Source organism: Dermochelys coriacea, chromosome 2 (assembly GCF_009764565.3).
Source record: "Dermochelys coriacea isolate rDerCor1 chromosome 2, rDerCor1.pri.v4, whole genome shotgun sequence".
In the NCBI taxonomy this organism is placed as follows: Eukaryota; Metazoa; Chordata; order Testudines; family Dermochelyidae; genus Dermochelys; species Dermochelys coriacea.
This window is the reverse complement of record NC_050069.1, coordinates 158185239-158329417: the sequence shown is the minus strand read 5'-3', so window position 1 is coordinate 158329417 and position 144179 is coordinate 158185239. Positions and strand designations below refer to the sequence as shown.

The following is a 144179-nucleotide window of genomic DNA, read 5'->3' as shown; positions in this document are numbered from 1 at the left end:
CTTCCCCATAGCCCCTCTGCAGGAGATGCTAGAGGATAGGAGCTAGAGCTAGACCCTTAATTTTGTCTGCCCACAAGGGAGCCTGGAGCACAGGGATGTGGCCAGGGCCCTCCATGAGGATTTGCTGCTCCAGGATGACAGGAAGGCATGAACCTGAAGCATGGTCCCCTTCAAACCCCTGAGTCCCCACTTAACCAGGACAAGAAGAATTTGACTCAAGCCAAGCTCATTCTCTGCTCTGACTCTGCCTCCCCAAGAGGAACACTCCTAACCCACAGCCCCTGCAGCAGCAGATCCTACAGCCCCTCGGAGCCAGCCCACCCATGCCTGGAGTCAGGAAGCTGGGGTCAGAGGCCACTTATGTCAAACTCAGGGAGGGTGCTGGTGGATCTGAGCAGGGCCGTGCTGCTCCTAATGGCCCTGGCTCTCTCTTGCCGCACCCTGGACACAATCCAGTAGTTAATGTGCTGTGGGGAAAGGAGGCAGCTCAGGATGAATGGGCAGGGGCATGTGTTGTGCTAATGAGCCCCTCCCCATCCCCAGTGGGCTGAGACATTGTGTGGGGGTGGAATATCTGAGTCATTGATCGCAGAGCTTTAGAAGGGGATTGTGGCCCCCAGGATGATGCTTGTATCCTGCAGGTCACAACTTGTCATTGTCTCTCTAGATTGGGACAATGCTCGGTGTCGGGGCTGGTCCCATCCTCTCTGAACTCCTGATTCCTGAACAGCTCACCAGGAAGGAGACAGACCCCTCACCCCTCCCACGCTCTCAAGTCCTTGGCTGGATGAAGGGACTGAGTGTGAGCACAATCCCCCCAGGAATCTCAGGGCCCGTTGGAGAGAAGGGCTGATTCTCCGGGGTCCTCCTGTTTCTCTAGGAACGAGCCTGTGACTCTTCTCTGAGGGCCATCTCATGGAGCTCACAGGGTTAGGGGGTTCAGACTCTCACTCCCCAGGCCAGCCGGGACCCTGTGGTTCATGCTCAACAGAACCAGGCAGAGCTCTGGCTTAAAAAGTCCCAGCTCCTTCCTCTGTCCTTCAAGGAGGAAGGACCTGACACTGCATTGCACTGACTGCCCTGACCAAGGACAGCCCACTGGGGGCCCAGCTAGGAGGACAGACTGGAAAATGGATCTAAGAGTTAAGGTAAAATTGCCCCACCCATCTCATGGGGCTCACCTCCAAGATGTAGTGGAGCCTGGCTGTGTCTGGGGACTCTGCCAGCAGGTTCCCCAGCATGGTATCCAGGAGGTCTGGCAAGACAGTATGCAGATCCTGCAAAGCAAGGGAGAGCCACGGGTCAGAGTTAGGGAAACTGGGGCTACACCTTCCACAAGATGGGAAGAGGGGTCTCTGGGAAGCACTGGTGAGACCCCCAAACGCATATCCTGGCCTCTCTCATTCACATCCCACTACAGGCAATTAGCAAAGATATGTGGCAGGATGACAGCTGGCTCTTCAATCCATGATTTTAGCATGATCTACCTGGACTTGGGTGGTGTCCTTCTCCGTGCGCAGGGTGAAGACGGTGTGTAGGGCAGCTCGAAGGAGGTGGGTCTCCAGTTCTGGCTCCAGGGCAGGTGTCATGGTGCTGGCAAGAGAAAGGAGCCGGTATTAGACTGTGCAGTGCGGGGGTGGGACTGGCACCAACATGGGGGTGAAACTGCAGGGAAATAGGCAGAGGCCAGCGAGAATAGAAACTGAGGCACCGAGCCAGGGAATGATAAGGCCAAGGTTTCCCAGACAGACAGTGGCAGGGCAGGAATAGCGCCTGTTCCCTGGACCCTGCTGCCCCTCCTGCGTCTGATCCTGGAAGTGAGCCTCTCCCCAAAGCCATTGCAATGTTACTGGAGTGAAAAGAACAGCACAGCAGGAGAGAGGGAACCTTCCCATCACCTCAGCCAGAGGAGCCACCCTTGGGAGGTGACCTGGGAGTGGGAGGGACAGTGACTCCCAGCCCTGGGCCTGAGCAGCACCTGGGTTAGGGGAACCGGGCAAGAGGGTCTCGGTACCTGGGGTTCCCCACAGCAATCAGGGAGTTAGCGAGCACGGCGCCGGGTGGAGAGTTATCAGGCAGCTCCTCAATGAGCTCCTGTGAGACCTAAAGGAGTGTGTTAGATTTGGGCCTCGCTGACACTTCCTAGTGAGAAGATTACACAGCCAGCCCCCCACACAGCTAGCAGGATCCCCCTACCTGCCTCCCACTCCTCCCATTCCCGCCCACTAGTGACCAATCTCAGAATTTCTCCCGTCTCTTCTCCCCAATCTTCAGCCCCAGCAATCCCTGCCCTCAGCTGCCCCTCCAGCACCAGTCATCCCCCATTCATTGGCCCGGGAAGACCCCTGCCCCTCCCATGTCTCTGTCCTCCCTCCAGCTGCCAGGCACGGTGTCTCGCTCACCACAATCCTCTCCACCACAGCCGCCTTGCAGCACTGCGGCTCCAATGTGTCCTGCCCCCTCCGTTGTGCAGCGAGACACGCGGGGTGGGTGGCGTGCAGGAACATGAGCTGCTGGGCCTCATTCTGCACCCACCAGGAGTGGGTTTAGGGGAGAGAGAGCCAGGTAGCCAGGGACCTCCCTGCCCCACCCACGCCAGCTGCAGGACTCAGGCCTGAACGGATAGTGGGGACCCGCCCATTGTCCAAATCACCCACGACTCCCACACAAGCAGGGTCAGAGCTTGTGTGGGGAGGAGACCCTGGCTGGTGTGTGACAAACACCCCCATCTTGGGGGTCCCAGATCATGGAGGAGAAAGGTCCCCATTGGGGTGGTGGATCATGAGAGACAAGACCCTCTGCAGGGGGTGGGGATGCTAGGAAGGGGCAGGACAATCTCAGTTCCAGCCCAGATGGGGAACGTTTGTACCTTTTCTTGGCCCTGGAGCCGCTCTCAGATGTTTTTGAGAGCAGCCTCCTCTGTGGCCACGTCCACCCATTCCTCCTCCTCCTCCTTGGAGTCCCTAGGGGTCCCTGCACAAGGGAGAGAAGGGGACAGGGTGACTCCTGATGCCACTCGGGGGAAGGACAAGGCATGATGGGGCAATGTGCCCCCTTCCCACCTCTGGGATCTAGGGTAGATCGGGCCCCACACTCTCCTCTCTCAGTGATGCCTTCAGCCCACTACTTCTTCAGGAGCCCATAACAAAGAGACCCCCTCACTCACTCACTGTCCTGGTCTCCCTGTGAGCACCAAGGACCAAAGTGACCAAAGCATCTAGTGTCAGTGGGGTTCACATGGCTCAGGCCAGACACCTGGGCTGGGGACCCGCCCCCATAGCACTGGTCAAGGGCCTGGGCCCAGGGTGTTCACAACCCCCTCCTCGAGCCCAGCCTGGCTCCTCACCTGGAACAAAGCAGCGGTGCCCATTGGCCTTGCTGCTGCCCGAGTCCCAGGCGCTGCTGCTGTCCCATGGGGAGCGGGCCGAGCTGCTGGTGCTGGGACAGAGATCCTCCACCTTCTGCCCTGGGGAGGCTGGAAGGTCCCCAGTGACCGGGCAGGGCAATGCCTCCTGCTGGAAATCAGGGCTGGGCTCCTGGGGCAGGTGTTACCCACACAACAAGCCCCAGAGCCACCCTGCCCGCCCAGCCGCACCCTGGGCCAGCTCCATTTCGGCCTGGCTGGGGCCTCTCCCACCTCAGCACCTGCGCTGGGAGTGGGTTTCCTCCACCAGAAGGCTGGGCCCCCCACCTCCTGGCCCGACTGGGAGCTCCTTCCCCGCCAGCGGGGACAGAGGGGTCGCTCTGCTCCTTGGGAAGATGGCAGCTGCTTCCCTCAGGCTCTGGGGCCACCAGCAGAGCATTCTTCCTAAACATCCTCAGGAGTCTGGCCATCCTGGAACCAAGTGGGGAGCAGGCGTGAGTTTGGGGTCAAGGGAGCCTCTCACTAACCAGCCTTTTTGGTCCCTCCCCATCCCTGCCCCAGCCAGAGCAGCTCCTCCTCCCCTGACAGGGGTTCAGGGAGTGCAAGCTACACACACTGGCAGGAGTTCATTGCATGATCTGCTCCCAACATTCCCCCTTGTCATCCCTGGTGCTGCAATACCCGAGGAGTCTCTTCCTTTTCGAGCACTGGGGTCAGTCAGAAAGACCATTGGTCACTTTGGTCAAGCAGCTGCCTCCTGCCATCCCAGGCCACACTCCCACCCCCAGGCTAGAGAAGGAACAGAACCCAGGAGTCTGGACTTCTCCTGGGAAACCATTCCCCATGTCAAAGTCCCTAGGCATAGCAAGCCCAGGGCCCCCTCGTTTCCCATTGATTTCCATGCTCAGCAGCTCACAATGTCTGGCCCAACTCAGAGACTCTCAACCTGGGGAACAGTGTCCCACAAGTGAAGGGCTGGGAGTCCTATTGCCAGGACCTTTCTAAACACACTAGAGACAGCTCTGGAGAAGCCCCTCCCCGGTCTGAGAGTGAGGGGCTCCTGGGGGTGGTTTACAAACCCAATCTCCTATGGGAGAGATTCTCTCCCCCTCTTTCTGCCTCTCCCCAGACAGACAGGGGACGCCACAGAGGAACCCGAATGCCACTCACTTGCTCTAGGTGATGGCACGATGGATGGTGGATGTTCAGGGTCGTCAACTGTCCCTCACCCTCCTCCTCACTCTCCAAGGCCAAGGCAGGCTGGAGAGGGTGGTGACCTGAGGAGTTGCCCTGTCCAGCCAGCAGGTAGGGTGATGACACTGGGCGATCGACTGGCTGTGAAAACAAGAGTCTGTCTTATTGCCAAGGGACGGAGAAACTCAGCCAGCAGCAGGGGGTACAGGACATTTTCCTAGTTCAGAGGTGACAGCGCCTCCTGGCTCCTGACATCCTGGCACTTTACATATCCCAACCCTACTGTTGAGAAACAGGCCTGGAGAGGGGAAGCTACTGGCTCAGGGTCACATCAGGTGTCAGAGCCATGGATGGGACCCAGCTGTCCTTATTTCCAGGCCCCTTCACAAACCACTGCTGCACACTCCCTCCCACAGCTGGCCATTACAACCAGGCCCTCATGTCCGGTCCCCCTGCCTTTGAGAGGGAGTGTGCTCTGCTGTAGTGACAGGACCAGGGGATTGGGAGTCAGGATTCCTGGGTTCCATTGCTGATTTTCCTATTGGTTCCATTGCTGGTTTTCCTATTGACCTGGGGGATTTGGGGCAAATTGCTCCACCTCTCTATGGCTCAGTGGGAGTCAAATTCCTGAATGGGTGCTAAAACAGACAATGATTATAATTTGGCCCCAACTATTTCTTGTTTCTGTAGACCAGACATTTTAGCAGAGTTTAGAATTCCTTGGCACTCAATACCTGGAAATACCCCTTTCTCCTTTACAGAGGGCTTTAACGCCCCTTATCTCACCCAGGCTCACTGCTGCCCAGAGTTAGAAAACTGTCCCTATTCCCATGGGACAGATGGGGATCCTGAGGTACAGAGAAGGGAAGCGACCTATCCAAGGTCCCACACAGACAGGTGGTGGCAAAATCAGACACCAGTCCTGACTCCTTTTCCAACTAACAGACAAGAAACCCCACAGAGGCAGGGATACAGCCCAGGAATCCAGATGGTGGGAACATTCTCATGGAAACCATTTTCTCTCAGGAAATCCCATTCAAACTAAACCAGTTTGTTTCTTGAAATCATTACAAGTTGGATGAAAATTCTTTGCAAAAATATTTTGTTGCAAAACAAAAGAATCTCCTGTTCGTCACAGTGTGTTAAATTGTCTCGTTGCACACAAAGAGGAGACACTGTGATCTAGAAAATTAGGTGAGATGCTTCAGTCTGAGCTAAGTAGTTGCTGTTCTTAAGAATTTCAAATAATAAAATAGAACCTTCCAGCTATTATATTATGTCATAATCTGGTGTAACTAAACATGATAGAACACCTCATATTCTGCACTGCTCCTAATGACACTCTCCAATGGAACCCCATCCTCCACCCACCCTAAGGTAGGTAGGAGGGGATTGTTATCCTTGCTTGACAGAGGGAGAAACTAAGGCTGAGAAAGGAGAAGTGTTACACATCCAGTGAGTGGCAGAGTTGGGAATAGGACCCAGGAGTCCCGCCTTTCAAATTAACCATCACATCTTGAATTTCATACATTGAATGATCAGAATAAAGTGCTCTGACATGAGCTGTAAACCAACAATTATTCATAGTAATTCTTTGGCAAGTAATTTAGAAGAACTAGAATGTTAGGAGAATCATGTACTGCTCAGAGATAATTAATGGAGAGAAGCATCAAAATTTTTCAAACATATAATTGGTTATGACTTATTTGCTTGGTCTTAAAAGAGAACAACAAGGACCTGAGTCTCCTCCCTGCCAATATCCCCCCGCTCAGCTAACCAGTGTTGAGACTTTGGTGGGAGGCTGAGGGGTCTCATTAAATAGCCCAAAGAATGGCACAGGTCACCACAGAAGGGGAATAAAATTCTGCCACCTCAATCTAGTGTTCTCCATGCCTAGAATTCAGCTGGCACTAGGTTGATCACACCCAACAGGTTCCAAACCTCTCAGAGGCCCTTACCTTCTAAACAGAGGTGTCTGTTTTCTAGCTAAATCAGTAAAAGGAAAGGAGAAAACTCCAAAGAGGGTCCTCCTCACGCTCATGTATGTGTAACTGAATTCTCTCTTGATCCTCAAGGAGAGGCCTTGAGAAGGAGACTTGCTACGGAAAAGCCACAGGGTGTCAGAGGTTGCCCCTGCCCTGCATTCCTGTCCTGCCTGGCTGATGTCAGGGTCACATGTGAGGTCATCACCTCCCCACCACCTTTGCCAATACCCTGAGGCTCTGCCAAAGGCTCTTGTGATGTCACTGCCAAATCCATCCTTTCCTTGCAGCGCTGATGTCCTTCCCTGGCCAGCCCCTTTGGATGTTTGAGCTGCTTCCCCTGGATCAACCCACTCAATGACTCTTCATTCTGGGGATCAAACAGACTACACAGTAAAACATCAGAGGCTGCTCTCCATGAGACACTCAGGTTTTCATAAATTAGTAGACTGTATGGCCAGAAGGGATGATTAGAGCATCTAATCTACCCTCCTGCTTATCCTAGGCCTCTTGTATGTCAGAAGAGCTGGGTTTGGGGGGTTTTTTTTGATGAAAGCATCTTCCAGAAGGGCATCTTGTCTTCATTAGAAGACACCAAGAAATGGAGAATGCATCCGTTCTCTTGGTTGTTTGTGTCAATGATAAATCACACTCTTACAAATCTGGGTCTTATTCTAATGAGAATTTTTCTGATTTCTGCTTCCAGCCACGGGGTCTTGTTATGCCTTTCTCTGCGAGACAAAAGAGCCCTTTCACACACAGCATTTTATCTCCAGGGAGTCAAGCAACTCACCTCTCAATCTTCATTTATATAAACTAAACAGATTGAGCTTTTTCAATGTCTCACTATAAGCCATTGTCTCCATCCCTCAAATATGAATCTTTTCTGCAGCCTCTCCAGTTTTTTAACATAATTTTCAAAATGTGGACACAAGAACTGGCTTCGATATTTCAACATAAGTCTCACCAGTGCTGGATCACCTCCCTTTCCATACTCACTACTCTATCCATCCAAGGATGGCTTTAACCTTTTTTACCACAGCTTCACATTGACAGATCATGTTGAGCAGCTTGTCCACTATGGCCCCTAAATCCTTTTCAGAGTCACTGCTTTCCAGGGGACAGTCCCTGACAGTGCGGCCTGACTCCTTTGTTCCTAGAAGTATGGGTTTGCATATGACTTTATTAAAACCTTATTATTCAGTAAGTATTTTGGAAGAATTAGACCATGAGAGATAGAATCATGAACCCATTCACAGACAATGAATGGAGAGAAGCAACAAGAGTAATCAAATACATGATCTGTTAGGACTTGTTTGTTTGGTCTTAATAGAGAACAAAAGGACCCGAGTCTCCTCCCTCTCAATAATCCTGTGCTTACTCAATCAGTGCTTCAGAGTAGCAGCCGTGTTAGTCTGTATTCGCAAAAAGAAAAGGAGTACTTGTGGCACCTTAGAGACTAACAAATTTATTAGAGCATAAGCTTTCGTGAGCTACAGCAGTGCTGAGACTCTGAGAGGCAGGAGATTCAGAGTTCTCAGCAGATGGCCCAGGTCACCACCAGAGGGAACACTCTCAGAGCTCTACTCCAGCCCCACCTCTTTGTGAGGGCCTCTCACAATGAGAGGTTGGAGAGCAACTCCCCCCCCCATTCCAAACACACACACACACACACACACCCCCGCTCCTGGTGGTGGGAAGGGAACAGGGTAAAAGGACAAAGGATGCAAGAGATGAAGAGAAAGGAGGGAGGAATGGAGGAAGAGGGAAACCAAAAAGGAGAAACCCCAATATCCCCAGTGATTCTAAGGGACAAAGTCTTACGTGGGGAATAAAATTCTGCCACCTTAAGCTAGAGTTTTCCATGCCTAAAATTCAGCTGGCATCAGGTGGATGACACCCAACAGGTTCCAAACCTCTCAAAAGCTCTTACCTTCTAAACAGAGATGTCTGTTTTCTAGCAAAATCAGAAAAAGGAAAGGAGAAAACTCCAAAGAGGGTCCTCCTAGTGTTCATGTACGTGAACCAGAATTCTCTGTCAGTCCTCAAGAGGAGACCTCGAAAAGGAGACTTGCTGATGCAAAGCCACAGGGGTCTCCGAGGTTGCTACCCTCCTGTGCCCCTGTCCTGCCTGGCTGATGTCATCATCTCTCTGTGAGGTCACCACCTCCCCACCACCTTTGCCCAATAGGCTGGGGTCCTGCCAAAGTCTCTTGTGATGTCACCGCCACACCCACCCCTCCCCTTCAGGACTAATGTCCTGCTCCTGGCCAGCCATATTGGATGTTTGAGCTACCCCCTGTGGATCACCCCACTCAATGAGTGTTCATTCTGGGAAGCAAGTTGGCTGCACAGTAAAATATCTGAGGCTGCTCCCATGCTACACTCAGTTTTTCATAAATTAGCAGACTCTATGGCCAGAAGAGACCATTAGAGCATCTAATCTGACCCCCTGCATATCACAGGGCCCCTGTATAGCACAGGAGCTAGTTTTTGACCAGATTCAGTCCAGAAAGGGATCTAGTCTTCATTAGAAGATATCAAGAGATCGAGAATCCCCATCACTTCCCTTGGTGGTTTGTTCCTTTGGTGAATCATCCTCACTGTTGAATATTTGTGCTTTATTTCTAATATGAATTGGTCTCTTTTCAATTTCCAGCCACTGGGTCTTGTTATGTTTTTCTCTGCTAGATTAAAGAGCCCTTTAATACCCAATATTTTCCCTTCATGTAGGCACTTCAGCACTTCAATGAAGTCATCTCCCAATCTTCTTTTTTCTAAGCTGAACAGGTGGAGCTCTTTCAATAGCTCACTAGAAGGCATTTTTCTCCAGCCCTCAAAATGTTTTGTGGCTCTTTGCTGTCCCATCTCCAATTTCTCAACATCTTTTTCAAATGAGGACACCAAAACTGGATGCAGGATTCCAGTATCACTCTTTCTGCTGCTGTGTCACCTCCCTATCCTGTTCAAAGCCCTGCTCATACGTCTAATGATGGCTTCAGCCCTGTTCACCAAAGCATCATACTGGGAGCTCATGTTGAATGGCTTGCCCACTATGGTTTCTAAATCCCCTTCAGAGTCTGTAAGTGTGGCCAGCATGCTTTGTTGCTAGATATAGGACCTTACATTTGGCTCTCTTCAAACTTGTTTTGTTTGAATGGGTCCATCTTACCAAGAGATCTGGATCACTCTGGATCACTGCCCTGTCCTCATCATTAATTACCACTCTGCCGGTATTTTGTGACCTACCAATGTTATCAGCAGTGATTTTGTATTGGCTTCCAGTTCATGGATAACAATTATTTTTGAAGAATTAGTCCTTGAGAGCCTCTTCAGATCTCAAGTGCCCAGTACCTGCTCCCCACTGCACAGTGAGAGAAGGCCATCCAGCCCCATTGTTCCATAGTGGCTAAGCACAGAACAAACACACACTTAGGAGTAGTGTTATTCATATGCTCTGAACAACACGTAGGGATCAGCAGCTTACAAATACACTATAGACCGATAGCATAGACACGCCCCAACTGTCTCTCAGCCTCCCATCCTGTAAAATGGGGAGAATAAATGAAACCTTGATTAACTCTGTTTTATAGTTGGGGAAACTGAGGCACACAGCGGCAAAGAGATTTGCTCATGGTCACAAAGCCAGGAATAGAAAACGGCAGGTCTGCTGATAGCCAGTCCTGGGTACTAGCCCTGGTTATCCTGGCCTCTGCTCCAACTTCAGTCACTGCCCAAGTAGACGTTTTCTTCTTCTCCATGTTCCTTTAACTTCACGTCACTGCAGAAGAAAGATTTTCTGTCAGCCAGCTGGCTCTAATGCATGTGGATGTCGTTCCAAAAGACGTGCTCTGGCTCAGTCACATGTCATGGGTTTGCTGGAGGAACCACTCGGTGACATCTAGGGCCCGAGTTATACAGGAGGGGTGATGAGATGGACATAATGGTCCTTTCTGACCTTAACATTTTTCTGCTGCTAGGCAGATAACTCTGGTCTTATTTTCCCTCATTCACTTTCAGCTGGAATAATTTAAATCCAGTCCAAAAGATGTCCTCTGCCATTGTCTCCTCAGCATCTTTCATAGCAAACAGTTACTGTTAGCTCACAGGCTTCCAGTTTCAATCTGTCCCAGGGTGAGATGGCCATTAAAAGGGTTGGAGCTCATCTGCACCTACCTCAGATTATGCAGCTCTCCAGGTGAAGGGAATAAGTGTGGGGGTCACGTGACAAGGAGCAGCATGTGACTAGGAACCAGGCCTGCTGGGAGATATAAGGGCAGCCTGTGCTCAGCCAGGAGAGAGACCCCAAGGGGAGCAGGCCTGGGATGGGCTTGGATAATCCTTTAAAGGTCAGGGACAAGGCAGGAAGGGGCCAGGCTGAGCACATTGGACAAGATCCTAGGAGAGAAAGACAGGGAAGTTTAGGTGCACAGCAGGATATGGAAGAGCCAAGTTGGGAAGGATGGGTGCTGGCCTTCTGGGCAGAGTCCAGGAACCAAAGCACAGGATGAAGAAAGAAAGGACCTCTCATGGAGGGACAAAGTAATCTCCCCTGGAGGGAAAAGGATCTCCCTGCCATTTCTTAACCTCATGGGCTGTTCCCATGCTCTGCCAACCCCACTCCTATCTCAGCAGCTCCAGCTGCCTGAGGGAACAGGGACCAGAGGCCATCCTGCACCTGGGACAGAGACGGGGGTTGATGATCTACCTGCACATGGTGAACATGGTGCAGGTCAGAGCTCAGGATGTGATTGCAGCTCCAGACCCAGGGGCAGCTTCTGTTTGCTGGCAGGAAATTGTGTATGAGCCCTTGCAGGTTGGGGGGTGAGACAGGCACTAACATGGGCATGGAAGTTTGGGGATTAAGGCAGAGGCTGGGTTTGGGCAAGGAGGGCAGGGACTTGGAAAACAAGAGCAGAAGATCAAACACTTTCTGCATGTGGGTCAGGATTCTGCCCACTTGAAAGAGGGAGAAAGTGAGGCTCCACGTGGAAGTGGGACCTGGCCTATTTGGCTGAGCATCTGAATAATCGCTACAGTGAAAATATAAAAGCTATTAAGTGCTAGAAGATGATTCATCAGGGAATTGGAGAGTTCAAGGCTGGCCAGAAAAGGAGCCATGTGTGGCATAAACCAATATGTGCTCTGCCACCTCACTGGTCTTGGAGACAGGGGTATGTCTTTTAGACGGGGGTTAGAGGATCTTTCTCTTAGATACACAACCGTCAATAGTTGGGAACACAAACCTTATTTGTAATTTTGCTCACTTGCCCTGCTAGAAACTCCACCCATTGTGAACCAGGACCAGGAACACTATTCCACTGTCATGTCTACATGTACCTGCGCACCTGCAGATTGCAGCTGGCACATGCACTGGTGCTGGCGCTGGTGCTGTGACATGAGCTGGATGAACCACCCTTCTGGTCCATATACCCAGCATTCACTCCCTGAGCAATCAGTCCTGCTCCCTGCTCCTCCTCTCTTCATCCAGGCACCCCTGGAGCAGTCTCTCTTCATGGACCGTGTCCCTCTCCTCCTTGGCTCTTTTGAAAGCAAGTGCTCTGTGCTCCTCCTTGCTCCTGTCTCCAAAAGATCCTACATGGTCCTTCTACTTCTGGACCACTGCTGGAATGAAACAGATTCATTGTATTTCCATGGGGGAGGAGGGAGAGGAGAGAAAGAATCCCGCACTTTGCTTTCTGTCTGCCCACAAGGCCATGATTTGCAACATTGTGGAATGCTTCTCTATCACTCTTCCATAAACTCTCATGTATACTCCATCTCACTTCTGCCTTTGGAAGATTCACACATGCACAAGCCCAACCGATGCAGGTGTATGAGTAACACTGATTTTATATAAGAACAGAAGAATGGCCATACTGGGTCAGACCAAAAGTCCATCTAGCCCAGTATCCTGTCTTCTGATGGTGGCCAATGCTAGGTGCCCCAGACGGAATGAACAGAACAGGTAATCATCAAGTGATCCATCCCCTGTCGCTCATTCCCAGCTTCCGGCATACAGGGGCTAAGAACACCATCCCTGCCCATCCTGGCTAATAGCCATTGATGAACCTATCTTCCATGAATTTATCTAGTTATTTTTAAACCCTGTTATAGTCTTGACTTTCACAATATCTTCTGGCAAAGAATTCCACAAGTTGACTGTGCATCAATCTGTTGATTTTACTTTAAATCAATACAAAAAGATTAAGATGCTGGATCTGGCTGATACAGGATTGGCTGAAGTCACGTTTTGGGGACATTTACCAATATTGGCTCTGACTTTGTTTGTGGCGGGGAAGCCCTTAATATTTTAGATATATTGGAAAACCTAGTAATTTTCCAAGCAAATGGTGGGATCCCATCAAAGTATGCAGAGGAGCTATTCAGGGAAATTGTGTCTGAACAGCACATCAATGAGTGCTAAGGTTTATTAAGCTACCGGGGACAAGAGGAGGGTGGTCTATAAAAATTCTCTCTACCCAGAAATCTGAAAAAGTCATCTAGAATTCATGCTCCATAAAAAACGTCTGAACATCCCCTCCTGGAAGGCGAAGGGAATCAGGAGGAAAATTAACAAACTTTTGGATTAGAATGCAGCATTCTGCAGGCAGCAGAGTGGATTCTCCCCAACTCTCCTCCCAAACCTGGCAACTGAAAAGCCAGGACCACACAGGGCAAAAGAATGCCTGCTGCATTAAGCATCATCTAAAGTCACCTTCCAAGGAGTTAAGGAGAAACCAGGATAAAAAAGGATTCAAAATTCACATTGTCTCTGCTCAGTGGGTAATAATTTGTGACCCAAAACATCTGTAACATTAGATCAATGTAACCAATATAACAAAAAGCCATGACCTCAGCCAGCCCCACCCCAACACACCTGCAGGGGATACACAGACTGGGGGAGGATTTAAAAGGGAGCAGAACAGCTCACTTGTGGGCAGACTAGGCAAGAGGAAGGATCTCTACCTTGCAGGTCCTGAGGGAAGGTAGGAGCTCTTCCTCAGCAACTGCCTGAAGGTCCCTCCCTGAGGGAAGGAGGGACCTGCTTCTATTATACCCAGAGAGGAAGGCATTTCCCCCTCATGGCTAAACCAGTTGTTGGGTATTGATTCCCTGGCTTTTGTTTATGGACTACCCTGGAAGGGGAGAAGTTTGGAACTGGCCTGGCTGGAGTGCCAAGTCCTGAGATGAGGCAACTGTCACCCCAGGAGGGAGAGAGCTGCTTTGGAAATTTAGCCCTTTCAATGCACCAAATGTAAATATGGCTGGTTAGGGCTGTCCTCTATTGGTCCAGTCCTGATTACTGGCCCTAGGGCAACTGCTAACATCCAGTCTAGTGAACTCTTCATTTTTCTTCACCATAATGAGGCCCACAATAGAGTCACCCCTAGCTGGGTTCAAAACTTTGTGTTAGAAAAAGTATCTATAATTTTTTTAAATCTCCAAGGATGATTTACTACTGGTTATGTGAGACTTCTCCCCCGGTCTGTCTCCCATTAGGAAGTGCCCCATGCTAACCCAATTGTCTTCCCACAAATCACAGACAGGTGCTAAAGGAGAACCTGAACCTGCTCCCTGGTTTGGCTTCAGTGAACTGTACCAACCCCGTACTGGTTCCCCTGCTAGGCTGGGTGAGTTAGCAGATTGATCCCCATCCATTCAAGGCCCTGGGGTTCTCAGTAACCACGAACTTTAAACAGGTAATGATGTGTCTGATGTCCAGAGCCACCAAGCCCAGCACTTTAATCCTCTCTCCCCTCCCTATACGGGTTGTCACCAGCGTCACTAACATTCCAGTCAGACACATCGTCCCCCCAGGTTTCCCAGTTCTATCCACTTTCTCCTCCTCATTGAGAATTTCTAACTCCTCTTCCTTGTTGTCCAGATTGCAGTGCTAACAGCAGTGTTGCTTCCCGTCACGCGTGAGAGTCTGGCAAGGCACGTACACAGCAGCACAGCGTTCCCCTGACTCCACACTTGGAGGAGAGTTATCTGCAGAGGTGACATGTGGAGGGGGCATGTGGGGTCACCTGCCTGCACACCCTCCCCCACAGAGTTGCTACTTGGCTTGTACTCAGCATGCTCACGTGGACTGAGCATGCTCCATAACACCGCTGAAGCCAGCTGCCCTCATTCTGCCTCCCCACCCCCACTATAGGGATGCACAGATCATGTAAGCCAGGGAGAGACTCCAACTCACAAGCTCCATTTGCAAAAATAGGTTCTCAGGCCTGCTAGATTTGATAGCCATTAGCAGTGTGGAAAGCTGTAACTTCTAGGTTTTTTCCCCTGCTCTTTTTGGACTTGTGATGGGGAATACAAACCTCACACTGGGTGGTGAGACAGGCACTAATATGGGCGTGGCAGTTGGGGAATAGGGCAGAGGCTGGGGTTGGGCAAGGAGGGCAGGGACTTGGGAAGCAAGAGCAGAGGATCAAACACTTTCTGAATGTGGGTCAGGATTCTCCCCACTTCAGATAGGGGGAAAGTGAGGTGCCACGTGGGAGCGGGACCTGGCTGATTTGGCTGAGCGTCTGAATAATCACTATGGCAAAAATATAAAAGGTCTTAAGTGTCAAAAGAACATTCACCAGGGAATTGGAGAGTTCAAGGCTGGCCAGAAAAGGTGTAGTATATGGCACAAACCAGTATGCACTCTGCCACCTCACTGGTTTTGGAGACGGGTATGTCTCTTGCACTGGGGTTAGAGGATCTTTCTCTCAGACACACAACTGTCAATAGGTGGGAACAAAATCCTATTTGTAATTTTGCTCACTGGCCCTGTCACAAACACCACCCTCCAACCACTGTGAGCTGGAACCAGGAACACCATTCCACTGCTGCACAAGCATCATCTAAAGTCGCTTTCCAAGGAATTAAGGAGAAGCCAGGATAAAAAAGGATTGAAAATTCACATTATCACTACTAGGTGGGGTAATAATTCGCTAACCAAAATATGCATCTGCAGCATAGTTCAACGTACTGAATCGTTTCAGAGACAGCGCTTAGTGACTGATGTTTAATATACCTCTGTTCCAGAGTTCTTTTATTAATTATGTGTTATTTTTGGTTTATGGTTTTAAATGCATTTGGTCAAAGGAAAAAAAACCTCAACAACCTAAATTCCACAGACAAACAAAGATGCAACAATAGCCCACAGAGTCATTGGATACTGATTCCTGCCAAGTGACACGTATAACCTTTTGTAACCCTGATTTATGTCTATAACTGGGCCAACAAGTAAATATCAGTCTTGTACCAACTTTCCTATGAGTCAGACCTCTATTAAAGTCAAGAGTATGCTATGTAAGCCAAAATTCTCCTATCTGCAGCTCCTCCAACAGACCCAGCCTCTCTATGTACACATTAATTAGTATAGAAACAACTGAGTCAATTGACTGCTATCCCTTGTATTCTGTGTGGCTACTTATGTTACTCAACTGTGCTCCCATTACAGTGTCCAATTAAAATCACTGAAAACCTAATCTCTTCCCCTCCTTTCAGCTAGGTACAACATTCTCAATGGAACTCAAACCTCAGGCCAGGCTGGGATTTCAGCATAAAGGTGCAATATGTGAGACTCATTGGTATTGCATGATTTTGACTCCAATCAGGCAAAAGTCAGTAGTTTTTACTGAGTTTCACTTTGAATTTTGTTTTGAATTTGAAATTCAAGGTGTTTGAAGCTGTGTGAAACAAAAGCCTGCACACTCTTGCAAAGTGAAACCATCACATGGGTAAATCCAGGGTTTTTATGGTCTAGTATAACAGGACAACAGTTTTAAAATGGATCTATGAAGAGCTGATATAATAAGAGTTCCACCCATTTAAAAAAAATCAATCTTGTATCAGAATTCCTATTTCTTGGTAGCTTTTACATGATATTGGTCATGTTCACAAAAGCCTTTACCTGTTACGTAGCAGAAGTTAGTATTAACTAACTAGTGGCTAGTGTTACATCTTCCTTTTTTTTATTTGAAAATCAAATGCAAATAAAATAAGATCAGCCAAAAATAACCACCACAAACTCATGCAGAACATTGGATACCTGTAAGCAACTATCATCTTAAAATATCAGTAGCGTTCTGATCATAGAAGCACTTAACATTCCCAAAGCAGTCCCTTCTGTTGTGTCGTGTTCAACTGCTGAGGTGGATCCACTGCCTGGAGCCTGTGTTTATTGCTCCTCTTAATTGTTAGTGACTAGGTGGGCTTGGGTTACTTCTGTCAAGACCTGAACACAATAGGAGCATCCTAGATGTTCTCAAGAAACAGATAATTAGTGTCCTGCTTGGTTTTGTTTAGATGTCTTCAACAAGTCATTAACAGTTACCTTCACCACATCCAAATCTTCAGGGATTAAGAATCTGGGGCTTTGGTATGGTTCAGGTGTTGAGGCAATCCTGAAGGGAAGTTACTTAAACCTGTATCTACCAAAAGAAGAAGACAAAGTTTCATTCACAAAGTGTGATGCTGACTGCAGGTTAAGTTGAACAAGTGGAACTTTATTAAACACTGTGGACTGCTCTGTCCACATGCCTAGTTCCCCACGTTCACCTGGTGTCCCTTCAATAACAGTCCCTCCCGGGAACATGGGGCCCTCTGACTCTAGTTTCACTGATCATGATACAGTGAAGATAAAGAATTTTGTACTTTCTGTAGAGTTGGGCCTACTAAAACTGAACTCGCTCTTGCATTTGGAAGTCTAGTTAAGATCTCAATTGTTCTCATTGGTGTGACCCTAAGTGCCAACAGGCAAAGGGTTCACCATTCTGTAAAAGCAACTCTTATCAGGACTGATACATTTACCACACCCAATACATTTCTGTCATAGTATATCAGTAAAGAAGGGTAGGAGACATTAAATGAAAGCTTATATCATACGGGTCATCATAAGAACTGTGAGACGTATACATGGCTATCATTCAAAAATGTATGTATTAGAAATATTTGAACCATGTATTCAGGTAGGGTTGACAGATAAATCAATATTCCTTTGTCTGGGAAAGATTTGTTTGTCTGCCTAGATGGCTGATGTAAATATAGCAGGACAAAACAAATACAATTGGAAGTCATTTGCATCTGAGGTAAACAGGAAGAACAAGTTAGCAAGCTGATGAGAAAACCGCATGGCATCAGTACACGGGGGCACAAGCAGTGGGGTAGAAGGATCTTGTCTGGCACTGTACACTTCAAAAGGATACATTTCAAGGGTTTTCAGGATTGTAAGAGGTGGGGGGAGAACCCCTTTGTTATCCATCACTGAGGGACCAAAAAGGACAGCGCTCTGTGCATCCATGAAAGCTAGACCCTGGCCATAGGGCTAATGATGTTGAGAAGCTTGCAGTTATGGACTAGGATGTAGGCAGTCTGGTCTAGTAGTCAGAGCAGGAGTCAGGACTAGTGGGCGGAGCAGCCATCCAGGTTGGGGAATGAAGCCAAGTATCAGCACCAGAATCAACTGCCAATTACCGGAGCCAGAACCAGGCATCGAAGCTGAGGGTCAGAGCCGAGGTCAGATACCACACGCCAGAGTCAGGGTCAGAAGCGGGACTGGTAACTGAAGATAAGATGTGAAGCATAAGGGCAGGAGGAGGGGTAATGATTAAGCACAAGGCTGGAGCATGGTGGGTGCAGGAGCAGAGTAGGGCTCATACACAGGGTTGGATACAGACACAAACAGGGCCCAACACAGCCACAAGAGAAAATCACCATGTTGCTCAGACAAGCTTCCTCTTCCTCCTTCTGGCTTAAATAGCATCATTGGACCAATCAGTGGAGGCCCCCCAGTGATCCTCTAATCAGGGGTCTCATGGGTGGTGCCTTGACTAAGGCTGTAGTGCTACTAGCTTTGTGGAGGCCAGGCTGCAGCAGCTGACTGGGGACTCCTATGCCTGGGTTTAAAACCTTACAGTATTTATTATGTTTAGTCTCTTAGAAGTGTGTTATACTGCAGGGTTTTTTATAACCATATCCATTACCCTTGCTTTATATCATTTACATTTCTCTTTGTTAATAAACGTCTTGTTTTATAAGTCCATCTCAGTTCTGGAATATTAAGCAAAATGTGAATTCTTAATTGAATCAAACCAGGTGGTATCTCTCAGCAGAAAGCTAAATTGGTCATCTCTGAGAGCATCTAGTGGAAGGGGCTGGATATTCCAGGAGAAATGCTCTTCCAGGGCTCTCAGGAAAGAGCGGTGCACCAAGTGTTATCTGCAAGGCAAAGTAAAGGCGGGTGGAGCTTTGGAGGAGATTGTCTGGGTTGCTAACAGACATGAGTGTCAGGGAACTGGCATGCAGTTTAACATCAATAAGTGTCTCTTTTGCTAAAGCAGAAAGGTAACAAAGTAACTCCTACTTCTGGGCACATCAAGAAAGTGTCACAAGTGGGTAGGGCTCAGATTTGATGGTGTGTTTCAACTTTCTTTTGATCTATGCAAATCCTTAATTCAGTTGGTTTAATTACACTGATCGTACTGCGAACCCAGTCAGCGTCTGTAGGCACTCAACATTTCATTTTCTCATCTGGTTAAGTTCAGCTCAAATGTTATTTCTTGGTGCTAACGGGACTTTACATCATGTATACAATTTGGCAGCACTCTGGGAGCTGTATCACTGATGTATTCAATACAACTCTGCAACTTTAAAAATACCTTTTGCATCTTGTTCTGCGTAAAGGTTGCTCACTCGATCCTCTGCATTTGCAGGCTGTTCTGCAACTCCACGTGAAACTTCCTGTCTCACTATTCCAAACTCTACTGAGCAGTGTTTGTCTTTATACAGATATACCAGTGTAGCTTTTCCGTACAGACTCATTTTTGTGCCCAGTATATGAAACAAGCTTAATTTTTCAATGTTAACATTGACTAGTGCCACAGACTGGCTGTCCCTATAAGGCAAGCCCTTGTCAGCCTTGCCTGTGATGAGACAGCAATTTCCCAGCTGAGTGTGTCTTAATTATAATAACTGACCCCAGTTATGGGGGAGCAGAGAGAGGGCTACTTAAATAGAGCTGTGACTTCAGTCTGGGGAGGGGACTGGAACAAGGGCCTGGGAAAGTCAGTACTGAAAGAGACCCCCACCCAGTAGGTTAGGCTTAGGGGGAGGGGGCTGAAACTGGGCCTCTAGGGAGCAAGGAGATACCTGAAGGAAGTTGCCAGAGTCCCTGGGAAGGGTAGGTAGTAGGAAGATCTGCTAGGAGGAAGCAGGCGAAGAGATGTTCTGCAGGACCAAGGAGTAAGGACTAAGAAGCAGAGAACTTCAGTGCATCCCAAGAGAAAGAGAAGAATTATTAGTTTAGATATTTATTTGGCCTTACAGTTGGACCTTGTTACCCTGGAAGGGGGAAATCAAACCTCTGAGTGACCTGGCCCTGGAAGACTGACATTGCAGGGCCAAGAAAATGGCCATTGGGAGTATGGGGGGTTTCTAGAGACGAAGTCCCCTGGAATGTCACCACCTGACAATAAGAGCAACAGCCTACAGGTGTCAGTTTTTTGCTGTATTTAATCCCACCAGGCCTTCTATGTGGTGGGCTGTTGTGAAATCAGTGCACTTCCTTGGAGGCTTCTGGCCACAGGTTCTATCAGCCTCATTGTGCAGACCCTCAAAACAGGCTTTTCTGTTTTTTTCCCCCTTCCAGAATTGTATTTCTTGGCATATAGGTTTACCTTAGTTTGTTCTGTGCAATACCCCTTTCTGTGAAATCAGATCCATATTAGAAACCAGTGTTCAAGTGAGGGAAAGGTGATCTCTTTTTCAATCCATTAGACTAACAGTGTTTTCAGTACCAGTCACCCTGTTGATGCACTGCTCCCCTCAGCTCTGGTTGTGCATCTACATAGTAGTCTCAAGCATGTTGACTTCTTAACAGCAAGAATAGCAGAATGGTAACTTTGGGTTTGGAATGCCGAGCCCAAGTTTCTTCTTTTCATGCACATTCTGTAGTAATGTATGCAGCAGCCAAGGAAACTTTGTACTACATCCTGCTAGGTAACACAATGAGATTAAAGGAAAAGAGTGGGGGGGGGGGAAGGAAGGAGAACTGCTAGTAGGAGAAAAAAGGCCGAAGACCAAGTAGGGCAGGAAAACATCAGATAGTGTTAAAAGCTGCATGCACTAAAACTTAGACGATATGCAAAAGAATTCACAGCACAAATCCACTACTGAGATGAAAGCAAGCTGGGATACCAGCAACTGCTTTAAATCATTGTGGACTTGAAGGAGAAACTGTAGATTATGCCAGTAAAACATAAAAATGTCAAATATTATTTGGGAGCTCTAGAAGCTGACACATGATTAATCCTTAAATAAATTATCACACACACACCATGGGCCAAACCCTGCTTTTATTTACACTGATGTAATTACTCCAAATCAATTGTGCTATTCCAGATTTACACCAGGGTATGAGAACAGAATTTAAAGTTAAAAAGACTCCTTGCCAGCTTGAACCAGGCATTGGCACTTTCCTGGTGGGGAGTAAAAATAAAAGCAACCTGATACTATTCCCAAGTATACCATCCACAGTAGATAGCTATTATTTATTTATTTTCACAGCACCATAAGTTTGCATGGTGCTTTACATATAACTAAAGAACAGAGCCCAAGTCTCCTCCAGCACTTGAGTAACTCAAGAATTACTCCACTGAAGTTGGTGTTTCACTATTATAGGAGAATCAGGCCTTATATGTCACAGCTCTTAATGGTTTACAATCTAAACCAAGATATAATCAGCGAAGTTGACAGATTCTGGGGTTGTGTTGGTGAAGGCCAACAGCAACATGATTGTGCAGTTACCAAGATAAGTGATGACTGATGATGAAGAGCTCTTGTGAGAAGAATACAGCTAGAACTGGTGAAATTAATCACATTACTCATTGATGCTGCCACCATGTGGCTGATGAATAAAGGCTCAGTATTGTCACCTTCATTTAAGTAAAAAGAAAAGGAGTACTTATGGCACCTTAGAGACTAACAAATTTATTTGAGCATAAGCTTTCGTGAGCTACAGCTCACTTCATCGGATGCATAAGTGAGCTGTACCTCATGAAAGCTTATGCTCAAATAAATCTGTTAGTCTCTAAGGTGCCACAAGTACTCCTTTTCTTTTTGCGAATACAGACTAACATGGCTGCTTCTCTGAAACCTTCATTTAAGTAGAAGCCCACACATTTAATGAACAATTACCTAACTGAAAAACTACTATTCAAGCTTATCCAGTGCAATCACACATTATATTTAAGGGTCCTATCCAGCCCAAATCAATGGGCATTTAATTGACTGCCTTCTGAACGTATTCTTTTTCATATTCTAGCCACAAAAATCACCCAGTGATTATGTGCCCAGTGTACTGGTGTAAGGCTACATTTTCAATCTGGCTTCACCTTGGCTTCTAACTCTGTGCCAGCAATCAACCACAGATGCCAAACTGAGGGCACAATTAACTGTGCGCACATAACAATGCATGCATAACACTGAGCACAACATTGTAGTACCTGCATATGTAACCCACACAACTCCAGGGATGTGGTGCTCTGACCCATCTAGTGGCACCCAGACCTCAGAGAGAGATGAATGAGTCTGCTCTACAGCCTTAGCTAAGGGCCATATGGCTTTTAGCTCATGCCGTAGAGCAGTGATCACCAGCCTGTTTATCGTGATCAGCTGGTCAGTTCTGGAGCCTCTGCCAGTCGATCGCGATTTCCGGGCCGCTAGAAGTCCAGTGGCGCAGTGGGGCTCAGGCAGGCTGCCTGCCTGCTGCAGCCCCATGCTGCTCCTGGAAGCGGCTGGCTGCTGGCAAGTCTCTGCGGCCCCTGGGAGGGGTGGAGTGGGGTGGGGAGAGGCGGCTCCATGCACTGCCCCAGCCCTGTCTCTGCAGCTCCCATTGGTCAGCAGCACTTGCAGGTGCAGGCAGCACACGGAGACCCGCTGCCCCCTCTCCCCTCCAGGACGTGCCAGCAGCGTGGAGCAGCTGGGGAGCAGCGTGGGGCCACAGCAGGTAGGCAGGCAGCCTGCTTGAACCCTGCTGCGCTGCCGACCAGGAGCCACCTGTGTTAAGTGCCTCCCGGCCGGAGCCTACACCTCACACCCCGTCTTGAACCCCAGCCCCCTGCCCCAGCCCAGAGCCCCCTCCTGTACCAAACTCCCTCCCAGAGCCTGCACCACTCATGCACCCCAACACTCTGCCCCAGACCGAAGCCCCTCCTGCATCCAAATGCCCTTCCAGAGCTTGCACCCCTCACTCCTGCACCCCAAACTCCTGCCCCAGATTCCGCCAATGCACACCCCACAGTTAATGTTACACTGCTTTGTGACAATCCCTGAAGGGTTTTGGATCTATAAACTACAAATGACACTAATAAAAAGTAAACCTCATAAAATGTCCAGTGGATTCTATGAAATTAGGTGCAGTTTGCCACATGACCCCTGCACCCAAACTCCTTCCCAGAGCTTGCACCCCTCACTCCTGCACCCCAACCCCTTACCCCAGGCTCAGCTCAGAGCCCACCCACTCCAAACCCCTTGGGTCCAGCCCAGAGCCTGTACCCGCCCCCCGCACCCAAACTCCCTCTCCCAGCCCAGTGAAAGTGAGTAAGGGTGGGGGAGAGCAAGCAATCGAGGGAGGGGGGAATGGAGTGAGCAGGGCGGGGCCTTGGGGAAGGGGCAGGGTAGATCCCGGATTGATCTTAAATTCAAAAAGTGATCTTGTGTGTAAAAAGGTTGAAGACCACTGCCATAGAGGCTCATGCATTTAGCTCCAGAAGTCCCAGGTTCAATCCCGCCCGCTGCCAGCTGGGGTCTGTCAGTGTTTCATGTGCAAATTCTGCACATACGGATTTGGCTTCACTGTCTACCTCCTCATTCCAAAGGCCTAAACAAGTATTTGAATGTCAAAATTACATCGCTAGAGCACAGAATTGTACCTGTAGTTGACTGCAGACTCAAAGTTGGAGTCCATTTTTGAAAATCTGAGTCACAGGGGATATAAGTACATCCATGCACTAGGTGTTTTTCATAAGTAGCACTAGCCAGAAGCAAGAATGCAGAAATCAAATTTTCTACAGCTTTTATTATCTTAAGCTATTTTTTTTGCATTATTCTTATTCTCTTCCCCTCTCCACTACCTGATATGAAGAGATAGTATCCAAGAGGTTTTAACATGCCTGTGTATGCCTGGCATTCTGCAGCTACATCAGCGTTTGTTTCCACTAGTCCATATCTTCAAGTACCTCCCTAAGTCAAAAGGCCTAAAAGAAGTTCTTCCCTCAAAGAAATGCTAACAAATAAATAAGAGACACTAGATGTGTGTGAAACTGTGCTATTCAACTACTTTGCTTCTTTGTTGTGTCCCATTTTCCATCCCATCTCTGAAAGTTATCAGTACAGATTGACAAATCTTTGGAACAGAAACATTCTATTCACATCTCCCCTAAAGGTCTTAGCAAACACTTAGCACTAAAATAGATACATAAAAAAAGCACGTGGGGCAGAATCACATTGTGATTTTTGAAAGGGACCTCTAAAATGATGCAGAGCCTGATTCTAAGCCCAAATCCCATTGAAGTCAATATATAGACAGACTCCACTTGACTTTGATAGTATTTGGATCAAAATGAGCTAATGTAATATTTGACTTGGCTACTGAGAAACTTTGAACTTGCTAACAGAGCTGAGCCTAAGGTGGTTACTAGGAACCACCATGGTAACTGTTTATTGACATTATCCTAGAAAAATATTTTAAGATGTTAGAGTCTTCAATTCGGAGAAGCAAAAGATTCCAAGCTCTAGCGACAGGTTTCAGAGTAGCAGCCGTGTTAGTCTGTATTCGCAAAAAGAAAAGGAGTACTTGTGGCACCTTAGAGACTAACAAATTTATTAGAGCATAAGCTTTCGTGAGCTACAGCTCACTTCATCGGATGCATTTGGTGGAAAAAACAGAGGGGAGATTGATATACACATAGAGAGAATATGAAACAATGGGTTTATCATACACACTGTAAGGAGAGTGATCACTTAAGATAAGCCATCACCAGCAGCAGGGGGGAGGAAAGGAGGAAAACCTTTCATGGTGACAAGTAAGGTAGGCTACTTCCAGTAGTTAACAAGAATATCTGAGGAAGAGTGGGGGGTGGGGTGGAGTGGGGCGGGAGAAATAACATGGGGAAATAGTTTTACTTTGTGTAATGACTCATCCATTCCCAGTCTCTATTCAAGCCTAAATTAATTGTATCCAGTTTGCAAATTAATTCCAATTCAGCAGTCTCTCGTTGGAGTCTGTTTTTGAAGCTTTTTTGTTGAAGTATAGCCACTCTTAGGTCTGTGATCGAGTGACCAGAGAGATTGAAGTGTTCTCCAACTGGTTTTTGAATGTTATAATTCTTGACGTCTGATTTGTGTCCATTCATTCTTTTACGTAGAGACTGTCCAGTTTGGCCAATGTACATGGCAGAGGGGCATTGCTGGCACATGATGGCATATATCACATTGGTAGATGCACAGGTGAATGAGCCTCTGATAGTGTGGCTGATGTGATTAGGCCCTATGATGGTGTCCCCTGAATAGATATGTGGACAGAGTTGGCAACGGGCTTTGTTGCAAGGATAGGTTCCTGGGTTAGTGGTTCTGTTGTGTGGTGTGTGGTTGCTGGTGAGTATTTGCTTCAGATTGGGGGGCTGTCTGTAAGCAAGGACTGGTCTGTCTCCCAAGATCTGTGAGAGTGATGGGTCGTCCTTCAGGATAGGTTGTAGATCCATGATGATGCGTTGGAGTATATCAATCTCCCCTCTGTTTTTTCCACCAAATGCATCCGATGAGGTGAGCTGTAGCTCACGAAAGCTTATGCTCTAATAAATTTGTTAGTCTCTAAGGTGCCACAAGTACTTCTTTTCTTTTTGAGTTTGCAAGTAGATTTGAATGCTAGGTATTGCAAAAATGTATATGCTGGCTAGATTAGTCTTGCAGCACCATCTTCTGGCATAGCCACTTTACATAATTGGCGGGTGAATCACACACTGTCCTGGTTTCTCTTAGGACATGTTGCTAGGGTGAAATAATAACCATAAGCATCAATAACTAAGCAAAGTTATTTTTTAGGGGTGGTAGTTTCAGACTCAGTATCAACCTGAGATTTTGCCATTGACTTGACAGAAACAGAATACGACACAATGGGCCTCGACACGCAGATCACTCTGGTCCTGATCCAATGAGTACATAGTATTACTGAAGTACTTTACGTGCTGTGCTCTGGGTCAGAGCCTGAGTACTCAGTGCCTTGCAGGATCGTGCCCAATATATCGGAGTGAGCAGGCTTTTCTCTAGCAGTGCACTGCATCTCAGGAAAGACATAGTGCCTTTTAGAAGTGACTGTTAATAGAGACGGGCCTTTGTCTGGTAGATACCTCTAGTTTTTGGAGCTAGCGGGCCAGGATTCTTGTTGCACACTCCCAGCTTGGGGGGAGGATGGTAGTAGACTCTTCACAGATATAACGGAAACTTGCTTGGAACTTTAAGGCCAATTTTAATTGCCTGCTGTAACTCCAGACAAGGAAAAATAAGGTTTATTAAGTCTAATCAACAACTAGACTGGGGTTTTGAGACTTTAAAGTGGGTTTTTACAATTTTTTTTTAAGTGGCTCATTTTTCTTTGTTTCCCTCTTTCAGCTCTGCAAAGTCATGTTATATCACAATATTCAAACCAGGAAGGGTTTGGCCTTCATTGTCAAGACCAGGAATACTGAAGCATTCCAGAGATTTACACCACTTGAATACTGGATATGAATTTCTGTCACTGAAGCCAATGGAAAAAAAAATCCAAGAATATAGGCACAGGTTCCGTTTCCAGAGGGGGTAACAGTCAAGTGCTTTTGCCAGTGGCCTGACAGGAAGCTTGTAGCATTGACATCACCGAGGCCAGGATTGCACCCATTGCACTTTGCCAACTGTAAAGTCAGGCAAATAATGCTAACCCAGCTTTATAAAGTGCTTCAAGGGCTACAGAGGAAAATGTTACAGTCTGGCAAAGAACTGCTATTAGCCACAGTTTCATGGGGGGGCAGATTAAACAGAGAGAAATTAAGTGACTTGACCAGGAATCAGTACTGTAAGGAATCAAATCCAGATAAGGAGAAGCCAAAACAGACTAACAAAACCAATATGCTGTCTTTAAGAAACCCTCCGGGAAGGAGAAGTCTTAAAAGTTCATAAGGCCTTACCTTAGGGCCCTGGTTCAGAGCTCCCAACCTTAAAATCAACAGCTAAAGTGTCTGGGTCCAGTCAGACTATTCAAACCCAGGAGAGACAAGAGCCACCCACCAACTGCCTGGTTTCTAGCCCCCTCTCTCATACTCAGTTGCCTTTTTTTGTTTTAATAGCCCAGCCCCAGAGTTGGGCAAGGGGCTTCCTTGATTACATCCATGCTGCTTTGTTGTAGACTCCAGCCTGTCCCTTAAAGGGGTAGTATACTCCTTCCTTCACAAGCACAAAAGTTGCTTTGAACATGAAGTCAAGATTCCTCTGACACATCAGGTGAGGTTGTGTAAAGCTGGCATGCCCACTCCTCTCTCCCCCTCCACATAAAGGGCAGGGAGGCAGTGTCAGATTAGCCAATGGGCCCATGGGGCCCATGCCCAGGGGACCTGGTCAATGGGGGGCCCCCAGAAAAATGGGTGCCACCGCAGAAATCCGCTGCAGGGTGGCGGAAGCCCAAACCCCAAACAGAAGCCGCAGAACAGGCAGGGGAAGCCCCTGCATTCCGACCCTGGTCCCCAGCAGAAGTGGTGGGCAGGTGGGGCAGGGGTAGCCCCAGTGCCCCGACCCTGGTCCCTGGCAGAAGCACGAGGTTGTGGAGGAAGCCCCAGCACCTGGACCCTGGTTGTGGTCCCCGGACTGGATGTGGGGGCAGGACTGCAGTGGGGGGGTAGAATGGAGCAGGACCATGGGCAAAACAGGGGCAGGGCCATGGGGGAAGGGGTGGAATGGGGCAGGGCCATGGGTGGAACAGGGGTGGGCCATAGGCAGAAGGAATAGAACGGGAAGACAGTAGACTTAAGGGATGGGGTGGGATCACAGTTCTGGAGCTGAGGCCCCCCAACTTGCTCTGACCCTAGGGTTGCCAGGTGTCCAGTTTTCGACCAGAACACCCAGTCGAAAAGGGACCCTGGTGGCTCCAGTCAGCACTGCTGACCAGGCTGTTAAAAGTCTGGTTGGTGGCAAAGTGGGCTAAGGCAGGCTTCCTGCCTGCCCTGGCTCTGTGCAGCTCCCGTGTAGTGGCTGACTTGTCCCTGCAGCCCCTAAGCACAGGGTCGATCAGGGAAGCTCCAAATGCTGCCCGTGCCCCGGCTCCACAGTGCCCATTGGCCGGGAACTGCAGCCAATGGGAGCTGCGAGGCAGTGCCTGTAGGCATAGGAAGCGTGTAGAGCCTTCCTGGCCACCCCTGTGCCTAGAAGCCAGATATGCCAGCCACTTCCAGGAGCAGTGTGGAGCCACAGCAGGAAGGGAGCCTGCTTTAGCCCTGCCGTGCTGCCAACCAGGAGCCGCTTGAGGTAAGTGCCACTCAGCTGGAGCCCGGACCCCAAACCCCCTCCCACATTGCAACCCATGCCCCAGCTCTGAGCGCCCTCCCACACCAAAACTCCTGGTGCCCACACCCCGCACCCGCTCCTGCAACCCAACCATCTGCCCCAGCCCTGAGCCCCCTCCTGTACCTCAAACTCCTCATCCCCAGCACCACCCCAGAGTCCACACTCCCAGCTGGAGCCAGCACCTCCGCCTACACCCCAACCTCCTGCCCCAGCCCGAAGCCCACTCCTGCATTCCGAACCCCTTGGCTATAGTCCAGAGCCATCTCCTGCATCCAAACCCCTCATCCCTGGCCCCACCCCAGAGCCCACACTTCCAGCCAGACCCGGAACCCCCTCCCGCACCCCAACCCCTTGTCCCAGCCCTGAGCCCGCTCCCACACTCCAAACCCCTTGGCTCCAGCCCAGAGCCCACTCCTGTACCCCAAGCCCCTCATCCTTGGCCCCACCCCAGAGCCTGCACCCCAACCTCCTGCCCAACTCGGTGAAAGTGAGTGAGGGTGGGAGAGAGCGAGCAATGGAGGAAGGGGGGATGGAGTGGGGGCACAGCCTCAGATAAGGTACAGGGCAGGGCAGGGCCTCAGGGAAGGGGCAGGGCAAGTGTGTTCAGTTTTGTGCAATTAGAAAGTTGGCAACCCTATCTGGCCCAGAGCCCCAAGACCCCTTAAGGTGCCAGGAGGAGGGAGTGGAGTGCATGAAACTCCACGTGATCTCTACTGGACCACTGTGGCTAGCACAACATAGATCAGCCCTCAGGGCTCCAGCCTGGTGCGGGGCTTCAGGCTGCCCTCTCCTCCGTGGAGCTGTGGGCTGGGGCTTCCATCCCCAGCCACCGATGCCTTCCTCCCCGCCCAGAGGTATGCAATTAACACATTAAAAAAATGTGTTAATTTTGTTTTCAATTAATCGCAGGCATTCACTGTAATTAACTGACAAGCCCTGGTTTTTATAAATGATATCTTTGAAAAGTAGCACAATGTTGTCACTTAGAATCATAGACATGTAGGGCTGCAAGGGACATTGGCAGGTCACCTAGTCCAGCCCCCAGTGCTGAGGGAGGACCAAGTAAATCTAGACCATCCCCGAGAGGTATTTATCAAACCTGTTCTTAAAAACCACCAATGATGGAGATTCCACAACCTCCCTTGGAAGCCTGTTCCAGAGCTTAACTACCCTGATAATAGACAGTTTTTCCTAATAGCTAACAGCAGTCTCCCTTGCTGCAGATTAAACCGATTGCTTCTTGCTCTACCTTCAGTAGACATGAACAACAATTGATCATCACCCTCTTTATAATAGCCTTTAAAACATTGGAAGACTGTTGTCAGTCCTCTTTTCTCAAGACAATATACCCAGTTTTTTTTAACCTTTCCAGATAAGTCAGGATTTCTAAATCTTTTATCATTTTAGTTGTTCTCCTCTGGACTCTCTCCAATTTGTTCACATTTTTCAGCAAGTGTGGTGCCCAGAACTGGACACTATACTCCAGCTGAGGCCTTACCAGTGCTAACTTAGAGCAGAACAATTTCCTCCTGTGTTTTACATGTGACATTCCTCCTAATACAGGCCAGAGTGTTAGCTTTTTTTTGCAACTACATCACACTGTTGACTCATATTCTATTTCTGATCCACTATAACGCCAAGTCCTTTTCTACAGTACTACTGCCTGATCAGTTTTCCCCATTTCACAGTTGTACAATATTTTGGATTGGGGATAGAAATTAATGATCACTTTATCATACTTTAATTTTAAAGAAACCGTAGAGGAGGCTAGTAAGTGTAGAAAGAGTCTTAGCACAGCCTTTAGGAAAGTGCAGAAAGTGTCCTCAAGTTTAAGTGGCTTTCACATGCCCAGCCTTTCTCAAACTGAATAGACAAGTTTTAGATATGTGACTCAGTTAATTCTCATGCATTTGATCAATCAGATACATTATACCTGCCTACATAACAGTAGCCGCATTCTTCTCACCAGTAGTGCATGCAAAGTATAAGCTTTAAAATAGCCAGAACAATGAAGCTGTGTTTCAGTAAATTATTTTTAATGCTGGAGTGTTCTTGTAAAGACTTATCAGAGATGGACTTGCTACATAAACCAGTTTTTTTCACTGTAGCATGATTACACCAAAGTCATACAGTTTATTGCCAAAGTTATCATAATGTGCTTTTAAAACATTTTTATAAAGGCATTTTAATTGAGCAAATTTACTGTTTAAAAATATAAGAAGGAAGCTAACACGGTTTGGAAAGTGCACACAAAATCTCCAAACAGAAGCTGTCCAGAGAATGACATTTTAAGGCACATCATTTTCCAACTTGTATTACATAAAATGATTAGATCACATACATTTGGAAAATAGCATTTCATACAAGTATCTTCACCGCTCAGGGAGACAGGCTACCTCTTAATGCAGACTACACTCTTCCTATTTCTTTTTTAACATTAGTAAGTTTAATAGTGCAGCATAATAAACATAAAAAATCCTCTCGGGAGCAAAATTTGTAGAAAAGATCTCAAATATTTATGGATTCGATCTTTGTACAAAAGAGTAGGACATAGATACACACTCAATAAATAGCATCCGTGGAATTCCTCACAGACTACAAAGTATATTTCTTTCCACGAGAGAACACATTCAGAAAGGCCAGATTATCAGCTGGTGTAGACCAGCAGCAGCTCCACTAGCCTCAGAGCTATGAGGATTTACCAGCTGAAAAGCTGGTCCTTACAGCCTGATTCTTCACTGCTTTGCACTTTGGGAAGTCACTATTACTATACAAAATCCATCCTGACTTGGTAGCATTTCACACTAATTTTGCTCAGATCAAACTGATTAGACGAGGTGCAAGGAATCAGACCTATTATTTATACTTTATGGTTTAAATATTTGCTTAAATCGTGAAGGTTACATTATGAAATTAAAGTGAAAAGAGCTAGGAAAATACCACTCATAATACATAGAGCCACATCTGCAGATAGTATACCTTTGGGTACCTGCATTGAAGTTAATGACACTACACCAATTTATAGCTGCTGAGGATCTTGCTCAATATCTGCACCAAATGGATATATTTTGCAACTCAAAAGTCCACAAGAAAGGTATGGAGCTGAAATGAGGCAGACTATAGACTCTTTGGGCCTATTTCTCCTCTCATCAATATTGGTGTAAATCAGGAGTAAATCCATGAACGTCAATGAAGTTACAGTAGAGTAGGACCTTGTCTACACTTGAAGTTTTTTCTGCATAGCGATGTCCATTAGACATGTGAAAAAGATCTGTGTACACACAGTTACACCTGCAAAAAAGGCCTGTTTTTGTAGCTTATTTTGTTCAGGGAACTGATATAAGCTGTGTCTACACTAAGAGGGTTTGCCTGTAGAGCTACAGCTATGCTGGCAAACCTTCATTAGTACACACAAGGAGAATTAGATCCTTTTTGTATAAATGTCTTTCTGGGATTTCTGTTGGTAAAATTCTGTTAACATTTGTTTGTTTGTTTTTTAATATCTCAGCAAACTATATTGGGTAGTGGTTATCAAACTTTTTACTGGTGACTCCTTTCACAAGGCAAGCCTCTGAGTGCAACCCCCCCGGATAAATTAAAAACACCTTTTAATATATTTAACACCATTATAAATGCTGGAGGCAAAGCGGGGTTTGGGGTGGAGGCTGACAGCTCGCGACCCCCTATGTAATAACCTCATGACCCCCTGAGAGGTCCCGACCCCCGGGTTGAGAACCCCTGATATTGGGGCTACAGCTTGCAACACACACCAAAACTTACAAACTTCTATTTTTTCCAGTTCCTTTTGTATTTGTATAGATGGTTTTGTTTACCCATCCTGTATGCTATATCAATTTGCTAGAACAGGATGTGACACCATGAATTTATAAAAGACTACATATTCAAAAGTCCCCACCCTTGCATAAGAACAAACTGGCAAATCAGGGTTTGCAGGTATACACGGACGTTTGCATGTGTACCGATAGTTTGTGAGCACTTTTGAAAATGTAGCTGAGAGTCCAGGCCTCCTTACAGTGTCAACATGTGATGCTCCATTCCTTACTGCTACAACATAGCAAGGAAATTTGCACAAAAGTAATAGGAAAAGAATGTTTTTCATAGAACACCATCATCTGGAAATGGAATCTGACCTATTCTGTTGTTCATTCTTAGGCATTATGCTGGGATACGATAGAATTGCTGCCTTTCTGGAACTATGAAAAATACCCTAAAAATATTAAGCCACATTCACCAGAATGCTTTGGCTGCTTTGTGCCATTACAGCGATGCAAACAGCCACCATGCTGGCTGAGCTGGCCAGTTAGATTGCTCTTGCATCAGCAGAGCAGTGCTAAGCAGCCAGAGCCTATCGGTGAATGTGGCTCAAAAACATTCAGAATAAAGAACGGATTCTCCATTGCCTAACGTCTTGTGTAGTCACTTACACACAGTAGGATATAAAATGGGCACAATAGGTATAAAATGCTATGAAATCAAAATTCGCCAGTTGGTTAACGGAGGATAAGATTTCGTGGGTGTAATTGATTCTTCTAGGTGCAAGGCATTGGAGAATGTGGCCCAAAGTGTTTTTCTCCTGCTGTATAATGGGTCAGTCTAAGCGTGGCTTTCAAAAAGGATCCACATGCCTCACAGGGATGAGTAAAATTCCAGTAATCACACCTATTAATAATACCCAGAACTATGGTTACAAAATTTTTTCCCTGCACCGAAACAATAATTAAAATACATCATAATGTACTCAGTTCACAAAAAATTACACTGACATCAAATCATACATCTAGGTCCTAGACCTGCTATAGTTTCAAGGACTTTATTCCAACCAACATGATATTCTCCATTCAGAGTAAGAATGGCTGGCTAGGTGGTCAATGCTGGGCTACAGGAGGACTGAAAGAAAGCAGAGAACTACAAGATGGTTTGTGTATAATGAGTTGGTAATTTGAATCCAGCCCCTATGGAGAAGGTTATTTATCTACCTAGTTTTCTATATAATGTCCATTCTCTTGGTATCTGAGCATCACCATTAGCACAACTGTCATGCTTAGCTAACAGGCCACAGACAGAAAAAAGGTACAGGGCCAGCATTTCTGCAAGCTGCCACTCATTTTATTTTTTGGGTGTCCAGTGTCTCTAAAGTTGGACACCCAAGCATGGAGGCACTCAGAATTAGAAGCCACTTTTGAAAATTGGGGCCATAGAATCTGAAGTAACATCTGAGTTCTAGTTATAGGGTAAAAACTTTTAAAAGTGCCTAAGTGATTTAGGAGATTAAGTCCCCTTTTTATGAGCTAGTTAGGCATGTAGGGCCAGATTTTTAAAAGAATGTAGGTGCTTAAAGATGCAGATAGGTGCCTAATAGAATTTTTAAAAGCACCTCTGGGACTATGACTATTTATACCGGCTGAGGATCTGCCTCAGAGTCTCGGGATTGGGGCTATACTGAATATAATGTCACCACCGAGGAAGAAATTTTATATGAAGCTGCTGCCACCTGACATGCAGTGTTAGTTCAAGTCTTGCATGGAAATATAAAGTCCTTAGAGCCTTTCACTTGTACTTCATTTTCATACAGGGACTAATACAACTTTCACTGGGAGTTGGATCAGGCTTGTAAGGAGAGGAGATCTGGTAGAATCTCAATGATCATTTAGCATAAAAATGGAAAATAAAAACTAATTCCAAATATCTACAAATATATACATACAGTATAGCCAAAATGTCGGTATACAGTACTTACAAAATAGCAACATCCTGAGTCATCATGGCACCTATGCAATGTGTCAAAGGACACAGAAGATGACAGTATAGGGGAAAATCACTGTTCCAAAAAAATATCCAGAGAGGGTTATGTATAAATAGGAAGACTTAACAGATATTTTGGAAGACAACTAAGTAGCCAGATAAATCACCTATGTCTTCACTTTTGTGGGACTGAGACTATTTGAACAAGAGCAGCTTAATTAAGAATATAAATGAGATGTTTAGGACCATGTAAATTAGAATTCTATTCTATCTTTGTACATTCTTTAATTCCCAGCACCACTTAAAACAGATAACAAGGGTGAAATCCTGGCCCCATTGAAATCCACAGCAAAATTCCCATTCACTTCAGTGGGGCCAAGATTTCACCCCAAGAATTTACAATAGAGAATCAAAAAATCTACAATTAAATTAGCTTTTCACAATGATACAAAAATTCAACAGTAGGATAAATATTTCTTCTTCAGCTTTCACATTTAATAGAGAGGCACTAATCTATTTCAACCAGAATAGATTTAGCAAGCGAGAGATTTAACCATTGGCCTCATATATAGGAATTTCACACAGCATGAATATTGATCTGCTTTATTAATGTTACAGATGCAATGTATTGCCTTAATGATGTTTTATGGAAATATATGGCCTAATTAAAACTTTTTTTTAATTTGAAAAGCAACATCAGTTTCCCTTTGGAAAAGATTCTCATGATAGCCCTCAGAATTTATCTTTGTAACAGTTCAGATGAAAAAAGGAAGCATAGTTATCAACTTGATTCAAGCACATAAGTCCCTTTAGTGTGAATGAGGAATTACTAGTGTATGTCCAGCAGAAAAGTAGACCCCAGTGTGTTTCTTTCTTTCTTGAAATGGTACTAGAAAAAGTCTCAGTGCTTTGAGTTTCTCACTCTCTTTTTCCAGAGACTTTATCCGTTTTCGCTACCCTTGTCTTCTGTTAGGTAAGTCAAGGCTCAAAGCTGCGTTTCTTCTTGTTCCAGAGAATGTGGAGGGATGTGACAAGATGATGGAAGAGATGCCAACTTTTGAAGTTTGGGATGTTGCAAAGGTTTTGGTCTATGAAAAGAGCGTCGGCTTTGTACACGCCTGGCTGCAGCAGATCTGTAGTGGGCTTGTGTGTTAAGCAGCGTTTTCTTCTCTTGGTTTTCCTTAGGGTTAGATTCCTCTAGCCTCTCTTGCATAGCTACAGAATTGTCTTGTTGTGAATTCACTGGCTCATAACTAGTTTCAGAACAATATCCTGAATTGACAGGTGGTTTGTTATTCGCATCTGAGACTGCTTTCCAACAGACTTCTGTTAGGTTTGGGTCATAAGAAGTCATGTGCTCTGAGATAGTCGAAAGAGTTTTATTTCCTTGGTGTTCCAGTGAAGAACAGCTTTGTGCCCAGGGCCTTTGAAGGCAAGATGGAATGAAGTGGAGGTGTTTCTCTGAAACAGAGGTATTTTGTTTTGCTTGGTCAGGTTTCCAAGGCAGCAGTTTCTCATCTGAGAAAGAGTATCCTGTCACTGCAGCACTATGGCTCGTGTCACCTACATTGGTAAAATTAAACACAGAAGTATGTAAATATTGACTTCTTGTACAAGCTTGATTTTCATTTGAAATATTGATTTCAGATTCATCCCTTTGCTGTTGCTATTTTGCTGAAGGTAATGTCTCTTTAGGAACGTAAATCTGTTCTCAGAGCCAGTGGGTTAAACTCTGCCCCAACTCCCACCCTGTACAACCCTAGTTAAGCTAATGGAATTGCCCAGGGTGGAAGTCAAGAAAGAATTTAGCCCAGTGTTTGTCAAGTGCATCATCAGCCTGTTCCAGATTCTTAGGGGACAGTGCCATCATGTGGCCATTTAAATGAATTTATTTTTATAAGCAATTTTGCCTTGAGTATTGAATTGTAAGGATCAGCAACGGAATTCTAAATAATTTGGGTTCCAAAGCTATTTTTAGACTGGAATGTTTTACCATACAAGATGCATTTAAAGGGATCATTGTAAGGTCTTTACAATAAAGCTGAGGCTGCTTGGACCTTACTCTTTTTTAAACTTGTTTTAACCCATGTGACAAGTTACTTTTATCCAGCAAACTCACTCCCAGTTGCAACCTTCAGGGAAACCACAGTCAAAGTGCAGTGACTGTAAACATAGCCCACAAATTTATCTGCACAAGAAGCCATTACGTACCATTGTATTATTCTAAGTTATAAACTCAGTAACAATCAAGGCAATAGAATGGAATAAAGGACAAAGGTTAACAGAAGTTTAGCAGGTCATAAGAGACAGAAGTCAATATTGTGCAATATATCTAAATATTTCCAGTGAAAAAGATACTTTCAATGTGAACAAGTGATGTGAGTATCAGAGATATGTTTAAAGTCTGGGATAGCGTTTTTTATATGTTTAATCCACACAGTAGTTCCAGTACTATTTCATTTATCTAGCAGTAACTCCAAATGGCTATTTTTTTAAATAAATAAGAAGACTTATAATTGCAAATTGGCTAAACACAATGCAAGACCAAAAGACAGCTGAACTCCACTCCATTGGTGAAGATGGCACATCATACTTCACTATCTGGACCTAGCTAAAGACATCACTGCTGCTCATCAGATATGAGCCATGATAAAAGGGAAATGTAACTTTCCCTTTTTACTCCATTTCAGATTACTATGAAACTCCATTGCAGTCAGGTTTCTGCACTGCTCAGAGCCTAGGAAAGTTTGTGTTCTGTTTTTCCTTTGAACTCAGGTGGCTAACAATCTCTTCAAAAAGCATGAAGCTAGAGTAAATGCACATGCCAGTCAGGCTCTAAATATGTACATACATTTTTCAGGACAATATTAATTGGAGGGTGTTTCCTGCTTATTTATTCGAATATGGTTCTCCCCTTCTCAGCTGGAAGCACCCTCAAGTTATCTAAATAATTCAGTTGCTGGTTCAGAGATGACACTAGGCCTTGTCTTTGTGTTTAATTATTCCACCATAGACCATGCCTGTGTTTATTGTGTTTTGTTGTTAAATCTCTGCATTGCCTAGGTTTTGTGTTATAATGACTGAATTGTGACCTGAGCCATCCCATTTACAGCAATGATTGTGCCAGTTATAGAAATGTCTCAAACTGTGGGCCGATTTTGTGTTGGGGGATTAAAGTGAAACTAAAATATTCATTTCACATGTGGCTGAATTCAGATTTGAACTGATAACCTGTAGAGGTGACAACTTACTGTCTTGAGCAACTACATTAAAATATTACTTAAAGTTTAAAAATAAGGTAAAGCTTTCTATAAATACACAACTTAAAATTCAAACTCAAAACCAAAAGGATGTATTCTTCACACAATGCACAGTCAACCTGTGGAACTCATTGCCAAGGGATGTTGTGAAAGGCAAAACTATAACTGGGTTCAAAAAACAAGTTAGTTAGTTCATGGAGAATTGGTCCATCACTGGCTATTAGCCAAGATGGTCAGGGATGCAACCTCATGCTCTGAGTTTCCCTAGCCTTTGACTGCCAGAAGCTGGGAGTGGACAACAGGGGATGGATCAGACAATAACTGCCTGTTCTGTTCATTCCCTCTGAAACTCTTGGCATTGGCCACTGTCCTAAGAGAGGATATTGGGTGAGGTGGACCATTGATACGACCCAGTATGGCCATTTTTATGGTGAAATGAATGTCAGTGCTCTAATAAAAATTGGGGGTCTAACTTCCCCAAGGTGTTGCCCTTTATGTAGTCATCTCCACCTATACAAAGTAAATGCAATGTTTATAGCAAGCTGTACCTGATTTTTAAACTTTATCTTAAGTAATGTATTGCTGTGGCTATTAGTATTATTTATTAGTTGTGGCTAAATGCTCCATCTTCATTAGGCTAGGCATTGTACAAACACAAAGATGAGGCCCACTTGAAGTTGGGAAACAGTTTATCACTTTAGGAGATACTAGGATAAATCTGAATTCAGTCTCATGTGATGTGACTTCAGTGGGAGTTTCATCCCTGTAGCAATGGGCAGAATTGGTCCCACAATATAAATAGTTTGATTAAGCCAAACAACAGAGTAAAACCAGGAAAAACAAATAGTATATAACCTACAAGTGCGTGAAATGTTTTTGGTTTCAAAATAGCACAAGAAATGTTGAAACCCAGACAAAGGTCTGGTGTAGACCAGACAGCTGTGATGATTTACACCAGCAAGGGGTCTGGCCCTAAATATGTAAAGATAAGCAACTTTCTTTAAAAGTACCAGTTTCAAACTGGAGCTGAATAGCAGATGTTCAGATGCAGAAAAATCAAAGAGAAAGATACTTGAAAAAGACAAAAAAAGACAAGGAAAGCTGTCAGGAAGCCAGAACTGACAGAGAGACTGATTAAAAATAAAAATGAAGGTCAATTTTAAAATATTACATATGCGTTGTTTCTGGGAGGAAAGCTCTGGGTCGCTCCTCTGGGCCATCTGCTAGCAAAAAGGAATCTACAGATTTATTGCTGAGGCGAAACGGGGTGAGTCGTCTGAAGTTGTTTGGAGAATACGGTAACTGTACTCGGGCCCTTTGTGATGGTACTACAGAATCTTCATCAGATAACCATGGTGGGAACTTCATGTAGATACTTTGATCATCATCAGCTGAAAATACTGGATTATCAATTCCTACAAAAGTTTGAGTGATAAATTCAGTTGGAAAATAAAATAACTGGCACCAAATAGAGGATGTTTAACCCAGGAATATCGCCATAATGTAATAAAACAAACAAATATAGTTTTTCAACTTTCTGCTCACATGCCTGGTTACTGCTGGTCATTTTGCTATTTTAAAAGTCTCAGTTGATTAGAAAACAAATCAAACAAACCGACAAAAAACCTGACTATCATTGGCAGTTATGGCTGAAGACTCTGCCGACAGAAAAACCTAAATGCACAGTTTATCCAAACGAACTGATTAGATTTAAATCAATCATACCAAATATGCTCAGTTCTAGTTTGTTTTAGAAATGTATCAGTTTAAAAATGAAACATATTTGAAAGATTGATTCCTAGGGGTAGACTGACGAGCTGTTTTGCATCATCCCAGTAATGCAAAGGAGATTCAAGCCTGGATTAACTAGCCCATTAAGACAGGTTTATGGCTTTTTGGCATCACTACAGCAGCACACAGCAGTCAGAGAACACTGGTGAATTTGGCTCCCCAGTCTCCTAGAACTTATAGTGTAAACCCAGATAGTACGAGTATATAACAGAACGGGGGTCTGATTCTCCTCTGACAACATTGCAAATCAATAATTCCACTGAAGTTAGTGGATTTACAGTAGTGTAAAATGTGTGCAAGAGGAGAAAAAGGCCAAAACAGTCAAAAGTACCTTTTTTGTATGTGTGGAAACAGGTAACGAAGCCCTTTTAAAACAAACATCAAATCTGCACGTGGTGAACAGTAAAATAACATTTTAAAAATCACAGTCTAGGTCCTGTTTGAAACCTCATTCTTTTCTGGAGCATTAATAGCCACTTTATATACACCCTAACACAGTATCCCTTGGGTTGTCGTGTATTAGAACAGTTCTATCAGAATGAGTTTGGTTATATTCAAATGAATCCAATAGAAGTATTATACTACACTGTAGCTTCACATAGCCTGCACGTGCCACGTGTTACAGAAAAACTACTATGTTGTAAGTCCTATTGGACTGAGATTAAAGAGAGGGAAAATGAACACATTTTAAAACCTTAAACATTATCTAAAATAGCTTCTTCTACACATAAACATGTCACGGTTTTAAAATCTGATGTCTTTGAACTTTCCAAGGCTGGAAGCAAGAGCTGTGTGTCCCACTGGAAAGCTGGCAATCTCCAGTGATGGAAAGACCCTGCTTCTAGCTCTGCAGGGTCACTAGAATGATATTAGAATTTAAAAACTTATACTGAACTAACTATTGCCCGTTCTGGGCCCCATGACACAGTAATTTTGGGGAGAGACATTCCTCATCAAGAGGAAACGAAGAAAACATATTTGAGTCAAGTTGACATATATATTCATGACAAAGCAGAAATCAATTCAAAATGGCTGAATATTGGCTGACTTGGAAAATCAGGACAATCTAGAATAATTTTTTCTGTCTCTAGAAGTGATCAGTCATTTCACAGCCAGGTTATGCAGTCATAACCACAACCCTTGTCAATATCATCAGTAGAAAGCTATTAACAAAAAATCCAATAAACTGCTTTGTAATTGAAGAAAATTCTGCATTTATTATTATTTTCTTACCAGAGGTAGCATCTGTGCAATTCTGCTTAGTGACATTAGCTAAAAAGTCAACTCCTTTGTCTGTATGCAGAGATTCATAATTTTCTTCTGGATCAGAAAATTCCACATCTGGAAGAAAATATAAAAATCAGTGTGCGCTAGAGATTCCTAAAAGATTTGACCCAAAGTGTTAATTGGTAGCTTTTTGATGTAGTGTAGGTATTAAAGATTTGTATAGTAAATCTTTAATGTAAATCTGGGTAAATGTATGTTCTGAAAGCAATCATTGTACCTTTAGAACTAAATTTTATACACACCTAATTTCCAGTTTATCAGATCACTAATATTTGATTCCTGGTTCACTCCTGCATCAGTATCTTGTGCTGTAATTATGTTTGCTTTTCAAAACTAAAGGGGATTGGGCTAGATGAGTACTTGGATAGGAGAGCTGCAGGAAAATCTTACAAACTGCAGCAAGTGCTGATTCAGAAAGTGGTACTTTTCCTGCTTACCCGGTGCTGAAAGAAAGCTGGATCATAGTGTCAGGGGTCATTGTGCTGCTAGAGGTGCTCTCTTTCAAATGGGATACAAAATTGAGATCCTGACAACTTGTGGTAATTAAAGATCCCATTGCATTTTCATAAAGGGGTTAATATCAGTGTCCTGGATCATTTCAAACTTGGTTAATTAATTCCTGCCAATCTACACTCCCCCCTGCAGTGGCTATGATGTTTTTTCTTCCCACCTCTCAACCCAAACCACTATGTAGTGCTGCTGTATGTCGTTAAACACCTGCTATGTTTTCCCCCAGAGGCAGCTCCATATCAGTGGCAGGTGAAATGATTCCCCTACATTAAATCCCCTATTAACCCCTCTATGGAAAATCCCTTAATACAGGAGCGATGGAAGGCCTAATTAGTTAATGTTTGTGAAACACTTTAAGACCAAAGGAGCTATAGAAGTATAAATATTATTCAGCCAATATATTGCAGCTGGCAATAAAAATAAATGCTAATAAACTGATAAAGAGCAAATACCTGAACTCAGTTTCTGCAGACAGTAGTTTCTACCTCCCACACCCACGATTCCTTTCTGAAAGCTAGGGGGGAAATTCTGACACCTCTCCCCTACTACTTCACCCCCTCTTTAAAATCAGTAGGGTTGCATGGGTAACTGAGGGAAGAATTTAACTCAATGCCTTATAATAACTTGCCATGGCAGGTGGCATCAGATGCAACTTATTGTGATTGACTCCAGCAAGTGCAACAGCACCTGCAAAGAGACAGCTGAAACTCAGATCCAAGGATCTTTTTCTTTAAATGCAAAATTGAAAGTGCAGGTTTTTTCTTTTCCTTTTTTTTTTTGTTAGGGACACTCCCAAGGCTAGTAAGCCCCAAAGTTAGATTTGCTAGGCCAAATTCTGTGCTGTAGTCACTGGGGTTGCATTTAGGGTCAGCACAATATTTGGAAAAAAGAAAAGGAGTACTTGTGGCACCTTAGAGACTAACAAATTTGAGCATAAGCTTTCATGAGCTACAAGGATGAAGTGAGCTGTAGCTCACGAAAGCTTATGCTCAAATAAATTCGTTAGTCTCTAAGGTGCCACAAGTACTCCTTTTCTTTTTGCGAATATAGACTAACATGGCTGCTACTCTGAAACCTATCACAATATTTGGCTATACTATCTTTCTATTCATGTACATGTTATGCTGGCCTCCTGTTCCAGCCTACTTGCTCTGCTTTCAGAGAAAGGACTGATATTTACAAGATGCCTGGGCAAGTCATGATGGGCGCATGTACGTACCCGTGGGATCACAAAGAAAGCCATTACCATAGTTAGCTGTAGCATGTCATGAGTCAGAAGCTGAGATTTTTTTCTATGTTGTGGCCTTCTTTATGATGGCCTCCAATTATTTTTAGGATTTCAAAATTAAACATTGGTTTTGTTAATGTTAGTTAGTTATAAAGTAGGTTAAATTTCAGCTTGTCACCAAGTTGTCTATGAAAATATATTTATTTTTTAAATGTTGATTACTTGCTTCCAAACACATCTGTTTTAAGCATGGAGAGGGGGAAATGTGACATGGGTAGTAGTACATTTGTTAATGTCAACTTAGTTTTTTTTCCTGCCATGAAATTTCACAAGAACACTCTTTCTCCAACAAAATACAAGCTGATTAAAAAAAAATCTGGTTAACTACTGTTTGACAGCGCATTTACCTTTTTCCTTCAAAGTAAAATCTTGCACTGGATTTTCTGGAGGTATTTTTCCATTTGGTATGGCATTACTAGTTCTCTGAAAAAGTAAAACATTTCAAGTTACCTCAGACAGCGATCACTATGCAGGACACATTGTAGATATAGAGAGCCTGATTTCCCAGCTTTCTGCCAGTGAAATGGAGTTCACCAACATAATACTGGAATAACGCAGCAGTGATCATGCCTAGATATTGTAAGCCTTTATCTTGTCTTTGCATAGAACTCCCATTGATGTTAGTGCAGACACACAACTCTATTAGTGGTACATGGCAGTGTTTCCTACTCCTTTTGCAATTGGTCAGGTTGGATTTGTCCCTCCTTCCTCCATACAAGAGAAGCTGGAGTTTCATTGCCTCAAACCATCAGCTCCCCTGAATTCCAGCAACTTCCATGGAGACCCGAGCCATCCCTTCTGGCACCGTGTTTGATGGACCCAGAATCCCCTTACATCCAAAGGAAGGGTCCCACAGTGCAGAGCGAAATGGCGGGTACGTTCTGCAAGATTGGTGAGGGTATAATGCCACCTCCAGTGCTGCCCCTCAACTCATCCCACATTTTGATCTCTCCCCTGGCTTGGGTCTTGATCGCCAGTGCTCCCTCTGAGGAGCTTCCCCAGGGAAGAGATTGATGCTGAGAGCTGAAATTACCCTATGCTTCCTCTAGAGCACCAGGCCTTTCGTCTGGGTAAATGGCAGGTGAGACCTGGCCCTAAGTGCACTCCTCTTACCCTTTTTTGGCCCCGGTCTCTCTTGTGGCTTTTGTTGAGCTTTTTGGGCTGGTTTATTCCTAGTTTGGTACTCTTGAAAGACTCTAAGCGTTTCCTCATTGTCCTGTGGAAAATCTCCTTGTCTTGTTTTTCGTCTTCATTCTGAATGATCTTGTGCCGACTGTACAGATGTATGTGCTGTAGCGAGGAAATTAAGAGAACGTTTATTTATATAGAAATGCAGACTGGGGCCCAGCACCAAGGAAACTGTCAAAAACAATTGATTACAAAAAACAATTAATTACAAATCACACTAACAGGATCCCAGGTAGTTAATTATTTCCTTCTTACATACAAGTATGGTACTTTGAAAAATATTGATTGAAAGACATTCAGATTAATCACACTGGCTAGAATAGGTCTGGATCAAACCGCTCTGACTTCCTTCAGTTCACATGCTTCATTTCACCCTCTCCCACCCAGTTAGCTTTCAAGCCAGCAACAACCCACCAGCAGAACAGATCTGGGGCCCAATTCTGCAATCTTCTCTCATCTGAGTAGTGCCATTGAAATCAATTATAAGGACTGCTCACATGATTAAGGGTATGCAGGATCAGAGCCCATCTTCAGTCAATGACTGATTTTGCAGATTTGTCCTTTTATTTTGAGTTTCCCAACAATTTTCTGCATTGTGTTTCTTCTGGCTGTCAAATGACAACAATCACTGCAACGGTGCTCTTACCTCTTGTCTGGGTTTGTAGAGGTACTGCTGCAGTGTGTGGTGAGTGACGGTATCCTCTGTATCTCGTATGCTTTTTCTCCTCTGCTCTAAGGCTTGCATATCAAGACAAACCGAGCTGGCTTTTTCTCTCCTAAAGCAGAATATTAAAATACATACAACATTTTTCTAGATCACTAACTGGAGGGAAAAAAGTATGCACTACAATATATTTAAACATGAAGATAAGTGTGGATGGGATAAAAACAAGTAAACATCATCATGGGTCAAGTGTAGTCTAGAGTGAGTGGGCACAATTCTGGTGGTAGCCTCCGGGCAGATTCAGCAACAACATCAGTGGTCATGTAATTTGGTCAGGAAAAGCAGGTAAATGACAAATTAATGCAACTTGCAACAATTTAGCACTGATTGATCATCTGCTTTATCGGATAAACTTATGCCCGTTTGCTTCTTTTCCTGTTACATCCCATCCTTGTGCACCTGCAGGATGGAAGGTCTATTAATCTAGCTAAGTGGTTCCCACACTGGGGTCCCCAGACCTTTGGGTGGTCTGCTATGGGTTATGCGGGGGTCTGTTCCTTGAGACAGGGCCAGAACCTGCCAGAACAGCGTTCTGGTACTTTTGCTGCATGGAGGACACCGTTTTTCCTCACACACTGTGCATGAGAGGTCATGCAGGTGGGGGTGTCCTGGTCATGCCAGTACTTGCCCATTCAGGACTACACGCTCTCTGTGGGTTTAGTAGTACTTTTTCTGCCACAGATGTCAAGACTCACAACACTCACAAGTAATACCCACATTTAGGGGAAACAAATTCAGATAAAGGTACGTGTATAGGGTTTCAGGACTCTATGGTGAAGCTGAGAACTGAGCCCCTGGAATAACAGACCACTGAACTAAACTCTGTGTGTGTATTTTTGGAGGTGCCAAAATTAACCGAACTAATAATTATGACATAAAACTTATGTATAAACAATGAAAGGGGTCTGGGACATTTAGTCAAGTGCCAAAGAGATCCTTGGCAGAAAAAAGTTTGGGAACCACTGATCTAGGTCATCCATCCCCATGATATTAGTCACACTCGTTTTCTGTACCCGGGGAATACCAAATTCAGTAGTACTTGGCCGCTTACATCTGTGGTCAGACCAATTTGCATCTCATGAGTAGCCGATGCCACTGTTTACATCAGTTAAATTTATGCCAATAAATGTTGTGCCATTTGTTTCTCACAAATGTGTGAATTTTTCTTTCCTAAAGGGTGAAAAGATGACTTGAGACTAAACCTCTTGAATTTGCCCAGTAGTGAATACTGTAGACAAGACCCATGTACTCTGCAGAAAGATGGACCAATATTGTCCTGCATATCTCTATAGTTTTTGTGGCATGCCTGTGCACCAGATGGGAAATTTGGTATCAACTCCAGGAATATTCAAACAAGGAGATTTTTATTGAATTAAATATGCAAAAGATAATACAATTGGTATAGTCTCTTCTGTGTTGTTTATGTTAGTATTGCATGCTTTTTTCTTTTTTTTTTATACTCTGCCCCTATGTTTTTCATATGCCACAGATGTTTGTATTGAGAATGCATAACTGCAGGGCAGAAGCTATCAGAGGAGAAGCTGGAGGTTTCGGCAGCAGTTGAGGGGACAGAAGAGGCCAAGTTCTACCATCCTTATTCAGCCCCAGTACTTCTTGAGTAGATCCACTGAAATCAGTCGGTCTACTCAAGTAGTAAGGTCCTACTTGTGACAGATTTTGCAGCATCTTTGGGGACCAAATGTATTAAATTTATGAAATATTTACATCTGATTGTGTTCTGCTCCATGGGGGAAGAGTTAGCACAGCTCCTCCAGGAACTAAAAAACACAATGGGGTGATCACCCTGGGGATTGTAAACAACTCCAGAGAAACACCGTACACCGTCCTCTGAGGTGTTTGCACATACTGGTTCAAACTAGGTTTCCCAGAGACCCAAACAAAGAAACAGCTTTGGATATAAAAAGGCTGAATTTGAACTAACACAGAGCCTTATTTTCATTCAGCAAACGGACACTATCATTTGTCCAAGGGAGGGGTGGGGCAGGGCAACCCTTGGCTTACTAGGGCTTTGGCTTACTAGGGCCCATAAGACTGATGCGTGACCTCTGGTAAGCTGTTAGCATGCATATAGGAATGTTTATTGTTTTTATGTTTTCCCTATAATGCCTTTACCCTAACAATAAATGTATTTTGTTTTGTGAAGGCTGGTTGGTCACTGGCATACACTGTTGTAGCCCCTGGAGAAAGGTTAACAACAGGTGCTGGACCCCAGTCAGACCTGCAGGGGAAAGCATACTGAAGCGCAGAGACCATGAACCTAAACCCCTCATCCGGAGTGAGAGAGATGCAGGTCTTCACCCTTGAAATATGATGGCTGGGAGCCTGAAACCTTATGTGGGAACCTTTGAATAAGAGCATGGTGCGTGTGTGTCAAAGGTACAGTTGAACTCTGAAACTGTGACACTGTTCAGTGCGAGTAACTGTGGAAGTATCTGGCCCAAGGTATGGGAAGCAGTTTGGTATTAAGGGATAAGCACATTAACAGCTAGAGACGATTTGCATTTTTTCAATGAAAAGGGATTTCAATATCTGATTTTTTGTGTGGAAACTTCATTTTCATCATTTTTTTCCCAAAATGAAAATTTTCAACAATTATGAAATTTTGCAAAAATGTCTGATTTTAAATTTTAGGGAAAATACCACTCTCATTTAAAAAGAATCCTCCCCCTCCCCCATACTTTCTTCCACTAACATTTTTCAGAAAATGTGCGTACCTTTTTTCAACCTGCACTATAAGCAGCATGTTTCTGCGGGAATAGTGCTGTCCACACTGGTGCTTTTGTTGGTGAAACTTTTGTTTTTTTCACACACCTGACTGACAAAAGTTTTGCCGACAAAAAGTGCTAGTGTAGACAAAGCCTTAGTTTCACCAATAGCCGGCTGTTAAAAATATAGGGCCAGCTTTATTGATACATTGCAACTAATGCACCACTCTGCAATTCAAAGCAGCCATAAATCTGGTTCAACTGGCAGGTTGGACCCAGTTTACAGCTGCTTTACATAATGGAAGTGACACAAACTGCTGAAGCATACCAGGGAATATGTCTCATAATTTACAGAAAAAAAAAAAAAAAGAAGAAATTTTACAACATTTAAAAAATGAATTCTGAACAACAATTCCATGGTAAAGGGTGGATTCTGTGGCTCTGGCATCATGTAACACACAAAGCTCTGGCTACAGGGAGGGATGCAAAACTGTATGAATGATAATCCCCTGTTCTTACACACTGGAACTTTCTGAAAAATTCACCCGTAGGGATAAAATTTTCATGCTTGGTCTCTGACCAAAGGAGATTTTAGTTTGGAAGGTTTGTGTAAAATCATTTAGCTGCTTGATTTCCGCAAAGGTGAAAAAATGACTATATATGTACTCTCCAATAGGAGGAGGAATATAGGCGTCGACTCCATGGGTGCTCCATGGCTGGCTCCGGAGAAAAAATGATGAGCGCCAACCGGCAGCTCCCCTATCAGCTCCCCCCACCCCTCTACTGCCTCCCACCCACTGGTGGGCCCTGCAGATCAGTGCGTTCCCCCCTCCCCACACCTCCCGCCTGCTGCGATCAGTTGTTTTGCGGTGTGCAGGAGGCGCTGGGGGGAAGAGAGGGCAGTAAGGATGCAGCATGCTTGGGGAGGGAGCAGAACTGGGTGGGAAGAGGCGGGGTGAGGGTGGAGTGGGGGTGGGAAGCAGCGAGGTGGGGGTGGGGCCTTGGGGCAGGGCTGGGGGTCAAGCACCCCCCCCGGCACTTTGGAAAGTTGGCACCTGTGAGGAGGATGCTAATATACCTCCTTTGTTATCAGCCATTGAAGCCACTCCGTGGAGAGAGGCATATACTAGTTCAAACTGGATTCTTCATGAACCAAGAAGAGGGTGACCAGATGCCCCGATTTGGGACTTTGTCTTATATAGGTGCCTATTACCCCCCACCCGCTGTCCTGATTTTTCACAGTTGCTGTCTGGTCACTCTAACCAAGAAAGACAAAGAAAGGATTTTTGGATAAATAGCCTGGTTGTAAACTGGCTCAGGGCCTTCTTCCTAATCCAGCAAATGGACAGAAGCCCTGGTCCATGGAGAGCCCCAGCCTTTTAGGAAGGAGTTGGAAGAACTAGGCCTACTGAAGCCCCAAAAGACTGGGGGCCTGTTCTGAGCTGAAGCTGTGGTGAGTTGTAACCACAAGGAATCCCCTTGGATGGGGGTTTGAAGGACTGCTCCTGCCAGAGTCCATGTTAGGGCGGGGGTGAACCCTTATTCGCATGTGTGTAGGTTCTTTATTTGTTTTTAATATGTTTTCTCTGTAATGCTTTTTACCTAAAGAATAAAATAGGCTTGCACAGAAAGAACAGTGTGGGGTACCTGTCACTGTTGAAAAATCACTCTGTTATCAGTCTCTGAAGAGAAAGCAACCAAGTCAGCAGGGGAGTATGTGACACCCATTTTGTACTGGGGTAAACACCAATTTTTGTATTTAATCATATATAATTCAAAAATTAAACAAAAACAGTCCCTAAAAAAAGTTACTTACAGTAAACAGGAGACAGAAGATTCTACAGTACTTGGTCGAGGAGTGCTGAAGTCCACATTGACCATGTTGTCAGTACTTGGTGAACGAATAAAAGCCAGGGAACCTCTACGCTCTCCCTGTTCACAGAAAGAAATAAGGTGCATTACAGCTTAACGGTAGGGCTTTCAGTCAAAGGGTATATGATGTTAACACAGGTATACCCAGGACTAAATTGTATAATATAAAAAAAGATGGCATCATTTTTGAAGATTCTGTAGGCAAATGGCACATAAATACAACTTTCTCCTGGTTCTTTTGTAACAGAAATAAGGCCTTTTTTTCCCCCATGTGGTTTATTTCCCTGGGGCAAAAGTCAACCTTGTACAGAGGGCCAGCCCAAAGCCACTCCACTTAAATCACACTTAATAGCCCTAATTTGAAGACTTAAAGGGATGTTATACATTCTCTCCTTATCTTCTGCAAATTTTACCCTGCACCTCTAAAAGTCCTCAGTGAGAGTCACAAAAAGATGAATTCCTCTTTCCACTATATAAAGGGTTACTTTCAATAATGGACAACATTTTTCATCTGACACCTTGCCAGTCACCTGCAAACATCTACCTATCTAGATTCTTATATTGGCACCCATATCTGTGCTAACTGAACACCTTCCAAGATATGATAGCAGTAGTTCTTTCATCCTTCCCTGAAAGAGCCAAATGTTTGGTTAGTCATTAAAATGTATGCATGCATGCACAAGGAACTAAAGCTAAATTGAAAAGCTTTGCTTTCACTTTTGCATGGTAATACAAAAGTGAATTCCTGTGAAACTTTGGTCACCCATGTTCTCCAGTGTCCCCTGCTACTTGCTACAATCCACCAGAACAATGAAAATGTCTAGTGAGTGAAGTCATGCTCCCAGAAGGAGAAAAATTTCTCTGGTAGTGAGGGGCAATCCCACATATGGCTTTAAATTGCAGCACAGAGATCTTGGACTTGACTCTACGTTTTAAATAGCGGTGAACAGAACACCTCTGGAAAAATATTTCCCCCACTAACAGAAGTACCTTATTCTTAAGATCAAAGCTAATGTATTGTGATTTTGTCAGCTATAGCTCTATCATGACCATTTTACATGTCCATGCACAGAAAAGGAATCAAGAAAGCTGAAACACAGTTGTAACACGGCGTGCTGAGCCAGAAGCTCCCTTAACACTCTGTCACTCATCTCCTTGCCAGTTTATATTAATTGAGCTCTGATTGAAAAACAAGCAGTTGGCAGAGGAGGCCAATTAACTGAGTGGCAACACAGCTGAGAGGCTAATAGGGTGGAAGTATTCCCAGCAGCTAGGCAGACAGGAGGGAAACCCTGGAGATAGTAGGTTGCCTGAAGGAAGGAACAACTAGGCAGGACTGGGTGCTGTTCATACTACTAGTGTACCCTTCCCCTGAAAGCAAGTGGGGAACTGCCTATTGATTGTAAATGCAATATATAATAGAGCACAGTGGTGGTTAAGACCACCTGGAGTGGCTACGGTCAGTTACTGAGGCTGGAAAGGACACTCAGAAGACCTGTGACAATGGTGGAGAAAACCTATGTTCTGTGCCGTACAATCACCTATGCATAATTTATAGTAATCTGTGTTCTAAGCAATTTGGAACCGTTCCATGACATTAGAAAAATCACTGTGATATCTGAAAATAGAAACACCTACACAAATATTACAGAGAAATGGAAATCAGATATTTAAGGTACCTGACTATGAGGTTCATAATTATATTACTGCTAGAACTATTACTGATTGAAGCATGAAATGTTTTTTAAATGATACCCATGACACTTAAATGCATGAAATGGGGCAACAGATATCTCTGGTCACAGGTAGACATTCATCTGTGGACATTCATCTGCAGTTATACTTCTGAAGGCCTTTCTGTGTGTAAAAAGAAAAGGAGGACTTGTGGCACCTTAGAGACTAACAAATATATTTGAGCATAAGCTTTCGTGAGCTACAGCTCACTTCATCGGATGCATTCAGTGGAAAATACAGTGGGAAGATTTATAAACACAGAGAACATGAAACAATGGGTTTTACCATACACACTGTAACATGAGTGATCAGGTAAGGTGAGCTATTACCAGCAGGAGAGTCGGGGGGGGGGGGGAAACCTTTTGTAGTGATAATCAAGGTGGACCATTTCCAGCAGTTGACAAGAATTGGAATTAATTTGCAAACTGGATACAATTAACTTAGGCTTGAATAAAGACTGGGAGTGGATGGGTCATTACACAAAGTAAAACTATTTCCCCATGTTTATTCCTCCCCTTCTCCCCCGCCCCCCCCCTCTCTCCAGCACTGTTCCTCAGACATTCTTGTCAACTGCTGGAAATGGCCCACCTTGATTATCTCTACAAAAGGTTCCCCCCCCCCACTCTGCTGCTGGTAATAGCTCACCTTACCTGATCACTCATGTTACAGTGTGTATGGTAACACCCATTGTTTCATGTTCTCTGTGTTTATAAATCTCCCCACTGTATTTTCCACTGAATGCATCCGATGAAGTGAGCTGTAGCTCATGAAAGCTTATGCTCAAATAAATTTGTTAGTCTCTAAGGTGCCACAAGTCCTCCTTTTCTTTTTGCCAATACAGACTAACATGGCTGCTCTCTGAAACCTTTCTGTGTGTGATAACTAGAACAAGACACTTTGACCTAAGCTCTTAGTCTAGATGAGGTTCTAGCTATTAGTTGAAGACTGCCTATGTGCCATAGGAGTGTGGATCAACAAAGCCTTCTTGCTCAATATCCAGACTAACGGGGTAAGCTGGGGAGAACAACAAGGAGATTTTCTGGCCTGCTGGTATCCAGAGATTGGTAGGAATTTGAGAGGCCAGCTGTTCAGACTGTGGTGTTTGGAGTCCTTCCTGGTGTTCCGCAGAATTAAACAATTAGAGAACCAACAAATAGATGATAGAGCAGGAAGAACTGGTCCCAAAAAAGACTGTTATCTTGTGACATGGCTCACAAAATGAAAAAGCTTGGGAACCATTCCAAAAGATTTTGGATTTTGCCCACGAGTAACACTGAATTTGCTGGTGCAGCAAAAATGTTTTGTGTTTTGGTGTTAGTTTTTTGGAAGGCCAATGAACCAAAAAACCAACTAACCAACCAAACAAAAAAAAACAGCTCTTTATCAAGCTTGTAGTTCATCTGGCTACAAAAATAAGCTCCACCTTGAGGCTAGCCCCCAGATGCTCTCAGTCTGCAACTACCATCTGCACTGCTTACTCTAATGCTAATTTCTGAACAAGTCATCTTAGGAAAGCACACTATTGCTTCAGCCACAGCTTGTTTAATTATTCACAGGGAGCCAGATTCTGCCACCTTTACACATGCTGACTAGCACATGCTCACTTGCATAATTTCCATGAAACCAAGGTACAACTCAACGCATGCGGAGGCAGAAGCCAAACTCCTAAATGACACCTACCAGAACAGAACAGTGACGTATACAGGATCCAGTGGTACTGACGAATTTAGAGGTAATACAATGAACCACAATCACATAAATAGACAGCTACAGCGGCACAAGAGCTAGCAAACAGAGCTGTAAGCAGGGGAGTTTGAGTGGGAGTTTCTAAAGGGAGGTTGCATTGTGGTGCTTGTTTGGGGTTTGCTTTTGCTGGGGGGGGTTCTTTTTGGTGTGACTTGTGTTTCCCAGATTAACAGGATTTAGGGGGGAAGGCGATGAGAGATACGGAGGCAGCTGTGGGAGCGACTCCTGTAGTGGAAGACACATTGAGGATGACTGGATGTGGAAGCTGTGGTATGTACATGATCCTGGAGGGGGGACCTGGTAAGAGTTTTTTCTGCATGAAATGCCGTCTGATAGAGCTGATGGAGGAAAAGATCCGAGGTTTGGAGATGCAGGTGGAAAGTCTCGTTGAGTTTAGGAAGGGGTTTGAGCAGATGATGGAGCAAAGACATGAGGTATCTGAAGGGAAAAGCTCAGACTCACAGATGGAAGCAGGGCTGGGGAATTTTGAGGGGAGACTGGGTGAGGAAAGTGGTCAGTGGAAGCATGTGACTAAAAGAACCAGGCAGAGGAAAAAGACGGGCTAGTGAAGGAGAAATAGAGCTTAGGAACAGGTTTGCAGAGTTGGAAAATGAAGAAGGGGCTCAGCAGGTACTTGTTGAAGGTGGAAGGGTAAGGAAGAAGAGAAGAGAGGCTAGTCCTATAGGAAAAGCGGAAGAATCAAGGGAGACCACACCAAATATGAGCCCCAGGAGGATACAGGATGGGTTGAAGAGGATAAGGGAAAATAGGAATGGAAAGAACTTGCAGCCAGAGGGAACAGGGGAGAGACTGGAGAATAGCACTGTCACCAGGAAAAGGCAGGTCTATGTGATAGGGGACTCTTTATTGAGAAGAATAGACAGGCCTGTAACTAGAGCTGATCCAGAGAATAGAAGGGTGTGCTGTCTTCCGGGTGCTAAGATACGGGATGTAGACCTGAGGTTGAAAAGGATCCTAAAGGGAGCGGGAAAGAATCCCCTAATTATCCTTCATGTGGGAACAAATGATACGGCTAGATTCTCGCTGGAAAGTATTAAGGGAGACTATGCTAGGCTGGGGAAGACGCTTAAGGAAATTGAGGCTCAGGTGATCTTTAGTGGGATCCTTCCTGTTCCTAGAGAAGGGCAACGAAGGTGTGACAAGATTATGACTGTCAACAGATGGCTTAGGCAGTGGTGCTATAAGGAGGGCTTTGGGATGTATGGCCACTGGGAGGCATTCACGGACAGAGGACAGTTCTCTCGGGATGGACTTCATCTGAGTAGGGAAGGAAATAGACTTCTAGGATCAAGGCTGGCACAACTGATAAAGAGAGCTTTAAACTAGGAAATTGGGGGAGATGGTTGGGAGATGTCCAGGTAATCTCCATGCCAGATTTTAGCATTGAGAGGGAAGAAGACGAAGTAAGAAAGGATACAGCCATGGGTAGGAGAATGTATATAAGGAGCGAGGGCGGTGTGGGTACTAGTCTAATAGGTTATACTGGCTGTAGAATGACTGTGCCTAATAGGGTACAAAATGTGAGTGAGGCCAAACAGCAAAAATTAAGATGTTTGTACACCAATGCGAGGAGCCTAGGTAACAAAATGGAGGAACTAGAGCTACTAGTGCAGGAAGTGAAACCAGATATTATAGGGATAACAGAAACATGGTGGAATAGTAGTCATGACTGGACTACAGGTATTGAAGGGTATGTGCTGTTTAGGAAAGACAGAAACAAAGGTAAAGGTGGTGGAGTAGCATTGTATATCAATGATGAGATAGAATGTAAAGAAATAAGAAGCGATGCAATGGATAAGACAGAGTCCGTCTGGGCAAAAATTACACTGGGGAAGATAACTAGTAAAGCCTCTCCTAGGATAGTGCTTTGGGTGTGCTATAGACCTCCGGGATCTAATTTGGATATGGATAGAGCCCTTTTTAATGTTTTTAATAAAGTAAATACTAATGGAAACTGTGTGATCATGGGAGACTAACTTCCCAGATATAGACTGGAGGACCAGTGCTAGTAATAATAATAGGGCTCAGATTTTCCTAGATGCGATAGCTGATGGATTCCTTCATTAAGTAGTTGCTGAACCGACCAGAGGGGATGCCATTTTAGATTTAATTTTGGTGAGTAGCGAGGACCTCATAGAAGAAATGGTTGTAGGGGACAATCTTGGCTCAAGTGATCATGAGTCATGATCAATTATCAAGTGATAATTCAGTTCAAACTAAATGGAAGGATTAACAAAAATAAATCTGTGACTAGAGCTTTTGATTTCAAAAGGGCTGACTTTCAAAAATTAAGGAAATTAGTTAGGGAAGTGGATTGGACTGAAAAATTTATGGATCTAAAGGTAGAGGAGGCCTGGGATTACTTTAAATCAAAGCTGCAGAAGCTATCGAAAGCCTGTATCCCAAGAAAGGGGAAAAAATTCATAGGAAGGAGTTGTAGACCAAGCTGGATGAGCAAGCATCTTAGAGAGGTGATTAAGAAGAAGCAGAAAGCATACAGGGAGTGGAAGATGGGAGGGATCAACAAGGAAAGCTGCCTAATTGAGGTCAGAACATATAGGGATAAAGTGAGACAGGCTAAAAGTCGAGTCGAGTTGGACCTTGCAAAGGGAATTAAAACCAATAGTAAAAGGTTCTATAGCTATATAAATAAGAAGAAAACGAAGAAAGAAGAAGTGGGGCCGCTTAACACTGAGGATGGAGTGGAGGTTAAAGATAATCTAGGCATGGCCCAATATTTAAACAAATACTTTGCCTCAGTCTTTGATAAGGCTAAAGAGGATCTTGGAGATAATAGTAGCATGACAAATGGGAATGAGGATATGGAGGTAGATATTACCATATCTGAGGTAGAAGCGAAACTGAAACAGCTTAATGGGACTAAATCGGGAGGCCCAGATAATCTTCACCCAAGAATATTAAAGGAATTGGCACCTGAAATTGCAAGCCCATTAGCAAGAATTTTTAATGAATCTGTAAACTCAGGAGTAGTACTGAACGATTGGAGAATTGCTAATATAGTTCCTATTTTTAAGAAAGGAACAAAAAGTGATCCGGGTAACTACAGGCCAGTTAGTTTGACATCTGTAGTATGCAAGGTCCTGGAAAAAATTTTGAAGGAGAAATTAGTTAAGGACATTGAAGTCAATGGTAAATGGGACAAAATACAACATGGTTTTACAAAAGGTAGATCGTGCTAAACCAACCTAATCTCCTTTTTTGAAAAAGTAACAGATTTTTTAGATAAATGAAATGCAGTGGATCTAATTTACCTAGATTTCAGTAAGGCATTTGATACCATGCCACATGGGGAATTATTACTTAAGATGGGGATCAATATGAACATCAAAAGGTGGATAAGGAATTGGTTAAAGGGGAGACTGCAATGGGTCCTACTGAAAGGCGAACTGTCAGGTTGGAGGGAGGTTACCAGTGGAGTTCCTCAGGGATCGGTTTTGGGACCAATCTTTTTATTACTGACCTTGGCAAAAAGTGGGAGTGTGCTAATAAAGTTTGCAGATGATACAAAGCTGGGAGCTATTGCCAATTCAGAGAAGGATCGGGATATTATACAGGAGGATCTAGATGACCTTGTAAACTGGAGTAATAGTAATAGGATGAAATTTAATAGAGAGAAGTATAAGGTTATGCATTTAGGGATTAATAACAAGAATTTTAGTTATAAGTTGGGGACGCATCAATTAGAAGTAACGGAAGAGGAGAAGGACCTTGGAATATTGACAGGTTTCAGAGTAGCAGCCGTGTTAGTCTGTATTCGCAAAAAGAAAAGGAGTACTTGTGGTACCTTAGAGACTAACAAATTTATTAGAGCATAAGTAGCTCACGAAAGCTTATGCTCTAATAAATTTGTTAGTCTCTAAGGTGCCACAAGTACTCCTTTTCTTCTTGGAATATTGGTTGATCATAGGATGACTATGAGCTGCCAATGTGATATGGCTGTGAAAAAAGCTAATGCGGTTTTGGGATGCATCAGGAGAGGCATTTCCAGTAGGGATAAGGAGGTTTTAGTACCATTATACAAGGCACTGGTGAGACCTCACCTAGAATACTGTGTGCAGTTCTGGTCTCCCGTGTTTAAAAAGGATGAATTCAAACTGGAGCAGGTACAGAGAAGGGCTACTAGGATGATCTGAGGAATGGAAAACTTGTCTTATGAAAGGAGACTCAAGGAGCTTGGCTTGTTTAGCCTAACTAAAAGAAGGTTGAGGGGAGATATGATTGCTCTCTATAAATATATCAGAGGGCTAAATACAGGAGAGGGAGAGGAATTATTTCAGCTCAGCACCAATGTGGACAGAAGAACAAATGGGTATAAACTGGCCACCAGGAAGTTTAGACTTGAAATTAGACGAAGGTTTCTAACCATCAGAGGAGTGAAGTTTTGGAATAGCCTTCCAAGGGAAGCAGTGGGGGCAAAAGATCTATCTGGTTTTAAGATTCTACTCGATAAGTTTATGGAGGAGATGGTATGATGGGATAATGGGATTTTGGTAAGTAATTGATCTTTAAATATTCAGGGTAAATAGGACTAATCCCCTGAGATGGGATATTAGATGGATGGGATCTGAGTTACCCAGGAAAGAATTTTCTGTAGTATCTGGCTAGTGAATCTTGCCCATATGCTCAGGGTTTAGCTGATCGCCATATTTGGGGTCGGGAAGGAATTTTCCTCCAGGGCAGATTGGAGAGGCCCTGGAGGTTTTTCGCCTTCCTCTGTAGCGTGGGGCATGGGTGATTTGAGGGAGGCTTCTCTGCTCCTTGAAGTCTTTAAACCATGATTTGAGGACTTCAATAGCTCAGACATAGGTGAGGTTTTTCGTAGGAATGGGTGGGTGAGATTCTGTGGCCTGCACTGTGCAGGAGGTCGGACTAGATGATCAGAATGGTCCCTTCTGACCTTAGCATCTACGAATCTAAATAGGTAATAATGGGACACAATGCACTTCAAATACCATTTCACCATAAAAGTAGATTTGCTTTTGATTCAGCGCTCCTAATACATGGAAGTTGAGAAATGCTGCAATATTTCAAACAAAGAAATACAGTGTGTAAGATAAGATGTTTAAATGTACCTCAGCCACATAGCTAATAGCATCCTTCAGGTTGAGCTCATGGAAAATATTAAGAATCTGGTCTCTTGATTTTTGAGCAGATCTTCTCATCAGGACTTTACTGAGGATTTTCCGATCAAAATTGGACCACCTAGTAATTTAAACAAACAATTTAAATGATAGTTAGCATTTTTAGTTTTGCTTGAACAGCTGTTCCTTTGAGTTAAGCATTGTTATACACCTTATCGGATAATAAACACAGGGAAATATGTTTTGTTGCTTTATTTAAAGCACATTTGGAAAAGCCTTATATGGAGTTACACAATTCACAACAATCTTTTGAGAGTTGCAACCACCAGGCACAGCTACTGCAGAACAACAGCAGTAAGAGGTTTGTGATTAGAATATGCAAAATGGTTCTAGTTTCAAAATAAATAGGACATGCCATACATCAGGGAATAATGCCATTTTAATTTTTCTACTTCTGACTCTTAGAGTGTATCTTTAAGAGCCTTTAGGAAACCTCACAGTAAAAGTTAAAAATCTCTTTCTTTCTATGTAAAAGAGTTTACCTTCAGTAATGGGTGATTTTTTACCCAATGTCTTGTATGTTGGCCCCACTGAGAAGACACTGCATGCCCCCTGGTGAATTATTCTCAGATATCGAGGTGGTGCCTGTTCTCAGTAACTTTGAGATTGCACTTATTCAGGAGATCTTGGTCACCAAAGCTAACAGTTAACCAAGTATCTAGGTTAGGTCAGGCCTTTCCTCCTTTTTCAGGGAGACCCCCCCCTCCTAAATCGAAGTGATCAGGCTCTGTCTGGCCTGCAACTTTAGAAAGCTTCAGCTTCATCACCATTACAGCCAACACGCCACAACTGAGGAAGTGTTCTCTTATCTTCTCATAGTCAGAAATTCGTTCCCAATACCCAAACCCAGGACAGGATTCCTGGTTACCCAAGGGAAAATGGCTTCTCTATATGAGACCCCTCCTAAAAACATCATTGTATGAACAAACAGAAATCTCTTTACTCTGCTATGTTAAGGAGTGTTAAATATTATCTTAGTTGTACAAATGTCATCTATTATGATAGAACAAACCATAACAGATGACATTTGTACAGATTCCAGAGTTTCCAGATTCCCTCAGAAGCTGGTTTGGACAACGCTCTGCTCAAACTTCTGGTCTCTCCATGCTCTCTATTTCAGTCCTACTGCAGCAGTGCTAAACTGAACAGAGGGGAAAGAAAGAGATTGCTTTAAGCCCATGGCTGAAAGGATTTTCCATCCTCAAGTTGCACTATAAGAAACTACATTTCCAGGTTTTAATAGTCTTTCCTTTTATTTTCCTTCCCTGCTCTAGTTGTCAAAGTCTGCCCATTACCATGGTTTCACAGCATCTTCATTATAACCCATTATATACAATTGAAATGAAATGGTGAAAATATTTGAAAGCTGAAGAACCTATTGTCCAAGACAACAGCAAGGAGGTAACATTTGTGCATTTCAATTTGGAACAGATTAACATCCTCTCTCCCCCCCCCCCAAATATGGTTCCTAAAGTTGGTATCAGAGGGGCTAAACTTGTGTGTTCAGTTCAAATCCTGTGCAAATGGCCCATCTCTCAAATAATTCTACACAGGCATAGCTGCCTAGATATGGATGATGACATTTGTGAAGGCCTAATCCCAGGCCTTAGTTGTGACACTGAAAAGGTTCCATTGGTGGGAGATGGACAGTCCCCAAAATCCACTGGGGATTATCAACCAGTTAAAGTGTTATAAACTGAAAAGACGGTGGCAACATCCCAGACCTTTCACTTGGACAGCCTCAAAAACTTAAGTCATAGTTTAAAAAAAAGGGATTTCCTATCCAGAATAGACAACATTGGTTCTCCAGGAAATGATTATTGAAGCAGAGGAGGGCAATGGTGTTTAATCTGTGAATTGCCCTTAGAGTCTCTCACAGTGAGGAAATCAATGAAAATAGCTAGTGTTTCATTTTCCAAGATGAATGGAATGCAAAAATGTAAACAAACTGGATCAACGTTAAGTATATTAGAATTTTATATTAGAATTTAAAAAAATCTTCCAGTTGAATAATCTAAATGGTTATTAACTGCACAGGTAATGCACATGTTTGCAACAATGTGGTTTTTATCTAGTGTGATTAACTCCAGAAATTCAGGAAGTGGGGGGGGGGGGGTGGCAGAGGGGAAAGACCACTGTTTCCCAAGCTGTCTCCATTCAGTTATTCCCTAAATACTCATTTTGCTCATCAGACAAATGTAAGCAAAGCTATCACTATGTTAATACATTCCCATTTCCTTAACTGTCCAGGTCAGTAAAATAAGGGAAGCTAACACCACTTACTTGTCTCGCAGATAATTATGTCCTATTTGTCCAGATATGTCTTCAACAGCAGAAAGAATATGATCAAAAGCCTATTAAAAGGAACATAAAATTAATATGGTGTTGAATTTAAGGGCATTGCTATAAAATAGCTTAATTCATATGGGTCAGATTTGGTGTCTGTCCAGAACAATATTATGAATAGAGTGGAATTACTTCCTGTTTACATGAGTGTGCTGAGATTAGCATCTCAATTTCCTACAGATTCAGTTCTACAATAGTGCTATCCACTGATTACTCCTGATTTACCCAAATCTAAGTAAGAGGAGAATCAGATCCTATTTTGTTAACTCTCACTTTTATTGCTCCTTCATCTTAATCCCACTTTTGCATCTCCTTCCTTTTTGCTGTCAGAAGTGCTCAAGCCATGTGCCTCTTCTAAATCAGCTGAAGGTTTCTTTCTTGTTGTTTCTAGCTCCTTGCCATACTCTTTGAGAATGAATATTTCCCTCAGTGTAGTGCGAGTACCAACCCTCTTTTATTCTCACTGTAAATCACTCAACATCTTGGGCAAATCTTTGTCCTCAGTTGTTCCTTATTTACACTGGTATAACTCCACTCCGCGGAATTACTCTCACTCATATTTACATCAGTGTAATTGAGAGCAGAATTTGACTTTTTGTTTCTATGCCTTCTTAATCTTTACTCTGAACATCTGATTTCTTGGAGATCTACAGCACGACAGGTTTAGATTAGTGCACACCATGGTGCACTTGATGAGCATTACTACTGAATATAAATATATGCACAATGCTCAATATCACCTCACCGGATATATACGGCAAAGAGTTAGGGATGTACAGAATAAGATATGATAAGTCAGGTACATGGTTACCACTGGTTGGGAATGTATACTATGCTATCTTGAGGGGTGATGTATTGGGTGCCCTTCCTAGGTGCTCCTGGAGGTATTGTGCTTCCCTGAGACACAATCCCTACTGGAACTCACATTGTAGTGGTGCAGCATTGCACTGCATCTAAAGAAGGGCTATGGCTAATGCCATAACATAGCCCTCAACTTGTTACTCACACACCAAAGGTACTTCACAAATACACACCTGGAAGGTATTATTTTATGTGGCGGAAAACTTGGAAAGAACAAAATATATAGGCTACTTCTGGGTGTTTTGTGTTCTTTTCCTTCTTTGCCTTTGTTATGAGTATTTTGTAAGCTTTCCTCTCATCTCTCTTGAAGACAAACACCATCTCAGCTGACAAGCAAAAGTGTGCTCAGGATCAGATGTATTCAGTAGCATTAGAATTGGAGTCCACTGAAACTTAAGGATCCAGCAGGGGGCCACAGTGGTATATGTAGGACCAGACTAAGGTTTCCAAAGAGGAAGAGGTAGATGGGACACACCTGTCAGACTTGGCACCCTGTCTAATGGAAAAACTTAAGGCCACATCAGGAGTTCTTGTTTTCACTAAATTTTCAGACACAGGGTAAGTACTGAGTTCATGAGTTGAATTGTTAACATGCTTAATTGGTTGCCTTTCCCTCATGTATAACTTATCCATAGTATAACTTACTAATTCACACTAGATAACTTCTAGTATTAAAACTATCAGAATGATGCAGACTTGACAGCATTCATTATTGGGTTCAATACTGGGGTAACTGGGTGAAATGTATGGCCTATGATATACAGGAGGTCAGAGTAGATGATCTAATGGTCCCTTCTGGTCTTGAACGCTATGAAAATATTCAGTACAGGAAGAAGTTATATAAAAAGTGATTTTGGACCTTCTCCTAAAGGTGAATTTCAAGAGATCTGAAGGTGAAGAGTCCTTCAAATTCTAGGACTGCAAAGGTGCAAGACATATGGGGTGCGAACAGCATTCAGTCTTGATTAGAAATCTGTCTGTGCTAATTTGTAAATTAGCACTTACACTAGACTATACACTATTGTTTATGTAACATGCAAGTTATATGTTCTCATAATTGCCTACCCGGTAATTGTCCCATACACAGATAAACCAATATTTAGAGTCCTTACAGTAAACTTATTTTCATATGCTTCAATCGACATGCTCAAAGTCAAGCCTCTATGTTCCAACCACTAATTTTTCCAGATGAAGGCTAACGGGCACCATTGCCCCACAAGGCTGAGCAAGTTGTCTCCCATCCTCCGAGGGTTTAGGAAGTAAAAACTTAGCCACTTGGGCATCCCCCCAAGCAATGCAAAGAGTGACCAGAAATTATTTTGATCTTGAAATTAGTTTGTCTAAAAGGAAAATCGTTTTTTCTTTCCTGGTTTTTGACCATCTCTAGTCATTTCTACTGCAATCACAAACCCCCATGATATTGCTGTTACAATCTTACTCTGCCATGGAGTTTCTCATTCAGCTTGGGCTCTCGGTGCTCACTTCTCTTCACTTTTAGCCACTGTACCAAAGGCTTGATTGTCAAACCCTAGATAACAAGACATTAATAAAAATTTCAAAGTCATCTTACAAGAATATAAATCTACTCTCAATCTGTTCTGAAATTCTGACATGTTAAGAACATTATAATCTATCTGAGCCAGATCCTTAGTCGGTGTGAGTCAGCTTAGTTCCACATAAGCAAATGTTGATATATTTTGTCAGAAATTATGATTTCATGGAGAATTATGTTTTTTCCATTTCTTTTTTATGCCTTTTAAAAACATGCATCAGAGTGCGTATGGTAAAGCAGTTTACTATTTGGAACTCCCAGTAAAAAGACGGCTTCCCTTGGGTATTCAGCTGACAGGAAGGGTACCGGTTCAAATATTCACCTGAGATCTATTAATACACGGCAGTTGTTAAGGCTGAACATTTTTTAGCACACAGCAAACTGTGTTTTGTCCCCTATGGTGCCACGTGAAAACATAAAATGGGATCTTTGCTACTAAAATTACAGAACCAATTATGTTTTTGGCTCACTGAAACAGTACCTCACCTGCAGCTGAGAACTGCTTTAAATGGAGGGGCACGTCCATACCTTTTGGACCTCCTCCTCCTCTTTTTAAGAAGCAGAATCAAGTAATTGAATTACCTGGAATATAACGGTAAAGAACACAACAATGATAGTTGTGCTGACAAATAGGTTTTTCTCTTTCACTTTATTCTCATTCAGAAGTGCGACTAGAGCAAAAGCAACAGCTCCCCGTAGTCCACCATACGACATTACCACTTGGTCTATTATTTCCAGCTGGACCACTCTGTAGTGGTTTAGAACCCATGTCTGTATCACTACACCTATAAAAACAAAAGTCACAGGCTCACTGAAGTGTAACAGAAATAGATTAACCAACTTCCTTTAAAAACAAACTCTCTGTTACATTTATTACTCTTCCTTTCAGTAGGTTCTAAGGTCCTGCATACTTGTGACCATCCCCCTCACCTCCAACCAAAGGAAAAGGATGCAGCTCTCTCCAGCAATCAGCATCTCTGCTCTGAGCGTTGGCCAGAAGGGTTAATTCAGGAGTGATAACCCTGCAGTGTGGGAACACTGGGCAAAATTCTGGCCCCACTGGGTATGTCTACACAGCAAAGAAAAACCCGCGGCTGACTTGAGCTCACTGGGCTGGGGCTGCGGGGCTGTTTCATTGAGGGGTAGACTTCAGGGCTCTGGCTGGAGCCTGAGCTCTGGGACCTTCCCACCCACCCCCCATAACCATTGAAACTCCCAGTGACTTCAGTGAGGCCAAGATTTCACCCTATATCTCTTCAGCTCTCCACTGCCATAGTCCGTAAGGACCCCATTTCACATCCCTTGATGGCAACATAATGCACTATTATATCATCAGGCTGGCCTCCTGGGTGGTGCTACTTGAAATGTAACAGAGGAAGACGAGTAGAGAATTTCCAGTGCAGTAAGAAATGATTTATGACATTTTACCCTGTTATTTTCAAGAAGACAGTGATGCTATAAAGGGGTTGATTTTGGGAGGTAATGTGATACCATTAATATGTCATACTGCAGATTTTTTGATTGCATACCATTGTGTCTTGGGGTCTAAACTGTGGAATTACACCAGTGCACTACATTAGTGTCCTTGCAGAGATGTATCCCACTGCAAGAGCCTGGTGGGGACTTGAAGCTCAAGAAGGTACAATGCCTCATGGAGCTTCCAGCTGTGCAGAGGAAGTGACTGCTTCATCATCCCATACTGGGGTGCACCCACTGTGTGCTCCCCTCTGTGATAGGGCAGCAAAGGAAGGCATCCCTCCCCTTCTGAGCACTTCTCCCCAGGAGTAGTCCCTGTGCTCAGAAGCGCAGATTGTGACCCACGCCTGCTGGTGGGAGGGATCTTTCTAAAGAAATTCAAGTCACCACTGTGGTTCCTCCAGGAGAACATGAGCTGTAATTATGTAACACCTGACATCACCATATCTCCAGTGTTTTTAATCAACCATCTAGTTTAGTTACTTCACTGACACTTATTGTCATTGTTGATATTTTTAAATTTTATTTTGGTTATTGATGACTCTTACTGAGAGCCCCTGTGTATATTCCAGCAATACAGCAACACCATTAGTTACCCAGGATTATGTCAAAAATGCTAACAGTCAAGGATGCAACAGTTTATTGAAGTGGCACACAACCCCGGTGGTTGATTAGACTATAGCATTTCTGCATAGCAAACTGATATCTGGAAGGACATAGGGTTAGACCCTCCACTCATGTGCCAGGAGACTCCAACCAAAAAGGCAAGAGCAACCATCTAGTTATAGGGTTTTATTTGTATTTTTTTTGAACTGGAGGTATTTGAAGCCTTCACGAGCCAAGTTTTGTTTAATGCTTTCTTGGGTGTCAGTGTATGTGAATGTGCGTGTGTAAATTCTGCTCAAGGAGTACTTTATCATATTACATGGCTGTCTTTTTTTGCCACTTAACACCACAATGATTAAATAGTACAGACTTGAACATAAGCTACACCCTAGCAAATTCTTATTCATCATTTGGAATTTGACGTATTTGAAAATGAATCATTTATATAGTGCCAATAAAATGACAGCTAATCCCCGTTCCTTTGCAGTACACCAAATGGGTGCAGTAGCACTGCCTCTCATTCTTTGTTTCTCACCAGCCATTGGAAATCACTTGCATCATATACCAGTGAATATGAGCTATAATTGTGTAGGGCCTTATATCACCAGGTCTCAAGCTTGAAGTCAAGCATAAAATTAGCTTAATATAATCTCTTAATTATAGAATTAAAAGAGCTAAGGGAAGAGGGAGGAGTAAAGAGATGGTTGACAAAAAAGTGCAAGTCTTTTGTTTAGGTAGAAGTTGTAGCATAAAGTCAGTTTGATCTAGAGATTTGCCAGTGCCACCAAAGTCCAGGAAATTAGTTCTTGGGCAACTCAGGTGTGCTACCTGAAACATCTTACTAAAACGGTCTATGATTTCAGCAAATGATGAAGCTTACTAAAGAATCTATTCTCCTATCCACCAGCGGTAGTAATAACTTCAACTGAGATTACTGAGAACTATGGGTGCATATCAAAAAACACAAGCCCCTAAATGCCATGATCCCATATAGCATGAAAATAGGTTTTGCATCAACACTGCGAAAATTGAATAACAGTTTTTCTTACCAATGACTCTGTACACTGAGATGAAGACCAAAGTCAATAGAATAAAAGCTGTGTTCCAAGTCCAGATGTCTGGATTTACAGCTGAAATTCCCAGGAACATGAATATAATAGTCTCAGATCCACCTGCCAACATTTTCATGGTGTATCTCACGGTGGTAGAAGACTGATCACAAATATTAGCCTTGACGTATTTTTGACAGCAGACACCACAGAAAGTTATCCTGAAAAGAAGCCCATCAGTTCTTTGAATAATAATATTTGTTGCAATGTATTTCTCTCTCTACTTCAGTTGCCAGACAGGGAAAAAAAGCTTCCAATTGGTATTCTTGAAATAAATAAATGCATCTAAATGAATACTGTAGAGTCTGAACTATGAAGAAAACATACCACAAACACCCACCCCCTAGGATAATGTTTAATTACATCATAAAAACTCCAGCTTAACTTCTGCCTTTCAACTTTCCATCCTATTTCACAGTCAATACTTTAAAGCTTACATTAGATATAAACCTAAGTTGACATTTGCAGTAGGTTTTTCAGATCTTGAAAATACTGGCTATGATGTTGCTCTGGTTGAGAGCCTGGGAAACAGTTGCGGCTAACAACAACTGAAAGTGGATAGACAAAAATTGAGATGGAAGGTATGCTCAGAACCAACGTACAGCAGCGGGGAAAAAAAAAAAAAAATCACACTAGGATTCAATACAGCACAGGCAAATTTACTCTGCCTGTCCTGACATATAGTTAGCTGATTGCCAGGGAATTGGCCATGTGGAGAAAGTTTAAGAATAATATAAAATTTGGCAGTTTAAAATTTGTAAGCAGAGAGCGCAGCGTGTCAGATCAACACTCTCCTTTGTCTCACGCTTTAGAAAATGTTTGCGTTAATCACAAATTCTGTGGCAGAATGAAAATTTGAATCGATATGAACAGTTACGATCAAAGCACTAGCATTCATATATGGGACCAACAAATAAGTATATTCTACAATAAGAGCCTTCATGCTGCAAACTGGACCCTGGAAACCTCACTCCTTTTCAAGGCATATTTTAGATCTGTAACCCATTGCTTACTTTTTAATCATGATTTTCAGACCAGGTCTTTGTTTTTTCACGTGTAGTATTCTCTAATTTGCCTCTGTGCTTTAAATCTAACATTTCATTGATTTTGAAAACCACACTCCATCTCCAGTACTGCCAGGGAGAACAATAAAATAAAAGACTTACGCAAGGATGGCAGAAAGAGAAAGCATCTCTGCTGTGAGGTAGGACAGGTATGAGATCACAAACACAAATCCAGGTTCAATGATTCGGACATGCTTGGTGAAGCGAGTGACCAGCGAGAGCAGGAACGCAAAGACAATGCCAACAAATGTTCCTCCCAGGCTCACCACAAAGAAAGACACTGAAATAAGGACAAACGCAAATTAAACTGATTTTTTTAAAAAAATCAATACCATCTAACTGTCTTAATTATTACTGTCTTTCCTATCAAACGGTTAACGATGTTGAGAGATGGTGCTAGATCCCCATCATTCTGAGACATAATTCAGCTACCTGAAAAAAAAAAAACCCTAAACACATATTTATCACTTTTGCGTGCTTTGTATGAATATGGAATTCTCAGCGTTTTCAGGGAAACACAGGGTTATTTATTGTTAGAGGTCACCACAGTGAGATTGCTCAAAAGCCAGGAGTTTGCCCCAAACCAATTTCCCCATTAAGCCACAAAAACAAGTTTCCCCCAAACCACATACAAAATTATATGCATGGGTTACCATTAACACAGTGGTACATAAAATGATACAATGTTTTCCTATGCTTAGAATGAGAAAGAACTGCAACATCTTGGACAACATTGCTTGGTAACCATTGTCAAATCCTGATTATTTAAAAAACAGATGCAGAATATATATCTATATAACCTTTTCACTATCATGCTGCGGCTACAAAAGCCCTCCTACTACAGGAAAGGAGCAAGTTAGAGCTATTCTGCTGGATGGGCTCCAAAAGGGTAGGGCTGGTAGGGCAGAATCATGAAGAAAATACGCATAGTTGTCAGGTCAGGTAATCTTAACCATCTAACCCAACTACTGCTTAGATTTCAGAGTGCAAACCCAACATCCAGAGCTGCTACTCAGGAGGAAAATTCTTCTGCTACAGTTCTCAAATATTGAGGAGGTACATGTGTGGGTTTCTTCTTCTGGAGTGTGCCACAGAACCTCAGGGTTAGAGATGGAAGGAAAAGGGTATGTAAAGGTGTAGTGGGGCACTTGCCCCACACCAGGAAGAGGAAGGGTTAAAGCAGGACAGAGGGAGCCTGCGCAGAACCCTCCAATTAGAGGAGGGCTCACTAAGTGAGCCAATCGGGAGGTGACTTGTTGCAGTGGCCAATCAGGGTCTGCAGGGGCCATATATAAAGGGCTGCTCAACAGAGCAGAGGGAGTCTCTTCTTGGCCTGCTCGGGAGAAGGGCAGGGCAGGGCAGGGCAGGGCAGGGCAGGGCAGAAGGAGGAGCTTCTGGCTGATTGCTGCCAGACTGAGGCCCTGGAGGAAGGGCAGATAAGGTGCTAGGGCTGCCCTCACTTGCCCTGAGGGAAGTGGCCAACACAGTAGTTTGCCCCTGGAGCAAGGGACTAGACTGGTGACTGCAGCAGGCCACCAAGGCGAGTGGCTGGACTATAGACTCCTGGTTCCTCCGAAAGCAGGGGAGACACTACCGGAGGAGGGCGCCCTATGGAAGGACTTGAGCTAATTCCAGAATGGCTAACAGGAGGTGCTGCTGGGATGAATCCCACACTGCTACAAAAGGCCATAAGCTGACAGGGTTACAATGATTTATTATTACAGTCCTGCAGACTTATCAACAATTAACATATAATTAAATTCTACGCACCAATGCCTTTTACGCAGTCCACCCCAGTCACGTTATCAGCTCCCATTGCAACAAAAGAGTCAAACACATTATACAGCACCTACAAAGAAAAGTAGCTTCTCTTAGCATTTGTTCCTGAATCAAGCGAATTCAAATCACCACATGCATGGGTCTGGGAAATCCTGAAATTTTGTTAGACTGAAGTAAAAAAAAAAAATCCATTTATTTTGAAGCAGCAAACTGTTTGGAGAATACATAATCAAATAGCAAGAGGCCAAAATATGATAAAAATGAAATCTGTAGAATATATCTATCCGAAGAACTGGATGTTTTGTCTGCCTGTGTGTCTAAGGGTCTTCCATAGAGCCTATCACTGTAGCAGCTAAGTGCTTGATGAAAGTTTTTTTAAAAGAAGGCATGGACAGCAAAGAAAGATGAAGAAAAGTGAGAATTATGATAAATTCTGCAGTTTAATGGATTATAATTATTTTAGCACAGAGGGTGATTTGTGGGTTAAAAAATATATACTTTAGGTTTTGTGCATCCAAAAGGGAGTGGATAGGCAAAATAAAGAACCAAGAAATTAAAAGCAAAATAATTTGGTTATCAAAACATCTCTTCGATATAGTGTTTATTTAATTAAAATGTATGCTGGAGCAAAGAGAATTCTAAATTTGGTAAGCATCAAATGGGTCTCCGGGCAAAAATTAAACACCGTGCTTTGGAAATTGAGAATACAGTTTGGGGAATTATTATAACACTTTCATTACTACAGAGACAGGGCTAGTGATGAGATGTTACAGAAATAACTTGAGTTAGCTAGGCTGTATTGTAAGTCTCTTATTACTCTACATTGTAGATCTCACAGATATTTATAGATATCCAACTGCTGACCACAGTATTGCCAAACCCAAATATTCAAAAAATCATGAGATTTTTAAAAACAATGCATTTTAAGTTCTGTTTATATGCTTTTTGGTTTCTGGGCCTTTACAATGCACTGGGGTCACATTTTAAAACTTTTCCCTGAAACCATCAAGTCTAGAAACTTTTTAAAAAATGAAAGTTGAGATTCCTTTGGGATTCTCCAGCTTCCCAGAACTGGGGCTTTAAGAAAAATACCCCACATTGCAAGACTCACAATAAAATCAGAAGAACTGGTAACATTGCAGCTTTTGTCATCTGTGATAAATGAATGTCTCTGAGAAGCAACATTATCAGTAATGACAGTGGAAGCAATCAGATAAATAGTGAAGAAAGTTGGAAAGGCCAAGATGACATAAACGAAGAAGATATCTGAGAGATGTACATAGAACAAGAGCATATGCAAAATTGGACCAAAAGAATTCAAGCAGTTCAAAGAACTGTCAGAGGGTACCCCAAAACCTCAGGAAATAAATTTAGTAAGTCATGATAGTCATGATGACTAGAAATGGCAAATAAAGTATTTGTACCAGAAACCTGATTTTAAGAGTTATATTTATCCAACCAGGGAACAGGAACATAATATGTGACCTACATGCCCTCTTCACATTCAGATAATTAATACTTGCAACAAAATGTCTGCAAACAAGGAGGACAAGCTATGCCAGTAGAACTTGCGTGTGGTAGCTGACACACGAGCAGAGAGCCACAGACAATATGCTACTTTATTCCATGGTGGATATATTAGTTCAGAATAAACCCTCCAGAATTGGGGTGACTCTTGGATATGAAATCCTCTTACCACAGTTACAGCATCGTTCAGCAGCGATTCTCCAAAAACGATAATAAACAGAACTTCATTGACATGAACTTCTTCAAACACAGCCAGTACAGCCACAGGGTCCACTGCAGCTATCAGACTGCCAAACAGAAGAAAGTCCAGAAGCCCAATCTTGAGTTGGCCTATAAAAACAAAACAAAAAACTTACAGATATATAAAACCACCAGCAAAATGAATCTCCTTATGGTCCTGAAGCAACCAGCCCCAAATTAGTAGCACACTCTTTACATTACAGGCTGTCATAAATATAAAGGGAAGGGTAATCACCTTTTTGTATACAGTGCTATAAAATCCGTCCTGGCCAGAGGCAAAATCCTTTCACCTGTAAAGGGTTAAGAAGCTAAGGTAACCTCACTGGCACCTGACCCAAAATTACCAATGAGGGGACAAGATACTTTCAAATCTGGAGGGGGGGAAAAAGGCTTTTGTCTGTCTTTGTGATACCTTTGCTGGGAACAGCTCAAAGATGCAAGTCCTCCAACTCCTGTAAAGTTAGTAAGTAATCTAGCTAGAAAATGCATTAGGTTTTCTTGTTTTGGCTTGTAAATTCACTGTGCTGGAGGAAATGTGTATTCCTGTTTTTGTGTCTTTTTGTAACTTAAGGTTTTGCCTAGAGGGATTCTCTATGTTTTGAATCTGACTGCCTGTAAGATTATCTTCCATTCTGATCTTAGAGTTGTTCCCTTATCTTTTTTTTGTTCTTCTAATAAAATTCTGTTTTTTAAGAATATGACTGGGTTTTGGGTCTTAAAAATCCAAGGCTGGTTTGTGTTCATCTTGTTTATTCTCAAGCTTCCCCAGGAAAGGGGGTGTTAAGACCTGGGGGGGATATTTTGGGGAAATAGGAACTCCAAGTAGTCCTTTCCCTGATTGTTTGTTAAATCACTTGGTGGTGGCAGCGTTTTACCTAATCCAAGGGCAAAGACTTTGTGCCTAGGGGAAGTTTTAACCTAAGCTGGTAGAAATAAGTTTAGGGGGTCTTTCATGTGGGTCCCCATATCTGTACCCTAGAGTTCAGAGTGGGAAAGGAACCTTGACACAGGCCAAATTCTGCTCTCATTTACTTCGGTGTAACTCCCTTGAACTGATTCTATGTAATTAAGTGCAGAATTTGTCCTCAAAGCACACTTCTGGACTCCTTATTCAGACAAAACTCCTACTGAAGCTAAAGTGAATTTTATGTGAGTAAGCAGCACACAGTTGGGCAAGAAAATTGATTATGGTATCAGAATAACTCAACATTTATTTCAGTGTTTTTGTTCTCACTTAGGAAATTAACTTCATTTAGTTCTTTAATTTCATGCTGAACAAAGGTTCCAGATTGATAGCCCTGGAAGCAGATAGCCTCTGAGTGTATCCGCAGGACAGGGAACAGTAATGCAAGCATCTCAAACTGGAAGGTCAGCAGAATATAGAAGACCCTTAGAAATTACAAATAAATGCATTTTAAAATGAAATATTTAAAAATAATTTCCTCCTTCACTTACTTGCCAAGCTGTGAGGCCAAAATTTTATTGATGATGTCACTAGCACCTCATCCATGCAGGGAGCCAAGTCCCTAATCTGTTGTGTTTGATGACTCAGTGTTTAAAAAGCCAAGTCACCTGTTAGCCTAGAGAGACTGGAAATGCTGCCCAGGCAAGTGGACTGACAAGCAATTGGTTACTCTGCAGGGAAGACCAAAGGAGCGGAGCAACCCTAGTCCTTCGTAGGAGGTAAGGGGGTGGCCAGGAAGCAAAGGAGCCTCCTGAAGAGCTCCTCTACCTCAGGAGGGGAGGGAGAGGCAGAGTGTGGCATGGCAGAGCCAACTGCTCTTTGCAAATGGCAGGAGAGGAGCAAAAAAAAAAAAATGTGGCACTCGCACTTTTCCTTAAAGAGGAAGGGAGAGGTGCAGAGAAGCTGACATTCCTGCTAAGGGTCTCCTGGCACATCCTAGAATCCTGCAGCTCCAGAGAAGTTTTACAAACGGGTATGGAGTCTCATTCATTTATCTGGGGCTCAGAATTCATTAATGGGCAGAGGAAGGCACCTGAATTAATTAATGGGAGTCGGGTGGGAGGGGAGGGGAGTGTATTTATTAACTGCAGGGAGTCCAAAATTCATGAAGGGTGGGGGAAGCATGGCAGAGCCCAGAATCCATTTATTGAAAGGGATGGTGCAGAGACCCATTTTAGTAATTGGTGTACATGTGCACCAGAAGTTATTTGCTTGGGGGCGAGGGGGACAGAACTGATGTATTAGTTTGGGAGTAACAATTTGGTAATGAACACTGAAGAGCTGTGGCCTTGGTGCGGCATTGTTTGTAGCATGGCAGTGTGGGCACACTTCACCCAGGCTGATAGGGTCTCTCCTTCTGGTGACCATGTGTTTTCAAGCCTAGAATATTTAGGGATTGGCAGGTAAGTGAACGAGGAACTGACTTTCAATTGTTTGTTACAAAATGCATGGAGCTATTCACCCAGGAGGAGGACCCAAAACTGGAGGCTGGGTAGAGTACCAGACACAACCCACTGCCATCTGGCAGCAGCAAAGAAGATGGGAGAGGAATAGAGACCATATCTCCGTCCCATCACCAACAAGCAGGATAATATCATGTTCTGTAAAGCTGACAAGTCTTACGGGAACAGAGACGTTCCTGGTTTTCAGAAGCACATAGTTATTCTATTTATTTATAAAATGGAGACAGTTGTCTTCATTCACATTTATAGAGTGGCGGTGAGCAGGGGCGGGACACAGTCTGATTTTTTTGAGGGCGGGGCTTGAGCGATTGGGTTGCAGGGTGGTGTCAGTGGCAAAATATTTTCAGGCCTGGCAGAAAATTCTGAAGCTGGCCCTGCACCTGACTCCAAATAAAGATTCAGTAACATTCTTACCCTCCTTGCTGTAGTTAAGGAAGAGATAGCTCAATGGCAATAACTATGGATATTAGGACACTGTAAAACAAATGGCTTTACAATGAATTGGCTCACCTACATCTCTTATCTGTTTTATAGGTTACCAATTATGATCGCTACTACATTCTTTAAGAACTTCCAAAATCTAGTGAGCAAATACTGATGGGAAGGTTAGGGCACATCTATAACTATTACAAAATAGTGTCAAGAGAGGTGGGATTGCTAAACCTGAGTTTTACTTAGGCTACCAAACCTAACACCCATCCCCTCTAATTCAATGCACTGTCACTAAAGAATTATAGAACAATTTTCACTCTGGAGGTCACCAGGAAACTAAGACCTTGTCTACATTGCTAAACTTCATAACTGGAATTCATTAAGTGGGAATTCACTGTCCATGTAGTTCCACCAGTAATAGCAACAGTGTGAGTGCTGGTTTTATGATGGGGGGGGAGATCAGTCAGCATGATTTGGGATTGGTTTTCCTTTTTTCCCTCGTGTGAATGTGCAAGGGTGACAGTGAGCACTAATTTAACATTTAAGTTATATTTCTTCCAAATGTACTTTTAAAGTAGTATTTCCTTTTCATTATTATTTTGATCTTCTTGCCTGTTCTATACTTTTCTTCTGCACATAGTACAAGTTCTAACTAAGGACATTGAATATCATATTTAACAGGTGTTTCCACTCATTTAAATTGAAATCTATGTAATCCAGTTTAAGTGAAATGCTCTCATATAGGGGAATAGATCAGAGTTAATCAATTACTAGTTCCATCTATCAACGGAGTTGGAAGAAACATATAATCTGTTTTCTGTTATTGCTTTTATTACAACTATGTCTTCAATGGATATACATCCATACATTCAGGGATATTAAACTTTCATCTTTGTTCGCCTGAATAATAAAATTTGAAGTAAAAACAAACAAAAAAAATAACAACCCCAAAATACTCCAAGGCACTTATTCTCCAGAGGATGACATGAAAGGTAAAAATCCCCAAACTAGCTCCAAGAACTAAGAAGAATCTCAGTACCCTTCCTTCCCCAGCAGCTGGAGTGGGAGAGCTGGGTTTCTCTGTAGGTACCATACCCAGACTTCTCTCCCGTCTTATATATCAGCATGTGGCTATTAGGTTTAATCCTTTGGTTAGCTGGTATCACGTAAGCTATTCAAGTGCTACTTATCTCTATTTGCGAGTGACATAGGTTGACTCAGGGACAAGCTTCTCTGGCCTTTTCCATAATTAAGATTAGAACCAAAAAAAGATCTATAGGTCATAATACATCATCCTGTCAGTTAAATATGGCGCATACAGTGTATTATCTAGTTCTTTGTGCTGTCTCATTTTAAATGGTTTAAGCAATCAGGCCCATCCGTTTACAGATGACTGTGATGCTTATGCTGTTGCAGGCTGTAGGAATATCAAATCTATTCAATAGAAAGAGCTGAGTCCCATTTTAACCTGTGATTTAAGGGTTGTGGAAGACATTTATGACTATACAACCTACCCTCAGCCCACAGTGGAATTCCCATAGATGTCAATGAGAGTTTGCACAAAGATAAAGGGGGAAATATGGCCTTTATGTTGTAACTCAGTTTTAGTTATTGTAGCTAGTTAAAATTTTTGAACACTTTTTTCGGGGAGCGGGGGGAAGGGTGACAAAAATGGCCTTTTATTTAAAACAAACTTTTGTCTTAAGTGTTTCCTTTTCCCCAAAATTCTCCATATTTTTAACTGTATTTGCAGAACATTTATCCAAATTTTTCATTAACAAAGTCATTTTTATAACATTTTCAAGACAAATTTTGATTAAAAATGTCAGGACTCTTTTTATTTAACTGGTCTGTTACAAGCCCTGCAAAATTTTAACAATTTTGAAATTTCAAAATGTTTGTTGATTTGTAAAAAATTACTTGTTCTAGTTATCAATCGTATTTTTATTTAGTCATCATCTTATTGTCCCAGTCAGCATCGCTCACTGGGAAAATATTCTGATAGGTAAGACTACAAACATTTCTGCCCATTTTTTCACTTCCTTTCCCATCCTTCTTTTGCTTTTTTTTCTTCCTCTGTCTTTGGGTGTCTCTTCTGTTCTTCCCTCCGCATTTCCTTCCCTGCAGCAGCTCCCCATTCCCATCTTGGTGTGGACTTAAATCCCAACCCCTTCATCATCCCAGCACCTATAATGAGCATCAATTAAAAAATTAATTATGACATTTAAAGTATTGTCATTACGCTTTATAGATAGTTACACCTCATTGAGGGTAATGGAGAGAAACAGCGCAGTTTACAGCTCTTGATCATTGTTTCAAACTCAGAAAGACAACACTGGCTGGATGATGCTCTGTTCATGTTGGAATCAAGCACAATCATGAGGGTTTAGAAACTTTCTATTCTTGAAAAAGGGAAAAATAAGCTATGATTCTTTAGCATGTGAACATAGGACATATGAGACACATAAATACATTAAGTGGGCCAGATCTGATCTATGGGCCAGAGGTCTGACAACGCTGCTTGATATATATTCTATTTGTAGGCCTCCAGCCCCTAAAGGGTAATTCTATCACAAATAATTACGGAATGGGATCAAGTCACATTCTATCCAGTACAGGTATAAGGTATCTCACATGCTAGCCAGTATGTTACAGCCACCCCCACAGCTATCTTCAGGTGCAAAAAATAAACCAATTTTGTTTACATGGGAGTGTAGGTCTACTGCAAAACAAGGTAAGGCAATCTCATCCATTTAACTTCACAATAATGCCTTTTTTTTTAAGCAGCAGCATTAAACCTTAGCACAAACACCCAGAACAATACTAGGCAAGTGAGAAATGGCCATCAGGCTTACAAATCCTAGCAACATGGCTGCCTAGCTTTTCTGTAACCTCAGAAGCCAGTGTAAACCTGTCAGAATGTTAATCCAAGTTTTCGATAAATATATGGAACCAGATCCTTAGAGGCAACAAATTCCTTCCTTCCTTCCAGCTCTCCTTTGCAAGGAATATCTTTTTTGCAGAGGTTGCCAGATCACCATACAGGCATGCATCATGTGGAACTACTTTCTCATTTTTTCTTTCTTGTAGCTAAGACAATGGAAGTTTTCTTGTGTTTGTTTGCCCTCTGCTTATCTCTGCTTTACAAAGTTAGGGCACTGAGGTGAGCAAAAGTACATTCTTCCAAACAAACAATTAAAACTATGAACCTGTTCTTATAGAAGGACTTTCTTGCTGCAGAAATCTATCACTTTTGGCACTCAGACACCATAGTGATACACACCAGAGACACACTAGATTAAATAAAGTACAGAGAAATTAGACAAAACGGATCCTGACCAACTTTAAAAGCCCTGAAAGGTACACAGACTTCATATTTGATTAAAAATGGTTAGGCAAATTATATCTGAGCCAAATTAAAAAAAACAACCAAAATCTCAAATTTTGCAGGTGCAAAATTGTTGATTTAATCAATTGTTCCTATAAATGTAAAATAAAAAGAAACATCTAGCTACATAATTTGTGGTTCTACTCAGTTAGACCTCTAGATAGGGTTTTAAAAGCAATGCAGGGAATGAAGCCACATGTTTTCCATCACATTTAATGGAAAATAAGTAGCTAAATCCCAGGCACTACTTTCAAAATCTGAACCCAAAAATTCTGTTATTTCACCTGTCATGGATGTTGGGAACAACCTTTGAGGCTATTTCTGATCCTTTATGTTTAATCATGCTCCTTTGTGCCACATTTTCCCCTCTACAGAATCAGAGTTCACTTTAAAAGTTATTTAGTGGAGTAACAATATTGGGTCAGATTACCTCAGTTTGCTCCTCTGTGGGTGCATTAGGAAACCTCCTGCACCACCCCTTTTGCACCTGAGCAGAAAGCTTCCAGATTCATGGTGCCTGAGCTCCATGAGTAATAGATATTAGAAAGTCATAGGTAGATGTGCTACACACCCTGGAGGAGACACATCTGAACAGCACTGCAGCCACATCTCCATTCCCCCTTGTGATCTTCTGATTTGCTGGTGTTGAGTTGCTAGTGGTCCAAACCTGGTGCTACTACACCTCCACAAAAAGATTCATAGATACTAAGGTCAGAAGGGACCACTCTGATCATCTAGTCCGACCTCCTGCACAGCGCAGGCCACAGAATGTCACCCACCCACTCCTATGAAAAACCTCACCCATGTCTGAGCTATTGAAGTCCTCAAATCATGGTTCAAAACTTCAAGGAGCAGAAAAGCCTCCCTCCAGTCAACCATGCCCCAAGATGTAACAGCTGTTGCTATGTATGCTTCTCATATCACTTCAAAGACATTACACATTCATCAGTATTACTTAGGCAAAATGCCCCTTGCAAATGCCACTTGGTATTACAGTTCTTCAATCTTACCCTAGCAGGATGGTTTCTAGCTTTAAATGTTGAAACAATGACCTACTATATAAATACACTTAGAGGGCCCTTGCTTAATTAATACTAGAGCTGATTGGAGGACAATTTTCTGTTTCGCAGCAACTTTTGAGATTTGTTCTGCACTGGAACAAAAAAAAACCTTTTGGAATATTTTTTTTAACATGGAATTGTGTCAAAACGTGTGTTTTTTGGCTTGAAACCCTAGCTTTTTAGTCCAGTGAAGTGTGTAAATAAGTAGGATGGTGTGTGTGTCTCCTGCAAAGTTGGAAACCCAGGTTCAAGTCCACTCTGAAGTTTCATTTACCTGAAAATGGTCCAAGTTAATACTTGGTGGGAAAGAGTTATCTATAATGCACCACTAATGTACCAGCCAGTACCCGTTTTAATTAGCAATGACTCTTTTGAGAATCAGGCTTACCCATTATTCCGCTCAGGTAGACACCATAGAGAGACATGCCAGTTGTGGCAGCATTCCATACCGTCCCGATTACTGCATACAGAAGGATGGTACCAAGGTTTCCAAAAAACAATTTGTTTGGCATGAAGTATCCAGCATCTAGAACAATGGGTGGCAGCAGGTAGAAGAAAAATACATTTGGTGTAAGGGTGAAGGAGGCAATGTGATCTGCAGCCCACACGATACCACCCAGGAAGAGGCCAAGGACAATCAACAGAGCGCTCTCTGGAACCACGCGGGTGACTTTGTGGGACAAGTGGAAAACTGCAAAGAAAGAGAAAAAATGTGAAAGAATCAAAATGCAAACATAATTTGATTGATATTACAGCTGTTGTTAGTAGGGATGGTTCTAGATAAGGAAGGAACAGAGGAGAGGAGAGGAGAATGAGACCAGATCTCTGAGCTAGGACGGAGCAAGATAAGTGGGAGGTACTAGAGATGTTTCGCAATGAAGTACTGTTGAGGGAATCTCAGCAAATCAATTTTGCAGGAATTTATGTGAACCTTTGCTTCAGTTTGGCTTAATGGTGGATGTGCACCCCTGATTCAAGGACTACTTGTGATCCTAACCCATGCTGAATACAGCTGAGCTCATATATAATTTTGCATTGAAAGGCTGAATTTCACTTTCATCTGAAACTCAATCAAAACCACTGAGTTTCTCATGGTGTTAATATCAACCTATAATGCTGCTCAACTCGCACACAACTGGGCCCAAGTTTGCTGAAAATTAATACAAAAAACAAACAGTCGGACTCCATGTTTTAAGATGTATTGAAAAATCTTCCCCTATCACCTTGCAGACGTATGCAATGATTGGTGGTATTGTAACATGATTGTAACAATGATAGCAGCCAGCCTATACCAGTGCTCGCACCACAGCTAGCACCAGTGTAGATGCACCAGGATGAGTGTAACAAGGCAGAGGTCCCTTAAGTTTCCAGGGTAGACAAGACCTGTGAAATAGACCAAGTTGTAACATTTTGCTTCTGCCTATGTGGATGACCCCAAACCAGGTTAAAACTGGATTAAGGTGACAACACTGGGAGAAGGAGGCAAACTGTGCTCAATAAACATTCTGAAACAGTCAGTTTTGAGGAGCATCTGGGCCATTAATTCAACAGCTGGAACATACCTTCCACAACATGAGTAATCCAATAAAGAAAACCAGTTTCCCTTCCAGTTAGCATCTTCTCTTTGTTATGAAGGCTGCACTGCCTCACAGATTGTTTAGAGTCCCTGAAAACCATTGCTCTATGTTTACAAACAATGGCATTCAGGTTTTCAAAGGGTTGTGGTTTTTTTGGTGGTCATTCCCTCCATTCCTTGCATTTCCAGTCAGTAAATTATCAACCAATTTATCACATTAAGGAGAACGGATTACATGCTTTATCCCTGAAAATAAATTTTGCTGAGCCAGACTTACTTGGGTCAGGATTCCCTTTTGCTATGTTTTCAGACAGAGACATGACTGAGAAATGCCCTGAATCAGAAGTATGGAACAAGAATTTTGAAGACATCTGAAAACCTGATATTGTGAAGTAGCCTTCATGCTACAGCCTCACTATTCTATAGAATTCTGACAGATATAATTAAGGAACAGTTTCCCCCCAGTGAACAGAATATTTTATATCAGCTGAAACTTTCCTCTACACTTGGAAAGTTTTGTCTCCTATTGCACGCTGTTTTTGTTATGAACATTGACCCCTCTCTAACGGTGCATCCTGGTGGCACATTGCTGCAGTGCCCCAAAAGCACGGCAGTGAAGGAATCGGGCTCACAGAGCCACATTTCCCTCCAGGCTCTTAAAATAGTGATTAAGTGCTAGCCTATGCCAGACCTGGCTTATGCCAGCAGTAGATTTTTACCCCCTCCCCATTGCCTCAGCGGTGCTGGCTGGCACAGTAAGGGGTAGAGTCAAGGATTCATCCTTCCCCCTCCACCTGATCTGTGAGGGTGGGAAGTAACTGGTCACACAGGCCACTTGTTATTGTGCATCTAGAACCAAGGGCTGCCTATCCAAAGCAAAGGTGTAAAGGAGAGGCAAGGGAAGTGCCTTACTCCCCTTTACTTTCCTGCCCTGGCATGCAGCCCAAGAGAAAATCTAATCCTAAACCATCAAGGGGCCAGATTGTACCACACTTATTCCTGTAGAGTAGCACTTTACTACACAAGAAACCCCATAGACTGCTTCCATAGAAAGATACTATTCAGTATGAATAAGACAGACAGAGTCAACTTAAGACCTCTATGAGCTTCTCAATGAACAAGAGGAAAATGCCATGAGTATTCCAATATCATGCAATGGTTTTAGACTTTACAACTGGAACTTAGCTGCCAAGTCTGAGTTCATACTCACACCTATAAGGCCTCAGCTTTTTTTCTCTGGCCAAGTGTGCAAATTCCATGTCACGAGAACTATGCATTTCTGGACAATTATTGCATTTTTCAGATGATTAGAGAAACCGAGTTGTCCTCATGCCTCACATCACCCTCTAAAGTTTAATCAAGAAATGTCATACCATTTTAATAGCTCGCTTTCCTGAAATATGTCCCCGTAACAATGCATCTGGATCTATTGCAGCTTGAGTTAATGGGAATACACTCATTTCATAAGGCCAGTCTGACAGCTTTACTCACACTGAGTAACATCTTACTCCAGAAGTATTCCACTGAAGTCAATGGGAACACTCACTGAATCAGCTGCTATTCACCATGAGTAAAGGTATCGGCATCTAGCTCTTAAACTGAATTAGAAATCTATATGCTCTGACAACTAGTTTTTGTAAGCTGCCTTTCATTCACCTAAATGGTGAACTCCCAGGCAACAATTCTGGACAATAGTTTGCAGTTGAAGCTACCGGTAGGATGGAATTACAGCAGTTCTGCAGGTGCCAAGGAGGATGGGGTACAGTTCCACACAGACAAATAACTCTGTAAGGAATTAATAGTGAAATAATTTCTGCTTATTCTAATGATGCACCTGTTGTAGCTATCCTGTACACAGGTGGCTGGGGATAACTAGGTAGCACAGTAGCTTATTTTTTTCACCTCTGCACTCCTGGGTATAAATCTGAATTAGCCTGGTGATTTCAGCACATGGCCTCTAGTGTTTTTGCCAGTCCAAGACTTTTCAGAGAAGGCTGGACAACATGGTGGTAAAAATGACAGCAGCAAGCTTATCCGAATACCCCCAGCACTGCTGTCTCTGTCTACAAATTGTGTTAACACCATTATTTCACCATACTCTGGTCTGCTGTAGAGGTTCTCAATCTCTTTGTATTCTTGAACCAAAAAATGACCTGCAATCCACCATGTCCCACAATCCTTTGCAGCAGCCGAGAATTGTGGGATTTGGGTCAAAGGAAGTCACAATGGGTTGGTGCTGCTCTGAGTTGAGGGGGATTTCTGCCAGAGGCACTTCCCTCTTTCCTCTTCTTTCTCCATCCTCCACCCACACCATGCTCAGCTCCACTTCGAGAGGCTGTGAAGCACAACCTGCTTAAGTTGTTGCATGGCAGTATGTTATCCCAGGGCAGTGTCACATTGTGTTAGAATGCAGTTTTGTTTTGTCTGATAATAATCATGTCTTGGACTATAACCTAGGGTAGACCAGGCCTAAGTCTTCAGTACACAGAAACCCTTCACACACAATTCAGTTCACGCACAAAGCAAACTCTGCATAGACACTCAGCAGTAGGTCAACAATTGTGTTAAAGTCAAGTATTGTGATGCATCGACAAATCTCTGTAGGTTAGCTTGTGTGTTAACCTCTGTGTTCTGTCACTTTCATGGACCCTGTAACTCTGGCCTTGTCTACACTTGGAAAGGTTTGCCAGTAAGCTATAGTGGTATAGCTTATACAATTTTCCCAAATAGAATAAGGTATACCAGAAAAAAGACTTTTACGGATATTACTGTCTACACTAAGGCTTTTGCCAGAATTGCTAAATTGGTTTGGGGTGGGATTTTTCCACACTCCTAACTGACAACTATGCTAACAAAACTTGTTAGAGTAAACCAGGCTCAGTCACCCAAAACTGATGAAAAGTTACTTTTATAGTATCTTCACATTTTAATATGAACACAAATTATAATCTTCTGTACAGATAATGTTGTATAAAGACTGCTTAAAACAAGTCCTAGTTTCTAGTCTGCTGTACAAATTGGAAAGATCTCTCTCTGGTGAAAGAAACAAAAATTGTAAACACCAGTTAGCAAATATTCAAAATGTTGCATGGATCTTTAGCCATGAGATTCACAATAAAGCTAATATCCTATGCACTGCTTTGCACGTATACCTTTATGATTTTTAAAGAAGAATGAATAACACCTCCTTAATCTTAGTAAGAAATTAGAAAAAGAAATTAGATTTAAAGTCACTGGCAGAATATCATAAATGAAAGCCAATTGTTTTGAAGTATTGCTTTAAATGCTAGCATTGACCTATGATTTTGTGGAAAACTGATTTGTCTAACCTGGCTTTAGCAAGCTACAGTACCTCATTGCTCTACCTATTTCTGTTCTCTGTCTTTCAGCAATTGCAGAACCGTGTCAGGTTTGATTCTCTTTCTTCCCTTCTCAAAGCACTGATCATTCTTAGGCCTCCTCTACATCGTAACTTCTGCCACACTGGGGAACCCATGCCTGATCTACACTTTAAAATTACGTTGACATAATCACAGCACTCGGGGGTGTGAAAAATCCACCTCTCTGAGTGCCACAGTTAAGCCAACGTAGTCCCTGCTGTAATGCTGCTAGGTCAACAGAAGAATTCTTCCATTGACCTAGCTGCTGCCGCTCAGGGAAGTAGACTACCTACATCAATGGAAAACCCCCTTTCATCATTGTGCATTCTATACTATGGTGCTACAGCAGCAAGGTGGCAGTGCCACTGTAGCACCCATAATGTAAAAATACCCCCAGGTCCACTATGGCAGTGCCTTTACATGTTGAAACCTGGCATTGAACTATGCACATCATATTTTAAGAGTGCAGGAGAAGAGGCTCAAGAACTACAATATTGTAGCCAGGTCCCTTGCCTGGTAGACACCACAGTACACATGGAACTCTTAAGATTTCCTAGAATTTTAATGTTGATAATTTAGGCCCTATCTACATTTGCCTGGGAATAGTATTTGCTGAACTAGTTAAACATCCACTTTTCAACCAGTATGGGCTAAGTCAGCTTAAACAGGGTTTGACCAGCTAGTGTTTAAACTGTACTTCAATGCATGTTGAGCATCAGAGAAGAAGGGGTCTTTTAGAAAGAAAAGTCTACAGACCATCTCACAAAGTAAATGTAGAGTTATTGCTTTCCCTACACCTCCTTTGGGATCCGAGGAAAGGGACTGTGAAATTTAAATTAGTTGGCAAAAATCAAACAAACAGTAATAAGTTCTAGGTGGGTCCAGTTTCTCCAGGCTCATAAAGAAAAGTAAAATAATTTGAGAAAGAAGTTCTTAAGGATAATTTGACTAGTTATTTTTAAGCATACTTTAAGAATGCATTATACACATGGAAACTTGTAAAGGAACTTAACATTTAACAAGCTGCTCACTAAGATAGTTTGCAACAGTTTTGCAGCAAATCATTCAACAGACAGATTTTTTGATTCTTTCCATTCACTGACTAAAATGGAAATTGAAAATGTTAACACTTTTTTTCGGTTTAATTATATCTCAGAGGACTAAGTTACGTGACAAAATAGCTAAGGAGGAGCTGATATGCAACTCCTGCCCATTTCAATCATTATTCTTCCTTAACATGCAAATAAAAGTTTATTTAAGGATAACCTTCCCAATGTAGGTTTTCATTCATAAATAATCTCTTTATCTAACAGCTGTATTTAATGAATACCATAGTTTTCATTCATTAAACAAAAAAGTTTGGATGACTTGGTTCTATAATTATATCTATTGATTCTGGCTGACGCCATGGGCAAAGCTTGCATTAATTTCACTGGGTGCAGGATCAAGCCCTAAATACTCTCAGATTACGCTTTTCTTCAGATAACATCTTTTACTTTCCTGGTAAGGCATTGATCAGGAAGTCTTGTATGAAATCCCCTAATATAGCTCAACAGTGCATAAACTGTTATCTTATATCCATTGTATACAAGTTGGAAAGTTTTATTGATCGAAGTAAGATTTTTCTGTGTATGAAAACAGAAAGTGATGTTTCTCCTTTTTTCTCTCCTAAAAATAACCATAACAAGGTTTCCTCACTGCCAAAATACATACCAAATGTCAAAATATTGCCATTTCATACCCTTTATAGCATCTTAAAAAAAAAAGTACTGAAAGAAATTCTTCCCCTTCGCATTCTCTTCAGGATGCATGTCATATTCTTTGAATTGTATACCCTTTGGGACAAGTCCTCTCTTTTCTACATCTGTCCAGCACCTAGCACAATGGGGCCCCGTTCCCAACTGGGGCCTCTCGGCACTATATAAATATTTACCAGTAATAATAATTTCAGCCATCTAGCAAGGGCACGATGGAAAATATTCTGTTAGCAGTAGAGAATTTTTGCCTGGTTCAGGCAAAATAAGAACTAACTTAAAACCAAAACCTTGACCCAAATGAAAAATGACAAAGCATTTACTTTCATGCACCTTTGGACATAAGCAAAAGTGCTGGGAATTGCATAAGAAAGTTGGTTATTGAAAGGTTTTTAGCCCAAGTTTTAAGTACTTTACATAAGGTTTGTATGAACAGAAAATGAATTTATGAACATTTTAAGATTCACCCTCTACTAACTGTCAGTGACTCACCTGAATTATTTGTTGTATCCGCTGTACTGTCAATCAGTCTAGAGATACACTGACTGCGTGCAGTTAGTCTGTCTGTCCTGCTTTGACTTCCTTATTTTTACACAGGAATTACCATACTGGATTAGGCCCATCGAATTGGACATCCTGGGCCTGATTCTCTACTGCCTTGCAGGTTGCGTAATCATTCACAGTTTTGCAAAGTGAGTGCAAAATGCTACCATTCAGATTAGTAATTCTTTACACAGTTGTAAATCACTCCACAGGTGCAAGGTAGGGGAGAATCAGACCTTTTGCCTGTCACAGTGTCCAATAGCAGATGCTTCAGAGGAGGTGCAGAGAAACTCCATAAAGAAATATCCTGCCCACAGCAAGCCTTCTTCCTAAACATCAGCTAGTAGCCACTTTATGCCCTGAAGCAATGAGGTTTATATTCTTTTTATTATCTCATCTAATATATCTGTGGCTGTTCTTTTGAGCCATACAAATTGGAAATTCTTCTTTAAAGCCTGCTTAGCTCTTGGCCTCTGTGCTGTTTTTTGGTAGTGTCTTCCACAAATTTCATTTGGTCTTTTTGTTTATTTGTTAATAAATCTCTAATGTACTATGAGAGTGTAAATAGGAGCATCTGTTTACCCTTTCTATAATGTTCCATATAGCTCTATCATGTCCCCTCTCTAAACTGTTCCAATCTTTTCATTCTCTTAAAGAGAGACAATAATCTGTCCATGCCGCTAATATTTTTTTGTTGCAGACTCTCAGTTCCTTAACAATCTTTGAGAGACAGTGTTTTCCAGCTCAGGCTGTACCACTGATTTATATAATGCCATTATTATTTTCAGTATTATTTCTGATCCTGTTCATTTTACACGATAACTCTTTTGTTTGCTTTTTTTTACCTGCCACTGTTCATTGACCAGATATTTTCATTGAGCTGTCAACATAAGTTAAGTTTTCCCTGAGTCTCTAAGATTAATTTTAGCAATGAGCCTTTCAGATTATTTCTTTAAACTTTTCATTTGTCAACACTGAATTTCATATGCCAGCATGCTGCCCATTCACCTAGCTTTATTAGGTCCCTTTGGAGTTCCTTACAGTCTTCTCGAGTCTTGAACAACCTAAATAATTGTGTGTCATCTGCAAATTTTGTAGTTTCCTACTCACCCCCTTGTTCAGATTATTAATGAGTATTTACTAAACAGCAATGAATCTAGTATCAAACATTTGGAGAAACCCACCATTCACCTGTGCCATATTGAAAGTTACCCATTTATTCCCACATACATATTTCTGTTTCTAATAACATTTCAAATCCATGCATGTATTTTACATCTCATCCTGTGGCTAATAAACTTCTTTAATAACCTCTTATGAAGGACTTTTTGAAAGTCCAAATACATTTATATCAGCCAGTGCTTCTTTATCCACTATTCTGTTGACATGGTCATAGAATTATAGTAGATGTGGTTTTCCTTTACTGAAGCTGTGCTGGTCTGTCTCTATCGTATTCACTCTCTTTTTTTTTATCCGCATTTCAAATAGTTTACTTGGTACTGAAGTAAGGCTTTCTGGGTAGTTCCCAGAATCACCCCTTAGCACCTGTTTTAGATAGGTCTAATATTGGCTGCCCTCCAATCCTTCGGTATAGTAGTCAGTTTTAATTGGTAATTTTGTTAGCAGCTTCGTAGCTTCAATATTAAATTCCTTTAGAAGTTTTAGATGTTTATCATTTGGTTCTAGGCATCAGCTGCTATTTAGTTTATCAGTTTGTTCCAGCATTAACTCTTCTGACATCTCAAACTCTGATCATGCCTTATTTTAATTACCTGGAAAAAAAGAAGTTACCGACTCAACTTTCTTTTTGGCGAAGATTGATGCAGCTTCTCTACAGTACTGTTATTCTTCATGGCTCCCTTTATTTCCTGGTAGCCCAGCAGATCCAATGATTCTCTCACAGGCTTCCTTCTTCTGCCATACTTAAATAATTTCGTATTTTTTTTTTTATCTTCTGGGCTATTTGCTTTCCTAAATCCCTCTTGGCTCGTCTCATTTTCCCCCCCTACATGCAATGTGTTGCATTGACTTCAGTTGGGATGGATCTCCAGTTTTTGAAGATTATCTGTTTGGCTTGATAGAATGCACTTTCCTATTTAGCCATACTTCGGACTGGGATACTCAGAGGTTCCACAGTGATCTGCGGGTTAGTAGTAGGGTCTCCGCCAAGTATGGCATGTAGCTCTTTGTAACAGTGGTAAGTCTGTGGTTTAGCAGCAGATCAGCTGTTGGCCTCCCTGCCCATCTGATATGCTTGATGCAGTTCTTTTGCTCTCATATGACACTGCTGCTGGTCCCTGTCATACCCCTTCTCATGCATCCCCCATGCAATCTGCTTGTAGATGACCTTGCTTCTATGGCTGGTCCGTAGCTGTGTTTGCACAGCCTCTTCTCCCCACGGAGCCAGGAGATCCAATATCTGTTTACTCCAAGCTGGAGCACATCTGGAGTGTGTAGCCAGTGTGGGCAGCTACACGCAACAATGGAGAGCTGCTAGGTGTGCTCACTTAACTGGAGAATCAGGAAAAAAACATTTCAAAAATTTGTGGGGTTTCAATGGTGTGGGCTTCCAGTCTCCATGACCTCCGGGCAGTGGAGCTCACAATTGTGACCAGAACGATCAGTGTCGGGCATTGTGGGACAGCTGCCGGAGGACTGCGAGAGTCGACGTAAGTAACTCGGTATCAACATTCGTGCTGCACTGACCTCAATATGTAGACCATGGTTCAGAGTCTCTGGGGAAGTGGTATTATTGTGTTGCTGTAACAGGGCACTTACATTACTGGGAGACATATGCACAACTAGGGCAACGCAAGGCAGCTTATGATGACCTAATTTTGCAGTGTAGACCAGGCCTTAGAGCAGATATGATTGCTTTCTATAAATACACCAAGAGGGTAAACAAAAGGGAGGGGAACAGCTATTTAAGCTAACAGGCAGTGTTGGCACAAGAAGAAATAGGTATAAAATGGCCAGGAATAAATTTTAGGCTGGAAATTAGAAGGTTCTAACCATCAGAGGAGTGAGGTTCTGGAACAGCCTTCCAATAGCAGCAGTGAGAGCAAAGAAGCTAACTAGTTTTAAGATGGCATTTGACAAGTTTATGAATGGGATTGCAAGATGGGGTTGCCTGCCGTAACAGGGGACTGGAATCAGTGCCCACAACGTTCCTTCAGCATCATGTCTTACATTCCTATGGATCTCAGGATTTTAATTTCTGCTCTTTTGACATTAGGACCTTTCTGACTAGCTCCTTCATTATTTAAAAATCCTTTCTTCTGTAGCTTAATGTCACAGTGCTAGTGTTTGGTGCAGTCTCTCCCCCAGGGATGTCCAATTTAATTCTGTTGTGCTCACTCTTATAGCTCAGCTGTAGTTATGCCTTGAACCAACTTATATGTGGTATACTTAGGACTAAGTCAAGAACAGCTTCTCCTCTTGTGTGCCTTAGAATTAGCTGTTTCAAAAAAGCAAAAATTTAAGGTCTTGAGAAACTGCTTCTATAAATTGTGTCCCCAGGAGACATTCGAGCAGTTTATATGTGAGTAGCTGAAGTTACCCATTATTGCTACTTTATAGATTTAGTTGCCTCTTTAATCTTTCTCAGCATTGTGCACTCAATATCATTTTTCCTGATCAGGAGGCTGGTAATATAATCCTGCTGGTATATTTGGATTCTTATAACTTGTATCTTATGAATTTCTATGAACTGAATCTATACAGATTTTACTCTATATCCTCTCAATTCAAATTTTTTTCATTTAGATTCAATGCGATCTTTTGTTGCTACTTCCCCACCTCTATGAACTAATCTAACCTTCCTGTATGCTTATAGCCAATATCCTTGAAGAAAAATCATGTTGCTGATTCATCCTAATCAATAGTATTTAAGCAACAACTAAACTCCTGCATCAATCAATAGGTTACACTTTTACTAAAAGTAATAAAAAATGGAAAGTTTAGATTCGTGTCTCTTTGGGAAAGAAATTGAGCCACCTTATGTTTTTCTCTAGCAGCCAATACAATGGGATCCTAATTTTGATTTTGGTCACTGGATACTACCATAATATAAATTACAATAAATAGTAATACTATCAGTGTTAAATCTTGAGCACCTCTACCTTAGCACTCACAGGGTTTATGGCAGTTAGACATGAACTCCTTTGTAGTAGACTCATTTATATGAGCTGGTTAGAGTTTGGTTTTATCCAGCTTATCAGGGCTTTATTCCTTGCCACACGCTTTTGATCATGATTTAAAATGCACACTGCATTGTAATGAGCTCATTACATTGAAGATTTGGGTCACTGTTCTCTGTGGGTGAACAAATTAACAAAATACATTAGCAATTAAAAATGTGACCAAACATTTTAGGATCAGCAGGTCAAGGTCCCCATTTGATAGCTCTCGAAGGCCACGTGTGCATTTTACCCCCAAGTCAAATGCCAATGGATTGTGTGATCAGGCAACCATTACCTCTATGAATGTTCAAGGTTATAATGAGGTTTAAGCAGTCTGGGACAGATTCTGTCGCTGTTACAGTGAGTAGTTCTTCACTGAATGAGTTGTCCTGTTGTAATGATATACCAGAGTAAAGGCATGTCTACACAATAGTCGCTACACCAGCACAGCAATGGTGATGCAGCTGTGCCTCTATAGTGCTGTAGTGTAGATGCTGCCTGCATTTGCAGAAGGGGTTTTTCTGTTGATGTAAGTAATCCACTTCTCAAAGAGGTGATAGCTAGTGGTGATGGAAGAATTCTTCCGTCAACGTCACCACGGCTATACTAGTGGTTAGACTGATCTAATCAAGGCACTATGGGCATAGAATTTTTCACAGCCCTGAGTGATATAGCTAGGTCAATCTAATTTTTAAGTGTAGACCAAGCTGGAGTATAGCAGAATCTGGCCATCATGGAGCAGACCAGAAGTGTTCAAGAAATAAAGAAAGCAAGAAGTTTGGAAATAAAAGCAAAACACACATTAGAAACCCCTTGAAAGGTGGCAGAGGATGGGTTACAGGACGGAAAAAAATTAGCAGCCAGTTTTAAGTTCCAAAACAAAGGTGTTAGGAATGTAGCCAAATCTTTTTGCTCAATATATAATATTTGTCCTTTACAACAGTGTTTAAGCAACAACCAGAGAGTTAATATAAGCTTACTGTATTCAGGAAGCTCCTAAACTAAAAAAACTAAAGCTAAATAACATTATGTGCTACAGCTCCTTTGTGGTGCCAGAGGATAACAAAAGCCTTTGATTTTATTACAGACCTTTCTAATTAATGTTAAAAGGTCTGCAGTAACTATGCATTATTAGTGGTAATAGCATCAGCAGCAAGGCTGTTTTAAACTAAAACGATTGCCTGAGGTCTCCATAAAAATGCATCAGCTGATCTTACAATACAAATTAAAATGGCATTCAGGAACATTAAGACAAAGTGGAATTTATTCTCTGTTAAAGTTATACGTAGCAACCCCTTTGGCTTTAAATTATCGTTAGAACTAATTTGCACACTGAGCTGAATCACTTTTAATAGCAAATTTTTAGCTTTATTTTTAATAAACACATTCAACTACATTTAAATAATATTACAGGGGCCAATTAAAATAAAGAAATGCAAAGAAATTCTGAGTTAACCCAATCCATTCTGCATACATTTTAGAAAGGTGTCTGACGTCCCACCCCACATATGCTTTAACTTAGAAATGTCCTTGTTTTTGTTCATTGAAATAAGGAATTGCGTGGAAACCAGTTCTAGGTCAAGTACAGAAGCAGCTTTTCTAATGTAAAGACAAATTGTATAATCTAATAAAGAATCCCAAAACCCTACTGCACAGTGCAGAAAATCCTCCACCCTGGGCATACCGCTTCTCACAACTCCGTGCGGAACCTCCCTGTTCTTCCTCACACCGTGAGGATCTGCTGCTATTCAGGTCCACTGCCCACAGTGAGTGAGGGTTTAGGAGCAGCTGGGGCTACAGAAGTCTAAGGGGCTGCAGGAGCCGCCACCAGCTGACCCTAATGCTGCTCCAAGGCGTGGGATGGGGCAGCATTTCTACATACTCCAGCCTCAGTGTAATGCTCTGGAGATAAACCCAGCTCCTCTGATTGGTGCTGGGGAAGATTTGGTCAGTGAAGAGTACTAGGGTAACGTGTGATAATTAAAGATTAAGTTGTTTAATAATATTAACAGTACTTTAGTTTACAAATCACCTCAACTCCTGGCAAAAGAGCTCAAGGACCTGCACAGTAATTCATATGAAGGCATGGAAAGCATAATACCAATAAGAGAAAACTGCCTTCTAAACCATGAGCCAAATTCAAATACCAGTTTTACAACAGTTTAATTCCATTGACTATAATGGAGTTATTCCTGATTTACAGCCCTGATGGTGAAATCAGCATCAGGCTTATCAAGTTTAGCTGGGGGAGCACAAGAAACCAACCAACATCAAGTGGCTATTGCTCAAAATTAAAAACAAACCTGTGCGTTTTTAAAAGAGTTCAGATAACTTTCCCCACAGTTATTCTTTTATTTTCACACATCCTAGATCCGACGTGAAGCAGACACCGTAAGAGCAGTTGTTCCCGTGGTATTTCTGACCCAAGCAGAAGAAGAAAATACTGCAAGAAAGCCTGCTCTCATGAGATAGCCAACTTAGTTTTGCAGATACAAGAGGTTTGAAAAGTGTAGCTACGGTTCCAATAAGCATGTAAACATTTGCATGCTCTTTCAAGCCAACCCTCTAACTCACCCATCATTAGCTCTAAGACTCAAATTATTTTGCTTACTCTAATATAAGAGAGTTAAAGAAAACTTGTGTGCCAAGTTTCTACCTAAAGTGAGTGCTAGCAAGCATGTTACAAGCCTTCAAAACACTGAGAGACCATTATAATGAAGGTGTTGCCTGACATGGAGAAGGCCCGATTTTAATCAGATGAATAGGTTTTCAAATGACCATTTCAGAAACCTAAGCTGGTGTTCACACACGGTGTGCAACTGATCTGCTTTTGATGGTTGAGATGAAACTATCTCATCATGTTAAAAACTGTTTTAGGCCACACTCCCCTCTACCACATGCTGTGCAGAGTGGCAAACAAAATACCCCCAAACACATGAGGGGCAACTCTTTGTAGGCCACTTCTACATGGCTCCAGGGATCATGGAAGTCACTCCATACAAAGGCTGGTATTTCACAGCTCTGTCAGGAGATGGGGAACAGGCCTTATTAGGATGGGTAGAAATCCTCCTTGTAGTTAATGCTGGTGGACAGTTCGGTTTTTCACCCACTATGCCTTATATCATCCCCTCTTGGAGGGGACAGAGCACAGGCATATGGGAGAAGGGCATTACTTACTAGCAGCATAGCTCCCTTAGCAGTTGCAATGCAAGGGAGGAGGGAGCAGGCCAGCAGCTGAGCAAAGGAGAGGATGATATGCAGCAATGACCTGGAAAGCATGGAGCTAGTCTCTGCATACCCTGAAGATCTGCTGCCCTGACTGACTGTACTGCATCCTCCCTCTTGAAGAAGAGATGCCGCCTGAATGCTGCACATTCTCACTCAGAGATCTAGTTGCATGTTTTACTTTCCTGCAGACTGAAGCAGGGCAGTGTGTGGCCCACTTAACATTGCTCTTTTAATTTCTTGTTCCACATATATCTGAGATGATGCTATTCTTGAATGCCCTTGAACATTGTTGTTACTTACTTATGGCTATTGTTATGAGGTAATTTATTAACTTAACTCTTACATCTCCTTCATTGTCTTACACAGAAAGGTGAAGAACATAGAGACAATACACAGGAAGAACAGTAAATTATGCAATGGCATTATGTTGCAAAATTTGGTACACTCCATAGAAAATAGCTATGGGGTCCGAAAGTGGCTATTTACTTTGGTTTGGTCTACACTTCAAAGTTAGATTGCCATAGCTATTTCAAACCACACCCTGTCATAAATATAAAGGGAAGGGTAAACATCCTTAAAATTCCTCCTAGCCAGAGGAAAAACCCTTTCACCTGTAAAGGGTTAAGAAGCTAGGATAACCTCGCTGGTACCTGACCAAAATGACCAATGAGGAGACAAGATACTTTCAAAGCTGGAGGGGGGAGAGAAACAAAGGCTCTCTCTGTCTGTGTGATGCTTTTGCCGGGAACAGAAAAGGAATGGAGTCTTAGAATTTAGTAAGTAATCTAGCTAGATATGCGTTAGATTCTGTTTTCTTTAAATGGCTGATAAAATAAGCTGTGCTGAATGGAATGTATATTCCTATTTTTGTGTCTTTTTGTAACATAAGGTTTTGCCTAGACGGATTCTCTATGTTTTGAATCTGATTACCCTGTAAGGTATTTACCATCCTGATTTTACAGAGATGATTCTTTTACTTCAATTAAAATTCTTCTTTTAAGAACCTGATTGCTTTTTCATTGTTCTTAAGATCCAAGGGTTTGGGTCTGTGTTCACCTATGCAAATTGGTGAGGATTTTTATCAAGCCTGCCCCAGGAAAGGGGGTGTAGGGTTTGGGGAGGATTTTGGGGGGAAAGATGTTTCCAAGTGGGCTTTCCCTGTTATATATTTGTTAGATGCTTGGTGGTGGCAGCAATAAAGTCTAAGGGCAAAAGGTAAAATAGTTTGTATCTTGGGGAAGTTTTTACCTAAGATGGTAAAAATAAGCTGAGGGGTTTTCATGCAGGTCCCCACACCTGTACCCTAGAGGTCAGAGTGGGGAAGGAACCTTGACATACCCCTTCTGACATAGCTATGCTGACCTAATCCCCAGTGTAGACACGGCTATGTCAACGGAAGAATACTTCCATTGACCTAGCTACCGTCACTTGAGGAGGTGGTGATCTTACCCCTATGGAAAAAACGTTTCTCTCAGTGTAGGCTGCATCTACACTACAGGCTATGCTGACATATATATATGCAGGTATAATCTCTGTAGTGTAGACACAGCCTTGGAGCTCTGGTACTTATCATTTCCTAGTGTATATATCTGAGAGATGAGAAAGGTTAACTTTGCAAAGTACACAATAGGAAGTAGACAAGGAGATAAAACTTAAGTTTATCTGCCAGCATGAAGAAAAAAAAAGAAAAACTGACTAAAGCTGGATTTGAAGCTGCTTACAACTCAAACCCCCTAGCTCAGGCTAGTTTCAAGAAAGAAATATCTAAATAGAATTCAGAATAGGGTAACCCTCTGTTTCAGTGAAATGAAAGACACATCTTATCTTAATTAAGGGACAGAACCCCACAATGCTTTATGTGCAGTACAAAAGTCATTACACAGTATAAAGTCGTACAATATTAGAACATAATCATACTTTGCTGAAATATAGGAAAATTGGATTCTGTATTGATATGGGATGAGGGACATTAGGTACATCCCTTAAAATAGAGGGATTGTGTGTTCAGCCTATTTCAGGGAAATACAGGGATTTCATTTTAACTTATAAAAATTAAGATAAAGGATTTTTTTAGTTTGTAGTAGTAAGGATTTTGTATGATCCTTCTACTACAAACAACAACTTGAATTTACAGAAGTTCTATTACATAAAGGGGCTGATTCTCCCTTTATTTGCATCTGTGTGTAAATAGCCAAAAGAAAAGGAGAACTTGTGGCACCTTAGAAACAAATTTATTTGAGCATAAGCTTTCGTGAGCTACAGGTCACTTCATCGGATGCATTCAGATACATCGGATGTGTAAATAGCGTTACTCTGCTAAAAGCAGCTGACTAACTTACACCAAGGGAAATCAGGAGTGAGAAGAAGACAGGTCTGAAAAGTTTAGAATTGGTCTTAGTTCTCAATTCAGTGCTGTAGCGGTTTCACACACAGGTAAATGCCAAAATGAGTTCTGAAAAACTTGGAAATAATCATAGTCCAAAATAGAAAGACCTCATGATGGCACTCCAGAAAGCATTAAGAATGAGAACACACCTGAAGACAATGCTTTTAAGAGAGGGAAACCGCACAGTGTATTCTGAAGGAAAGTCTGAAGAATTAAAATGGCTTAACTTGGCTCTTATGTGCTCAAAATGAACAGCTTTGGCTCAGAAAGAAAGCTATAGCTTTTCACTTAATTACCTTTTTCTACAGTACAAAAATTCCTGGTATGAAAACAAGGTGTACTTATATTTCTGAAAGGCTTGGGAACACAATGGTTGCGAATAGGATTCATTTATTGTGTAGTAATGAAAACCAAGAGATATGGCAAATGTGGGCAGCGCTTTTCTAGGACTAATACATGCAACAACTGAAAAGTAACACCCTCTTCCAGGAGGCCACAGTGTACCCATCTGAACACAGAAGTATAGCATGGTTGAAAGATGATTCACTTTAACTGTAGGTTGCAGATATTTATCTATTGTCAAGTTCATTTCGATGTCCACTAGCCTGTTTTGGAGTTTGCCATGTTATTTTAAATGTTTTTAATAAAGTATTGCAAGAATTGTAGGCCTTTCTCCAGGTGTCGCTATCATTCCAAATACAGAAAAGCAGTGTGATCAATGCTCTGTAACCAGCCTTTTATACCCTATCACCAATAGAGCTTCCTGCACACCAGGGAACAAGAACCAGGATCCGTTATGTGGCAGTGTATCCCATAACCACAAAGACAACTGGGGTGGCTAGCTGGCACCTTTCTAGTTGTATAGGAAATCTCTCATACTTGTTGTCTTGAAAAGTCTGGGGTTACATAAGGCTATGCCAGTACTTAAATGCTACCGGGCACAGGTGCAGTGCTGCAGTGTAGACACTTAACTACAGCGACAGGAGGAGTTCTCCCATCACGGTAGTAAATCCACCTCCCCAAGAGGCAGTAGCTAGTTCAACAGAAGAGTTTTACTATCAACTTAGAGCGGTCTACATGGGGGTAGGTCTCTCAGGGGTATGAGTTTTTCTCACCTCCAAGAGACGCAGCTATGCCAATGTAACTTTTCAGGGTAGACCAGCCCTTAGGGTGCTGCATTAAAAGCTTTTTGACAGAATACACAGAAGAAATGAAAACAAATAACCCATTGCAAACTCAGCTCCTGGCAAACAAGGAGCTACCTCAAAGTTGCTCTTGGTGTTGTTTTTGCTCTTGTGATGTGATCCTGCACGTTCACAAAACTGAACGAAAAGCAATGAGTAATATAATCCCCTAAAAATATCAAACTAAAATAAGGCTGCAGGTGACGGTTGGGGAAAGCAGCTTCCTGATTTGAAACCATCCTTAGCATAGCATTAGAGGAAATGAGAGATGTTGACTGCTTGTGTGGTCCAGGGACCTTCCTGCTGCGGCTGCTGCAGGGGAGAATAGCCCATTGCAGGCAGAGGCAAAATGCCAGGCACACTTTCCTGCTCCTTTCAAAAAGTAGCAGCAAGCCCTCCTGGTTAGCACATGTGTCATAGTACAACATAGAAGCTTGGGTACTGTCCATGCCCCTTTGAGGCCAGGGTGTGCAAGTGGGCGTAGAAACTGGCTTGCCTTCTTAATGCCCTACGGAGTCAAAGGTAGAAATCCTGCAATGCTGCTGCATGCTACTAGTTCAGAATTCATAGCTGTATTTACAGATGTCACACAAAGATTTATGATAAGGTCCCTTTAGTGACCTATAGAAATGATAATGACTGAGGCCAACGTGTACCTCTTCTCTATTAGCAAATTAAGAGCACAAATTAAGAAATACGCCTTTTAGTAAAAAAAAAAATGACATGTATTTTCAAGGATCCTGAGTTTAAGGAAGTTAGGATTGAAATACTGCTCTCCCCTCTCTTTTCCCTCTCTCTGATATACCAAGAGCACGATGTTTTTATTGCAGTGTATATGTTTCATGTGTATATGTACACTGACAAGAGAACACGTCCTTTTATATAACCCTTCTTTTCCTCTCCCTCCTCCCCCCAACCCCTACCTTCTTTCCTGTTGATCAATACATTCAAATGAATGCAACTGGTTTTATTTGATTGTGCAGTATTTTATGCATCTGGACACCCAGAATTTGAAAGATGGTGCATGTCACTTAAACAGTCATGTCAGTCTATAAATGGATTGGTGAGGTTTTTTTATAACACCGTCATGGTAGTAATGAAGCATTGCATAAATGTACATTGAAATAAACACACCTTAATGACCTCTTTCAAAGGGAGCTCAGGCTAGCTGTGCACAGAGCATTACAAGCAATAACTTGCCAAAATAAGAAAGAGTGCTACAAACCCACTTTTACAAAAATCCATCCCTTACTAATAATCATCTAGCACAGCCAATTTAAACAGATAACCATTGACTAAAAGTCTATCCCATACTTGCCAACCATCTATTTCAACACAATAGCAATTCAGCAGCTGGAAACATCCATTTCCAATTGCTCCAGCTGGACAGAGTTAAAAGTTGTATGTTCTGTTGCAAAGTGGAGGGAGGAAAGGAGGTGAGGTAATGAGAAGATGAAACCATGGCCAGCGGCTGCAAGGGTCACCATAAATGTACTGGTGGAGCGTTCATCCAAATAATCCCAAATGGCTCTTAAACAACAATTTTTTGATGAAATGATATTACAAATGGGGAAACTGAGACAGAGGATGGCATGCCGAATCATTCATCAAGTCAATGGGAGAGCTGGAGCTTACACCCAGCTCTCCTGACTCCCAATCCCTTGCTTTACCACTCCGCTAACTTCTCATAACTAAGGCTTAAGAAATTTACCCAACACTCCTTCCAGAACCACACATGCCTCTGCTGCTCAGGTATCTATCGCTTGGGCATGAATTCTGAGCCCCCCAGTTAATGTCCCTTCTTACTACGCACTCCAGTCAATTCCTGCAATTCCCAGCGCATTGGGTAATGCTGGGCAGTGGTTTAAGTACATTGAAACAAGGGAGGGAGCTTGCACTGAACTAGCCAAGGAAGAGAAGAAGTGCAGCTTACTCAAGCCAGGGAGAGCAGGTGGGATCCTTCTGCTTTAACAGAGGAGGGGAAGCTCTGATTCTTCCCCCCCCCAATTTCCCCTTACTTTAACCCCTGATACTGGGCCATCATACCAACAAGACAATTTATACTTCCCTCCACACAGTAAATAAGTGCGGGCAGCTTCCTGCTCAATAAATCAATGTATGCTGCCCCTCCCATCCCCCCAGAAGGAGCCCTCCACTGAAGTGATAGGAGGGCCCTCTCTCATACACAGTCTCTGCTACAGTAATGTGGTGCTGGAAGGGACCTACAGACTAAGCCAGCCTGAAGACCAGTGGCAGCAGGCCCCTTTGTATGGGAGACCCAAATAAACACAAGCTCGCTGACGAGGCGGCTGTGTTGGGGGAGGCCACCCTGCCGTCCCAGAAGAGAGCCTCATGTGTCAACCCCTACATGCCATTCCAGTATGGCTTGTATGGCCTTCATTCCAACAGCAGCAGACAGCTCCTTCCTCCCACCCATCAGCCTCAGAGATGACACTGGAGCAGTCGCTCTGCTGACTTAGGTCTGGTCACAGAATTTTAAGTATTTCGTTTAAGGGGTATGATTTTTTTTAATGATATAGTTACTCCAGTGTGGATGCAGTTATACCTGTATAAAATTGCAGCGGATGCAGTTAAACCAGTATTATCAGTGTAGCTTATTCCCCTTCAGTAGCGTAGCTGGCGGGGAGTGAAGCAGCGGCTGCTCCCCCACCAAGCAGAAGTGGCGCCTTTTTAATTCTTTGGCGCCTTTTAAATTTTTACTCACCCGGCGCGCTCCGAGTCTTCGGCGGTAGGTTAGGCAGCGCTCCGGGCCTTCAGCAGCACTTCGGCGTCGGGTCCTTCACTCGCTCCGGTCTTTGGCGTCATTGCGGTGTCGAGGGGGGGGTGTCCTTCAGTGCTGCCGAAGACCGGAGCGAGTGAAGGACTCCACGCCGAAGTGCTACTGAAGACCCGGAGCACCGCCTGACCCGCTGCCGAAGACTTGGAGCGCCGCCGGGTAAGTACAAGCGGGTGGCGCCTTTTTTTTATCTCCTCTTCCCCTGTTTTCTCCTCTTGGCTACGCCACTGATCCCCTTCCCATATGGGAATAGCCAGACTGATACAAAGCACCTTTATACCATCTAACTGTGTCCAAACTAGGGGACTGTCACTGTACTACTTTAACTACACTGGTACAGTTAAAGTGAGACAACTTTTCTGCTAAAAAGAAAAGGAGCACTTGTCGCACCTTAGAGACTAACAAATTTATTTGAAGTGAGCTGTAGCTCATGAAAGCTTATGCTCAAATAAATTTGTTAGTCTCTAAGGTGCCACAAGTCCTCCTTTTCTTTTTTTGCGAATACAGACTAACACGGCTGCTACTCTGAAACCTTTTCTGCTAAGACAAGGCCTAAGGAAGACAGCACTGCATCCGTTTACAGTTGGTTTACATTTGGAAGATTTTCTTCACAACCAATGCAGCGTGGCCAACTTCTAAGATTTTATGTGAGTCTCATGATGCTTGGTTTCTCAAAGCCCCAGCTTCCAGAGTCAAGTGATTACACAAGAATCTCTCCTTTCATTTTAAAAATGTGTACAACCCTGAAAGTGCAGAGAAAACATGACCAAAGTACAACCTAAAGGCTCAGAAGCTAGCAGGCAAAAAGAACAATCCACCCCTTCAAAAACATTGTTTTAATTATGATTTTGAGGCCTGACTCATGATTTTTGAACACTTGGGGTTGGAATACTGCATAAGGACTAGATGTTTTTTTCCTTTGGTAACTGAACGTGGAATTTGATGGCACTCACTCAAGGAAATATTTCTGGGCCAGTGGATTTTTCAAGCCTTGTTTATAATCATCATAGTGTAACCAACCTGCCATTGTTCATATGGCCTCAGCCTATAATGGCAGCAGTGAATAGAAATTGGATAGCATCAGTAGGTGTGGCAACCACAACACAACCCTGGAGAAAAGCAGTGTGGGCACTTCAACTGTTTGACCCACGTACTTCAAACCTGGCTGATGGCATTTGCCCTTCAAAAAGTTATCCAGTTGTCCTTCTCCTTGAGTGTTTTCTAAATATTCAGGCCTTAATTAAACACGTTTCCACTTGATGTCTTGCATTCCATCTTGGCTCGTCCTTGAGAGATCACAGTTTCGAGTATTTATGACTTTACAATGCTTTTACCTTGCAGACAACTGTAGTACCAAGTCACAGCTTTCACTGGAATGAACATTTTACAAGTAGGACTACAAAGTGATCTGAAATAGTAAAGAAACAGTTTAATAGATAACCATGGCTTTGCTATTTCTGAAGATCATTTTTAGTGAGTCTCCTTTAAATACAGAGCCTCTTGGTATCTCTAGAAAGAACTAGAGTCCTGATGTAGCACAGTCTTTTGGTACACTGGTTTGCTTTCACAACAGCAAAGAGATAGGGAAAAGTCCACAGACCAATACTAGTTCTTCTGTAAGAGGTAAAGGAATATTCAATACTCAAAGAATATTCCTCTGAGAAACTAAAGCCTAGCACTTCAGCATAGGATAGAAAGGAATTTCCAGAGATTACAGAAAAGCGAGGCAATCATTTACCAAGGCATCAGCAGCTCCTGTTTCAGTGCAGGTGAAACAATGGTAGAAACAGGAGTAAAGAATGTTAATTTGAATCCAGACCATTCAAATAAATAACTTTTTATAGTGAAACCCCCTGGCTTTTTTCATTCTTGGTTCCTTTGCAGTTTTGGTGACATGAGTCTAAAGCATCAGATCCAAGGAACAGGAGCTAGGAACGGAAATACCCGCTTTCTCTACTAAACAAATCTCAAACATAAATCACTAGATGAACCAATGAAAGAAAAAAGAAAAGGAGTACTTGTGGCACCTTAGAGACTAACAAATTTATTTGAGCATAAGCTTTTGTAGCTCACAAAAGCTTATGCTCAAATAAATTTGTTAGTCTCTAAGGTGCCACAAGTACTCCTTTTCTTTTTGCGAATACAGACTAACACGGCTGCTACTCTGAAACCAATGAAAGAAAAAACCCATGGATTCCTGTAACTCCACCTCTCAAAAGCAAGGCTACCAAAGTGATATCTGAAGAAAAGTTAGCAAAGTTCTGTGGTTTGCAGCCCTACTGTGCCAGAGACCTGTGGTCAAGACCTGCAGATTACTCTAAATAATAAGTGGCGTCAGCTCTGAAGATGGTAAATTTATGGTTCCAGTAATCCCAAAACTACAGTATTAAAAAAAGGATTCCATTGTTCCACAAAGGACACAAATCACTTTATATACCGGAACCGGAAAGTAACTCAGGGCAGAGATTCTGTCTTAGGTACGCATGCTTGAATTGTATTCAGTTCAGAGCAGTCCCTTAAATGCCATTGTTTCCTTATGTAATTCACACAAGTTTCTATTGTTCATCTTCTGTGTTATCTGTTGGATGTAATCTGAATCTTGTAGAGCTACACTGTCTTGTTATCCTGCTCCTCACTGTAAATAATTAAGACTTGCAATTTGCAAGGCTGCCGTGTACAGGGGGGAGGAGGAAAGTGGGGGAAAGGAAGGAGAATTGTCTTAGTGCATCCTCCTGAATGTATTAAATTAGTCAGATGGAAACAAAATGTGATCACGGGCAACCATTTACAGAATGTAAATTTAACACAGGTCTTGTGTACACAGTTCTTCAAACTGGAAACACTGACCTATTACTCTTGGGTTCAGAAAGTTTGGTTCAAATACAGAACATGTCATGTCCAAAGATAATTCTTTAAATGCCAAAGGTTTATTACATGTAGGCCAAACTAACTACTCTAAATATCAATGCAAATAATTATTACTGTGTACAATAATAAAATAGTACAATAAGCTGTGTGAAACTAGCAGTGACTTACCAAACTGAAGAAAAAAATCCCAAGTTTAAGTATTTCTAGATAACCACGTGGCTATTGTTAGAGAGATGATATGGAGGAACCTGCCTGAGCGAAACCTCACTTATGGCCTCATTTACAGCAGAGATGAGCAACCCCAGATCTTGTTAAGGTCAATGGGAGCTGCTGGGACTCATCACTTATGGAGGGAACAATAGACCACCAGATTTGTTCCTCTTTAGCCTCTTCCCAGATTTTAGTGTTGGTTGGGAGATGGAAAAATTCAGCCCAAGGGGAACAAAGTCACACCCTACCTGCTACAATGCAAACCATATTCCTTCTTAGCACGTTCACAGAGAGTGCTTTACCAAATGAATCAATCTCTGGGCTGATATGGCTGTGACAATGGCTTTACTGTATCCTTCCCCCTTGCAGCCTCTGGCAGTATCCTCTTCACAGGAGTCTCTCTCCTCCTTTTTAACCTACACACCCCAAACAATAAAATGGTTCTGTTAACATGTCCTCCTTTTTTATTTTTCAGCATTTCTTCCCGAAGATAACACTTCACAGAGAAGGAAGAGAATGGCCATCACAGTTATTCTCTTGTATTTGTTTGTTTTGGTTTGGTTTTTTTATAATTTACTAAATCACTTTAGTTAACTAATTCACTAGTGTCACTAAAACTAATAGTCTCTATGCCACAATGCCAAGAAGAGAAACTTGGAGTGAAAAGTTTTTTTGTTTTGACTGTTTACATTGATGGGGGGAGTAATGTCTCCTGTGACCAAGATACTGCCCTGGGGTGTTAAACTGGAGTTAGAGCTGTTGGACTTTTGCATTTTACAGCTTCTTCCCTAACCCACCTCTTGACATATTTGAAATTCTCCACAGGAACACAGGTGTTAACAGTTTTAACCGCTCTGTCTAAGAATACCTTCCTCTGCATTTTTCCCACCACTCACAGTAGATCTAGACAACATGATAGTAAAAATATCAGTGGTTGGTCCATTTTGCTAGTACTGGAAGAGCTGTAGGAGATCTCTCTAAACTCCCCCGGGTAGACAGGACCTAAGTGTTTACAGGACTGGGGCATTAAGTAGGGAAGCTAAGGAGATGGGGAAATCAAACTTGATAAAGATTTCCTTCATAAGTTCCCCTCCCTATTTTTAACAGAATTCTAGACTACAAGTTAACTTGTAATTTTTTTACATGCATAATAATTAAAGATGTAGTTTAAGGTAAAATGGGTTCCATTGGCAGAAGCTAGTTGAATTCAGACTACAGGGCCCTAGTGGAAGTTTGCCTGAAACAAAGTTACAGTTATACGCACAGCTCATGCTCTGCTGGAGACAGAGTTGGCTGATACATGCAACAAATTGGACGCAGCCTTTTAGGAAGGGCATGGGGCCAGAACATCTGAGAGATGCATTGATTTGACAACACATCACCCAAGCAGCCTTCTCCAGTGGGCTCCTATGAATGAATCCCCAAGGGAGGGCTGTGTAGGCCAGGAGGTGAATCCACATCTTGGATGTAGCTACCCCTGTGAATGAACTTTTGCATATTCTAGGATGAATTAAGTTTCTAATATAGAGTTAAAATAGCATGTAGATGATGTGATGCTCCTATAGGGACAAGAGTGAGGCTTGACCAGAGGTATAAACCTCTGCTTCCCCGCAGCTCCCCACAATGCTTTGTAGGGTCTCAGAAAAGACATCTTTAAAACACTGGTGTTACTTTAGTACAGTGAAATAATAAATGAAGAACCCATGCTCCCCTCACAAAGACACCTTTTTTCCTTACTCCTCCTCTGTTGATAGCTGCTGAATGTCCCAGGCTCAGACAGCAGGTCGGCTATGGCAGTGATGATGGCTAATGCTGTATCTTATCCCCCAGGGGAGCTGTGCTTTAATGGAATTTTTTCCCTCTACAGTGAGCTCCCAAACTCTTTCAAATGACAGTGATTCAAAAATGTTGCAAGCAAAGTATTTTTATGTGAATTTCACTTAGGCACCAAACCATCCAGAGCACTAGCTGAAAGCAAAGCCCCAAGGCGCTGGGGAAGGGAACAAGGTGGTGAGTTTTCTCCCGCTCTGCTCCTGTTGCCAGTGGGCAAGATTGAGGTCAGCTCTACACTAGAAAATTTTTGCTGGTATAGAAATGTCTGTTAGGGATATGATTTTTGGGCAACATTTCTATACCAGCAAAAGCCTTATTGTAGACGTGGTTACATTGGCATAAGAGTGCTGTCACTGGTCTGTAGCTTATTTTGCTCAGGGAACCAGTATAAGTATACCAGCAAAAGCACTTTTTTGCTGGTATAAGCTGCATCGATGCTGGGAGGGTTTGCCGATATAGCAATACTGGCAAACCTTTTCTCATGTAGACCTGGCCTGAGTAGGCCTGCAAATTGCAACATCAATGTGCAAGATTGCAGAGGTGAAAGTGGTAACTTGTCTTGTTTGTGGTTAAGGTAAGCCATGCAATCAACTGCATTGTCATTGGCTATGTCTTCATCACAAAAAAGGTAAGGGGATTTTTACCATGGGATTTTTACTGCAGGATAACTAATGTACATTAGCTATCCCACTGTCAAATTCTAGTGAAGATGAGGCATTGTAGTTTTTACCTTGAAGTAAACCATGGGCAGGAGAATAGTATTGACCTCATCTAGCATGGCAAAAACTACCGAACCTTGTCTCCACTAGGATTTTACTACAAGATAGCTAATGCATATATCCTGCAGTAAAAATATATCTTTCTTTGGTGGTGGTAACATAACAGTCACAGTTAGAGAGTGGCAGCAGAAAAGAAATTGGCAATACAATATCTGTATTGAAACAAAGAAATTTGCTTCCATTTTTCTCCGGAGGTTATTGTCTCTTCCCTGTACTCACTCCCTTGGATGAGTTTTTGGTCTCTTTCCTACTTCTGGCTTTTTTGTAATATTCTTCTCTCCCATTATGTGTCTTCTGTTCTCATTCCCTGCCCTTTAAAGGGGTGGGGAAGATTATGTGCTTATTTTATTTCTTTATGATATCAAAGAGACCTGGAAGGTGTGGTTAAAAAAAAAAAACCACAGTGAGTGTCCATTCTTGTCTTTCACTTTAAGCCTGGCCTACACTAAAACATTTTTCAGACATAACTATGTCAATTAAGGGTATGAAAAAAATCACACAGCTACTCAGCATAACTCAGGAATCCTAATGTAGAAGCTGTTATGCAGGCAAAGAAGTCCTTTTGCTGAGATAAGCTGCATCACCACTAGGAGGGCTTGCCAGCATAGCTATAACAGCAAACCCTTTCTAGTCTAGTATATAAAAGCTCCCCACTATATTTTCCACTGTATGCATCCGATGAAGTGAGCTGTAGGTCACGAAAGCTTATGCTCTAATAAATTTGTTAGTCTTTAAGGTGCCACAAGTCCTCCTTTTCTTTTTGCGGATACAGACTAACACGGCTGCTACTCTGAAACCTTTCTAGTCTAGACATGGTCTTACTCATGTGTTTCACTTTTCACATATAAAGAGTTTATTGGCCTCCCTGCCGAAGGATATTGATAAGGGAGCCTTTCATGAGAAGAAATAAATCCCATAGACCAAAGGATAACACTGTGTATCTGAGAACACGTAACAGGAACCTTTTAAAGGAACAGAACCCAATCTCATCAAGTTTGATATGAGATAGCACACTCAGCGGCATCACATCGTTCCCACCTGACTGTCCCCAGCCACTACCAATCCAAGGAAAAATGTGTGCAGCTTGGGAAACAGTGAAGGAGGCCAGACAAGTGCTGACACTGTCCCCATACCTGCAATCGTACCAACTTGGGCAGGAGGGAGAAGTATCCTTGATGCAGAAAAAAAAGAAAAGAAAATGGGAAAGAGAATCCTTCCCAGAAAACTGAAATACCACATGCAATTTTCTGCATTTTTGAAGAGTACCCAATTTCAGATAGAAAAACTGTAATCAGTTCTATATGTAAGCTTACTTGGTAATACTCTGAAAGTTCTTCACTAGAGTAACGTGTCAGTGGCACATTATGTTCTGAAAACAAATATGAATCACAATGGCCAGGTCCTAAATGCTCTCACACACTTGCCCATTAGATGCACAAAATACATGTAAAGCCAGGGTCACTACTGGTGGGGAAAATAAAACTGATGGTTACTTCCACATGCGAAGGGAGACTTAGCTTACTTTCCCACCTTCCATTCATTAACTTCCAAGAATCCTCATCCTACAAAATCATGTCATTTGATTATATTTATATATAGATACAAAAGGATTTAATCCTCACCATACCTGCAGATCTCATCAGAAGAGTAACTATGGATTCACAAGCACCACCTTAATAAAATCAAATGTATTGGTGCATATTTTAAAGCAATATTTTGGCATCAGATAGTTGATCAAGCAATTTAAAAATATTTTATGGGACAGATTCTCTGCTGTGCTTTCTATTGGGTACAGCAGATGGGACTATTAAGGCTTCCCCTTGCTCTGCCCAGCCCCAGCCCCAAACTGGTTAGATTTCAAAGTAGCAGCCGTGTTAGTCTGTATTCGCAAAAAGAAAAGGAGTACTTGTGGCACCTTGGAGACTAACAAATTTATTTGAGCATAAGCTTTCATGAGCTACAGCTCATTTCATCGGATGCATTCAGTGGAAAATATAGTGGGGAGATTTATATACATAGAGAACATGAAACAATGGATGTTACCATACACATTGTAACAAGAGTGATCACTTAAAGTGAGCTATTACCAGCAGGAGAGCAGGGGGTGGGGGGAGGGAGAGAATCTTTTGTAGTGATAATCAAGGTGGGCCATTTCCAGCAGTTGACAAGAATGTCTGAGGAACAGTGCAAGGTGGAGGGGGGGGGGAATAAACATGGGGAAATAGTTTTACTTTGTGTAATAACCCATCCACTCCCAATCTCTGTTCAAGCCTAAGTTAATTGTATCCAGTTTGCAAATTAATTCCAATTCAGCAGTCTCTCGTTGGAGTCTGTTTTTGAAGTTTTTTTGTTGAAGAATTGCAACTTTTAGGTCTGTAATCGAGTGACCAAAGAGATTGAAGTGTTCTCCGACTGGTTTTTGAATGTTATAATTCTTGACGTCTGATTTGTGTCCATTTATTCTTTCACGTAGAGACTGTCCAGTTTGACCAATGTACATGGCAGAGGGGCATTGCTGGCACATGATGGCATATATCACATTGATAGATGCGCAGGTGAATGAGCCTCTGATAGTGTGGCTGATGTGATTAGGCCCTATGATGGTGTCTCCTGAATAGATATGTGGACACAGCTGGCAACGGGCTTTGTTTCAAAGATAGGTTCCTGGGTTAGTGGTTCTGTTGTGTGGTGTGTGGTTAGAGCAGCTCCTAGGGACCATCTGCCATCTAGGGATTGCTGGAGCACATTTTACTCCAGCCACTTCTACTCATCCCCAAAATGCCTCTCCCATCTCCTGACATGGGCACTGCACCAGTGGCTATAGGGAGGGAGGTATAAGAGCCAGCTCCATGTCTGCTCAAGAATCCACCATTCGGCGGTATCCTCAGCCAGGATGCTGAGGTTAATCACTGCTACCTTGGCACTACAAAAGAAGCAGAGCAAGACAGAAAGTCTGCCTCTTGCATTTCGTCTTCTTCCTTTTTCCTTCTATGCCTACCTACGGGAGTTCCCCCTTACTCTTTTTCTTCCGCTCCCCTCCTTAAATCCTGCTCAACAACATTCATTTCCTTTTTACCTCCCTTTTTCCACCATCCCGTTTAGTCAGCGCTGCAGCTGATCTGACCGAAACAAACTTCACCTTGAATGGTCCGTTAGAATATGGGCTAACTGCTTCTGCTAAACAATCTGTTCCACCCTGCGGTTAGTTGTCACACTCTTGAGTACCTTTTCCAGACCTGAAGGAGAGCTCTGTGTGGCTCCAACGCTTGTCTCTCTCACCAGTAGAAATTGGGCCAATAAAAGATATTACCTCACCCACTTTGTCTCTCTGAAAAAAATTACTCCTGTCTGCAGATCAGACACCCTGGCTCTATCTGCACCAGTCAGCAGTGGTCACTTCTGCATTTCACTCATCTGATTGGTGACTGGTGGGAGCAGCTAAGACAGCTCAAGACGTGCTACTTGTGCTTTACAGAATGCGGTTATTGCTCAGTGCCCCTCCAGAGACCACCTCAAGTGAAACAAAGTTACAAAAACGGGCAGAGAGGAGAAGGGAAGTATCTGGGGTCACTGTCCACCTCCAATGGTCATTGAATCTGTATAGCAATGAAGAGAGCTCCAATCATTTAAAAACTGAGCCAGATGCAGTTCCTGAATTATTTGCCTGTGCCTTAAAATGATATTGGAACAAATCCAAGACTTAGTGGACACCATTATGCAGCACAACACGTCTACTCAGGACTTCAGGGTGAAAGCTGAAATAGAACTCATCATGCTTCAAAAGTAAAGGAGAATCCCCACTAGCTGTTAGCTGTATAGCGCTTATGACATAGAGCTGTATAGCACTGATTCCATTCAGTAGAGAGCAGTGGTACACATACACAGAAGCCAGTTCATAACAACACATACCACAAACCCTAAAATACTTTACTAGGAGAGTACCCCGAAAAGGAGGCTCAAATTGGCAACAGGTGTATTTTTGTAATTTCTGAATTTATCTGCAGACAGTAGCGCTACTCTTTTGCCTATACCCCTTTTTCCATCACCAATTTTGTTTTTTCAGAGTCAAAAAGTATCCAAGGTTACTGAATAACAGTCACTGTGCAGTTGTAGCTCACGAAAGCTTATGCTCAATTAAATTTGTTAGTCTCTAAGGTGCCACAAGTCCTCCTTTTCTTTGTGCAGTTTTTATGTCTCTTCAAATTGACATAACTTGTCAATGAAAGTCAACCAAATCAAAACCCTACATTTTATAGATAATTTAGGTATCTTGTTCATCAGGAGATTACACTTTCAAAGTACATTTTCTTGATATGTTTCATAACTTTATTCTCACAGAGATCTTAAGTTTACATATACACTTTCAGGTAGATGAAGCCCCAAACTTAAGTTTTGTTTTAAAAAGTTATACTGAAACTGGCATTCATATCCTTCATTCATTTTTAAAATATTAATTTTATTAATATCCAATTTTGTTTGGATTTAAATGCTGTTTACAACCCAAACATTACTGCATTGTGAGAATGTATCCCCAACCAAAAAGTGAAAGAGTCTAGTCTGTTTAAAATTTCCAATCTGAGTGACCTGCCAACTACATTGAAAGTGAACAATGAATTAAATTTGTAAACATCTTTAAATTTTAATAATCTAAAGTATTATTAAGTATTACTATTAACAACACAAGTAAGGAAATTCATCTGTGAAATGTGATGGCCCTTCAATCGGCCAATAGCACTTGCATTCAGTTTCTTTTTGGAGGTGAATCACCCCTGTAAGATGTTTAACATTACAGCAAAATTAGAGACCCAGTTTGAGGTACATTGGCCTTCACAGATAATAGCATCAAACTATTAACATCAATTTCGGCTAACCAGTAAGCAAGCAAAACCAAACAAAACAAGCAAAAAAAACCACTTGAAGATGAACAAAAAAAAACCCACTAGCAAACAAACATAAAATTGCTTAGACCTTAGTAATAATAATATGGAAAGAGTTGTTTCAGAGTAGCAGCCGTGTTAGTCTGTATTCGCAAAAAGAAAAGGAGTACTTGCGGCACCTTAGAGACTAACAAGGTGGTTTGAGCATTAGCTTGCTAAACCCAGGGTTGTGAGTTCAATCCTTGAGGGGGCCATTTAGGGATTTGGGGCAAAAATTGGGGCTTGGTCCTGCTTTGAGCAGGGGGTTGGACTAGATGATCTCCTGAGGTCCCTTCCAACCCTGATATTCTAAGTACTCCTTTGCTTTTTAATATGGAAAGAGACACTCTTGCACTTTTAGAAATGTCACTATGGATCAGAAAACAATAGCTCTTGATGAGTTAAAACAGACGAATTGACCCATATTCCACACAGGCTAAACGGTTACACTTTTGCATTCTCCTGCAGGTAACCCCCTACTGAATAACAAGAGCAGAGGATACCAATGCTCCAGATAAGTGGGCTGGCAGTATTTGTTTAAAGTTTCATGGTATAACATTGCTGCCAGCTGCAAGAGGTGGAAGAAGAAAAGGAGCGCTTGTGGTGGAAGGTATACCCTAAGCGAGTGCCGTCGTTTTATAGACAACCAGATTTGATTTCCTAGTCCGCACTTGGTTTGGTCGTGTAACACTTTCCCCGGGACCAACCAGGGGGCGGGATAGCTCAGTGGTTTGAGCATTAGCTTGCTAAACCCAGGGTTGGGAGTTCAATCCTTGAGGGGGCCATTTGGGGCAAAAATTGGGGCTTGGTCCTGCTTTGAGCAGGGGGTCGGACTAGATGGTCTCCTGAGGTCCCTTCCAAGCCTGAGATTCTACGAGTCTAAGAGTGCGTTCATAAGCCCGCAGCTACCAACGCTGCGGTCCTAGCCAACGCGAATGCACCCGGGAGTGATCCGCAGGTACAGCCCAAACCCCACGGCCGAGCGCTGCGGATGGCACGCTTCAGAAACGAAGCTGGCAAAGAAGGCAGGAAAACAGCCCCCCTGTGCACAGACAAGGGAGCAATGCAGGCGATAACGAGCCTCTTTCACTTAAAGTGCGGGGCAGCGGCCAGGGCAGATGTAGCCGGAGCTCGGGACTCACCGATTTTGGCCAGACTGGCCACAAGTATCCAGAGCGCAATGATGTAGGGCTCCTGCACATGCCCCCATTTGAAAGAGACGATCTGAAAGGCGTGAGGTCCGCTGACAGCGGCGTGGGCCCCCGCGCTCTTCTCCTGGGCCCGGCCGGCGGGAAGAGCCAGAAGCCCCTCGGCGCAGGGCACCTGTCTCATCTCCAGGCTCATCCGCACAACGCCCCGACCCGCGGCGGCTGCCCTGTGCCCCTCGCTCCTTGCCCCGGGCTCAGCGCGTGCAGGCGCCGTGACCCCCCGGCCCACGCGCGCGGGCAGCTGCTGTCGCCCCGCTGGGGGCCGGCAGGGGTCGGGACGCGCGCGGTGCACGCGGGCAGATGCTGCGGCTCGGCTCCCGCCGCCCGCCGGCAGCTGCCTTTATGGGGCTGTCCGCGAGCCGCCGGAGGCGGAGCTACGAGCCCGCGGAGGAGGCGGCTGCGGGCGGCGGAGCCGGGCCGGAGGGAGCCGCGCTGCCGGGGATCTCTGCCGAGCCGGGACCCTGGGCAGCGCCGAGCACGTGGGGCCTGAGCCGGGGCTGGCGGCGGCTGCAGGCCGGGGAGGCGGGCACGGGCTCATGGGTGGGGTGGAGTGACTGGAACTTGGAGCCGGAGCAGCGGGGGAAGAGACCAGGGAGCCCCCCCTCCCCCCCGCTGCGGGGAGACAATCTTGCCCCCTGAAGAGCTTGGCGGGGGGGGGGATCGTTCCCCTAGGGCCAGTCACAGCCCTCAGAGACCCCTCCCCCCCCCACAGCCTGCCGGGGGGGCGGCCCCGCTGGCTTCGCTCCGGGACACCCCGATTCCGCGGGGCCACAACCTGGCTCGTTAAAACCTGCAGCGTCCCAGAGCAGCCTTGCGCGGCTCTCCCCAGCCCACGCAGGCCGGACCGGGCTGTCGGCCCGGATCTGTCCAGGGCTCGGGGTTTTGTTTCACTCTCCTGGCTGCTTTCTTCCCTGTGCTTTTGTATGGTTACAAGGTGCAGCGCCCTTTGGGTCCCCCCCCCCGATTTGCTTGAGCGCCTCTCTCGGTTGCATTTCGGGGCCCGGACTGTGCGTCCTGTGTTGGGCAGCCGGAGCCAGGATAACCATCGCGCTGCTGGCAAAGGCATTGCAAGCAAAGCAGCGCGTGTTCTGGGCGAGCGGATCTCCGTGCACCACCTCCCCACGCTCCGGCCGCGCCGCCCAGCCGCTCCTGGCTTTCAGGTGCACTATGAAGCAATTGAAATATTTGGGTGCAACATGGGCAGGGCGCTAGCTTTATGGCACGGGGTGGAAAAATACTGCAAGTTCATTTCCTTAATGGGATGCACAGGCAGCAGGTCTGTGCTCCCAGTTCAAAACTAGCCTGGTAAACAGCGGGGAGGAAATGCCCAGGAGATAAGAAGTGAGATGATTCAAAGGGCTTTAAAAGGAACAGCCAATGTTCAGCTGGGGCATTGGGGAACATAAGGAAAAACCCAGCAAGATGTTCTGTAAATCAATGCATTGAGTAGTTCAAATCGTAAATGGGCAAGTACAGGATGTGCTTTTTTAGTTCGCTGGTAACCTAAGGGTGTCTCCTCTTTATGGTATAATAATCTCATTTTGAGCTATGGAACTCGGAGACCAAAGGCCACTAAGGTTGATTTAGCCCGTATTTCCTCAAACAGAAGGCACACTCAGATTAGCATGATGGTGGAAGTTGCTCTTTTACCTTTTTGCTGCCCAGGGCCTCACCCCAAATGAGAAATTTCATTTTGTATTAAATGTAGTTGTACAAATTTCTCCTCACCTCTCCATTAAATAGCTGAGTGAGGTAGCTATGCGGGATTCTCCACAGCTGGACCATTCTGAAGCTGCAAATGGGAGTAAGTCTGTGTCTACACTGCGCCCCTTACAGCGTCACAGCTGTGCCACTACAGCAGTGCCAGTGTAAGGTACAACGTAGCCGCTCTTTGTCGGCAGGAGAGAGCTCTCCTGCGCATGGGTGGTAGGGCTTTGTTGGTGGGAAAGCGTCTCCCACTGACATAGCACTGTCCACACCGGCACTTTTCTTCGGTAAAACTTGTTGGCCGGGGGTGTTTTTTTCACACCCCTGACCAACAAAAGTTTTACCGACAAAAGTGCAGTATAGACATAGTCTAAGGCTAAAGCTTATATGATGTGCCTCTGCTCAAGGATGTGCTAGTGGAAGATGTAGCCAGCAGCAACTTGAAAATGTTCTCCGAGAGATGTTTTTTAGACCGAATCCAGCAGGGAGTTGCTCTGAATGGCCCCAGCCAGTCAGAGCACAGGGATTTTATTGTGCTATGGGATGTTTGAGAGGTAACCATACAGCTGGAAGTCAGTATCTGTACAGGATATGTGTAATCTAATTATCAGATAGATATTTCATTTGAGTATAATGCAAAGTAGAACCTTCCATTCTGGGACATGTACTTCATGGTGGAGGGGTGTGGCACAAGTATTGATTGCAAAAATACTTTCTGACTCTATCAAGTGCTACACTAGGAATTTTCCTTGTCAATTAGACATTGGCCTTTGTAAGAAAAGGAGAGGGCTGTTTACATATTTAAAGCAGTGGTTTTCAAACTGCGGGTCGCGACCCAGTATTAGGTTGTGGAATGTAAGGCACTGGTTCATGGCGGCTCTGGTCAGCACCACTGACTGAGCCATTAATAGTCCAGTCGGTGGTGCTACCCGGCTAAGACAGGCTAGTCCCTATCTGTTCTGATACCGCGCTGCACCCTGGAAGTGACCAGCAGCAGGTCCGGCTCCTGGGGGGCACAGGGCTCCACGTGCTGTCCCCGCACTGAGCACCGGCTCCGCATTCCCATTAGCCGGGAACCGGCCAATTGGAGCTGGGGGTGCAGTGCCTGTGGGCGAGAGCCGCGCGGAGCCGATTGCGCGCCTCTGCCTAGGAGCTGGACCTGCTGCTGGCCACTTCCGGGGCACAGCCTGGTCCATGGTGCCAGGACAGGCAGGAAGCCTGCCTTAGCACCCCCACTGCACCCCCAGCCCAGAGCCGTGACACCCTCCCACATCCCTGCCCCAGCCCAGAGCCCCCTCCCATAGCCTGAACCTCTCATTCCTGGCCCCACTCCGCAGCCCTCATCCCAGCCCTGAGCCCCTCCCACACCCTAAACTCCTCATCCCAGCTCCGCTGGGTCACGGGCATCAGCAATATTTTTTAAACTGGGTCACCAGAAAAAAAGTTTGAAAACCACCCACTTAGAGCACAGTACTGGCATTGACTCACTGTGTGACTTTGGGAATATCACAACATCTAAACCTTGTCTACACTCAGGCTATGTCTACATTTAAGATGCTACATTGGTACAATTGCCCCACTGTAGCCACTCACTACAGCAATGGGAGGGATTCTCCCATTACTGCAATTAATCCATCTCCCCGAGAGCTTGCAGCTAAGTTGACAGAAGAACTCTTCCATCCACCTAATGTCCTCTACACCAGGGCTTAGGTCAGCTTACCTACATTGCTCAAGGGTGTGGATTTTTCACATTCCTGAATCACCTATCTCGGTCGACTTAACTTTTTAGTGTAGACCTGGCCTAAGCAAATTTTTTCAGAGCTTTCCCAGTTGCTAACATCAGTTCACCATTCCCAATATTAGCAACGTCTACACCTAAAAGTTAGGTTGCCCTAGCTACATCGCTCATCCCTGAGGGACATCATTAAGCCAACCTGAGTCCCAGTGTAGACAGCACAAGGTCGATAGATGAATTATTCCATCACCAAAATTACTGCTCAGAGGGGTGGATAACTACAGTGACAGATTTCAGAGTAGCAGCCGTGTTAGTCTGTATTCGCAAAAAGAAAAGGAGTACTTGTGGCACCTTAGAGACTAACACATTTATTAGAGCATAAGCTTTCGTGAGCTCACGAAAGCTTATGCTCTAATAAATGTGTTAGTCTCTAAGGTGCCACAAGTACTCCTTTTCTTTTTACAGTGACAGAAAAACCCCTGCCTCACTGTTGCGAGTGTCTGAGCTATGGTGGCACAGCTGCCGTGTTGTAGCTGTGCCACTGTAGCATAAACATAGACTAAAAAACCTGTCACCATTGTTTTAAGCATCCTGGCTTGCTGTGAGCAGCATTAGATAACATGGTACTTCAAACAGTGGAGGCAGACACTGGGCAATCCACAGGAGGGGTCCCAGTGGGGTTAACACTGGTGGAGCTGAAACAGTGTTAGCAGCCAAGAAAACTATTTGAAATATTCCTGTCCTGTAGCCAGGGCCCATGTTTATCTGTTTATAAAAGGGATATACTTAGCTATCTTAAAGGGATGTTGTGAGAATTAGAATTTGTCAGGGTCTTTGAACTCCTTGGTGTAAAATGCTAGAGTACATAGTGTTACTGTTTTGTTTTTTTATTCTTTAATTGCCAGCTCATAGAAGATTCACAAAACAAGGTTTACAGCGTTGTTAAAATGCTTACACAACACAATAGCTTACAACACCAAGGGCAGGAGCAAGGTGTGTTTGTGATAGAGTTGTCCCATCACTGTAACTATTCTTCTAAGCTGAGGGATATTAAAATATAAAAGATTGCTGCTCTCTGAAGTGAACAAAGTGCAGGATTCTTGTGCATTTCATTACCATACTTGCCAGCCAGAACGGAGCAGGCAGGGTAGAGGAATTACCCTGGTAAGCATCAGTACCTACTGCACATGTAAACCTGCTAAATCAGTGTTTCAATGTATATGTCTCGTGTGCACACAAGTACACAATATACATCGATACGAAACACATAAAGAGAACATTAATGTTGCATGGTTAAACAACTAAGTCATGAAATATCAGAGTTAACCTTGCACGTGTATCCCTGTGGGACTCTTTGGGCAAGGCTCTCTCCGGCTAGTTTCATGTAACATGCTTTGTTCTCAGTAATTAGTAACATGCATTTCAGTACCATCTTTGCCATAAAATAACTTACCACATAAGATCTGATATTTAATGAGTCTGCAAGACTAGAAACAAGAGCTGGAAAATTTCTCAGACCTCAGAGAGAGAAATTGCAATTAACAACATTTTATATTTATATTCCCAAATAAACTTTAAGACGAGTTAAGGTTAAAAGTGTGTTTCAGTGGAGTCCCAATCATCATAATCAAATTCTCAATCTACTGAGGACCATTGTGCCAGCCAGAGTAACCACGGCTGATGGCGTCACACCAGGCATTGTGTGGTAAAATTTCCACATCTGGCTCAATCCTGCGAATCCAAACATCTCTGTGGCGGTCCCGTGGGCAGTGCCCCATAAGGGTCCAGGTGTGCACCCCTTCGTGCCTTGGAGTCCAGACAATGCTCCAAATTAAAAACAAAAAACAAAAGCTCCCACACTTTAAAGAGTTTGGAAATGAACTATTAAAGACTCCAGCAGCAATGTAAGCCTTCATCACTCACCATTACCACCCACAACTTGCACTTTACACTCAGCCTTAAAATTACACTCCTATTTTGTACTATAATGGAAATACAGAGATTTTATATAATGCTTTATCAAATATACAGTGAAAAATTCAAATGAAATATAGTTATAGAGAACACTAAGTTATGTCAAAGTTCTTCTGATATTATATGTAGTGGCTTAGAAGAATAGAATTGGAATGACTTGTTTGATGTACTGAAACATTAGTGTGGGATAGATATATAGAAATGAATACAGAGCATGCAGTTTAAGTTATATTGCACAACAATATAAACCTGATGTGCTAAAATCTCTGAAAATGTACACTAGCACATTGGTTGCATCAGTTTCCACTTGCAGAGAATTTGACACTGTTTGCAATGAGTAATATGGCAGTAATGGTACAGTACTGAACCTTAATTATAGCAGAGCTGTTGCACTACTGTAACATCAGAAATGACTTCCTTAAATGAAAATGGGATTTTATAATCTAGTAGTGTGACATTTTGACCTTTGCTATATATTTCTGCAAGGTTTAGAGAGCAAAATTAAGATTGGGTGAGTGGCAAGAGTCAAGTGGGGAGATAGTGGGAGAAGGAGGATATAGCAGTGGGAAACTGACTGGCTTCCTTACTGGTACATTTCAAGACATTAATGGTTTTTTAAAAGAAAGCTGTGGGGGAGTTTTAGCTGGACTCCACTGAAACACACTTCTAACCTTTACCCTTTCTTAACAAATCAAAAGGTTTTGTGGTTGGTCATTTCCATACAGTGTTTTGTTTGATTTTTTTGTAAATGAACAACAAAAATTTAAGTCAGGCTGGCATCTAAGGGGGGTTGGGGTGGGGGCTGCTCTGACTTACCATATGAGCCTCCCTACTGGGTATTCCCCTCCTACAGAAGGAATTATACACGTGAGGTATCCAGGGCATGTGGAAGAAGGAAGGGAAGCTGTTGTTGACACCAAATTCTTTAAGTGCTTCAAGTTTTATATTTAAAAAAAAATACGGGTTTATAAAGTGTTCCTGTGTATCGAGGACTCATCTTTCCTTAACCTCCCATTCACATTATTACTGGTAGTGGTGGTATTGTAGAGACCCAGTCATGTTCCAGGACCCCATTGTGCTAGATGCTGTACAAACACAGCACAAAAAGATGGTCTCTGCCCCAAAGAGCTTACAGTCTAAGTATCTCTCCTGTTTTCCCTGCCCTCCGGTACATGTTCTACGATACCCTGCATCCTCCACCTTCCCTCCCCAGGTCACCTATAGCACATTTCACACTCCCCACGTTCCTGGCATCCCCTTCCATGCCATTCCTCTAACTTTGCACATTCTCTGCATCCCCTCAGTCCCTCTTTATGTCCTACAAGTCTCCTGTGATTTATATTCCTGCTCCTCTTGCCTTCCCCAGGTCCCCTCCCATTCTGAGATCACTGGGGACAGACGTTTGCCTCAGCCACCTTCCATTTACCCTCCTCATTTCATCTTCATTCCAGTCCTCCACATCCTCCTATGCCTCCCTCCATACCCCTGCCAAACACCTACCTTTCTGCCTTTCCCCATAGGCTCCTGCCCCCTCCCATGCTCCCCCGCTGTATCTGGCTCAGGGTAACAGCAGCGGCACAGCCTGGAGACAACAGCAAGTCAGTTTAGATTTATAACAGTTTAAAAATTAAATTTAAGTGTTGCTGCGTATGAAAGAGCGGTGTAGGCATGTGGCTGAACCCAAAGCCACAGGTTTCAAAATGAAATTGCAAATACAGGAGAAAATAAATACTGCAACTTGTCACTTAAAGGTCCCACAGTTCTGTGCAGGTACCTTGCCACACTGGCTCAATGTATAAGAAGTCAGGTCCAGTGTGTTCTTCAGCTTGGCCAGAAAAAGGAGCAAACAGCAAATGAACAATGACTTTCTTTAGCCATGGGAAAAACAAACAGCCCTTAATTCACAAAGGCAATTAATGGGTGTAGTTTCAGTATAAGCAAGATGATCAATGCCCAGCTACATCTGCTTCTAATCCTGCCCTGGATGCTTCCTGATTTTGCTTCCTGGCTGGGCAGTTAAAGGGAGTTTTCTCTTCCCCTTAGGGACCCTTCCATGACTTCCCTTATATCATTTCTCTATTAAGTCCCTAGTTAGTCCCTTCTGTGCCAGCCTTAGCATGGAGTATGTTATACCCCACCATGAGATCTTTATATTATACATCTTTGTAATTTCCCATTACACTCCCCACAAAAAATGACAAGGCACTTCTCAGCAAGGCCAACATAATAAGCTTGAGTTTGTAGGCCAAGATGTTTTGGAGAGACAGTGAATCCCAAAACATAAGTTATTTTTCAAAATAATCCTGCAGGGACTTTTTGAAAACACCATAACTTTAAAACCCCTCGATCCTGCAAACACTCAGGCACATGCTTAACTTTTCTACCACATTGAAATCAACAGGGCTACTCACAGTTGTAAAGCTAAGCATGTCCTTATGTGCAGGATCGGGACCTATGCTTATCAGAAGAAGTTACAGCACCTCAGCTAAGGAATGGACATTGATTTGCCATAAAATAGAAATGAACTAATGTGTATGTGTACTGCTGCCCTCTACTGGACAGTAGCAGTGCAAATGTGTGATTGCTTTTGTATGCTGATTCAACAGCTGACAGATTCCTCTTTAGGAGGTTGGAAGGATTGTAGTTCCATTCTGCTGTCACCATGAAGTTTCAAAGGCTACAGGCTGCAGCATAGTTATCTGGAATACTTACCCACGTGACAGTACTAACCTCACCCATTAGCAAGTGTACCAACAATGAAGGGAAATAAACAATCTCAGGTTTCCAAGAAGTAATAATAACCAAGTATGGGAAAACGGGTTCTTAAAGTCAGCAAAATAGCTTGACAGTATCCTTTTTAATAATTAACTTCAACAATCTGGTTTGTCAGGACACACTTCAGTCCTAGGAAGCCAGGCCAGGTCAGAGTTACTATTAAAAATGAAAGCTACAGAACTTTTTATCTTCTTTGGAACCAAAATAACAGCAAGAGAAGAAAAGCAGTGATTATATCAAAGTAAGTTTACAGTGAAAACGAGTCTGAAACTGATTAGAACGTTAGTGCCCTACAGCAGTACAAATGGACTCAATGCCAATATGAGCTGAGACTATGTTTTGTTAATATCTTTCAGAGTAGTAGCCATGTTAATCCATATCAGCAAAAACAACGAGGAAATTTGTTAGTCTCTCTGGTGCCACAAGGACTCCTCATTGTTTTTGTTAATATCTTGTATTCTAAGCTTCTGTCTCATATTCAGTTATGTTTTTGGGGAGGTAAAAAGATAGCCCCCACAAATTCCAGAGAACAGCTATTCATTTAATCTGGTAAATCAAACTAAAAACCCACCCACACAGTAAGTAAGCCACTTTGAAACCCTTTCCAAGCTTTAATGGCTGGAACCTGCCTTCAAGGCACAGCTCAGCAGCATGGGGAAGAAGTGAAATACTTGGGCTCAATGGGAGCTCCTGAAGTACAGTGCCTGAGGTACAGTAGAAACAATGCCTCTGGGAGGGAGTAGGGGGAGCCAGAACAGTGCTTTGCACCCTTTTAAAGTGCGTAGTTTGAATTCCCAACCATATGGAGCCAGCTCTGTTGGCCAGGGGGCTGGGGGCAAGGTCATGGTCAAGTGTCCTGTAGGCACTAACTCTGAGCAGTCCTTGCCCGCTTGGACACTCATGAATTGCAAGACATGATCTGTCTCTAGGATGTCATCAATAATTATATCCTGTACAAATAAACCCTGCAGGCACACAACTTTGCTTTTCCTTAAAACTGAAATAAATACACAGAAATGCAGAGAATGTTTGAAAGAGACATGTCATGGTCTTTTAGCAATGGCCATGCTCATTTGCAAACTAAACGCTGACAGTACAGACCATAGCGGTGTCTACATGTGAGGTTGCATTTCATATTTTTAACAGTCCTAATGTAAGCGGGGGAATAGTCCCGCTCTTGTGGGGAACTTTCCTGGCTTCTGCACTACCCCGGTGAAGTGGGCTAGCGAAAGGATCTGAGTCCTCGCTCCCACTTCCTTTACCCAGAGGCCTCCCTGCCCTTGAGGACTCCCCTTCCACTCTCCTGTCTGGCAGAGTCCTCGTAACCCCAACAATGCTGGGCCCAGGATTCCTGGGGAGCTCGACCCCCAACCCTGCTGTGGTCACCTAGGACAGGGACTAGGGTGTCCCCACTCTGGGGTACTCTCTCTGCACTGGGCACTTCTCTGACCCACTGACCATTACATACAAGTTAAAGCAAATGCAAGTTATTTAATCAACAATTAATTCTAAAAAGAATAAGGAAAAATGGAAAAGGTTAAAGGAAACACATCGCCCTGCTCTGTGGCAGGGAACATCACAAACAGCGTCTCTGGAATGTCCGGGCAGTTCACAGTCTGCTCTTTGTAAGTCCCAGGCCTTCTTCTCGGGCCCTGGCTGTGCTGCAGGGATGCTGTGGGGTGGACACTTGTTCTGGTGGTGGCCACACGCTCTCAGGCTCTAAGTGGTAGGACCCTTCTTCCCAGTATCGCCCCCGCCCTGTCGGGCTTATGATCCAAGCCTGGCCTGCAGAGCCCCTTAGCTGAGGCGTCTCCCTGTGCTGGGCCTGCTGTCCAGGATCCCCCTCACTCTCCCCAGCTGCTCACTGCACCCAGCTCCGGACTGCTCCAGCCCCAGCTGCACCACTCTGTCTCTGTGCTGCTGCTGCTGCTGCTGCTGCTCTGCCTCCAGCTCCCTGGGCTGCTTCTCTGGCCCCTCTGGCTCTGGTTGCTGCAGCTCTGCTCACAGTTCAGGTCTACTCTGCAGGCTGCTTCTGTGACTCTGCTCCCAGCACTGACCGGCTTCCTGGGCTGCTTTTCTGGCCCCTCTGGCTCTGGTTGCTGCAGCTCTGCTCCCAGGGCAAGTCTGCTCTCTCTGGGCTGTGCCTCTGGCTTTGGGGCTGCAGCTCTGCTCCCAGGACAGGGTCTGCTCTCTCTGGGCTGTTTTTTTGGTCTCTCTGGCTCTGGCACAGCTCTGCTCCCTAGCTCAGCTTGGGCCCCTGCTTTCTCCTGAGCTCAGCCCCACTCTCTCTGATCCAGGCAATTCCAGCTCACACAGAGTTCAGGACCTGCCTGGCCTTCTGACTCCCTGATTAGCCTGCTCACCCTGTCATTCAGGCTGACCTGGAAAATTGGCCTCTCCCCATTGTTCCTGGGGACTATCAGTCTCAGGGTCCTGGTTTCCCATATACCCTTCCCCTTTTAGTACTGGGAGCTAGCCAACCAAAACACCCCACTGAATGTTAGTAAGGGGGCAACAAGTCCCCTTACACTAATGTGTGGTTATCTCATGGAAATCATCTCTGTCCCTCTGGCTCTATTGTGTACGCAAGACACCGTTAGTGGGTTGGTTTCCCATTGCGCACACTTTGAAGGAACATGGAATGCTCTCTCAGTAAGATACGAACTAATAAAATCAGGCAGAATTTCCTGCAGCTTAGTTATTTGTGAATAATATGATAACAGGAGAAAAAACACTCCTTGTCTGCAATAGAAAATAGTTAGTTTAGGAGCTTCTGCCAATAAGCTGGACTGAGCGGCCAAATAGCAAGGGATAGAAGAACTATTTGATACCTCTGCCATTTCTGGCCTTCTACATACAGGGCTGTCCACTATGATGAAAAAGTATGTTTACACATAGCTTAAATTTTGCTGTAGCTAAATCAGGCCATGTAACAATTTGATGACCCAGTATGGGATTTAGGACATGCTAAAAAAATGTGATCTTGTGTCTAATAGGTCATACTGGCTGTAGAATGGCCATGCCTAATCGGGTACAGAATGTGAGTGAGGCCAAACAGCAAAAATTAAGATGTTTGTACACCAATGCGAGGAGCCTAGGTAACATAATGGAGGAACTAGAGCTACTGGTGCAAGAAGTGGAACCAGATATTATAGGGATAACAGAAACATGGTGGAATAGTAGTCATGACTGGATTACAGCTATTGAAGGGTATGTGCTGTTTAGGAAAGACAGAAATAAAGGCAAAGGTGGTGGAGTAGCATTGTATATCAAGGATGAGGTAGAATGTAAAGAAATAAGAAGTGATGGAATGGATAAGACAGAGTCCATCTGGGCAAAAATCACATCGGGGAAGAAAACTACTAGAGCCTCCGCTGTGATAGTGCTTGGGGTGTGCTATAGACCGCTGGGATCTAATTTGGATATGGATAGAGCCCTCTTTAATGTTTTTAATGAAGTAAATACTAATGGAAACTGTGTGATCATGGGAGACTTTAACTTCCCAGATATAGACTGGAGGACGAGTGCTAGTAATAATAATAGGGCTCAGATTTTCCTAGATGCGATAGCTGATGGATTCCTTCATCAAGTAGTTGCTGAACCGACTAGAGGGGATGCCATTTTAGATTTGGTTTTGGTGAGTAGTGAGGACCTCATAGAAGAAATGGTTGTAGGGGACAATCTTGGTTCAAGTGATCATGAGCTAATTCAGTTCAAATTGAACGGAAGGACAAACAAAAATAAATCTGTGACTAGGGTTTTTGATTTTAAAAGGGCTGACTTTCAAAAATTAAGGAAATTAGTTAGGGAAGTGGATTGGACTGAAGAATTTATGGATCTAAAGATGGAAGAGGCCTGGGATTATTTTAAGCCAAAGCTTCAGAAGATATCGGAAGCCTGCATCCCAAGAAAGGGGAAAAAATTCATAGGCAGGAGTTGTAGACCAAGCTAGATGAGCAAGCATCTCAGAGAGGTGAGTAAGAAAAAGCAGAAAGCATACAGGGAGTGGAAGATGGGAGGGATCAGCAAGGAAAGCTACCTTATTGAGGTCAGAACATGTAGGGATAAAGTGAAAAAGGCTAAAAGTCAAGTCGAGATGGACCTTGCAAAGGGAATTAAACCCAATAGTAAAAAGGTTCTATTGCCATATAAATAAGAAGAAAACAAAGAAAGAAGAAGTGGGACCACTGAACACTGAGGATGGAGTGGAGGTTAAGGATAATCTAGGCATGGCCCAATATCTGAACAAATACTTTGTTTCAGTCTTTAATGAGGCTAATGAGGATCTTAGGGATAATGGTAGCATGACAAATGGGAAAGAGGATATGGAGGTAGATATTACCATATCTGGGTAGAAGCAAAACTCAAACAGCTTAATGGGACTAAATGAGGGGGCACAGATAATCTTCATCCAAGAATATTAAAGGAATTGGCACCTGAAATTGCAAGCCCATTAGCAAGAATTTTTAATGAATCTGTAAACTCAGGGGTTGTACTGTATGATTGGAGAATTGCTAACATAGTTCCTATTTTTAAGAAAGGGAAAAAAAGTGATCCGGGTAACTACAGGCCTGTTAGTTTGACATCTGTAGTATGCAAGGTCTTGGAAAAAATTTTGAAGGAGAAAGTAGTTAAGGACATTGAGGTCAACGGTAAATGGGACAAAATACAAAATGGTTTTACAAAAGGTAGATTGTGCCAAACCAACCTGATCTCCTTCTTTGAGAAAGTAACAGCTTTTTTAGACAAAGGAAATGCAGTGGATCTAATTTATCTAGATTTCAGTAAGGCGTTTGATACTGTGCCACATTGGGAATTATTAGTTAAATTGGAAAAGATGGGGATCAATATGAAAATTCAAATGTGGATAAGGAATTGGTTAAAAGGGAGACTACAGCGGGTCCTACTGAAAGCTGAACTGTCAGGCTGGAGGGAGGTTACCAGTGGAGTTCCTCAGGGATTGGTTTTGGGACTAATCTTATTTAATCCTTTTATTACTGACCTCGGCTCAAAAAGTGGGAGTGTGCTAATAAAGTTTGTGGATGATACAAAGCTGGGAGGTTTTGCCAATTTAGAGAGAGACTGGGATATCATACAGGAAGATCTGGATGACCTTGTAAACTGGAGTAACAGTAATAGATGAAATTTAGTAGTGAGAAGTGTAAGGTCATGCATTTAGGGATTAATAACAAGAATTTTAGTTGTAATCTGGGGACACATCAATTAGAAGTAACAGAAGAGAAGAAGGACCTTGGAGTATTGGTTAACCACAGGATGACTATGAGCCGCCAATGTGATACGGCCGTGAAAAAAGCTAATGCCGTCTTCGGATGCATTAGGCGAGGTATTTCCAGTAGAGATAAGGAGGTTTTAGTACCATTATACAAGGCACTGGTGAGACCTCATCTGGAATACTGTGTGCAGTTCTGGTCTCCCATGTTTAAGAAGGATGAATTCAAACTCGAACAGGTACAGAGAAGGGCTACTAGGATGATCCGAGGAATGGAATGCTTCCTCTGTAGCATGGGGCACGTGTCATTTGCTGGAGGATTCTCTGCTCCTTGAAGTCTTTAAACCATGATTTGAGAACTTCAATAGCTCAGACATAGGTGAGAGGTTTATTGCAGGAGTGGGTGGGTGAGATTCTGTGGCCTGCGTTGTGCAGGAGGTCAAACTAGATGATTATAATGGTCCTTTCTGACTTTAATATCTATGAAATTTTTCATATTTTTAAAAATGGTTGGGGTTTGATTTGAGTTTAATCTTGGCATTAGTTCTGTTACCCCAGGGCTGGATTACCCAATAGGCTGCCTAAGTGCGTGTTTAGGGCACCAACAAAGCAGGGGGCATAAAAAAAAAAAGAGATCTTTTTTTGAAAAAATTTGATATTTGATATTTCAAAAAAAGCAGTTCTTAAAACATCTTTGGGCAATGATCATGTGTTGAAATCTCTTTCTAATACTCACTGGGAGGTACATGCAGTGGCAACAAGTGCAATTCTGGAGTCCTACTCAAAGATTGTGGCTGCATTAGAAAGTATAACTGAAGACCAATCATAAAAGGGAGAAACTATACAAGAGGCAGAAAACATTGCAAACAAGATGCAAGAACTAGAGTTTGTATTCACGTTGACCATATGGAATGAAATTTTACAACACTTTTACCACACAAGTCAAGCTCTCCAAGAAAAAGAATTGGTTTTGAAAACGTGCAGATGTCTGTCAATCAGTAACAGAACACTTACACACTCTGAGGAATGATTTTGAAAGATTTGAAGACATATAAAAAGTTATCTTGCCTGATACTAATGACAAAGAAGCCCAGTCCCGCAAGCGAATCAGGAAAAAACAAGCAAATGATAGCAGTGCAACAGAAACAGCATTGAATCCTAGAGACAAATTTCACGTACCTACTTACTACGCTATAATTGATACACTTGAAGCTCATATGAAGAGGAGAGGTGAAGTGTACAAAGAAGTATCAAGTAGATTTTTTTTCTAAACAATATGGACTTATCTGATGAACAATATTCACAAGGTTCCCAAAAGCTAGTTGACTCATACCCTGTTGACTTGAATATGAATCTCTGTGGAGAAGTACAGCAATTCCACTGTTATATATGCGCAAAATTTAATGAAACAGGAAAAATGAAATTCAGTCACATTGCTCTTCATAACACAATATTGAAAGATGGACTACAATATGTATTTCCAAATGTAGAGATCGCACTACGTATTTTTCTAACATTGATGATTACTAACTGCTCCACAGAACGCTCTTTTTCTCAGCTGAAAAGAATAAAAAATCCTCAGAGAACAACAATGTGTCAGGACAGACTTGATTCACTTTCCCTATTGTGTATGGAAGCAGACATGCTTCGTCGAGTCAGCTTTGATGAACTTATCCAGAATTTTGCAATCAGAAAATCTAGAAAGAAGCTATTTTAATTTCAGCATACATGTAAATTTTTGTGTCATTTCAAAAAATAAAATTTTATTTTACGGTATAGTATTATTTTTATTTTGAATTACATATGGGGGGCACCAAAATCTTTTCAATGCTTAGGGCCTCTAAAGGTCTTAATCCGGCCCTGTGTTACCCTAACAGGCTGAGCCTACCCAGTGTGATTTGGAGGGTCAACAAAACCCATTTTGACTCTGTTTCTTCACAGGCTGTGTTTAGCTCGGTCAGCTATTAAAAACCAAACCAAACCAAATACATTGTACATGTTAGACATTTCTGGGCCAGCTAGTTTTATACCACTGGAACTCCATGGACTTCACTCCTGATTTTACATCAACGTAGTTTAAAATCAAATCTGCTGAGGTTGTGTCTTTGTGACTCATTGCTGAGTGTGTCTTACAGGTCCCCCACAGTATTGATTCACTGAAGGGAGTTGTTGCAGCCCCCCAGCTAGAGAAACATGGCTCCTTAGCTCAAGCTGTAGTAGTACTTGCTTTTAGCTCTGGAGGTCTCTGGTTCAGACCTGGTGTATCAGTGAAAAGGCTGGTTGTCACATCTATGCTAGAGGCAGTCAAAAATTTTCCATCAAAACTGTTTTCCAATGGAAAATTAGGGTTTCAATTAAATGAAATTTTTGGTGAAGCATCTGCTTTCCATGGAGAATTTAATTTTTTTAAAATGCCTGAAAACCAAAATATTTTGGCCAAAAACTGAAATATTTTCATTTGAAAGTTCTGCCACAGTGTTTGTGTGAGTTATAGTTTGATTACCTCCTGTCTCCATTCTTCTTTATGGACCACTGTCCCAAGCTTACATCTTCCGTGAAGCATCATAGGAGAGGTAATGAAACCAGCAAGCCTGGCTTGTAGAGGGAAATTGGAGCATGCGACAGACATTGCAGCATTTTGAAACTGAAATATTTTGGCTGAAATATTTCTTTTTGGCATTGATGTTTCAATATTTGAATTTCTACTGAAAAATAAAAACTTTCCATGGAAAATTTAGATTTTTTTTCATTTTCACCAGTTTTTTCTGCAAATAAATCTCTTCTTCCAACCAGCTCCAGTCTATATTCATGAATTTTAGCAAAAAACTCCTATGTGGGGATTCTTCTGCACCATAGTTAGCCCTCATGGGACCTCTAGTGTAGACAAGGTGTTTCTAGTATCATGGCTTGTCTGTATTACCATTCCTACCTTTGCTAGCGCCAGTTGAGCTGCTCTGGTGATAGGCTGGTGTAGACACAACAGAGAAGGCATAATTTGTTAATTCTGTACTCTGCTAGTTTCATCCAGATTTTTGGTAAATCTGTTGTAAATAAATCACCTGGTCTGTCTCTACTCTGCTGTATTCTTTTATAATCAATCATTCTCTCTTATAATAATTATGTCTGAAAATAATTTGCACTATCAACAATCCTATTTATCTTTCATGAAAAGTTTGCAAACCAAATCTAATTGACAACTTACATGTTTTCTGCATGTTAGACTATGGCATAGACCTTGATGATAAAATAAAGTTTGCAATGTGTTACAGGATTCTACTCTCGTTTTTTGTTTATGGCCTGTTAAGTGTCTTCACAAAGCATTTTATTCACATGTTTGATGGTATGCAATAAGCAGCAGGCCTAGTATGTTTCATGAATTTCTCCTACAGAATGCTTAAAATTCCTCAGAAATGAACAGAGGACCATTATGCTAAACAGTGTCTTCAGGGAATCTATAAGCAGCAAGCATATATTTCCAAACGCCTCAATTGTCATATCAGCAAGAGTGTTTGTCAGTTTGTCTCACTTCTGGCCACCTGAAAAAGCATCAGCCATCATTAAGGAGCATTGTGTATTCTTTTTCTCAGTGAGAGCTCAACAAGCAAAGTCTTTGAAACATTTTACTGCTCAGTTTTCTGAAAATACATAATCCAAATTCTTCCTCCTCCTTTATGAAACTAGAAACTTTTGATATTTGTACAACTGGCCATTTTACCGTTCTTTTGTTGTTTCTTCCTTTTTTGTTAGATATCTTCACCTTCCCCCTCAGCTCCCATCCTCCTTGCCAGAATTCTTTGTTATGTTTGAAGACACTATACGCAACCATATACTTTCAGGCTAGATGACTAATTACAAGAAGGAACAAAAGCAAAGTCTCTATGAGTTAACACAGCATGCAGTGCCTCTGTATTGGCCTGCATCTCAGCTGAAAATAAAATTCATAAATGGTATCTGCCTCCAACAGACAAAAGACTCTGAAATTGAAAGGTGTAACAGTATAGAAACAGTGACATGGCAACATGCTCAATATTTATCTTTATGGATTTTGTAAAAAAATGTACCAAGAACAAGGCAGTGGAAAGCCTTTTAAAGTCAGGGCAGAAATTCAGATATATTTTCTCCTTCTATTTTGGTCCTTAGATGCAATATATCATTCCCTTAGAAAATCTGGGCTTACATCTCCACTGTCTTGTACTTTGTGTAGTCATTTTCAGCTATGCAAAGTGGGCATAAACATTACCATTGGAACTTGGTAGCACTGTGTACTCCCTTTGCAAATCTGGATGTAAATGACTATACGTGCTATAATGCAGTAGAGAATCAAGCCCCCATTCTACTACACCATGTTTGATAGACACCTCTGTTCATTCCTTCTATTCCATCTCACCCAGTTAGAAAACATCAGTCTTTAAGAACTGCAGCTGTCACTTGGCCCATTGGTGCTGTGAAAAAAGATCTCTTGCTGTTATCTTTGATAACATTAGCATAAAAATACTGTTCTGAACATTCTGTTTGCTTCATATTTTTCCTCTTTAATTAAACTGGAAACTTTTCCTATTGACATAAAGGGATATGTTGCCATTTTATTGTTCATTTTAACTGGAAAATTTCGCAGTGCTTCTTCATTTTCTCTGGACTCTTTCTGGGTTTACAATCCTAGCCTTGTTGCCCTATCACTTAGTTATGTTTCCCAGATACAAAATATATACAACTACACTCAGATGACTTTGCTTCAGATTAAGGAAAAGCAAAAAAGAACAAAAAGAAAGCAAACAAAACAAATATAAAATTTCCAGGGGTGAGGATAAGAGAGAGAGAGAGAAACCAGAGTGAATCATTCTGTATCACTCTGCATCTGAAATGAAACAAAAAATGGCATCTGCCCCTATATCAGGTAAGGAGCTCCTCTACATTTAAAGGTGCTGTACACAGAAAGCAGACTCTGCCTCTTTGTTTTAAGGGCACTGACTAATAAGAATTTAGTATCTTAATTAATCCTCTGTTCCCTGAAAAACTGAAGACAGGTTCCTTTCTTTACAGATTTCCTTGCCTAGTATTTGAGATTCTCATTAAGCCCCTCAGTTACTAGGAGTTCAACATTTTATAAAGGGGACACAGATCCCTGAGAAAACCAAAGTCCCCACAAAATGCAAGGGGTTAGAAGTGACAAGTACAGTGGTGCAAGTAGAAATCATTTCTTGATGGTATTGCACTCATGGGAGGGACAGAAGCAGGGGCACGTGATCTCCCCATGTGACCCTCCATGTGACTCCTCCCCACCCTGTTCCTAGCCCGGGGCCCCCACATTCTCCCTGCTCCCTCCGGCACCCCCCTTTGTATATACAAACATCAACATGCTTAACTACTCACTTTCCCCCCCACATATGTAATATTCAGTCTGTTTATATGGGAGTTGGGTGGGGAGCCATTTCAGCATATGTATGACTTATTACAAGACAAATTTTAAGTAGAACTGTATCCTAAACTGCTTTATGTTATTGTGCCCAAACATTGCATTTCAATGGGGGATTCAACTTCCTTTATAGGAACAGACTCCTGAAATTCTTACCAGTTCACAAAAGTGGTCCCATTGTCTTCAATGGGATTGATCAAATGATTAAGGGTTTACAGGAATAGGTTCCAAGTTTGTAAATTGTTCTGGATGAAACTGACAATGCCTGAGCTGTCAGTTCAGAAGGAGCTTCAGTCGAATAAAGATGGGCTCATGTGTGATAAGTCTTAGCTCCATTGCTAAGATGAGGAACATATTTTCAGCAAAGTTCTTGGCAGATTCCCCAGGGCAGCTGGTTTAAGACCATCAGTGTCTGGCATTATAATCTCTACTTATAGTTCTCTCACCCACAAAGCTGGAAAATGAGGTATTTGTTTTCTTTGTTTTGCTGCTCCAGTTCCAGTTAACAAAATGCATGTTAGACTAAGTTGGCTGTAAAGAAGAATTCTTTATACACTGGGGACAACGCCTGATTCTTATAAGGCTGCAGAACTGGGCTGACATCAGAATCCAAACATCCACTGTTTGGTCAGTGCAAGTAGAGCCATTCTTCTAATGATCTGGACTTGATGTGATGCAGTATGGATGTCATGGATAATTCAGACCAATTGGGGGAGAAAGAATCAAAAACACTGTTTAAACACCGTCGTCCCCTCACACACACACACACTGCTCCCCTCTTGAAGACTCCTGACCAAGGTAACAGCACATTACATATGCTTACAAACTTAAACAAAGCCTTTATGTTTTGTGCTTTTAAAGGCATTTAAAGAATGAATGTCCTCCCTAGCCGCATTCTGCTCCTTTAAGGGACAGAGCACAGCCCCACTCTAACCCCTCAGGAGGCGGGGAAGCCTAGCCCCAAGTCTTTCCGGTACCCCAATCCTGCTAAAATCTTTTGCCAGTACTGTGTACTGGTGGGTACCGCCGGGTACCGCCCTACTTGCACTTCTGGGTAAGTAGAGGTGGTTCTATATACACTACAGAAAAAGGCATATCTCCAACTGAGGCTTTTTGTGGATGCAGGGAACCCAGCACAGCTCATATTAGCTAAGAGTCCCATCTACAGATCAGTATGAAAATCCTATGCTTAAATGCTGAAATTAATATGTTATTCCATGACTATCACGTATTTCTAGGTGAATTTTTGGATAGATCTATGGCAATAAAACATCCTGTTTCACATACGGGATCACTACATTGCACAATGAAATACATTTTAATGGTGCTCAAAGAAATGCATTGGCACCATTATTTTGCCTTCTCCTCAATTTCCCCCGCCCCGCTCTAATTTCCTAAATAATACTAATGACATTTAATGCAACAAACTATGCTTATGTAAGGTTATTGATGAAGTTTTCAATACACTAAAATAAGGCAATTAACTTATGGTGCCAAGAGCCATCACTCAGCTATATTGCACTTGCAGATTAAGACACATATGTAATGCCATATACAGTACAATAAACCACAGTTCTGTGTACAGGAAGGCTAATTAGCAGTTAATGTGAGAAATTTGAATTTTCTGACTTATTGCATATATTTAAAGCCTCTACAATGACATTGCATTGCCATCATATTTTTGGATTTAATACACGTATATATGTCAGTCTGACAAATATAGTGTAGAGTACCAAGGATATATCATCGAGTATAGAGCATGTGTCCATGTGCATACAAGCCATGTGTCACAGATCTAATTCATCAGGTAAATCTGAAATCATGCTCAGGCTCAATGGGGACATTTTTCAGATTCAAAGGAGAAAGTTCAACTCCCTGTATTTGCTAAACAAAGGGATTACATCACAATGCCTGGACCATATCACCTTGAGAGCGTGCAATATAATAATGAAGGTATTGAAAAGCTGACCTATCAAAATGTGTGCATTACAGTATAAGCTTATATATGTACTGGGAATGGTATGATCTAATTTCCTATAAGATAGGAACATAGGAATTGACGATAGTGGATCAGACCCATGGTCCATAGATGCTACAAAGGAAGATGCAAGAAACCCCACAGTAAGCAAATGTAGGATAAACTAACCCCCATTAAGTTCTTATTCGAATCTCTAATAATTAGAGATTGGTTTAAACCCTGAAGCATGAGTATTTATCTTCCTTCTAACACTCTTGTTAACATTAACTAATATACTTATCTATATAAATGACTGATCTCTCTTTGAATCTTGGTAAATGACATCCTGTGGCATTGAGTTCCATAGTCTAATTATACATTGTGTGGAAAAAGTATTTCCTTTTATTTGCTTTGAATTTGCCACCTTTGAATGTCATTGAATATCCCCTTGTTCTTGTGTTATGAGAGTTAGCAAGCACAAAAGCTTAGTGTATGCTCTAGAGAAGAGAGAGATTATTATATATACTTTTATCACATCCCCTTTTATTCGTCTCCTTCCTAAAGTAAACTATCCCAGTCTTTCCACTCTCTCCCTATGGGAGTTTTTCCATGCCCCTAATTATTCTTCTCACTTTTCTCTAAAGGTAATTCTGCAATATACTTTTTGACATGGGGTGAGCAGTGCCACATAGAGTATTCTAGATGAGGCTGCATTCATTCAATGGCCTTATAATACTCTCCATCATGCCATTTCTTATGCATCCTGGCATCATTTGCTTTTTGACTGCAGCTACCTATTGAGCTGTCCACAGTGATGCTCCCTTTCCTTTCCTACAATGATAGAATTCATTTAAAAGCCAGTGAGGGGTATGAGAGTTCTGATTTTTCCCCCTCCCTCCAATGTGCATTACTTTACATTCATCAACACTAAACTTCCTCTGCCATCACCTCAATAACTATGTAACCTCAATAACTAACCTCAATAACTATGTAACTTACAAAATTTGAAGAAGACCATAGTTAGTTTAAAATTTTAAGTGTCTTTAACGAAAAAGGGATGTACAAACTAAAATCTCTTATTTTAAGGTGCTAAAGTAGGGCCTGGTTCCCATTGATTCAATAGGCTTTGACTCAGATCCTTAATCATTTGCAATCAAGAATCCATATCAACTAAAGGTTTTGGGATTCCAGAGTAATATTTTCAAAAAACAAAAATATCTCAGCAGTTTCTCTGTTATATAAAAGTTATTTGTATTTTCATTGGAAATGGCATGTTTGTTATTTTATTTTAAAGATCAACCAACATGCTGCTTTCTCTTGCAAGTTGATAACACTTCAACAAATTCTAATCTTGGGTAAGCTAACAAATGCAACAAGAAAACCACTTCCAAGAGTTTTTCTTCCTTAAAGCCAGAAGTAACTTTTCTCATATCAAATACAAGGCAAAACATAATTTCAGTCATTCCTTTCCCATTTGGGGGTCTTTGTAAATTGTATTGGTTTAAGAAATTGAATATAGTGACTAACTCTCCTAAGATATTAAAGGGTGATGGGGAATGCACACTTGGCAAAGAGATCACCTTACTTGTAGGAAACATTTTTTGCCTCCTACATATTATGATTTAGTAATCACATTGTTATCTGGCATATTTGAAATGTTCTAGCAACAGCAGCAGGATTCCATTCAGAAGCGTATTATAAAGCTTATTCTGCAAAGGTGTTTGTTGGCTAGACTGAACTGCTACATCTTTTTCTGAAAATGACCCTTATTAATATTATTTAGTGCAGAAACTATGCATACTTTCCAATGTGGCCATTTAAATATTTGTCACGGCACTGTTGTTTTTAATTAATACAGGTTGATATTTCATGGCAAAAAACAAATAGTTGTTTTAAATCTGGGGAGGTAGATAGGAGCATATTTAATGGTTGGCCAATATTTTGGCTGAGTCAGATTTTAAAGGTGACCTAAAAAAAGATAGCCTTTGCCTTCTCCCCCCATCCCCTCCACCTCCTTCCTTTTAATGAACAAAGAGGACCTGAAAGAGGTATTTTTCCCTGCTAGTTTTTATATCAGAATTTCAAATTTTGTCTACCCTGAAACATTCTAGGTTGACTAGGCATTAGAACAAGTGTAATTATGACATCTCAAGAAACTGACAGCTGAAAAAATGAAAAGGGAAGGGATTTGATTTAGTCAAACTCTTCAAAAATGTTTGGGTTTAATACCAATGCCTAAAAGTTCTGACTGCGAGTAAAACCCAAACCAGGACGGATCAGATTTAACATACCTAATATTTTAAAGATATAAACAGCAATCAGAAGGAAAAAAAACCCTCACAAACAACATAAACACCATAGACCACTTCCAGGCCTTCTTTATACATCATAAAGAATTTTGCAAAATAGAATTCACTTAATTTAAAAAAGACGCTTTTCAGATTACTTTCAAATTTCAGAGAAACTGACTAACAGTGAATGAAACAAAGGAAAAAAGGGCTTAGTGTTACATTTGTGTTAGGAAGATGTTTCTCATTTTCTTTTTAATTTAAAAAATAAAATACGTTTGTACTCATCACGTTGATGTGTTTGTAGCAGCCCCTCACACTGTTGTTATTCTTACTCAATGCACATCTGCTCAGGCTCATGCTGTATTCACTTTTTCCATTTGCTAACTGTATTTTTTTGAGCAGACAGCACTGCCCACCGAGAAACCTGGCAAACTCACTTGATTCACAGGCCTGGGGAAAGAGATAATCTTTTAGGACAACAAGTAAGACCTAACAGACAGACAGACGAGTGGGGGGAAAGAATTCCAGAGTTGAGGGGCCTCCTGTGAGAACATCTAGCTACCAGTTCCCAAAGTGTGAAATCTGGGAACTGTCAGCTCAAGCCCCTGGCCTGGTCTCACTTATTGTCCAGCTCATTGGGGGGGAGAAGTAGATTGTCACTACTCTAAACTGAACTTTATTATTTGTATCAAAGCAGTGCCCAGTTAGTTCAGCCCCATTGTGTTAGGGGACATTCAAACATATACTATTAAGGATGGTCTGTGTTCCAAAGAATTTATAATCTCAGGCCATGTCTACACACAAACTTGCACTGGTTTAGTTAAGCCATTGTAAATTCCTCTGAGGATACTCTGTGGTTTAAGAATGGCTTATTGTGCTTTAGCTTAAGTTCGTTCCCAACCGTTCAAGCTAGACTGAACAAATCCAGTTTTAAAGAAAAATAATGGTGTCCAGCCTGATATCTGCACCAGTTTAATGACATCAGTTCAAAAAACAATTGAAGTTAAACTGGTGCAACTTTACCATGTAGACGAACCCTAAGGTAAGGCTAGATGCAATGAGTAGGTGAAAACAAATAGGGAAGAAAGGATGGAGTGACAGTAGTATATACGTGTTTTGCATAGACTAGCTGTGTACCTCTGTAAGCAAACAGGGAGTCAGTGCAGTTATCAGAGGAGAGATCTAATATGTTCCCCATGGCTAAAACGGCCAATTATGAGAGCAGCCACATTCTGCATCGGCTGTAGCCTTTAGGTTGTCTTCATGAGTAGCTCCATCTAGAGCACATTGCAGTGACACGATCTAGAAGTCATGAATGTATGGACCATAGTGGCAGTCCAGCTCCAGGAAGTCACATAGGATCTTGACACATGTAATTGACTAATTAAACTAAACTAAACAGTTCTTGAGTTTATTTTGTTCCCAGTACTACCAGCTTTTGCTGAATGCCCATGTTCTGAAAATTGAACTTCACTTCCTCTTTGGTGGACACAAACTAAAATGATCTGTTCAGAGCCAAGAAATATCAATGCCATGTTCTCTTCCCACCTTTCCTTTATTGTAAAGGGCTTACAATATTGCTTACTCTACATTGACAGTACTGACCTTCCTTTCTTTTCTCTTCACTTAAAAAGAAAATCTCTTTTAATAGAAACTAGTGATTGACCCGGGCCAGATCCTGAAAACACTACCAGGAGTACTGCTTCACGCTGTGAGAAGTCCTACTGACTTCAGTAGGTAGAAAGCACTCAGGTAGTTCCTAAATATTTGCAGGATTGGGCCCTTGGGTGGCTGCTGTAGTCAAAGCTGGCTCTCACAGAACAATTTTTCTCAATGAGACCTGAGTTACAGCTCTTGAAGATTTTTCCTCCTTTCACATCCTTCTCAGGTTGCAGAATATATAGTCACCACTGTGATGATGACAGTGGTGTGCTGATACGGATGAAGAGCTTTGGAAAGGTTTAAAGACATGAGAGGGGACATATGACAACTGAGTATTACAGCTCATATTTTCCTGAGTAAGGATAATGTTGAAGAGCCTCCAGGAGTGAATTTTTTTTGACTACTGAATGTCCTCTTTCTCCCCTCAAACTCATCTTCTCCCTTCCCACCCATCCCTCTCCCCCAAGTTCCATAATGCACAAATACTTTTATACAGTTTCTTACCAGGTCAAGTCAGCTAAAGTAATACAATTTTAAAAATAAAAGCTAAAGTTGTACTTGATAATGCAAAAATGGATATTGGGAGCCTGATATTGTTCTCAGGCCAGTTTGACCGTATTAATTTCAGTTGAGTCATTTTTTATTTACATCAGTGTAAATGAGCTCAGAATCATGCCTTGTATTGGAATGCATGTCCAGTTATTTATTAGTGAAATTCCTAGATATTGGAAGTGAGAAGAAGGGACAGGAGAAACTATGCTAAGATCCTGAAGTTACAGCTTACGGCAACCGGCATTTTAATAATATACATAGCAAATAGTAAAAACCCTAGAAAAAACGTATGAAGGAGGCGAAAAAATACATTGCCTGGTTAGGAAGTTATTGGATACTTAGTGACAGAGAGCAGAAAATGTAGAAGGAGAAATTTTTCTGGTTCCCATCTTCCCTTGTATTAATACACTGCTTGGGTGTGCTATCTTTTATTACACAAATTATTCTACCACAAGGAAATATTCAGCTGTAAAAATAATTGAAACAAGGAGCTAGATATTCTGCATGTATATAGGAAAATACAATTTGTGAAGAAAGACTTTTAACATATGTTCTTAGGTTGTATTGCAAAGACTGTGGTGTTTTGGGAGTCTGGCAGATAGTACTAATGTAGGACACATATGATACTGTATCCACCAGTGTCCTGCAGCTCTTGTACCTGTGTGTCTGCACTTGACATGCACACCAAGTAATTGTTTACATATATGTGTGACGTCCTAATTGCTAAATGTTTGGACAAATCCTTGTTTGGATCATTTAATTTTGTTTGTGGGTAGTCTACTGTATTATGCTTTATTAATTGTCCATCCCATGCACAACCCTGATTCCCATATCCCTGCACAGCTTTTCACTTTTAGTTCTGTTAGTAGTTTCATTCCAGGCATGAATCTCAAAAATGCATCTGTTATAGGCTCAGGACTTCTCCAGCTCTGCCTGAATTTATACACTTTCAGAGAACTCCTGACCTAAAATTGAAGTGTGGGAATGGGTCCTAGAGCACATAAAACCTTGTACAGCCAGATGCTTTTGAACCAATATTGGTATGTGGAAGGATTTTCCTTCATGCTAGAGTTAGATTGTGCTAAGTATTATATTTACAGCATATGCAGAAAAAAGTTAGATAAAAACATAAGATGCTCTTGCTGGTTGCAACATAACTCTCCTTTATTGCTTGGAATTCAGAACAATAACACACAAGAACTCCAAAACAGAGAGACATAGTGCAGCTCCCTAAAATTGATAGGGGCAACCCAACCCACTTACTCTATGCTGGCTCTCTGCCAACTGGCTCTGATCAGAGGCTTCCCTACAGATCCCTCTAGCCTACAAGCAGAACCAGGACACTCCTTACATATTAGCATGATAGCTTGTAGCTTTAACACACTTTTCAATATACCACACTAATCACTGCCATTGTGGCCAACTGAGGAACAGTAATGCTCATTTGCCTCTTTCCAGAGTTTGTAGAAGTTTTAGTAGCATTCCTCTTCAAGCACCCTAAGATATCCTCACTGTGTTCGTAGTGTGTGGCCTGATTCCGCTTATTCAATGCCGCAGCTACAAAGGACATCCTTGTAGATGATACATTGTTTCTCTCCTGACTCTGTGGGGGTGACAATGATAGAGAAAGATGGCGCATGTGAATTGTCATCAATGTCTCAATTTCATCATTTGAAAATTGTGACCACATTTTGAGGTTGCTGTTTTGTTAGCTATGAGATGTCAGTCCCTAAAGTGGGGATCCTGCAGCAGAGGTAATATGTAACCCTTGCTTTTTTCCATGACTGACAACTTTTAGCACTCGTTAACTTATCAGGCAGGTTTCCGATCCAAAGCCAGGCTTGGTTTCCCTTTGTTTTCTCCAGTTTGTTTCTCAGCAGCTGGATGAGAGGGATAACTTGGTCTAAATGAAAAAAGAAAAGGAGGACTTGTGGCACCTTAGAGACTAACAAATGTATTTGAGCATAAGCTTTCATGAGCTACAGCTCACTTCGTCGGATGCATCACGAAAGCTTATGCTCAAATAAATTTGTTAGTCTCTAAGGTGCCACAAGTACTCCTTTTCTTTTTGCGAATACAGACTAACACGGCTGCTACTCTGAAACCTGTCAAAATTGTCTAAGTGCTGACTTCCTTTCTGGCAATCAAAGTCCTTTCAAGAAAAAGTGTTTAAGGATTACACAGAGATGTTCAGCATGGTCCTTTGAGCACAGTGAAGAACAATACCATCCCATTGTGAACTGTATTGCACAGCAAGGTAAATGAAGTGACACTGATCAATAATAGGAATAGCTGAAAAACAAACTTGTTTCATTAGTGCAAAGCTTTAATCCATTGATACCTCCCACCTCTTCCAAGTTTCAATATTGCAGCTCCATAGGTACAACTTGTTATTGTCGGTGCTTAACAATTAAATAACTATGTAATGAGTACTACTGCTAACCGGGCTTAAATGCTCATAGAGCAGTTTTTGAAGTGAAGCCCACTTTGGCAAAAAATCTTCAATGTAAGAGCCACATGGGGTGGGGTCAAGGAGTTTGGCATGTGGGAGATGGCCCAGGGTAGGGCAGAGGGTGGGGTGTGGGGGTGAGGGCTCTGGCTGGAGGTGAGGGCTCTAGTGTAGAGCTGGGGATGAGCAGTTTGGGGTGTGGGAGGGGGCTCAGGGCTGGGGCCAGAGGACTTCCCCAAGCCCTCTCCCTACCAGCAAGCAGCACGGAAGCTCGTGGGCCAGGAGAGAGCCCACTGGAGCCCTGCAAGCCCCAACTTTCTCCCTTCCCCAGTTCCTGCCCAATCCCTACCTCTCTCCTTTCCAGGTCCCTGCTGCATGGCCCTTTAGAGCTGCTGCACTGCTATTTATAGCCTGCTGTGCACAGCACTTAGCGGGAACTTAGGGATCTGCACTTAGAGTCAATGGGAACCGCCACTGGCTCACAGGCCTTGCAGTGAAGAACACTATCATAGAGTATTTCCCAGACCCCACCACCCTCTGCCCCGCCCCATTCTCGACAGGATGCACCGGGCCTCAGGGCATCTCCCTAAGGTAACACAAGGCAGGCTTTTGAGGTCAGAGAAAGCCATTGCTACAGGTGTCCCATCTTTCAGAGGACCCCCCAATTACTTTACAGCTCTGCAGGTAGGGGGAGCAAAGCCTCCCAGGCTACTACTGACTGCAGCAGGAGTGCTGAAAGCCTACCAGCACCTCTGCTGAGCAACTAGGGTTACCAATTCAGGCTCTGATGCTGACTACCTCTGTTGCTATAGTCAAATCACATGACATTTCTGCTTTGGTTTTCCCCATCTGTAAAATGCTTGCTTGCTCACTTGACAGGGAATGGTGTGATGATTAAATAGCTAATCTTTGTAAGTTTCAGAGTAGCAGCCGTGTTAGTCTGTATTCGCAAAAAGAAAAGGAGTACTTGTGGCACCTTAGAGACTAACAAATTTATTAGAGCATAAGCTTTCGTGAGCTACAGCTCACTTCATCGGATGCATCGAAACGAAAGCTTATGCTCTAATAAATTTGTTAGTCTCTAAGGTGCCACAAGTACTCCTTTTCTTTTTGCTAATCTTTGTAAAGCACTATATATGTGCTTCAATTCACCCAAAGTGCACACAGCCCTCCCATGTCTGGGGCCTGGCAGATCCAAACCTCCAGCTTATTTGAACAAATGTACCTTGGAAAACTCCATAAAACACTGGCAATTGTGCATAGGTCCAGGCCTCAGCAAAAGCAATCCGGCTGCACTTCTGCAGCAAGCAGCTGATAGGAGGGGGAACTAGGACTGGTTGAAAGCTTTCGATCAAAACTGGGTTTTATTGCAAAATTGGGGTTTTTGACAATGAAAATTTTCATGAGAATTGTCTGCATTGCACAGAATGTTTCTATTTTTTTAAAAATAAAAAAATCAAACAGCCAAAAACTGAAATATTTTGACAGAGATATCACCACAGTGCCTTATGGGAGTTGTTGTTTGGTTGTCTCATGTCTCAATACTCCTCTATGGGCTGGCCTCTACAGCAAGACTTCAAATCCCATGATGCACCATAGCCAGAAACTCCCATGATGCACTGCCTCCCCTCATTGTGCATCATAGGAGATATAGTCTGACCACGGAGTCTATAGAGGAGAATTGGAGCAAGAGGCACCCCTGCTGCATTTCCAAACTAAACTATTTCAATTTTTGGCTTGACTATTTGGATTTTCCTCAATTCTTTGCAGAAAAGTCAAAATTTTCCATGGGAAAAGAAACCCATTTTCCAACCGGCTCTAAACTAGACATTCTACCTTCCCCCTTTATATATTTTTTTAATGTAAAATTAATCAGTTAGGTTTGGGATGTCTCTCCAAGCACCATCTTTCTGCATATCCCCCTCAGGCAGTATCTGTGTGCAGCGAAGTGATCACAGTGCCTGGTGTTAGGATATAGATATTCAGGCCTGTCTGTAAAGGCCTATACTCTAAGAATTTAGGTGTGTTCTTATCACTTAGCTAGTTATAGAGGAATAAAAGAAAGAATCAAAATCACTGTCTGCCGGTGTAAGGGCCTTCTCTTACTGTGACAGTCTGAGGCCCTGTTCTTAGGCTAAGGACTTTGGCTAAGCAACAGAGGCAGCCATAAGCTGGGAAGCGACCGGTCACATCCTCACATTCCAAACTTGTCACATTGAAATAAGGTGCTATTGGGCTGTTAGGAATACAATCCTGTCCTGATAATGCCTATCGCCTCCAGAGAAAGGGAAGTGCCTAGAAGATTTAAAGGAAACTTAGTCTGATAGCAGCCTGTCTGGCAAGAACTCATTTATCAATAGCTGGGATGTGAAATCCTCACTTCTGTATTGTTTTGTCATTATAGTTCCCATTTCCTCATTGTTTGTCTGTATAATTTCTGTCTGGCTCTATGATTGTTTCTGTCTGCTGTATAATTAATTTTGCTGGGTGTAAACGAATTAAGGTGGTGGGATACAATTGGTTAGATAATCATGTTACAATATGTTAGGATTGGTTAGTTAAATTTCAGTAAAATGATTGGTTACGGTATAGCTAAGCAGAACTCAAGTTTTACTATATAGTCTGCAGTCAATCAGGAAATGGGTGGGAAATGGGAACAGGGGTGGGGAAATTGGAATCATGTTTGGCTAAGGGCAGGAATGGGAACAGGGACACAGTTGTAAGGCTCTGTGGTGTCAGAGCTGGGAAGGGGGACACTAAGCCCCCTAACACCTGGGATTCAGCTCTGGTGATTTAACATTGGTTTGTAGGCCTGCACAAACATGCTAAGGTCAGCTTTGGGATAGAGGAAGAAAGCTCTCGCTTCCTCTCTCCCTCCTCTTTGTACACTTTCATGGAGCTAGCCACCATTGATCCCTAATGGTTAAGGATTTTGTCACGGAGGTCACAGATTCCGTGACTTTCAGAGACCTCAGTGATATTTTCAGCTTCAGCCCCAGGGTGGCAGGGCTAGCACAGTCAGCCAGCAGGGGCCCCAGACCTCCGCTGGTCCTGTGCCCCTAGGAGCCCTGGAGCCATCAGCTGCCGTGGGACGGGTGCTGAACCCCCATCCCTGCAGCAGGGCTCAGGCTTTCAGTCATCCCTCCGTTAGCTCTCTCCACACACTATTTTTAGTAAACGTCACAGATAGGTCACAGGTCCATGAATTTCTGTTGATTGCCTGTGACCAGTCCATGACTTTTACTAAAAATAACCATGACAAAAATCTTAACCTTACTAATGGCTCATGATTGAATGTATGCTCCCCTTGTTCTACTCTTCTTTTTATTTCACTACAAATAGGCCTGGCACTGATCAATATGTGATTGTAAATATAAGGCAGAGTAATTGGCAAGAATTGCTTGTTTGGAAGGAAAGAGTGTTGCCGAATATGCTGTCATCACCTTAAGCAGCAGAGCTACTTCTCCCCAATGGAGTAGGGCTGCAGATCAAGAGCAATCATTGCTGCTACCAGCTAGTTTATAGATAGATGCTTGGACAATTTAGAGAAGGTTTCAGCTTCATCTGGAAAATGAAAGTTTGTTTTTGTCTCCCGTGTTTCATGTACGAGATACCGGGTAAGAAAAAGAAAGGAGTCCATGCTCGTAGAACTATGTAAGTGTACCACACACTGCAACTACCATTAAAGTCATGTGCACCCAGACTGACTTCCTGGTTCCTTCTCCAAACTCTTTCTTCCTGCAACCTGCGCCCCTCCCTCCAGTTCCCGGCAGCTAGCTACATCCTGCGTTAAGCTCTTGTCTTGTGCTCGGCAAAGTGATGGTAGAGCAGTTTTTGTAATGCTGTGAACTGATGTAGCAACCGTGGAACTGTGATGGCCCAGTGCAAAGCAAGGCAAAATCCTCCCTCATTTCCCATCTCTTCTCTTTCACTGCAAGCTTTGCTATGGTGCCATCCAGCAGTAGGTTAGGCACATCTATCATCTGAAACAGCACAGGCCAATCCTGGAAGTTGATGTTGGTGCTGAATATATTTAGTCATAGCTGTAAAGCCAGGTTACTGAATTTCTCCCTTTTAACTTGTTTTTACTATGGTTTATACATAACTATGGCCCTACCAAATTCATGGCCATGAAAAATGCATCACAGACCGTAAAATCTGGTCTCTCCCTGTGAAATCTGGTCTTTTGTGTGCGTTTTACCCTATGCTGTACAGATTTAATGGGGGGAAACCATTTAACGGGGGAAAACTCAAAAGGGAGTTGCAGGAGGTCACAATGTTATTTTAGGGGTAGGGGGAGGTTGCAGTATTTTCACCCTTACTTCTGCGCTGCCTTCAGAATTGGGCAGCTGGAGAGTGACAGCTGTTAGTCAGGCACCCAGCTCTGAAGACAGTGCCCTGCCAGCAGCAGCACAGAAGTAAGGGTGGTAATACCATACCATGCCATCCTTACTTCTGCACTGCGCAACTCCCACTACAATAACCTTGCACCCTTCCCACCCAACTCCTTTTTGGGGCAGGAGCCCTACAATTACAACACCATGAAATTTCAGATTTAAATAACTCAAAACATGAAATTTACATTTTAAAAATCCTATGACCGTGAAATTGACCAAAATGGATCATGAATGTGGTAGAGCCCTATACATAAGTGATATAGTGCAGATTTGTCACAAATCTGATTAGGTTGACCCAAACAGTGATGCTGACTACCTCCTTTGGAGCAACCTCACTAATTCTGAAGACATTAGTTATAATAACCAGATGAAGGCACGAGGCCAGACTGAGGCAGAATCAGCACTAGTACTGCCAGCACAGGTGGAGGGAGCTTTCTAGTTTGCTAGGCACAATTAACACCTCTGTTTGCTTTGTTTGTTGTGGAAATTCTCTATTACAGGTCTAGTCTGACTCTCCTAAAAAAGAAAAGGAGGACTTGTGGCACCTTAGAGACTAACAAATTTTTTTGAGCATAAGCTTTTGTGAGCTACAGCTCACTTCATCGGATGCATTTGGTGGAAAAAACAGAGGGGAGATTGATATACACACACAGAAAACATGAAACAATGGGTTTATCATACACACTGTAAGGAGAGTGATCACTTAAGATAAGCCATCACCAGCAGCTGGGGGGGGGCGGGGAGGAGGAAAAACTTTCATGATGACAAGCAAGGTAGGCTATTTCCAGCAGTTAACAAGAATATCTGAGGAACAGTGGGGGGTGGGGTGGGGGGGAGAAATAACATGGGGAAATAGTTTTACTTTGTGTAATGACTCATCCATTCCCAGTCTCTATTCAAGCCTAAGTTAATTGTATCCAGTTTGCAAATTAATTCCAATTCAGCAGTCTCTCGTGGGAGTTTGTTTTTGAAGTTTTTTTGTTGAAGGATAGCCACTCTTAGGTCTGTAATCAAGTGACCAGAGAGATTGAAGTGTTCTCCGACTGGTTTTTGAATGTTATAATTCTTGACGTCTGATTTGTGTCCATTCATTCTTTTACGTAGAGACTGTCCAGTTTAGCCAATATACATGGCAGAGGGGCATTGCTGGCACATGATGGCATATATCACATTGGTAGATGCGCAGGTAAACGAGCCTCTGATAGTGTAGCTGATGTGATTAGGCCCTATGATGGTGTCCCCTGAATAGATATATGGACAGAGTTGGCAACGGGCTTTGTTGCAAGGATAGGTTCCTGGGTTAGTGGTTCTGTTGTGTGGTGTGTGGTTGCTGGTGAGTATTTGCTTCAGGAAACTACAGTCCATTGTCACCATGAAAGTTTTTCCTCCTCCCCGCCCCGCCCCTCCCGCTGCTGGTGGTGGCTTATCTTAAGTGATAACTCTCCTTACAGTGTGTATGATAAACCCATTGTTTCATGTTCTCTGTGTGCGTATATAAATCTCCCCTCTGTTTTTTCCACCAAATGCATCCGATGAAGTGAGCTGTAGCTCACGAAAGCTTATGCTCTAATAAATTTGTTAGTCTCTAAGGTGCCACAAGTACTCCTTTTCTTTTTGTAAGGAGAGTGATCACTTAAGATGAGCCATCACCAGCAGCGGGGGGGGGGGGGGAGGGAAACCTTTCATGGTGACAAGCAAGGTAGGCCATTTCCAGCAGTTAACAAGAACATCTGAGGAACAGTGGGGGGTGGGGTGGCGGGGAGAAATAACATAGGGAAATAGTTTTACTTTGTGTAATGACTCATCCATTCCCAGTCTCTATTCAAGCCTAAATTAATTGTATCCAGTTTGCAAATTAATTCCAATTCAGTAGTCTCTCATTGGAGTCTTTTTTGAAGCTTTTTTGTTGAAGTATAGCCACTCTAAGATCTGTGATCGAGTGACCAGAGAGATTGAAGTGTTCTCCAACTGGTTTTTGAATGTTATAATTCTTGATGTCTGATTTGTGTCCACTTATTCTTTTACGTAGAGACTGTCCAGTTTGACCAATGTACATGGCAGAGGGGCATTGCTGGCACATGATGGCATATATCACATTGGTAGATGCGCAGGTGAACGAGCCTCTG

At 42.7% G+C, this 144179-nt stretch overlaps 1 protein-coding gene and 3 long non-coding RNA genes across 6 annotated transcripts in view; 1 reads left to right on the top strand and 3 right to left on the bottom strand.

Annotated features, from left to right (window-relative positions):
- The window catches only part of LOC122458858, a 12936-nt gene extending 9358 nt beyond the window's left edge, over nucleotides 1–3578 (bottom strand). Inside the window, exons 1-3 of one of the 2 annotated variants that reach the window (XR_006279142.1) lie at nucleotides 3347–3578; nucleotides 2870–2973; nucleotides 2252–2525 (exon numbers count right to left, since the gene is read on the bottom strand). This is a non-coding gene — a long non-coding RNA (uncharacterized LOC122458858). Of the gene's footprint in view, nucleotides 1–2251; nucleotides 2526–2869; nucleotides 2974–3346 lie in introns of those variants that run through there. The other variant, XR_006279143.1, reaches the window with a different exon arrangement.
- Nucleotides 3579–13478: 9900 nt separating this feature from the next.
- LOC119851772 lies at nucleotides 13479–17647 on the top strand. The gene is made up of 3 exons (XR_005291387.2): nucleotides 13479–13529; nucleotides 14087–14174; nucleotides 14429–17647. It is a non-coding gene; the product is annotated as an uncharacterized LOC119851772 (long non-coding RNA).
- LOC122458857 lies at nucleotides 15517–26898 on the bottom strand. The gene is made up of 3 exons (XR_006279141.1): nucleotides 26760–26898; nucleotides 17748–18759; nucleotides 15517–17016 (listed from the first exon to the last, which is right to left on the bottom strand). It is a non-coding gene; the product is annotated as an uncharacterized LOC122458857 (long non-coding RNA).
- An 8360-nt stretch (nucleotides 26899–35258) lies between these two features.
- SLC9A3 (solute carrier family 9 member A3) lies at nucleotides 35259–110235 on the bottom strand. Of its 2 annotated transcripts, XM_043508575.1 has the most exons (17): nucleotides 109846–110235; nucleotides 77457–77759; nucleotides 69690–69850; nucleotides 67985–68063; nucleotides 66317–66494; nucleotides 65091–65311; nucleotides 62542–62744; nucleotides 61846–61935; nucleotides 59484–59554; nucleotides 57132–57261; nucleotides 48482–48597; nucleotides 43862–43991; nucleotides 43141–43317; nucleotides 42375–42450; nucleotides 40176–40283; nucleotides 38323–38566; nucleotides 35259–35454 (listed from the first exon to the last, which is right to left on the bottom strand). In XM_043508575.1, the coding sequence occupies exons 1-17, from the start codon at nucleotides 110045–110047 to the stop codon at nucleotides 35451–35453; spliced, it is 2493 nt and encodes an 830-aa protein (XP_043364510.1). In that variant the 5' UTR covers nucleotides 110048–110235; the 3' UTR covers nucleotides 35259–35450. The 2 variants fall into 2 exon arrangements, with proteins under 2 accessions (XP_043364510.1, XP_038246735.1); XM_038390807.2 differs by lacking the exon at nucleotides 35259–35454 and having other exon boundaries at nucleotides 38319–38566; nucleotides 109846–110230.
- Nucleotides 110236–144179: the final 33944 nt, after the last annotated feature.

Bases quoted from the DNA above. Each gene is read 5' to 3' on its own strand.
- SLC9A3 (XM_043508575.1), bottom strand. From the start codon at position 110,047: ATGAGCCTGGAGATGAGACAGGTGCCCTGCGCCGAGGGGCTTCTGGCT. The intron at 68,064-69,689 runs GTAAGAGGATTT...TTTTCTTTGTAG, and splicing joins TGAACGATGCTGTAACTGTG to GTGCTGTATAATGTGTTTGA. The intron at 38,567-40,175 runs GTAAGAAAATAA...AAACTTTTGTAG, and splicing joins TTGCACAGATGCTACCTCTG to GAATTGATAATCCAGTATTT.